The 129,715-nt window shown below is 37.3% G+C and overlaps 1 protein-coding gene across 3 annotated transcripts; it reads left to right on the forward strand.

The window, feature by feature from the left end:
* The first annotated feature begins 40,332 nt into the window (after nucleotides 1-40,332).
* On the forward strand, nucleotides 40,333-107,162 carry ZC3H12C (zinc finger CCCH-type containing 12C). Of its 3 annotated transcripts, none has more exons than XM_045838399.1 (6): nucleotides 40,333-41,629; nucleotides 73,355-74,109; nucleotides 92,976-93,115; nucleotides 97,194-97,428; nucleotides 99,181-99,287; nucleotides 99,941-107,162. In XM_045838399.1, exons 1-6 carry the CDS (start codon nucleotides 41,606-41,608, stop codon nucleotides 101,335-101,337), a joined length of 2,658 nt encoding a protein of 885 aa, XP_045694355.1. In that variant the 5' UTR covers nucleotides 40,333-41,605; the 3' UTR covers nucleotides 101,338-107,162. The 3 variants fall into 3 exon arrangements, with proteins under 3 accessions (XP_045694355.1, XP_045694374.1, XP_045694365.1); XM_045838418.1 differs by lacking the exon at nucleotides 40,333-41,629 and adding an exon at nucleotides 41,748-41,839; XM_045838409.1 differs by lacking the exon at nucleotides 40,333-41,629 and adding an exon at nucleotides 68,059-68,162.
* The last annotated feature ends 22,553 nt before the right edge of the window (nucleotides 107,163-129,715 follow it).

Here is a 129,715-nt window from a genome sequence, read left to right on the forward strand (position 1 = left end):
AAAGGATATAAAGAAGAAGCCATAGAAAGACTGGTAGGAAGGGTAGATACACAGAACAAGCTTGTCCCATGCCAATGTGTGGCAGATAAAAATCAGGAGGAAGCCCTGGCAATTGTGGCTCAGGTGGTTGGAGCATCATCCCATACCTAAAGGTTGCAGATTTGATTTCCAGTCAGGGAACATACCTAGGTTGCAGTTTCAATTCCTGGTCAGGGCACATATGGGAGGTAACTAATCAATTCTTCTCTCTTGCATCAATGTCTCTTTCTCCCCCTACCCTCTCTCCATCTCCCATCTGTTCTCTCTAAAAGCAATGAAAAAACTGCTCAAATGAAGATAAAAACATTTTTTTAAAAGTTGGGGGGTATATATCAACTACTGAGTTCCTCCTAGAGGAGTTGGGGCACCAGCCCCATACCAGGCCTCCAAGCCCAGGGTTCCAGTGCCAGAAAGAGAAGTCCACATAACTTCTGTCTATAAAAACAACTGGTGATTATGGCTGAGAGAGATGGTGGTTTTCTGGAGTCCCAGGCATTCCTCTTAAAAGGTCTGTGCTAAAACTTACTTGGACTGACTCACTCTAAGATCTAGGCTGGGGAAGCAGCTTGAAAGGAACCAGGGACATTCAGAGTGGAACTGAGTTGTCTGGCATCAGGATGAGAGCTGGAGGGGCAGGTTTTCCTAGCCAGAAGTGCTGGCAGGGGCCATTGTTCCTTTTCTGAGCAATTCTCCCATGGAGCCAGCAAGTGGGCACCACATCAGTTTCCATCTACTTGGCTATCACTGTTTTCTGGGCCCTGGTAATCCCTGAGATCCTGTCCTACCCTACTTGCAGACCCAGCTAAGGTGCTTCTGTATGAATGGTTTGTCTTGGCTCATGCTTCAGACTTTCTAAAATATCTCAAACAAGCAGCATCTAGCCTCAGCATGTCCCATATCCCTTGTTTAGTGGTCCCAGGCCCAGCATTAGTGGCATTCAGGTTTGGTTCACAGTATGGCCTTTGCTAGGCACCTCCAAGCCCAGCATAAGCAGCAGCCATCTGCAGATCACTTTGTAGCTCATGCGTGGTAGCCCCAAGCACAGCACAGTTGGCAGCTGACCAATGCCTGGGTCTCCCAGGTGGCCCCTGAGCCAGTGAGCAGGGTAGACAACTTCAGACTGCACTGGAGCACCATCCAACAAACTCCACAAGTGACACACTCAAGGAGTAGACTCAGCGGGCACCAGAGCCCCACTGAAATAAGTCCTGCTCCATGGGTGGGGTGGCCCTGCACAACTGATCCTCCAAGGTGATCGAAACTAGTCTTTGGAGCTGATCAGCCAGGGATAAACCCCTTCTATTGACACACCAACAGCAATCAAGGGTCAATATAACAGGACAGTGCACATAGCCCACACAAGGGTGGGAGCAGGAGCTGTACCTACAGTGACAAGATCTGGTGAATGAGAGGCTGTGTCACTGTACCCTGCAGGACACCTACCACATAATGCCATTCTACCAAGCCCAGGAGATGTACCAGCTCTGCCTAATACATACAAACAAACACAAAATGTCTGCAAAAATGAGGAGACAAAGAAACATGTACTAAATAAAACAGACTTATGGCCAAGATGGAGGTGTAGGTAAATACATTTTGCCATGTCACACAACCAAAAGAAGTATGACAACAAATTTAAAAACAAAAAATAACCAGGACTGCCAGAAAATCAAACTGTATGGAAGTCTGGCAACCAAGGAGTTAAAGAAGAAACATTCACCCAGACTGGTAGGACGGGCGGAGATGGGCAGACAGGTGGAGAGGACTCACAGCAAGATGGCAGCTGGCAGAGTGGGCTGTCCCACATGTGTGTGCAGATAAACCAGGAGGAACAAATGGAGAGTAAGACAGACCATGCAACCCAGGAATCCAGCATGGGCAAAGAAAGCCTCAAAACCTCTGATGAAAAACACCTGTGGGGACTGAGGTGATGGAAGAAACTCCTAGCCTCACAGGAGAGTTCGTTTGAGAGACCCACAGGGTCCTAGAATGTGCACAAACCTACCCACCCAGTAATCAGCACCAGAAGGGCCTTGTTTGTGGATAGGAGGGAAAGTGACTGAAAACCGGCAGAGAGCTGAACAAGTGGCATTGTTCTCTCTCAGACCCCTCCCCCACATACAGCACCACAACACAGTGAAATGGGTTGTCCCACCCTGGTGAATACCTAAGGTTCTGCCCCTTACTACATAACAGGTAAGCAGAGACAAAAAAAAAGGCCCAAATAAAAGAACAGATCAAAGTTCCAGGAAAAATACAACTAATCAATGAAGAAATAGCCAACCTATCAGGTGTAGAGTTCAAAACACTGGTAATCAGGATGCTCACAGAAATAGTTGAGGGTGGTCACAAAATAGAGGAAAAAGTGAAGGCTATGAAAAATCAAATAAAGAAAAGTGTACAGGGAACCAACAGTGGAGGGAAGGAAACTGGGACTCAAAACAATGCTTTGTACCAAAAGGAAGAAATAAACATTCAAACAGAACAGAATCAAGAAGCAAGAATTTTAAAAAATGAGGAGAGGCTGAGGAACATCCAGGGCAACTTCAAACATTCCAACATATGAATCATAAGGGTGCCAGAAGGAGGAGAGGAAGAGCAAGGAATTGAAAACTTATTCAAGAACATAATGAAGGAGAACTTCCCTGATCTGGCAAAGGAAATAGACTTCTAGAAAATCAAGGAAGCTCAGAGAGTCCCAAAGAAGTTGGACCCAAGGAAGCACACATCAAGACACATCATAATTACATTACCCAGGATTAAAGATAAGCAGAGAATCTTAAAAGCAGCAAGATAAAAGGAGACAGTTACCTACAAAGAGTGTCCATAAGACTATCAGCTGATTTTTCAAAAGAAATAATGTTGGCAAGAAGGGGCTAGAGAGAAGTATTCAAAGTCATGAAAGGCAAGGACCTACATCCAAGATTGCTCTATCCAGCAAAGCTATCATTTAGAATGGAAGGGAAAGGAAGTGCTTCCCAGATAGGGTCAAGTTAAAGTTCATCATCACCAACCCCTCATTATATGAAATTTTAAGGGCATTTATCTATGAAAAAGAAGATCAAAAATAGAAATAGTAAAATAGCAACAAACACAACTATCAACAACCTAACCTAAAAAAAAAAAAAAAACTAGGCAAACAACTAGAACAGGAACAGATTCTCAGAAATAGAGATCACATGGAGGGTTATCAATGAGGAAGATGAAGAATTGAGGAAAATGTGCAGGGAATAGGAAGCATAAATGGTAGTTACAAAATAGACAGGGAGGTTAAGAATAGTATGGGAAATGGGGATGACAAAGAACTTACCTGTATGACCCATGGACATGAACTAAGGTGGGGGAGTGATAGTGGGAGGGTGATACAGAGTGGAGGGGAATAAAGGGGAAAAAATGGGACAACTGTAATAGCATAATCAATAAAATATATTAAAAAATAAAACTGAGAATGAAAAATTAAAAAAAGAAACATGTACTAAATGAAACAATAGAACAACACTCTAGAAAAGGAACTAAATGAAACAGAATCTACTGGAATCTACTAAGCAATCCACTAGGTGCAGAGTTCAAAACACTGGCTATAAGGATGCTCAATGAACTTAAGAGGAAGAGTAGATAAACCATGAGAATTTAAACAAAGAAATAGGAAACATACAAACTGAACTAAAAACATAAAAAAGGACCAGTCAGAAAAGAAGACTACATTAAATAAAATGAAGAATATATTAAAAGAATCAACAGTGGAGTATCTGAAGTAGAGGATCACATCAGAGATTTAGAAGAAAAGGAAGCGGAAAACACCCAATCAGAACAGCAAAAAAAAAAAAAAGGAATAAAAAAATGAGGATATTATAAAGAGCTTCAGGAAAACTTCAAGTGTAACATCATTCACATCATGGGAGTGCCAGAAAGAGAAGAGAGAGATTAAGAAATTGAAAATCTATTTGAAAAAATAATGATGGAAAATTTTCCTAACATGATGAAAACAGACATGCAAGTTCAGAAAACACAGAGATTCCAAAACAAGATGAACCCAAAGAGGTCCACACCAAAACAAATCATAATTAAAATGCCAAAGGTTAAAATCAGAGAGAGAATCTTAAAAACATCAAGATAAAAGCAGTTAGTTACCTACAAGGGAGCTCCTGTAAGAGTGTCAGTTGATTTCTCAACAGAAACTTTGTGAGCCAGAAGGGATTGGCAAGAAATATTCAAAGTGATGAAAAGCAAGGACCTACAACCATGACTATTCTACCCAGCAAAACTATCATTTACAATCAAAGGGCATATAAAGACCTTCTTAGACAAGAAAAAGCTAAAGAAGTTCATTACCCTTAAACCAGTATTACATGAAATGCTCGAGTCTTCTTTAAGAAGAAAAAAGATTAAAAATATAAATAATAAAATGACAATAAATACATCTACCAATAATTAAATTTAAGAAACAAAATAAACAAGCAGAACAGAAACAGACTCATAGATATAAAGAACATTTTGACAGTTGTCAGATAGGAGAGGTTTGGGGGGATGGGTGAAAAAGGTGAAAGGATGAAGTACAAATAGGCAGTTACAGAACAGTCATGGGAATGAAAAGTACAGTATGGTAAATATAGTCAATAATATTGTAATAACCATTCATGGTGTCAGTAGATACAAGATTTATTGGGAAGATTACTTAGTAAGGTATATCTAATCACTGGGTTGTATACCTGAAACTAATATAATATTGTATGTTAACTGTAATTAGAAAATAAAAAAGTATGTAAAGTAAAAAGTGTGACATATATAATGGAAAAAAAAGAACCTTGATTTCATCTCACTCTATATACAAAGATTAATTTAAAATAAATCATACATCTACCTATAAAAGCCAGAACTATAAAGTTTCTTGTAGAAAACAATGAAAATTATCTTTGTTACCTTAGGAGTAAGCCAACACTTCTTGAAAGGAAAAGAAAAAGCCTAAATAAAATATTAATAAATATAATCAAATTTTAAATTCTCTAATTTTCAAAAGTTAGCATTAAAAATAAATAGTTAAGTTACAGAACAGGGAACAAATGGATTTCACAGTTTCAATATATGACAGATTATATTTATAGTGAAAATATATAAATATCTCCTAAAAACCAACAATAAAAAGACAACCAACTAAAAAATGGGCAAAATATTTAAACAGTCACTTAAAGAAAGAAGATACGTGCATCATGGAAATGATAATTAAAATTAGAATGAGAGAGCACTTCACCCAGACTAGAATGGCTTAAACAAAAACTAGCTACATCAAATATTGGAGAAGATGAGGAGCAGCTAGAATCCCATCTGTTACTGGTGGGTACATAAAATGGTGTAACCACTTTGGAGAACTCTTTGGCAGTAACTTATAAACAGATATTTACATATGAACCAATAATTCCACTCATAGGTATTTACCAAAGAGAAGTGAAACATGGGTTCACTGAAAATAATCTTTTGTAGGAATACTTATGGAAATCTTATTTATAATAGCCAAATAGTGGGAACAATCCCAAATGTCCATCAAGAGAAGAATGGCTAAACAAATTGTTGTATATTTCTATAAAGGAATATTAGAAGTAAAAGGGAGCAACCACTGACAAGCAACAATGTGTATGACTCTCAAAGACATTATGTTGAGCAAAAGAAACCAGGCACGACAGAATACATAATGTGTTTTCATTTAATGAACTCCAAGAACAGGCAAAACTAATCAACAGGTATTGAAATCAGAAAGCAGAGTCCTCTGGAAAGGGATATAAGAGAATTTTCTAATGTCATAGTAATAATCTACACCTTATTTTAGGTTGTGGCTGAATGGATAAACACAACTGAATGCTTAAGATCTGTGCATATTAGTATATGTATATTATATAACAACTTTTAAAATGTGACTTTAAAAAAATAGAAAGCTATGTTAAAACTGGCTAGAAAGTTGACTGTTAAAGAATATTCTAGTGAAACACCTACCAGTCACCATACTTAGCAGGGAAACACAAGGATTCCCATTAAATTCAGACATAAACAAGGATCCTTAAAATGACTGCTATTCAACATCATCCTGGAAATGCTTGTCAAATAATATTACAAAAAAAGAGGAAAAATTATCAGAAAAGAAAAGGCAAATTTCCCATTTGCCAATGATTATCTAAAATATTAAAGAGAGTCAATGAAAACCTATTAAAATAGGAATTGCAATAAGATGGTCAGATATAAGATCAATATACAAAAACAATTTTATTTCTATTTCCTTTATAATTACAAAGCATTATGAAAATCATTCCATTCATAATAGTATCAAAACTACAAACAGCTAAGAATAAACCTGTCAGGAAGAGTAAAAGAAAACAATGCAGAAAATGACTATGGGAAATAAGAACTGCTTTTAAAGACCAAAGTAAGTACAAAAATTGTAAGTTTCTGGGTGGAAAAACTCAAAATTGAAAAAATATCCATTTTTCCCAATCCTTCATTCATTGGGATGATTGAATGTATGATTCATTCAATCACACATTCAGTACAATAACTAGATAAAGCCTCAACAAGAACTGTATGACTCTTAAGCTGATGCTAAATTTTATATAAAGAAAATACCAGGTAATAGCCAAGAGTTTTGTGTTTTTTTAATTTTATTTTAATCATTGTTCAAGTACAGTTTTCTCCCTTTTACTCCCATTCCAGCCCACCAAAAGTTTTTAAAAGAATTATAAAAGGAAACAGCTCTGCCAGATATTTTTAAAAATACTTTGAAGCTATAGTAATTATTACATCTGTATGATATTGATGTTTAAATATGTAGATAAATAAACCATAAAAAGTCCAGAAACAGATTCATTTATAAATAGGACTTTGTTATATTCCATAAAGTTGGCATTTACAATCAGTTAGGGAAAGATATTCAATAAATAGAATTAAATAAATATCCACTTGGAAAAAATAAAACCAAACCTTTTCTTCAAATTCTACACACACACACACACACACACACACACAAGATAATAATAATAATGGCAAATGTAATAGAAAACTAAAAGTGAAAAATAAAATTAAAAATTAGACTAAGGACATGCACAAAAAAACATTTTATTATCACAAGACTGAAAAGGTCCTCCTAAATTTTAAAATTTTAGAATTCAGAATGGGAAAGATTGATTGATTTAGTTAAATGAAACTTTAAAAAGTTTTAATAATAAAATTTACCATAAATAAAGTTAAAAGACAGTATTGGTAGAAAATAATAGGACATAAAACAAATAGAGAATTAATATTCAGTCTGCATATAAATCAAGGTTATAAAAAGGTAATTGGCAGAAGAAATACAAATGACCAATAAATACCTATCAAAAGCTGCCTGACCTCACTAGTAATCAAGAAAATACACATTAACTTAATATTATATTTCTTCCATCAGATTCTTAAGAATTTAAAAGATTTATAATAACTACTATAATCAAAGATGCAGGAAAATAATCACTGTTAGTGAATAAATTGGTAAACTCTTTTTGGAAAGGGATTTGGCAGTACTTAATGAAATTGCATATGAATATACATCTAGTCCTGCTATTTCATTTCTAGGAATTTAAAGAAATTTTTCCAAATGTACAAATAAATATGCATTATGATCTCCATGAAACAATAATGTGGAATACTTACACAACATTTACCAAAGCTTCTGGCATGCAAAAATCTCACATGCATAGTGCAGTTTACAAAGCAATACATATAGATTGAGCCCACGAACACATTTTAAATGCATATAATATATGTATGGTGTAAATGTTTAGAAAAATAGAAGGATACACTTAAAAACTTAGTAGATATTACTTCTGGGAAGGCTAGTGGGAGTAAGGATAGACACCATTTAACATTTTGTTCTGTATATTTTGTATAGTTTGAGTCTTTTATTAGGTTATACCTCTTTTATTAGATTGGGCTATTTGATATTGCCACTGTTCGACCATTTTGACCCACAAAACTGGAAACTTCATGAGATTCAGTTTAGGAGAATAAGAATTTTTAGTGTATTGCCTTTATAATTTAAATAAATAGATAAGAAAAAAGAAAAATTATGTATATTATATATAATATAAATATTTACTCCCTTAGAACCAAGTGAAATGGGCAGAGGTACCCAGGACACTCTAAAGATTTATGAGAAGCTGTCCAAAAAGAGGGCAGTGCTCAGTCAGTTCTCTTTTAAAACGGCTGCCCATCCATCATGTTGTCATTTTGCTCTTTGCCCAGAAATTTTATAACCTTCTTAGCATTGGAAAGATAGGCCCTTTGCCTTCTCCCTGATTGTGGGACCCTGGCTATTAAGTGTGGCAATGGTCTCAGAACAATGTATCCCTCCTCTTTAGACTGACTCATCTTGACATTTTTTGCATGCTAGAATAAAAATTCCTCATTTTACAAGAAGCATCAAGAATTGTAATAGTCACTGTTTCTACACCTCCATTAGTAATTTTCTAAAATCATCCTGAGTACCATGGCAAATTACTGTAAAAACAATGACCCAGGCATCTTTTTTTTTGGCTTTACTGAAAACCCCATTAACAATTTTATTTTAATAGACTGAGCCTTTTCCTGTAAATACTGCAAACAATTTTGAATTAATCCACTTTTTAAAAAATTGGATATACAGTTTTTAAAACTTTCATTTAAAAATTTGCTTTTTAAATGATCATTGCACTGATTCACTGAGAATATACAATCATAGTTTAAAAAAAAGCATCTCTTCTAGTCTATTCAAAGATGACAGGTATAATAATTCACTTTTTAAATTTTTATCAGAATAAATTTGGATAAGGTCTGTAGGTTAGATAATAGTCTTAGGTTGATGTTAATTTCCTGATTTTAATAATTATTCTGTAGTTATATCAGAGTGTGTGTGTGTTTAGGAAATACTGAAGTATTTAGAGGTAAAGTGTCTTTATATCTCAATTTACTGTAAAACATCAAAAATTATACATACACACATAGAAAAAGAGACATATAAAATGAATAATAAAGCAAGTATAGTAGAATGTTAACATCTGGTAAAAATGATTGAAAAGTAAACAGGAGTTTTTACACTATTTTGCAACTTTTACTCTGAAATTGTTTTAGAACAAATTTTTTTTTAATATATATTTTCTCCTGTGGATGAAAAGGGTTCCATGGAAAGTAACCTAACAGGGTGATCTGATGATAAATCCTAACTGGGCAAGTCATGGTGGGTAGTCACATCCCAGGCATATAAATTCTTTAGTAAAAATGTTATCTTTGTCCTGTTACTGTGCACATCCAGGTCAACAAACCTTGTAAATGCCCCTTCTCGGACCCCTCCTCCTTCTGGTGATGGCCTTCAACAGAATACATAATCTTAACTATCTGGTAATCTAATCCCTGCCTTGACTTCTCTCACTTTATACAATTCTTACACTCTCTCCTTAATCCAAATGCATACAGGAAGCTGCAAAATGTCATTTCTTTGAAGCATTTATCTCAGTCTGTTGAGATCTTTCTTTTAGGCATATCTTCTGTTTGACTCAAATAAATTTTTATGAAAATTATCTACAGGTCTGGATTTTCTTACATTAGCACTCCCAAAATGATCCATGAATTCAATAATTATTACAGCCCCTAATTGCCTCTATGTGCCAGACATTGGCTCAAGCCTTCATAAGAACTATTTCTAACTCCAATCCTTGTGAAGTGATATTACTCTCCCCCTGTCTCTGGGCACGTGAGGGTCTCCACCAGTAGCTCAGCAATGTTCTCCTGTACCTCTGGGCAGCCCTGATCTACTGGCTTTAGGGGCTGTTCTAAGCCTTCAACACCCTCTTCAAACCTACTTCCTCTCTTACTCTTGTTGCATCTTCCACCCCCTCAGCACATTAATTCATTCATTTGTTCATTATGTAATTATTTCCTTCCTCTTCTATATATTCTGAATCTCTTCTTCCCAACTGACTCTGCTCTGGCCATATATACATGGTACAGTTACTCCCATCCTATTTTAGGAGTCCCCTCTTAACCCAATGTCCTGTGCTTCTACCTTCTTGGCTTCCTTTGACAATCAGGCTTTTGAAAAGAATAATGCATATGCCTAACCCTCATTTCCATTCACAACAGTGAAGAGAACTCTATATCCTATTACATGACTGATTTTTGCTTTTTTTTTTTTTTTGGTATAGGCATGTAGTAAACAGGAAAACTGCATTGAAAAAAAAAAGATAAGGATGGTGCCTGCAGGAAGGAGAAAAGAGACTTTCTCCTGATATGTAAAAACATACAATGAATGAAATAAATGGCTACTAAATATCAATGTAGTTTAGCTACTGGATGTTTAAGAAAAACTTCTTGTTCAAAATCTATTTCTAGCTGTTAATATAAATCTCACTATCAGAAGCAAAACAAATGCTAAAGACAAAGTTTCTATTTTTTGAGTGTTTTATGAGTATTTATTTTATTTTATTTTTAGAGAGGGACAAAGGAAGGAGAGAGAAAGGGAGAAAAGCATCAATGTGTGGTTGCCTCTCACACACCCCTAACTGGGGACCTGACCTGCAACCCAGGCATGATCCCTGACTGGGAATCAAACTTGAGATCCTTTGGTTTGTAGGCCAACACTCAATCCACTGAACCACACCAGCAGGGTTAAAAACAAAGTTTCTTAAACTAATACAACAGAATTGTATCAAAGAATCCTTTAGTTTTTTAGATCAAATAAGATACTGGCAACCAAGTAAATGGAATAAAGACTGTTGCCAGGTCTTTTATCATTAAAGGAGAATCAAGTAGCATACTGAAGTCAGGAGACAGCGTAGGAAGAACTCTGAGACTGCAATACTGTCACTGGCCAGCATTTAGCACCCTGGTTGCCAGGAAACGCCTTTTACCAATTAGGTGGAATAAATAAGTAAACTGAAGCAGGAAAGAGGAAAAAGACAAGTCTCACATGCTAACTCAGCAGTCCTCAGCCTGGTCTGATAATATTGCCAGGTGTTCCAACATCACAAGAAACACTATATTAGTATGAAAGAAGGAAAGTCCTTGAAATTCTATGTAATATTTCCACTATCTGGGAAAGAAAGCCTTGAAACTGTGCTTTCATCCCAAGGCCTGAATGTGGGAGAGGGTCCCCGGTGCCCAAAGAAAGAGCCCATAAAACAACTTTGGTTAATTGCCTACCTCTGGTCACTATCTGTCTTACAAGGGAGTCTCTGATGCTTACAGAAAGAGACCATAAATAACTTTGGAAAGTGCCCCAATTTTAATTAACTGCCTCCTGTCACGTATTTATTTTACAAGATGACCAAATGGAGTCTGGAGCAAGACTAAGATTCAGGCTAACAGACCCCCACACATCCCTAAGTTTGGGTAGTCACATTCCCCCAGGAAAGCTGGCACCACATTTACCCATTAATCAATATGTAACTTTTTTCCCTCCTATCCCACCAACTATATAAGTCCTGAGAACAAAGGTGTCCCTCTCTCTCCCTCTCTCCCTCTCTCTCTCTCAATCTCTCTCTCTCTCAGGCTCAGGGTTCTCTTGGCTCTCAGCCACAGAGCCTCTGGCCACCTGGCCTCAGGCTGCCCAGAGGCTTGCAACCCTGGTCTTCAGTTGCTCTTGCTTTTCTCACCCTGCTTTGCCCTGAAACTTTGCTTTTCACCCCCTACTCTACCCAGTCCTGTTCTCTTCCATGGGAATGGGCCACTAATAAACTGATTACATACTACTAGATTTGCTGATATGTAATTCTTTACATGCATTAGCAAGAAAAACCAGGTCTCTCCTGTCAACAATACCATTTAAAGAAAGCTTAAAATCCAGAATAGTTTGGGACTTTGCTTGTGTTTTTGGATGCAAAGTACCTTATGGATCAGGTGAGACTACCAGTGGACCCTAATCTCAAATTGAATAAGCCCCTCTCAGTTGCCTCCTCTCTCCAGAAATGAGTTGTAGTTAGTTTTCTCACCATTTCCTGAGGCCCATCCACACTCCACTCCCTGCATCTGGACACTTATCACCATGCAAGGACATTTTGGAGCTGAAGGAACAGGAGCAACATTCAGCATTGTAAAGTGAAAGGATGAATGAATGGATTGTATCTCTAGCGTCTAGCACACAGATGAAATTTTATGAATATTTGTTGAATGAATAAATGAATTGCACCCAATAGATAATGGGACAAATTTACTGGTCTTGCAGTTATAATGCCAACTTTTTCCCACTGACCTCCCCAGCCTACACACCCACCTCCCCAGACTTGTCCCCAACCTTTGGAATCATGTAAGGGCTCAGCTAAGGCTGAAGTCCAGAATTAATCATGTTTTAATCTAAGATCATTTCAGAGCCAAATGAAGATAAAAACAAACAACTTGAGGTGATGGCCATCTCAGGGAATTGTGGGGTTGACTGGTGGCTCAGTGCCATGAGATCGTACTGCACAGTTTTTCTTAGTTTCTATCTTGATTTACTTATCCATTCTTTCAACAAATAGTTATTAAAAATTATTGTGAGCCAGGCAGTGTCCTAGTCCCTGGGGCAGAGTGATGGACAAGCCAAAAAGGTCCCTGCTCTTATGGAACTTACCTCTTGATTCATTCAAATAACAAATATTAACTGAGGAGCTACTATGTACTAGGTCCTTTGCTTAGCAGAGGATATACATAACTACATTCCTGCTTCTAGGATATTTATATACTAGTAAAGGAAAAACAGAAAAATAAATAAATAACATATTGTTTATTGGGAGATAATAAATTCTGGGTGAGGGTTGGAGAGTATGGGAAGGTAGTGAAACAGAAAAGGTGATGGAGTATGGATAGGACATGTGCTTTTAAATAAGGTGCTCAGGTAGCAGTCACTGAGAAAGTGATACTGAAGCCAAGTTCCATAGGAGCAAGGGAACAGGATATTTAGGGAAGAGCATTCCAGGGAGAAAAAAGCAAATGTAAAGGCCCTGAGCTGAGAACATTCTTGGTGTGTTCAAGAAACAGCAAGGAGCTCAAAATGGCTGAAGCACTGCAAATAAGGAGAAAAGTAATGAGGTGGGGGAAAAGGAAATTAAGTTGACCTTGTTGACCATTTTGCCCTTTTCTCTGACTGAGATAGGAAACCATCAGATAATTTCTAGCAGATGATTAACATGAAGTGACTCAGGTTTTAACAGGATCACTGGTGCCTGAGCTGAGAACATGCTGCAGGCTGGCGGAGAAATGACGTGGTTAGCTGTGGCATTTTGTATGCTGACAGATATACTCTGGTGAAAGACAAAAAAATGCTGCCCCAAGAAAAAGAAAGGATAATTCTGGAGAAATGACCCTAAGTAGTCAAGAGGAAGGGCTGTAGTAGCCAAATAGAGGAGCTAGGGACACAGAGAGTTCAGTAATAGCATGAGGAGAAGGCAGAGTTTATGGGCAGAGATGAACACAACTGGTTAAAGGTGGTGGTGGGAGCTAGTGTTACGTCTCTCACACTAGCCTCAATTTGTCAGTCAAGCGGGAAGCAAGACCATCAACTAAGAATGAAGATGGAGCAGGGGGTATTATATGTTTTAAAAGAAAAAAAATCATCCCTATATGAATACATCTTTAAATAATCCCTTGAAATACTCATAAAACAATACACATAGTAGCAAAATTCTGGCTATAGATGTGGTTCCAGAAAAAAAAAAGACCAGAAGACATTTTCATACACACACAGCATATGTAAAGCCATCTGAGTACAACAACATGTACAAACGAAGTGACATGATTTGACATGTTTCCATGAAGCAATAAACACTGTAAGTCAATTCTCTAAATGCCATTGAGTTTTGAATCAGGCAAACATTTTTCATTACTGGAAGTCATTTAAATTTACATCACTGTAGTAAGAATTAAATACTGTAGTGTAAAACACATGTCCAGAGTTGAGCAAGTGAGAAACATTGCGTAAGGAATGTGATTGTAGCATCTACCTCATGAACTGCCCTGAATTCTAGTGTGAACTGCCTTTCTAATCCAGTTCAGTGTTGTACCTCCCCAGAGGAAGGGAGCCTGAAATTCCCAAGATTTTTTTAACTCTCTCTTCTCTGGTATTAGGTCAGCCTACAATTCCACTACAGGAAAACATGCCTAGAGTACCCTCAGTGCCACGACTAGATTTTACCAGCTGGGTAAGACAACTTTATGGTGCAACATGCAAACAGTTAAGATAAATTAAAAACCCAAGCTCCTTTGTCTGTTAATATCTTTAAACCTGAAACATTTGAAAGAATTATGCACTTCCTTGGTATTTTGGAGCCTGCTCTGCAGCCCAAACTTTGACATTTTCCAGCATCCAAGGCTGTCAGTGTATCAAGCTGGGTTGTGTATGGTGGGTAGGCACAGCTGTCCCACAGCACAGAGAGCATTTAACATGGACAAGTGGACATGAGTGGGAACCAACAGTGAAAGGGATAAGCAAGAAGCTTATGGGTCCTTGATCTTGGCCTTTAGCAATCTGGGGACCTATCTTGGAAGCTTTGGAGATTTGTTCCTACACAGAGGGGTTAGCCCTAGAATTTTTATCTGTTATCTATTTTCACTTTCATTTTTAACTCAGTGCATTTTAACTTTTTAAATTTTTTAATCTTTGGCTTAACTGAATTATTTTAACATACTATATTATTATATTTATTTTTTAATATTGTCTTTGCATATGATGGTTTTCTTTTATCTTCATTATATTTAGTTTATTTTACTAATGTCTCATTTTTAGTCAATTTTAATTGTTTTATTCTTTTACTACTTTTTATAAGAGCTATATATTTATTTCTAGTTTTTGGTTTTTTTTTTTTTGCTTTAACTAGTTTCAGGATTGCCTAGTGACTCCCCTATTCTTAGCATTGCCTAGTGGCTCCCCTATTTCTCCCCGTTTTAACAGCCACTCCCCACCCCTCTCCATAATGCAAAACTTCCATTGAAAACCTTTAATCCAGAGAATTCATGAATAACTCCCACTATTACTTCTTTGGACAATAAATATCCTCTTCTAACTGTTCATACTTGCACATTTGAAATGGTATTTATTTCTCACACTGTGCTCTGTAATGTCCTTCTAGAATCTATGGCCTCTACTCTACAAATCAATGGATGCGAACCAGTCCTGTGGAGGGTCACTACTCAACAGGAGGAGGAGGAAGGTGCCACCTTTCTTTCAGAGAAAGACCACAACATACTGTCGCCATGCTTATTTTTACCAGGGGTGGTCTTGAGACATAACTTTCCTATGTAGAAGCCACATTAAGAGACCAACAAAACCTTCAAGACCTTCAAACACCCTCTTAACTTGCTATAACTAATATAATTAATCTGTTTCCAAAACCTGATATAAAAAATTCTATTCTTAGACTTCCGGCAAGACGGAGGCATAGGTGGATGCACCATACCTCCACACACAACCAAGATTAAATCAACAACAATTTAGAGGCAGAATAATACCCAGAACTGACAGAGAATTTATCTGAATGGAAGTCAGACAGCCAAGAAGTTGAAGTAGACCCATTCATCCAGACCGATAGGAGGGGCGGAGACAAGCAGCCGGCTCAGGTTGCAGCCTGAGCAGTGGGTGCATAAGGCAACCGGGAGTGCGTAAGGCATTTGGGGTGCACAGGATAGCAGCGGGTGGACCCTGAGTACGTGAGCAGCAGCTGGAGGACCCAGTGAGGCAGCGATTGTGGACCGAGGCAGAACATGCAGCCCAGGATCCCATGGAAGGGACTGAGGTCCCAGGAGAGCAGAGCTACTGCCATTGTTCCCCCCCGCCTTTGCCCCCGCCCCCACATACAACCACAATCTAGTGACTGGGGTGCCCAGCCCCAGTGAACACCTAAGGCTCCGCCCCTCACCATAACAGGAGCAACCAGACCAAAAAAAAAAAAGAAAAGAGAGAGGGAGAGAGAGACATGTCTCAAACAGAAAAACAGATCAATGCCCCAGGGCTTATCTTTTTGAGTGACTAAGAGATAGCCAACCTATCAGATACACAGTTCAAAGCACTGGTGATAAGGAAGCTCACAGAATTGGTTGATTTTGGGTGCAAATTACATGAAAAAATGCAGGTTACCATAAAAGAGATGAAGGAAGGTGCATGGAGAACCAACAGTGATGGGAAGGAAATTGGGACTCAAAACAATAGAGTGGACCAGAAGGAAGAAAAAAAAAAAACCAAGCAGGAAAGAATGAAGAAATGAGAATTCAAAAAAATGAGGAGAAGCTTAGGAACCTCCAGGACATCTTTAAACGTTCCAACATCCAAATTATAGGGGTAGCAGAAGGGGAAGAGGAAAAGCAACAGATTGAACATGTATTTGAACAAATAATAAAGGAGAACTTCCCCATTCTGGCAAAGGATATCGACTTCCAGGAAATACAGGAAGCTCAGAGAGCCCCAAAGAAGTTGGACCCAAGAAGGAACACACCAAGGCACATCATAATTACATTAGCCAAGGTAAAAATGAAGGAGAGAATCCTAGAAGCAGCAAGAGATAAGGGGATAGTAACCTACAAAGGAGTTCCCATTAGACTGTCAGCTGATTTCTCCAAAGAGACCTTACAGGCAAGAAGGGGCTGGAAAGAAATATTCCAAGTCATGAAAGACAAGGACCTATATCCCAGATTACTCTATCCAGCAAAGCTTTCATTTAGAATGAAAGGGCAGATAAAGTTCTTCTCAGATAAGGTCAAGTTAAAGGAGTTCATCATCACCAAGCCCTTATTTTATGAAATGTTAAAGGGACTTATCTAAGAAAAGAAGATAAAGAAAAAACATGTATAGTAAAAGGACAGCAAACTCACAATTATTAAAAACCACACCTAAAACAAAACCAAAAGAAACTAAGCAAACAACTAGAACAGGAACAGAACCACAGAAATGGAGATCACATGGAGAGTTAGCAACAGGGGAGTGGGAGGAAGAGAGAGGGGGAAAAGGTACAGAGAATAAGTAGCATACATTGTAGGTTGAAAATAGATAGGGGGAGGGTAAGAATAGTATGGGAAATGTAGAAGCTAAAGAACTTATAAGTATGACACATGAGCATGACTAAAGGGGGGGATGTGGGTGGGAGAGGGTGTACAGGGTGGAGGGGAGTGAAGGGGGAAAATGAGACAACTGTAATAGCATACTCAATAAAATATATTTTAAAAAAGGAAAAAAAACAAACAAAATGGAGACAGACTCATAGATGGATAACAGGATGACAGCTAAGGGCAGGGGAAGGTGCTGTTAGTGGGTAGATGGATTCAGCAAAAAAAGAAAAAGGACCCATGGGCATGGACAACAACGTGGTGATTAGAGAGGGTGGAGAGGGGTATGAGGGGGATTAAGTGGTACTGGAAAGTATTCAATAAAGAATAAAATAATTTAAAAAATTCTATTCTTGAGTAGGTCTCCCACTTATCTTATTTGAAGTTTCAAGGAGAAATTAGCTCTGGCAGGAATTATCCCAAACAGGGTGTAGATTTTGTTTTACTTTACTTTGGTTTTCTACAGGTATATGAAAAACTATATATACATACATTAGATTAAGCTGCTCTTTTGCTTTGAATCTGGATTGCTTGGAGACCAGAATTTTATTTAGCAGCCTGGGTACTGTGAACCCCAAAGTCCCACAAGAATGTGTCAAGTTCTGTTCCCCTTGACTAAAAATGGGTCATTTTCCCACAAAGGAGGGACTAAGGAAAGATATCTACACTCCTCTGTTCAGTTCTCCTCCCCCCACAAAAAAGCCAGATGCCATTTGGGTTAAATTCAAGTTTCTAAAAACAAGCAGATAAATTGTCAAGGCCTGGCCCACATCCACTATTCTCCTAAACTAAGGGAAATTTTGCCAGCTAATTTTTCTGCTTATATTGCCTAAAGAATGGTTTTATGCAAGAATCTACATCTCTCTCACTCTCTTCCCCCCCTTACTGTATCTCCCCCCCTCTCTTTTTCCCTCCCTCCCTCACTTTCTGACATCTATTTATCCATTACTGTTATCACTGTAGTCCCTTTCTTTGCAAAAGTTCTTTTTGGGCTTAGAGCTGCTGCCTTTCTTACTAACATGTAACTCTTGTTGTCTGTACTGTCATGGTTGCAGGAATTCTTCTCAGTTGGCCACCTTGGGCCATAGGGACCCTTGTGTTCCTGCTGAACTTTCATGGGTCCCTGAAGTCTTTGCCTCCATAAAGTGTTCAGTCATGCTCTACCTTATGTACCTCAGCAGAGATGCACCAAGTCAAGCCATTTCTAATTCCCTTCTCAGCCAATAGATATGATCATGTCAAGATTGGCACCTGGCTTGCTAATGTCTTTCCTGAAGATGGTTTACACTAAAAGGATTATCTCCACATGGTGTGGACCACTTCTCTACAGAGACTTATTTTAACCTAAATGAAAAAACACTGTCAAATTTACAAACTTCACCAAATATTGCTAGAGGGCAGCCTAGTACAAATTCACTCAAATTTCAATTCTCTTACATTAGAAAGGTAGAAGGGAAAATCACTAAAATATATGGCAGGTGAAATTTGAAGTGTTACAACATTTTAGAAAGCAATATGGTAATATCTATAAAAATTTAAATTATCGCCTTAGCCGGTGTGGCTGAGTGGATTGAATGTCAGCCTGTGAACCAAAGGGTCACAGGTTTGATTCCCATTCAGGGCACATGCCTGGGTTGTGGGCCAGGTCCCCCCATAAGGTACACACAAGAGGCAACCACACATTGATATTTCTCTCATTCTCTTTCTCCCTCCCTTCCCCTCTCTAAAGATAAACAAATAAAAATCTTTTTAAAAATAAATAAAATAAAAATTTAAATTATGTATACTTGTCAACCTATTAATTCCATTCCTAGGAGTTTACCTTTTGGAAATAAAAGTGCCAGTATACAAGGATGCATGTAAGACCCAAGAAGTGAAAATATAAAGCCCATTAGTGAGAGTGGATGGCTGAATAAATTGTTGTATACCCATGGAATGTCACATAGCCACTAATAAACTAGAGCAATACAAGATGATGTGGAAGGTCTCCCTAAGCTACAGTTAAAGAAGAAAAGCCAGAAATAGAAAAAAGTATATAATTTGTTTCCTTTAAAAATATTACCCAAAAATCTATATGTGATGGACACAGATATAATAGGCCTAAACAGAACTACACAAATGTTTATTAAAGTAAAAAAAGACATTCACTAGTATTAACATGGGTCACTTGAAATGGTCAAGGATCAGAAATGGGATAGTAAAGCCTAGGCAGGTTGGGATGATGTATCTATGATAAAAACAGAATATATGGTATGATACTATTCCTGTAAAATCATATTTATGTATTTATTTGTATTTTTATTTATACTCAAAAAATGCTCATGAGAACAATGCTAACCAATAATGGTTATCTCAGGGTAATGAAATTTTAGATGTTCTTTTTATTTGTTAATTTTTTATTTTTTGTTTCTTTTTATTTTTTAGATTTTATTTATTTTTAGAGAGAGGGTAAATGAGGAAGAAAGAGAGGGAGAGAAACATCAACGTGTGGTTGCCTCTCTTGCACCCCTACTGGGGACCTGGCCTGCAACCCAGGCATGTGCCCTGACTAGGCAATCAAACCTGTGATACTTTGGTTCACAGGCCCACATTCACAGGCCCCTTTACATAATTTTATGTAAATTTATTTATATCTTTTATCTGTGGAAATAAACAAAGACCAACCAAATGAGAAAAGCAAAGACTATTTATTCCAAGCTTGCTCTATAGCAAGAGAGTCAGCAACCATTGCTCATATTTTGGCAGAGAATTGAAGGCAGGCAGAGGAGTGGGAAATGTAATAGTTGGGAAAAAAAGAGAAGGCTGCAGGTGTGTCCTGATTGGAGGCTGTAGGCATGGGGAAGCTGTGGGCAGGCTAACCAGAGCAGGTATCCTATGCAATTGGTCAGGGGTGTACATTTGGCTTTCTCTGGTTGGTTCAAAGCCAGAGGTGGGGACAAAAATTAAGGAAGCTGTTAATTATTAATCAACTTCTGGCCATTTTGGAGCATTTGTTACACAAGTTATTGTTTAGCTTCCCGGATTGTTACTAGAGATAGCTATCTGGCTCCCGGCAAGTGTGACTTATAGTAGGCTGGTTTCCAGGACTGACTATTCTAGATAAGAGGGTTGGTTTCCTGGGCACATTGCTGCAGGCTGTGAGTCATAGTACTACTTTTAAATACAGTCAGGCCATTGTCTGTTTGTATATCCAGTCTCTCATATTTTATTATATTTATAAACAAATATATTTATATGTGTTGACAAACATATTTTATATAATTTATATTGAACATAAATAACCCATTTATATTTTATACAAAAATAAAACTAACTGTGAAAAGGGCAAAAAATAATAAAATAACAAAATAAAATAGGCTAATAAATGATGAAAAGCAAAAATGTCCCCTCTTCCTAGCCCTTATTACCATAATATGGTAGTGGCTTTCAAACCTATTTATACATATCATTGTACTACTAAAAGTAGTTTATTAAACTGAAATGGGAAAGATATTTCTACTTATATAGGAATATTTTTTTAACTAGAAGAACTTCTTAAATTCCTGTCCTAATTGCTCTACCTACCTCTTATTGATGGACTGTTCCCTGCATCACCTTTGTTATGGGTGTTTAACGAGGACTGTTAGGTATTGAGAATAAACCTGGCTTGATTAGCAACATGAAAAGGAACACACAGAGATGTCCTGAAGTGGCCTGGAAGCACCAGGATCAACCATCCCAATCACAAGTCCCAAGTCCTGTCATTGGGGAAATTAAAGGTGAGAAACACCCAAGATGGGAGGAGGTTGGAGTTAACAAACAGTTAGCCAGGCACTACAGCAGACCTGCTATTGGCTCCTAAAATAAACTAACAGTCACTGGGTTTGTTTTTCTCTCTGCTATCTGGAAACTAACACATGTACCCACTCAAGAAATAAATATCTAAATTTTTAAAAATTACTTCCAAAAATGAATTTAACAGATCAAAATAGGAGGTCCCATTCTTGTTTTGTATTATTAATTGTAAAGGTGTCTTTATTGAGTTTTCCACTGTATAGCTTTCAGAAAAAGGTATTGGAAGCATAGACCAACATTAATGTCTGAATGGCCTATTTCTTCTAGCTTTACAATTCTACACTGATTTTTGCATGCTCTAGTTTCTCATGTTTCATACACTGTACATCCCTCTCAGATTGGACCTGATCACTGGTCTTGCAATTCATGTAAATAAGCTACTTAAATTGAAGTTTAGGGTGAATGACTATCCTTTGTCACAGAGCCATTTAGTTCCTGTTCACCAAGGACTTTGCTACACTCTCATCTCATAAAGCAATCAGAAAAGAAAAATTTAAGACTGAAGAGTAAACGACTACTTGAGAATAAGTCTGTATTTTTTTCCTTCTCGTTCTCTCTAAACACACCTCTTAGGAAGAGATGAAGAGAGATTTTGTGCAGCTACACTTAGACAAAGACAAGACTGCAAGGATTAAAGTTAAGCAACCTTGAAAAGACAATGTAAGTGATAGGGGACTCAAGAGTTAGAAAATTTTAGTTTAAGTAATAGTTAATAAGATTAGTAATCAATGCAGGTAAAAGTTGTTATTCCAGGAAATGAAGGTATGACCCACCTTGACTCTAGGAGACCATAAGCAGTTTCATCTTTATGCCTCAGGAGGACTGCAAGCAATTCAAGATGGGGTCTGACCCATTGTACTCCAGAGTGAGATGACCACTGCCTGGGGCACAGCTAAAGACCACCCCCCAGGACAAGAATGCTGCAGTTTTTAATCCAATTAGCTTTCCCCTGAATTCCAAACCCCTTACCTGCACTTTGTTCTCCTGATAAAAAGGGCCATTTTACAATGGAATTTAAGACCATTAGGGTATGAACAGACCATCTTCTCAGATTGCCAGCCATCTGAATAAAGTGCCCATAAAGATTCAATCCCTGTCTCTGCTTATTTGGTTCGGTATGTGACAGGCAGAACAAATGCTGGTCTTTTCTGGTTTAATAAGGATTTAAGGTAGCTACCCTTCCAAGACAAATATGAGTAGTTAGGGTGGCCACCTTTAAAGGGAAGAAAGAGTCCCATTATCTGAAAAGTGGGTGAGAGAAGAAATGAGGTCAAGGGAGACTAGGAAAAGGACAAGACAATGCAGTGTGTCTGGGGTTGGATACCTAGGCCTTACTCCCAAGAGAGTTCTAATTCCATCTGAGCTAGCACCAGGAGAACTATTCAGTGGGGCATCATGCTTTGCTCTCTAGAGCTGTAGCAGGCTATTCCCTGCAAAAGGGGAATATAAGATCTTAGCCAGCCATTGCCAGCACATTGCAGGAGAAGGCTCACTGTGTCCCTAGTGCTTTGAGTCCACACATACCAAGTCACATTCAGGCAACCACCTGCCTCAATCCAGGACACATGTAAACCACTAGATACCCAGCTGGGGAAGGGAAGGGATGAAGGAGCTCTTTCACACCTGGATTCTACTGCCAGACAATGGTTCACTGGAACAACTCTAGCAGGGAGAGTAGCACAGGCACCTCCATCACTACTTCTTATGCTTTCAAATGTCCTGTCATTGGCCTTTCCTTTGGGAGTCAGGAAGTGGCTTTGGGCCAAGCTGCATGACCTCAATATAGCCTCTGACTATTTATATTCACACAAAATGACAGTAAGCATGAGTAGTCCTCTGACAAGTCAGATGATAACCTCTAGTAGTATGTATTCTGCCCCAATGCTTTTTAATTTACACATTCATAATTTGAAATTAATTTAGATGTCCTGAAGGATGTCCTCTCCCATATATAATAATAAGACGAGTATCTTCTACATGCTATTAATAAGGTTTTGTTATGAACCAAGGATTGTATTCATAAACAACTGGTCCTTGAAATCTATTAGCAGAAAGGGAGGATCAGTATTATGTAAATGCATTGTCTTTGATAGTCTCTAAAATTAAACAGCAAAGCTTAACATAAAACAACATAAAACAACCAGTTACCATTAATTAATTTGATTTGTTATCTAGAGGTACATTTGCTGTTAACTTATCCTGAAAAATGTCCCAGGAAAGCAGCAGAAAAGCTCTAAAATCCATCTCTTCCTCATTATCAACTCTGCAACTCTCTTGGTCTTGAATGCTTCTTAACTGGACCACTACAACAGAATTCTAACAAGTCTCCATGCTCCTGGTCTGTCTCATCCTGGCTATGAAGCATTCAATAAATCCATTTTGCTCACACAAATGTGTGAAAATATAAGAGTCCCACCACATAACACTCCCCACTGCAGGTGCTGGCTTTTCATCTTGGAATTGATTGACCATCTGTTCCATGCATTTCAGCCTGGTACTTTTTGCTCTTGTCTCTTCTGGGTCTCTGACTCCAGCTTCAATTGTTCCCTTTGCACATTCTACTCCAACTCAACCTCAGCATCTCCCCTAGACATAATCCTGATAATCACCTTTCAGCATTCTCTACCTAGCACATAGGTAAGAGATACTTCTAACCCTCCTCACACCCATCCTTTAGAACCTCTGACAAAGGAAATTAGAAAGTATCCAGTCTTTTCTCCTTGAAATGTATCCTCTAAGCTGAAGTCAGATTTATTTCCCTAGAATGAACTCTGGCCATCTCTCTCTCATGCTTAAAACCCTTCAATGGCTCTCATGTGGCCTTAAGATAAAGTCCAAACTCTCTATGGGAAACGCATTGGACAAAATCCTTCACAGGGCTGCTCTAACTACCATTTCCAGCCTCCCCACTCACAACTCCTTTCATTTTAACCATTAGCATATACTTGCATACCTCCCAATGTACCATGATTTCCCACCTCTGACATTCTTCCCTATCAAACTGTTCTTTCCTGTATTGTTTACCAAGTGAACTCTAAGACTTTAAATACAAATGCTTTTTTCCCCAGAAAACTTTCCTTAACTTCACCAAGCAGAGCTTACCATGTCATATCTGATGGTCCTACAATGTGTTTCACTGACCTTATCATACAGTTGATCCTTGAACAAGGCAGTGAGTAGGGGTGCTGACCCCTCGGGGTTGAAAATCTGCACACAACTTAAGTCAGACTTCCATATACATGGATTCCTAGCCACAGATTCCCAACTGTTGATCAAAAATATGATTGTAATTAAATATTAGTAATAATTTTTTAAATTATAGTAATAATTTATTATTAATTTAAATATTATTCTAATATAATGATAATTTCTAATGCTAATTTATAATTAATAATTTAAATATTATTATATTTTTTATCCACAATTGGTTGAATCTGCAGATACGAGACCTGGGGATATGGAGGGCAAACTGTATAGTTATTTTTTTAAAATTTGCTATAGCTGGACCTGTGCAGTTCAAAGATCAACTATATATCACTGTAATCATATATTTTTAATGTTTGTCCTCCCACTAAACCACCAAGGGAGAGGACTGACTTTTATTATCTTTTAATCCCTAGTTCCTTGCATAGTATCTGACCCATAAAGTTGTGGAATAAAGCAACTGACCAAAAAAAGGAATTAGTGAATGTTAAAGAGAATCCAAAATACATTTAGGGAAAATTTTTAATGTTACTCTTAGATATATAACTCTACCAGCCTTGGATAACATCACTTGATTTTCTTTAAGGTGAAAAAGAAGAAGCATGTGTTCTATAGTTTGGATCAGCACTTTGAGAGTTTTTCTGGGACCTGATGATTCTTGCCCATTCTCCAGGAATTCTGAAATAGAAGAGGTTGTGGTGGGAACAAAGGGAAGGAAAAGAAATCAATAAAAACAGATAGTAGCTGATGGTTTTCCCATGTAAAAAAAATAAAACTTTTGCTTTGATAACATTTTCAAATATATGAGCTAGCAGGAAAAAGAGCTATAACCAACCAATTATTACACAAGTTAGGAGAGAGTTAAAATTTGTACCCAGTGATCTTAGGCTGTGTCAGTGATGCCATAAGGAAAATCCTGCTGGCAGGCAGGATCAATCCTGTCTCAATCCTGAATCAATCTTGAATCATCTAGGAAGAGATGACACCATAGAATTGTCATTATCAGTAGAGTTATACCAAGGTGTTCATAATTCTGTTGTTGTTATTTTCACTCTTAATGAAGGGAAAATAAGATATTCTTGTGGCATCGGAGAATAGAACCCTGAGATTCATTTTACAACTTACATAACTGATTATGTATGTTTTTGATGGTTCTGTTGAATTTTTATTGTTTTTTTAAATTCTGAAGAGTTGAGTGAGAAGGAAGAATAAGTTTCCTCCCCAACTCTCTACATCTCATAGGCACTGTACTTATGATTCTCTAGTTCACTTCCATGTAGAGGTAGAAATATGATCAACCAAAAGTGTACTTAAAGACCTTATATATTAATAATATGAGGACTATCTGATTGCTATTATTTATTTTCAAAACACATATCAGTCTCAATCAGCCACCGAGACCACTGATGCATAAGGCTCTGGACAGAAAAGGTCACCTCAGCATTATCTGCCTCCTACCCAGCACCTATCAAGAGCCTCACTAAGTGGTATTGTTTAAAACTTATCTTTTATGATATGCAACCCCACTGTTCTTCTAGGTACTATGTAATAGCCTTAATTCAAATCAAACTGTCAAATGAGATGTTTATCAACAAAACTGCAAAAAGTATTCATTAAATTCCCTATTTCTTTTCATATTTAAAAAAAAATATTGAGATCATTAATGACCATCTCTCACAGAAAGTTTCCTGTGTAATGTTCCTTTAAAAAAATGTCTTGGCTACTCTGAGAGAAATTGTGTATGCTTGTCCTTTCTAATAACATCAGTCAAAACTGTAGACCAGTAGCTGACTTCCCTTTGTCCTCTGAGCCCAGTTCACAGTGAAATCTCTGTCTAGTCATCTTCAGGTAATATGGTCACTCTTAATTTTACTTACTATCTCTTGAGTTAAGAAGCCAACTTATCCATTTCTTCTTGCTTTTTCTCTATTTTCTTAATAACTTCTCAGTCTTATTCTTTTACTCATTCATTCAACAAAATGTATTGAGAGGTATTGAAAGTCTACTATGTGCCAAGTATTGTGCTATGTATTGAAGACTATAAACATGATAAACAATAATGGAGCTTACAATTTAAGCTAGGAATCAAGATATGCTAGGTTTTCTTTAGCTCTTTCACAAACCAACAATTTCTCTCTCAGAAAATCCAGGCTCTTTGCAACTCTGTCACCCCCCAGTCTTGGTCCTTCCACCTCCTATTACCAACACAATGTAATTCTAGGTGTTGAATTTGAGTTCATTGGTAAAGGTCAGGAATTCTTGATGTCAGACAGAACTGGGTTTGAATTCTGGCTCCAAGCCATTATCTAGTTGTATGACTTTGGGTATGTTACTTAACATCTCTGGACCCACTTTTCATATCTAAATAAAGTTATTTTAAAGATTAACTGAGATAACATATTTTAAAATTTTAAGTATTGTTCTAAGTGCTTTATATGTATTAACTAATTTACACTTACAAGTGTCCATTCCATAAGAAATTTAGGAATAAATATCACACCACCATTTTACAGTGACTTTTACCAGCCCACACCTCCCCTATATGCCACACTCTGTGCCTCCCAAACACAAAATAAAGGCAGCTTTCTTACCCTGGCTGGCCTTGAGGTACTCCTAACTCTAGGCATGTAGCCCCCAAGCCCTTCTGAAGAAGGCCTTCAAGTTCACTGTGGCTGCTCCATTCAGATCAGCAGCCTGCCACACTTTGCACTAGCTGCAAATGCATCTCTGCATTTTAATCTAACAGAGCTAGGTTTGCTAACATTAAGGACATGGTGCAAAGCACAGCTCTTTAGTTTCCAAATGAATGAAAATGGCATATTAAAAGTGAGGCTGGCCACAGCATCAAGCTAGAAAACAATAATGACTCACAGGAAAGACAGAGACTGAGTAAGCACCAACGAAAGGCCATTCACGCCTTTATTCACATCACTTGGGAAAATACAGTCTCAGTATGGCACAACCACAAACACATGGACAAAAGGTTCCCAGGTTTTTGAGGACAGTCTAATTCCCATCTGGATTATAGTTTTCTAACTTCTAAATTAGCTATACTAGGAGTTGGGGGATCTTAGACATTCTTCCATGAGGCATGCATCTGTATCCCAACTGGCATTGCTAATCAATTGTGAAATGACTGTTAGACAGCTTTGATAAGAGATCTTGTTATTTACTGCCTAGCTGTTGGACCACAAAAACATTCCACTGGTGACAAAAAAAGATTGAAGCTTCTTTCTGCATGTATGTACTGTCAGCAGTCTAGACAGAAATCTAAAAAATAAAATAAAATTTAAGAATAAATAAAATTTTAATGTGTTATTCTTCCCTTGTTTTTATTATTAGTAGTAGTAGTAGTATTATGACATTTAATGCTACATAATCTTGTCAAATCTTAAGCATGAAACTATCTTATAATACATAAGCTTTTCTTTCCATTTATTTGTTATTTTTATGGATGAGCATTTATTTAATGTATTAGCAATTATCTTTGCACAACAAAAAACCCATCTTGATTTTTAATGCTAGTAAACACCCAAAATTCTGAACTAAAAAACTATTTGCATAGTATTTCACAGGGGGAAAATTACTTAAGTTAAAGGGTCTAATGAATCAGTACTGAAAGCTAAAAGGAAATGTGTAGAAGATTGGGAGTTGTATGCTAAAATATCTTGTGTTAACTAAATCAAGGGTTTGCTGACCAAAATGAAGCATTCTTAGAAGACAAACATTGCATACATGTTTAATGCTTTTGTCTTTCTAGCATCTAAACCTCTTTGCCCTGCATGAGAAACCTTAGAGCAGAGCCCACCTACCAGGACAAACTTGAACTTACCAGGTATTAGCTTGCTTAGCTATCGTGCTGGCACATGACTTAGACTCCTCTGACTGGATGTGCTCACCTCAGATTTTGTACCAGGAGCTAGTGACTTAAGAAGGAACCTCATAGAGTCCATCTTGGCAACAGTAATAGCAGAGACAGAAGCAATGTTCATTTTCCAGAGGCAGCAGGCACAGTGGTTCTAGTGTCCATCTCTAGTGCCAGCGTCAGGCTGGAGGTTGGGCAGGCTGGAGGTTGGGCAGGCTGTGGTATACCTATCAACAGAGACTTTGGTATCTTGCTGGGCTACTTCTGTGGGGTGATGCTGGACATGGTGCCTGGATTTTATGGCCTCTAAGCCTAGTTTTTGAGCCTTTCTAAAGCTTATGTCTGATAAGCAATGTTCTTTAATAAATTCTATTGTATGAGACCAGAATTCTGACTATTTCATTGTATTTACTTTTTAAAATATTGGACACATTACTGCAGCTATATACTGTAGGCTGAGAAACAAGGTAGTTTCTTCTAGGTTTCTTCCAGGTTAAGAGAGAAGAAAATATGGAAACATAAGTACTGCAAGGCAGCTGGCAGCCATCTCAAAAAATCTGCTATCAGATTTGGGCATGCTCTCTTTGAATTCCAGAATGTATTTCCAGGCGGCAATAACTACGTATTAACATGTGATGGGCATCAGCATTTACCTGTTTGTTTCCTCTCACTTGTCCTGGAGTCCTCACACCATACCATGGCTTCCAGCCTGTTCTTTTCTTCACCCTGACTGGCCCACTTGGGGTGCTTGATGGAGTAATTCTCAACCACAGAGAACAGTTTTGAAATCCTAGGCCAACCTTCTTATTCCACTGGACTTTCCCTCATTGTATTCCTTCTATTTCTACTTTCTCATCAGAGTTCCATAGTACAATGTCTTCTTTCATTGAAGAAGTGCCTTAATTAGCTCTTCTATTCCATTTCACTGTATATCTTAAGAGATAAATTCATAGCAGTAAAGTGTGCATTTGTGGACTGTCTGCTGAAGTTGGCCATATTACCCCTCATTAGCATCAAGAAATTTCTTTTTCTTATACGTCTGAAAATAAAAAGGAAAATATTTTTGGGGAATTACATACTTGTCCTACTCACTGAGTATAGTGCCATTTTGAGCAGTATCTTTAAAAAAGTTCCAGCAATTAGCAAGTCAATTAAAACCACCTCTACTACTAATCACAAAGGTTATTTAGGACCTGGATGATTCCAGGTGATTAGTTTACATGGAGCTTTCCAAAATGAATATTTATAAAATGATAAATGTGTTGACTTAATAAAAGAGAGCCTGGGCATCAAAGAAATTTACTGACTTGCTCAAAGCACAGAGCTGGTTCAAAGTGAAACTGGATTAATGGGACTTGAAACCAGGCATTAGACTTCACACCTCACACCATTCTTCAACATAACTGCATCTCTCAACTGTAAGTGTCACTTGGGCAATTTGCCACACTCAGCACCCACAGTCACTTCTAATGAGAAGGAAACTACTCCTTCCTGAGCCCCTGCTGACAGGGCAGCTCTGGCCAGGCCTGGTGGCTTGTGGTGGCTGGGTTACATCCCTCTCTCATCTCTACTTATTGGATAAGGATGAGCAGCTGACACCAAGGAAACCAATCCACAGACTGGCCAGCAGTCTGTGAGGTGGCCTGACACAAAAAGTTTTGACTCAACAGAGGTGACCTGAGTCAATTAGATTCTAGCTGAGTCTTCTTCCTTCTAACAAAGAGACCCTCACTGACTCAACTTATCTGCAGATAATGGCTGCATATACTATTCTGATTAACTGATTGACTGGAATAACCTTGTTCAACTTTCTATTTTACCACTGTTATGTAGACATGTCTTAACAGAACAAGACATCACATGTTTGGCAGTTCCCAATTTTCTTAACTTCTGATAACTACTTTTCTTCTAGAAACATTTTTCCAGTAGATTCCATAGCCCCATACTATCTTGGTCGTCTTTCCACTTTTTGCTCCTCCCCTTCCTCTGCATGCTAGGTAGCATTCTGAGTGCTTTACATAAACTATCTTATTTAAGTCTCATAATAACCCCATTAGATAAATGCCATTAATATCTCTGCTTATAGATGAAAAAGGCAAAGTGCAGAGAAATGGTGGTAGTTTAGATCAGCGTGGAGGCAGAGGAGAAAAGAGGGCATGTTGTGGATATATTTTAAAAGCAAACCCAACAAAGCTTGGTTTCTAGAGTAGATGTGGAGGTGAGGAAAGGGAAAAATCAAGAAAGTTGCATAACAGGGTGAATTTTGCTGACATTTGTCTAACCTATTTGCCTCAGATTGGATGTTCCAGAAGCACCTCCAGAAGACAAGTTCAACTGAAATTATCATTTTTCCCATAAGACCTTCTTGTCCTTTTAATATTTTCCTTTTCAAAGAGTGTTATTGTTACAGTCTACAGGGGATTCCTCCCCACCTATCTGGGTTCGTTTTGCCCGCCACCTGAGGAAAGATGTCTCTTAATACCAGAGATCAGTGAAAAGGAAAGGAACTTATTATTCATTTGAAATAACACAAACTAAAAGTTCCCCACAAATGCACACAGTCCTCCCAGCACCCTCCACATGGCAAAAGGGAGCATCTCCAAAGCCTCATGGTCCTGACTCTCACCCAAGCCTCAGGGTCCCAACCAAGACACCAAAGCCACGTATATTCCTAAACAGACATGTGGTCCCAAAAAGAGAGACCTTGACTCTCACCCCATGACTGTTGTGCCTCTGTTTAAATCCCAACGCTAATCCTCTGCAGCCCCATTTCCAGCTCCCCTCACAATTGGCCACAACTGCCCACATTCTGGGCCAGTGTGGCCCTGTGGTGTGGAGCTAATTATCTCCAAGCTCTTCTGGACCCTATTACAAATCTCTATTTGGGGCTCCCCTCTTGGCTGCACCCTGTTACATTATCATCACTGCTATCAAGTGGCAGCTACTTTACAGAGAGGGATGCAAATGACTATACTAAATATCTTTCTAGATATTCAAATTGTTTTCTCCATATTATTCATATATTTACTAAACTTTTAACTCCCTCAGTTGACGGAAAGCTTCTCAGGGGCAGAAATTATGTCTTTAATTAGAGTTAACATTTACTGAGTATTTTTCAAATATCAGGGCTCATGTTAAACACTTTATGTGCATCATCCCAGGTGCTTCCAACAGCTTTATGAAGCAGCAACTAGAGCACAGTGGTTAAGAGGGTGGGCTGAACTGCCTGGGTTCAAATCCTCATGCTATCACAGGATTTGGGTGAAGTTACTCAACGTTTATGTGCCTTGATTATCACATAGGATACTGGGTGCAAAGAGGAGGGACATCTAACCCAGTTAGACAAGACCAGAGAAAGCTTTCTGCAATAAATTGCTAAGCTGAATCTTTATTCACAAAGTATTAAGGGAAAGGTATTATAGGCAGAGACAGTAGGCTATGTAGAAGCCCCAAAACAAACAAAAACATGGAACGTTTTTATAACTGACAGTGATGTTTACCAAAAACAAATAAGGATTACAAACTCAAATACTTACAAGAACCAGGCAGGTAAATTAAGTAAGAGAGGCTGGTCAGCGGTGAGATAAAGGGAAGACATGAGGTCTGGAGCAAGTAAGTGGGCAGGACCTACCTAATGGGACCAGCCTCCACTCCCGCCAAGCTCCTTTCCTCTCACCAAGCTTCACTAAACTGCTCTTCATTCCCTTCCTTGAACCTCCACTTCTACCACCTGGAGGCTCCTTCACTTGCTTTGTTCCTCTACCTGGAATGTGCTTTGAATGACTGGCTCCTTTGCATCATTTTAGCTCAAATGTGATTCAAAAGAGGCCTTCCCTAATTACTTTCCATGAGCCAGTCCCAAACCTGGTAGCATTCCACTCTAATTCATTTATTCAGAGCATCTACTATTACGTGAAGTTATTTTGTTTATTTGTAGATTTCATGTATTTATTTAATTGTATACTGGTTATATATAATATAAGCTCTATTGGAGTAGAAACCTTTTTCAGCATCTACAATAATGGCTGACACACAGCAGGAGCTCCACCACCCTCATCCACCTGCCAAAAATGCTGTTTATTCATTTTGAATAAATAAAATGTGCTTGTATTGTGTACCTACCAAGTACCAGGTGCTAGGTAGGGGCTGCTGATAACAATTTGGCAATCAGAATATATGTGGTAGCTAATGGCACAGGACGGGTGAGAAAACCCAGGGCATGTGTGTGGATCTGTAAGATAATGGGTCGATGGGTCAGAGAGGAATTCTTTGTAGGTGTAGACAGAAGAAAAGTCCCAAAGAAACTGGTCAGGAGAGACAGGGAACCAGGAGAGAAATGGTAACAAAAGGCAGAAGAAAACAGAGTCCATGATGAAAACGACAATTTAATCAGATAATTTTCTTCTGGTATCTGGTGATGTGCAACAGATACCTGGACAGCTGAGACTTCTGTCACTACTTTGTCTCATTGTTATATTTGTTTGGGGACTTCTGAAGAAATCCTTACTTACATAACTACTGTCTGTCTGGGTTTCCTATGATTTCTCCCACTAGGGATGTCATATCTGTTCTTTCTCTTTTTACCTTACTGAAATAAAATTTCATGCATTTTCATATTCAGAAGAATAAATTCCACTTATACATGCATCTTATCTGGAGATTGGATTACATAGAATTTTTAAAGTTTTATTTATTTACTTTTAAAGAGGGGAAGGGAGGGAGAAAGAGAGGGAGAGAAACAGCAATGTGCAAGAGATACATGGATTGGTTGCCTCTTGTATGCCCAACCTAGGACCTGGCCTGCAACCCAGGCATTTGCTCTGACTGGATATTGAACCAGCAACCTTTTGGTTCACAGATCAGCACTCAATCCACTGAATCACACCAACCAGGGCATACATAACATTTTTATAAACACTTTTTTAAAAAGCAGAATTAGGAGATGGATTGTAACCAGGATATATATGAAGGGAGAGAGGACATGTGTGATATTCTAGATAAGGTGTTGAGGGATGGGTTCTCTAATAAGGTGGCATTTGAGCAGAAATCTGAAGGACATCAGGGAGCAGGCCTTATGGATATTTGGGGAAGGGCGTTCCAGAGTCAGGAAATAGCACAAACAAGAAAGCCATGCAGCTCATGGAGAATGAGTGGTAGAAGATGAGGATTTGGCCGTGTACAAGATAAACTGAGCAAAACAGAAGTGTCTTCAGCTTAGGAATTCTCCAAGTCCACCGTAGGAAGTAGATACATTCTCACAATGGCAGGCACAAAGTAAGTGCTCAACAAACATTTGCTAAATGAATGAATTCCTAAGGTGGACAGAGAATTGTTTTCAGATCCCAAAGATCACAGCTAAGTGAGCCCCTAACTCAGGCAAGTTTGGCACTTGATTATATTTAATTTAGTATTTTCTGTAGATTTTTTTCAAATGTATGTCTTATCTTTCTGAGAAAAATTTGATTCCTTTAAGATGTGGACCATGTCTTTTATTTTATGGTTCCAGTTGCAGTGGTTAAACCCAACAAACACATGTTTAATTAACTTAAATCAAGAAAGGTAGTGGAGCCCTGGCTGGTAGGGCTCAGTGGATTGAGCATGGGCCTTTGAACCAAAGGATCGCTGGTTCGACTCCCAATCAGGGCACATGCCTAGCTTGTGGGCTGTGTCCCCAGTGGGGAGCACTCGAGAGGCAATCACACATTGATGTTTCTCTCACTCTCTTTCTTCCTCCCTTTCCCTCTCTCTAAAAATAAATAAATAAAATCTTTTTTTAATTATAAAAAAAGAAAGTTAATGGAATATAAATGTAGAATGGAAGAAAATGAAAAAAGTGTAAGGTAGTTATCTCTGGTTGATGGGACAAGACATAATTTACATTTCTGAAATCTTATGTTTTATTGTGCCTTAAAATTTTCTACAATGAGCATGTATTACCATAAGATCTCACTTATATGTGGAATCTAATGAACAAAATAACTTAACAAACAAAATAAAAACAGAAGCATAGATTCATAGAACAGACTGACAGCTGTCAGAGAGGGGGTTTGGAACTGGGTGAAAAGAAGGTATAGGGATTAAGCAAAATAAGTGGGATAAATGGGGGGTAAATTGGGATGGAAAGAGACTTTACTCTGGGCAATGGGAGTAAATGCAGTGTGCAGATGATGTTTTGTCGAGTTGCACACTTAAAGCCTGTATGGTTTTGTTCACAAATGTCACCCCAATAAACTCAATAAAATAATTTCTACAATTATTTTGAGAATGAATTATTTTATAATTTAAAATAATACATTAGACTACTAGAAGGTACTAGATGCTAAAGGTAGTGAGATCCACCTCCATTAATTCTTGTTCAAGATTTGAATCTCAATTTCACTATTGGTTGGCTACATATATAAAAGAGTCTTAGAAAATGACAGCTCCTACTTTTGTGTGGAAATAATTGACCACCAGAACAGTACAAGTAACTGTATACACCCAATCCTACTAACACTCTAGAATGTTCTTATAAACACATATTTTAACAAAGCAAACCACAGAAAATGATGATCATATATTTCGTCAGGACAGTGTCTTCTAGTAAACAACTTGTTCTTGCCAAAGATTACTGAACATTTAACTGCCTCTTGTAGTTATCCCAAGTAAAATGACAAATTCCTGAATTTCCCTAGCAAAATCTCCATTAAAAAGTAGGGAAGACACAAGACAGATAATGTTTACTTTTCAAAATAGATGTTTATAAGTATGACCCAGATGGCCTACCTCTTCTCAATAATCCAGGGTTCTGTGTATAAAATTTAAAAACTAGAGGAAGTCACAGATGTATGAAGAGCTAAAGACACATTTTAGAGGACTACTGACATTCAAATAAGATGAATGTTTTGACCAAACTCAAGGGCCATGAGAAACAGCCTGACTCTACCTCTGCCTATAAGTCAAAACCTGTGTGCTCTGGATTGGTCAGAGAATAGATGAGATGGAAGACAAATAGTTTCTCGAAAATCAGACCTACCAAAAACATTAAAAGTCATCAGGTAGCTCCAGTCTATTTATCTCTTCAGCATCAATTATTTATCTCCTACCTAGGCTTATAGGTAGGTTCCACTTTGGACCCATGGAGATCTGCTTAACACCTCCTGCCTGGTTGGACTCTTCATTTCTAACTCTTGGATGCTTGTTGGCTGAATGTTCCCTGGAATCTCCACCTTCAAACAAAAAGTAGCTGACAGTGTAAATCTCCCATGGATGTGAGTACTTAAAACCACCTAGGTTGGCTGTTTCCCCTGATTCCTTCTGGCCTTAGTGACTAAGCTCACTTTTCTGTGTCCTATCCTAGACTCTGAAGCCAACCTAGACCCTTAGTCAATGGCTTGCCCACCACAGCCACCCAGCTCTCTGGGGATATAGTGACTCAGCAGCTAACCTGCTCTGCTGATAACCCTGCTTATCCTGTGAACTATAGCCCTAATTAGGTAACTATCCCTTCCATTTTATTTTTGTGATGTTTGTTATTTGCTTGGGGGAATTGTTTTTATTTAATCTGTTTGCTGGTTGGTTACTTTTTCTTTTATTAAGCCATGACCCTATTTGGTTCTGCTGGTTCAGCAATAAAGTTCCTTGGCTTGTTACCCCATACATATTTTTCTAACTCCTCAGTTCCTTTGAGATTTGAATTCTGCTTTGCCCACTATTTCAGAAACTGGAATCTTGAATCCTTCCTCCCATGGCCATGTTTTTACTACTTTCTAACAGATTAATGCCTAAATAAGCACCCGGAAGCTGAAGAATCACTGAGTGTTATGGTCCAGAAGTCTGGAATCAACCTGAGTGACTTCCATGTGCCAGACACAGCACAGCTGGGGATGCTGCAGAAAGCAAGACACATAGAGCTCCTGTCTGCTGATGGGAACTTCCCTGAATGTTCCCCTTAGTTAAGCCAGTTCCCATCAAAAATCTTTTAGAATCTGCATTTGGAACTTTTGACAAGTCGTAAAATCTGTGACTAACACCATTAATGCTGGCTGGGAATCCTTTAGCAATTATGGGATCTCCCCTTCCACATGATCATAGAAATCTTTCCTTTGTCTGGGAAGCCCCAGACTTCACATGTGCAACTCATAGGACTCCCACAACTTCCTCTTCCTTATGGTGCTATTTGAAAAAAAAAACAATAAATATTTATTTACAGAATCAAATAGAAAGGCATGAACAATAGCACACATCACCAATAAATGTAGACTTTAAAAATATTTTCTAAATAGCTTATTCAAATACCCAATTTAAAATCCAAAAGCTATAAAAGGATATAGAGTAAAAAGCGAATCTCTCTTTAACACTTTCTTCCTAGTCATCTAGTTCCTCAGCCCAGAACAACCACTGTTACTGGTTTCCTGTGTGTCCTTCCAGAGATATTATATCCATATTTAAGCAAATACAGAGATACTCTCTTTTTTTACACAAATGGTAACTTACTACATACACTGGTTTTCACCTTAATTTTCCAATAAACAATGGATCTTAAAGTGTATTTCCAAACGGATAAAGTCACTTCATTCTTTTTAGTAGGTAAATGGCATTCTAATGTATAAAGATACCATAATTTATGTAAATAGTCTTCTATTAATGGACATTTAGGTTGATTCTAATTTTTGCTTCTGCAAATAATGCTGCAATTAATATTCTTGTGACATAACCTTTTAATGTAAAATGCACTCTAGCCAGGAAATTTTCAACTCTCTCAGTTTTGTGCATTTGTAATTCTACATGCCAATTTTCTTTTAAAAACAACAGATGCTTACAGCAGTATGCCTCAAATTCTATGTTGAAATAACAATTTCAAAACTTCTGAGCAGCGTGAACTGCAATGACAGGTGTTGTCCTTGTCAAGATGGCAAAGTGCCACCTTAGGAACAACTTTTTATTCTATATTAAGTGCTAATTTTTCTCAAAACTCCTGTGTTGGCCAAATGCAGTGAGAACAGGGCAGCCATGAAGTCTCATTCAGGTAGAAAACCAAGCACATGACTGCACAACACAAGCATATTGAAACTGTGTTGTTCTGGCTCTCTGGTGGCCTCCCACAAATGCTGAAAAAGAGTCATGCTGCTAGTGTGGAATCTTGTGGTAACTCATCAAAAGAAAGAAGCTCTGGGATTGGTCAGCAGCACACATCTCATATACTCTAGTTTCCTTTCCCTAAGAACTTGGTATTAAGAAGCAGCTCTAACCAGTCACTAAAGCACATGGTCAAGAACCAATGTTATCCCTATGTATCTGTTTTACATAGGTCATGTGCTTAGGAAATGGTTGTTTAGAATAATGGTATTAAAGAAATCTTACATTTCATAGGTTGTTGGAATTAACCAGAACTTTTCTGAAAAACATAAAGAAACTGTGCGTGAAAAATCACAGTAGTCACTTGGCTATGTGAGTGAAGTTCTTCAACTATAGGAAATTAAGTGCTGGCCAAGGAGCTGAAGATAAAGGTGCTTCTGAAGGACTTCTGACATTGTTTCAACTAAGGTAAGTGTTTTGGCAGAAATGGCAGAGGCAGGAGACATGAGAACAAGAGAAATTATTTTCTTGCACCCCCAAGCTTAGCCACTGGCTTCACACATGTTCAATGACAAAACTGCTCAAGACGCTGCTAGTAAAGCTGTGGATTGAACTAGAAGCAGTTGCCAGGGGTGTGTGTCAGCTTTGAACATGAGGGTGACCTACAGTTAGTCCCTGGAGGTCTTAGATCAGGTGGCCCAGGCAATTAGAAGTTCTAGGTTGAGGCATCAAGGTAGGATGTTCTGGGCACCTGAAACTTTGTTTTTTAAGGTTCAAATGTGAATCTAGTTTTGTGGTAGTCTACCACGGTGCTATATTTTAAAAAGAAGTGCTTCCCTTGCAATCATTCTCCCTCCCATCCCATCCCCAACCTATTCTTTTCAAAGAACTTGCTTTTAACTAGTGAGGCTGTTCAAGGTTTGCCTGTTAGGGAGTCACAGCCACTCAAAATTTCAAATTATGTGCAATTCAAAGTCATAATTCAAGGTCTGGATTCGATATTATAACTCAAATACCAGTTGGCTATATAGAGTTGGTAATAACAAATGTATCATACTTGGCTGATGACTATTTTGAAGTTTTGCTATTAGGCACTGAAAATTTGATCCTCAGTTTTACCATTTGCAAAATGAAAAGCAGAGTCAGATTAAATGATTTCTAACTTTTCTTTCACCAGCCTTACTTTCTCTGAGTCCATGAAATTTCTTTCTTATATATTCTCTTTTCTTTTTAAGCAAATATAACTTGGAGTAAAGAAAAGAGGAATTCCCTAATGTTCATTTATCTCATAAATTTTCTTTCAACTCTAATACTTATCACTTATAATTTTCATACTCTCTCAATAGCAAATAAAAGCCTCATTTACCCAACCATTTGCCCTTTCTAGATAACACTATAATATATATTTCCACATTCATAACCTACTATTACCACAAATATATGTCTGAAACCAAATTATTCTAAACATTTGCCAAAAAAGGTAGTTCCTCTGCCTCTAAACTTGCCCTTTAGTAATACTCACTCAGTAATACTATAGGCTTCCACTCAGTAATACTATAGGCTTCACAGTCACACCCACTAAGTCATTTTGGGCTTCTCCCTTTTCTTAATTTCATCTCCATCAAGTTCATCCAATCATTCAACAAAAACTTGCTGATTGTTAAGCCACAGGGGCTCACTAACATGTTTTTTTTTCTCTTTCTCACTGTTTACTTCATTATTTCATGTCAGTGCTTCCATATAGGTCATTAAACTTGTGTCCTGCTTCAATCTCTCCCCTTTCCAAGCCATCTGATAACCATCACAATGCTGGTTTTCCTAAAATAGGATATTCTCCATGTCACCTTCTGTTTAAAACCTTTCACAGAGTCCACACTGTATAACCTCCAACTCTCTCTCTTCTTCCCTTCTTCCCTCTCCCTCTTTGTTCAAGTCTGTGTAATTTAAAGCTCTACAGCTTTTTTTTTAATCCCTATTTTCCTTTTCTCCCTGGCATTCTCTCTTGGTTTATGCAGTTTCATTGATATGCCCTTCCTTATCCTCTCTGCTTATCAAAATATTACTCATCATTGCCCAGCTTAAATTTCCCCTTTTTGAAACTCAGAATCATCTGTATAGACTTCCCAACCACTCCAACCTAAAGAGACTCCTCTGTCCTCTGAATGACCCTTCATTGTATTTCTTACCCATGACACAAAGTTAACACTTATAAATTCTCTCATTTTCTTTTTAATTTGTCTGTGTTTTTATCTCCCCAACTACACAGTAGCTGGTAATTAAGAGCAGTATCTTATTCATGTAATGGTTCCTGATTCTAGAATCAGACTGCCTACATTTCAATCATTGTTCTGTTACTTACTGATTGTGTTTTTGGTCTCAGTTTCCTCATCTGTAAAATGGAAATAGTGATAGTTATTCTCTCACAGGGATTTTGGGAGCACTGCATGAGAGAACATATCCAAGTGCTTAGATCATAGTAGGCATTCACTAAATTTTAGCAATTATAATAATTACACATGTCTCTTACTGTGAAGGACCTCATATAGTGCCTTGCTCTATAACTATGTTTAGTCAATGGAATTTAATTGTTGACTGAGGGGAATAAAGTAGGCTGCATGGGCAGTATACTGAGGAGTAGAGGGGAATTTCTGGCTTTGCAAAAATCATGCCAAAGATACCATCACTTATTGTTATCAGCCAGCCAGCCAGCCAGCCAGCCAGGCTCCTTCTAATTCCCCACCACTTCCTAATACTGTTCAAGAGACTTTTGAGAGTTTGGTTTAGTAAACTGGAGGTACTTTCCCAAAGCATGCTTCCCTACCTGCCAATCAAAACAGGCCTGGCTGCAGAGAGCAGGTTGCCAGACTTCCTAAGGGTCTTAAAGATGGTACTAAAAATGTGGACCAGAGGGCTTTCTTATGCTCAAAATGAAGTCTATGAGCCAGCTATGCTAATTATTACACCCCAAGACTGGCCTACCGAAGTGGAGAGCAGACTTGGTGAGAAGCTCCCCTTCCATCTCCCAAGCAGTGAGAATGCTGATAGCACCAGCCAGGAGAATGCTCTCAGCTGGGACCCCATCATCAATAGCTAAAGAGCAACAGAGAGAAAAAGAACATTAAACTGGAAAACATCGAGTTTGAGCCACAGTAAGTATCAAGGGTATCACTACCATTAAATAGACCAAGCATATTCAACAAATCCAGGCATAAACCATAAATGCTCTATTGAAAACTATTCAGAGAGGGAAGAAATTTTATTGAAAGTAAAAAAGTGCTATCCAAGGCATGAACTCTGTTCCAGCGAAACAAGTATGTGCTCAGGATGCAAACATCTGAAACTGTGTAATGTTGGGAAATTTTTCTAACCTCAATTTTCTGACTGCTAAAGGGGATTATAACCTAGCTCACAAGGCTGTGGTGAACCTTAAGTGAGATAATGCAGTTACATCGGGCTACCTAGTCTGTGGCACAATCCACATAATTCCCCTTCCCTCTCTAAAAGCTGATGCATACTGCCCAAGGCTAGGAGTGAAGCACCTGGTGACAAGTCCACAAACCGGTGAATAAGATTATTTGAACACTTCTGAATTGTTGACCTAGATTGTGCTGGGTATTGTATAATTCACAGAGGTGACAGTTCTCTGCTGCCAGTGATTTTCACACAACTCAGGAGCCCACCTCAGTGGAAAAGGCCGTCTCCTCCCAAACTCCTGAAAGAGATCTAGATTTGTCCTGGCTTTAACCTCGATTTTGATGTGTTGCCATTTCCAACAAGGCCAATTTCCTTGCTGAAAGAAGTCCTTCCCCTCGAAGAAATCCCAACAGCTTCATTTAAGTTCTTTTATTGGTCTTGATAATGCCGGTTGTGATTTTTCCTTGTTACGGTTTATTGATATTAAGAAACAACCACGGGAAACTTGCCTTAAGAAGGCAGACTCTCGATTTCCTTGACTGCCCAGGGATGATCCGTGTTATCGCTGGGTGAAGAAGATGTCGAGGAGCGGACAGGCGCTGGGGCATTGGCGAGGGGAGGTGGGGACCCCGGAGCTGGGCCGGGTTGGGGAATGGGCACGAAGAGAGGAGGCGCTGGAACCTTAGATAGCCCCAGCGGCTGAGTCGAGCCCGACAGGTTCCAGCAGCTCCCCTCACTGCGCTCCACGCCTCCCGGGTTTTCCCCTCCGCTCAGGGTTTCCTGTTTCAGTTCTCGGTGATCTCCAGCAGCAGGTGCTGGTTTGCCGACGTCGGCTTCAGAGGAGACGAAGGAGAAGGAAAAGAGGGAAGGGGAGGAGGAAACGACGCAGCGGCAGCGGCGGCGGCAGCAGGCGGGAGGTGGAGGAGCCAGTAGGCAGGCGGGACAGTCCGGTTCGCTCTCGCCCGCAGGGCAGCGGCGCGGGTGGCGCGCCAGAGCCGGGCCCCGGCGTGTGGCCGGGCGGGCGGCATGGGGGGGGCCTCCCGCTCACCAGGCGCCCTAGCGGCGGCCCTGGGCTGAGGCGAGAGACGGCCGGCCGCTGGAGGGCCCCGGGGCTGCCCCGGCTTCCCGGGCAAAGTGATGGCTGCTGAGAAGAGATTGCAAGTAGGTTGAGCAACACGATTGAGCCTGTGTGCGCGCGCGCGTGTGGGGAGTGAGTTGTGCAACCCCGAGGAGGGGGCGCGGGGGCGCGGGGGCGCGGGGGCCCCGGCCCAGGCCCAGGGGGAAGATCGAGGTGGCCGCAGTTGCTGCGGGCGCCGCCGACCGCTCACCGCTTCCTCGTGTGGTCGGCGACGCCGAGTAGCGGTTCCGCAGGTATGCCCCTCGGGAAGGGGGTGGAGAGGGCCCACTGCGGTGAGTACTGGTCTCGAGGGAGCCGGGAGAGGGCAGGGACTCGGGCCGGGAGGCCGCGCCCGAGTGCTGGGCGGAGGAACTGGGGCCAGTGATCTCCAGGCCCCGGGGGAGTCCGACGCCCCGGGGTTGAGTCATTGAGCTCCCGCGACCCCCGGGGCTCCGGTGGAGCCGAGGGAAAAGCCGAGTGCATCCGCCGGGGCCGGCGGAGCACCGCTGGGATCTGGGGAGAGGTGAGGCCGGTCTCCTCGGCCCCCGCGGCCTAGGGCACCGGTCCACTCCCGCCCGCCCCAGGGCACAGCGGCCGCCGCCGAAAATGGAGGCGAGCTCGGGCGCCCCAGAGGGAAACCGACCCACAGTCCTGCTCCTGCGGCTCAGACCCTCGCGCGCTCGTGTGCTGAGGCTACATCCCACATCTCCAGCCTCAGCCATTAGCTTTTATTATCCCTCCATCCCTGCATCCAAACTGCCACCGCCCTCAGGCCGGCCCTAAAGAAAATTCCTCACCCTATCTTGTCCCTCCGGTACAAGCCCCTCACGCTTCAGTACCAGCTGAATTTCCATTTTCACCCAGTGTTCATGTTAGCTGGGCTGGTTTACATTTTTAACTCCATACAGAGACGTATTACAAATATAACTTCAAGACATGAATCCCGCTTTTCTTCCCTAGACTGCCTCATCGTTCACCCCTTTTAAGTGCCTTAAAAAACAGCTTTACCTTTCAAGTACAGATTACTCTAACTTGGTTTCTTGCCTTTTTTGTAACTGATAACAGTCCTGGTTCATGCTCTGTGTTTTGTGATAAAGAGATGAAATGCTAATTCAGATTTAGTGCAAGTTTTCCTATTGGTTGTAAGACTATTGGAATATCCCCAGGCCTCCAAGGCCCTTGTTGATTCAGATCTTTTTTGTTTGTTTTTGACCATCTTAGAATAGATGCAAAAAATACTTAGGGCTACGTATATTTAGAAATTTGGGAAAGTTTTTCATTTCTTATTTCGTCATATTTTTCTAATTCATATTATAAACAGAAAACAGTGGATATGCCTCAAACACATTTTTCAGACTTTCCAAGAACCACAAGTCACAAACACAATTATTTTTATGTTTTAATTTAAATTATGTTTATTGTTTATGGTATTATAGTTGTCCCAATTTTTCCCCTTTGCCCCCCTCCAGCCCCACCACTCTTTTAGGCAATCCCCACACCATTTGTTCATGACTGTGGGTCACGCATACGTGCTTTTTGCAGGTATCTTTATGTTTTTAAACTCTTAATGTATTTAGGGTTCAATGGGTATAACTTCTATTTACTTGATCACTTACATATACAATTAATTTTGGTAGCAGTTTTTTAATATTGGTGTTATCTGATGTTTAAATATAAACAAAAATAGTGGAATCAGCTCTGGACAGTTGGTTCAGTTGGTTGGAGCCTCTTCCCCTGCACCAAAAGGTCGTGGGTTCCATTCATGGTCAGGGCACATACCTAGGTTTTGGGTTCCATTCCTGGTCAGTGTGGGTAGGAGATGGAGCCTATCTGTGTTTCTCTCTCTCTCTCTCTCTTTCTCCTCCTCTCTGTAAAGTCAATAAACATATCCTTGGGTGAAGATTAAAAAATGATAATGGTACCAAATATTTGGGAAATTATTTTGATAACCAGAGGAAGATGCCTGTTTCAGACTTCTCTCTCTTCACCTTTCTTCCAATTTGGCAATCTTATTTTAAGTTACCTAAATGTGTCTACTTGAAGGTACCCTAAAAATATTAGAATAGTCTAGTAACTGACTGTATATCTATAATTCAAAGTGTTTAATTGGGTATTTTTACTTAATTTAAGGGTGGGCTTTACTTTTCAAAGTAAGTTAAAATTCTGCCTGTAGCATCTGGTCATTACAAAAGTACTTAAACACTATAAGCAAAGTAAAATGAACTTTTAAATAAAATGACTACAAAAAAAAGCCACCATTTTTTAGCTTGCATTTAATAATGGAAGTCTAATGAAACTATTTTATTATAATGGAAAATATTAAAGGATCAGAAACTTGGAATGTCTGTATACTGATGACAATTTTTATTAGTTACTTCCTTTTACTACATTTTTGTTTTAATTACAAAACTAATAAAAATAGCCTTTATATTAATGACTTCTCTGGATCTATGTTTTCATGAATTATATTGCCACATTAGACCCCAAGTGGTTAAGTGAAATTGTATTTTCTAAATACTTTTCTCATTCTATAATTGGGTTACTTTCTCTTCATTTTAGCAGACAACAATCATTTCTACATTAATTTTAATTTTTGTGACAGATGTAAAAGTGTTGCTCTCATTTTATAGCTTTTTATGCCATTTTATACCATCTTGTACCCTTAGTGTTTTCCATTGTCCTTGTATATAAATCCAGAAGATTCTACTTTCATTCTAATTTTATTGCAATTTTAAAGAAACAAGTTAGGTAGTAGAATGTGTTTTGGTGTTAGAATTTAGGATTGTAAACTAATCTCAGTTGCTGTTCATTTAGGACTGGTAAACTACTATTCCCTGTGCAAATAGTTATTTAGTTTCAATCTAAGTGCTATGTAAGGCCCCTGACCTGTAAAAAAAAAAAAAAGAGAGAAAGATTATGAAGCAGTAGAACATAGTGCTGGATCAAATGTGATCATTGACAGGAGAGAAGAAGTAAAGTCAGGTACTGGGGAGGGCTACATTCCAGGTCTCAAAGGCAGTATTCAATTACAGGGAGACCTTGGAGATATTGTGGGTTTTGTTCCAAACCACTACAATAAAGTGAGTGGTGATCTTTTTGCTTGTGGAGGGTCTTCCAAGATCTGTGAAGGGCAATAAGGCAGGGCACAATAAAATGCCTGTAGGTAGGGTTGGGTGGGAGTCACTTCCCAAGGGTCCTGGCAGGAAATCAGGGAGTGGGTAGTCCATAGTGTGTCCAGAGCATTCAGTGGTAGACTTTAATTCAGAGTGTTAAGTAACAAGGTCAGTAAATAACAAAAATGTATTACATCAGGATTCCAAATTTACACCAAAAATATTGAATCCTAGTGTTGAATCTCAAATATACCAAATTTTCTAAAAAATCTTCATGTGTTTTAGGGATTGATATGCCTCATGGACCTATAGCATATAAAATTCTCATGTCATTACAAAGCTATAATGTTGTGATTCATCAAAAATGTTATAATCATTGCTGCTGTTTCACTATTAACAGTTCAGCAAAATTATCAACAATTGAGAATGTGATGTATTTTTTAAAAAAAAATTCATCCCACAATATATCTAGTGTCTTGGTAATTCAGTATGATATTTCTCTCTTTAATTTTTCTATTTGGCAGGATCATTTTACTTTTCTAAAATGAAAATAGGGAATAATCACCAATAAAGCATAGCATTTATGATCATGTGCCACAACACTGACAGTAATTCTTACACATCGTGAACTAGCAAAACCCATAGCACATTCTGAACATTCAGAGCATTCCACCTTTAAGATAATTATCAAATTGCTATGTGTGTGTAAGAAATACATAGGAAATCTCAAGGTCTCCCTGCTTGTCGTGAACATTTTTCCCTAGCACCTCCACCCCTTACCTTTTGTTTGGCTCAGCTTTGTTAAAAAATTCAGGCCTCAGCTTAGATTTCTGCTGGTTTACTCCATTGTAGTTTAATAACTCATGTCAAGCATTGTTCTAAGTGTTCCACCTGTATTAACGCACTTAATACTTACTACACTCCTATGAAGAAGTATTTCATGGCTCTTTTCTGATGAAACCAAACCACAGTGTGGTTAAATAACTTGATGGGTCTCACAATATTGGCAGAGTGAGAGTGCCAAGGCTGAGTCCCTATGTTAACCAAATATTAAGGTCTCTGGAACCTAACACATGTTAATAAATGTGTCTCTTATTGTGAAGATTAAATAATATCATGGAATTATCTTTCTTCGGAGTCTGGTTCTTAAAATACATATCTTTTTCTCATACAATTGGAATTAGACTTTTTATAGAGCTTTGTGTTCCACCTTCTCTTCCCCTTTCAACACACACTAAGGATTTTCTTACACCATTAAAAATGTTTCAAATGTTATCTTCTTAAGAACATGTCATTTATTTAATCATTCTCCTTTGCAGTTAAACTTTTGGGGTTTTGGGGGGGGCCCATATTTTAATACCATAATGCTTAAGTTGAACATCCCAGTAAAAAAATTTTTTTCTGATTTTTTTTCTGCATATGTTTCTCAGTATGGATTCTAAGAAGTAATCATCTAAGATATAAATATACTTTAAGGTTTGTGATGACCAAAAAGCTTTCCAGAAGAGTTGTACTGATAATACATATATACCCATTAGCAAAGAGTGAGAGTGGTGATTTCATACTGTGTTTGAATGCACTAAGAATTAACTTTCAAATTTTTTGACAATTTGTTAGATGAGCATTAATATCTAATTTAAATATTTTTCCTACTTATATTTTAATCATGAAAGTAGTACAAGTTGATTAAGAAAAAACAAAGTAAAAAGAAAATTAAAGCCACCTGGAATCTCATTATCCAGAAATAACTTCCATAAATACAATGTTTTGATATTTTCCTGTCAATGTTTTATTCCTATAGTTATACTTTATATAATCTTTATTTGGGTTTTAAAGTAAAACATATAAGTACTTCCTAATCCACCAGTTTTATGCAAAATTATTTGCTTACACCCTGTGTTTTTCAAATACTGTATATTTTCTGTAACATTTGCATATTTACTGACAGTTAACTGTTTCTTTATTTCTTTTTTTTTTCTGCTTTCTGTGTCTCTGCTGTTCATCTGGAAAACAGAAAATATCACCTAGACCATAAGAATTAACTAAAAATACAAAATGTTGATAACAGTAACTTATAGTGTGCCTAGGAATTTTTTTTTTATCTTGTACATAGTCTTTAGGCTCCCTGAGGGTAAGGACTCTGTGGTTCCTGTCTTCTAGAGCATTTGCACATCGTAGAAAAACTTTATGAATGTATTCTTATTGTTAAAGGTCATACAGTACTTTAAATATTAATAATCTGCTGATCTGGGTAGGATGAACAAAAGTACATGGTTAAGAGATGGATACAATAATGCAGAGCAAATAATACAGTTCTTGCTACCTACATCATGTTTTTAAATTAACTAGAATGTATGATATGATTTCTTGAGGGGCTATACATATTTGTCTTGTAAGAATATAATTAAACTTAACTACCCCACTAAAAGGGGAAAGATATTATAGAAGTGAATTTTCTAAAATGTTAGTTTCTAAAGTCATTCAAGAGCAAAACATTTATTTCAACTATTTTAAATGGAAGAATGTATACAAATGCATTATATTTTTCTACCTTCAAATAATATATATGTAGCCTATAATGTCACTTATTATAAAATATAATAATAGCTGCCATTTATTGGGCACTAACTCTATGCCAGGCATAGTATTTAGCACTTACGTTTTCTAATTTAGTTTTATAATGATTCTATATGGTTTACACTGTTGTTTTACCTGTCTTCCAGGTGATGGAGCTCATGCCTGGAGATGTTAACTTTACCAAGGTTATTGAGATTTCTGATTTATCCTAAACTAAATAGTGATATTTGTTATGCTTTTTTTTAAGATGGTGGAGGCAGCAGGACTCCATGCTTTATATTGATTTATATCAATGATTGTTTTGGTGTTTTCTCCTTAATGTTAGCTGTTCCTTGCTGACATTGTCACTCCTTCTTTCTAATATACAGCAGATACCTGCTGTGGACTATGAAACTGAATAACAACTGCTAATATTATGACTGAAATAAAAGTATTTGGGCAGTGATTAAAGGCTTTTGGGATGCTCAGGTAGTCTGGGTTGCAAAACTGAAAGCCTACTGTATGGAGAGAGCAGGTAGGACCTCTGAAATCAGCCAAATCTCGACTTGAGTTCCAGCTCTGCCTGGCTGTGATTCTAGGCAAGGCCGAGTTTCTCTTTGATTTCTCACCCATCAAACACTAACCACTTTCAGAGAGTTGTTTTTACTGATTCAAGATAATAAATGTAAATGTTTCTGGCACATAGAAGGTACCTAATATTACTATAAAACAATTTAACAATCTCCATTGATTTGATTGGACAGAAATTTTATTTTTTCTGTCTACATATTCACTAGCCCTTAATTGTGTTCTGAGTAACTGGGATTACCAGATATGAAATTTCTATAAAATCAAGTTCACTTACTGATTTTAATGTCAGTTTATATTAGATTTTTTTAAAGGGCCTTCAAATCTACTACCTCATGTCTTTTAGGGTGAGGCTAAAATTAGTTTTTATTCTTTGTTCTTAGTCATCTGTACTCATTTCCTATTGAAAATTATGTGGGCTTAATTTAATCCTTATTCTGTGACTTGGTCTGTTTTAAATCTTAGTTTTTTTGTACACTACAGTGAGCAGGTTTTCCCAAATAATTGAAGCTGCCTCCTAATTGTTTTCTTTGATTGCCCCACTCAGTCCCACTTAGTTGATTGATTATGTATTAGTACTTTTTTGGGAGTTTTGCTGTAATTTTAAATGATTAATACAGCCCTGGTCAGTGTGTCCCAGTGGGTCAGAGCATTGTCCCATAAACTGAAAGATCATGGGTTCATTCTCTGGTCAGGACACATACCTAAGCTGTGGATTTGGTCCCTAGTCGGGACATGTATGGGAAACAACCAGTTGATGTTTCTCTCACATTGATGTCATTAATCAAGCATCCCACTCCCTCACTCTGTCTGTCTGTCTCTCTTTGGAATCAATAATCCTTGGATGAAGATTAAAAAAAAAGATTAGTACAGCTCTAAAAAGCTTTAAATGTACAGTAAGTTATTTTGATAAAGCAGGTATTGTTTCTGTTTTTGCTAAGATAGAAAAGTGTCTTAAGTAACAAAAATCTTATAGTAAATTACGTTAAAATTAGCAATATCATACATAGGAAAATAGTTGTAAATAGGGGAAATGTTTTCTAAACTGCATTTCTGTTATTTTGACTACACTTTATGTTTTAAAATTAAATTTTGAGCTTAATATTTCAATGTATGCATTTTATCACATTTTCCAAATACAGTCAAAGTATAAAATGACAGTGAAAGTCATCTACAGTTCTCACCTAGACATATAACTTGAAGTTTTGGTATCAGTGTTTCCATTAAAAAAAAATTCTAATATAAACACACCCTTTAAAAAAGTTAAATGCATAAGTAGTTTCATTCAATAGATCATGTTTCCTCATGTCATTAAATATACTTTTAAAAGATTAGTATTATTGGCCAAATGCCTTTCCAACATATGTAACTACTGCAATATAATAAAATTCATATTGTTGAGTATTTAGAGTGTGACAAGGTTTTTTGTTGTAAACAACAGTGCAGTGTTCGTGTATGTAGACCTTAGTACACACTGATGAATATATTTTTTTAACAAATTCCTATTAGACCATGCAGATTGCCATCTAGAAAAGTTGCACCAATGTATATTCTTATGACCAACACCATTCTCTGCTGTCATCACCATTTCCCCACACAACCTGTCTTTGTTATTTTGATAGATAAGAATGAGCATAATAGTGCTAAGAAACCTATTCTGTAGAGTCAGAAAGACTGAGTTTGAGTTCTGTTCTGACAATGGCAATGTGATCTTGGCCAAATTTCTTAATTACCCTAAGATTTAGTTTCTTTGTGTATAAAATTGGGCTAATAGTATCTGTTACCATGGTAGTGTTGTGTAATATTATGTAATACTGTGATTGTGGAGATTAACTGAGTATGTATAATTGAAACACTTAAGACCTTTAGAGATGTTAGAATGTGATTTATCAAGAATGAGATTTTCCCTTATTATATTTTATACTTGGTATACCTATATTTTTACCTGATAGTGGCTGATGTAATGGAAAATTATTCATTTTTAAATACCCATCTAGCTCCCTTACTGAACTCTTTTACATACTGTTCATTAAATTAAAGGTCTTAGTCCAGCACTTTTCTAGTTAAGTCTCTTGATTTTTAGGATATATAATAGTGAACCAAATAACATCAGCTTTTTAAAATATTGTAATTCTTTTTTTCTTGTCTTATTGCATTTGTTGAAATCAAAGAACAGTATTAATAGTAGGCATTTGGGCTTATTTCTTATTTTAATGGAACTTCCTCTCTGGTATTTTTTAAAAATTCTGATGGCTGTTATTTTCTAACACAGGCGTCCCCTGCTTTTATATACATACTCCTGAAAATATAAAAGTTAAAGGTGAGAAACTTTGAAATAGATGTGCATATTATAAGAGGATTCTATTGAATTATTAAATCCATAAGAATCTTTTAGATGTACCTTTAAAAATGTTTTTCATCACTTGACTCATATTTAGTTGAACATACAGTCAATTTAAATGCAGTAAGTCTTAAAAATTTACTGCTTTCAGTTCATTTAATGATTACATTCTTGTCTCAGTGATACAAACTTTGAGACCTACTCTTATTTTCACTATTGTCCACTGTTGCATTATTTATAAAATATTATCAACAGGCTGGGATGGGAGTAAAGGACAGAAAACTGTACTTGAACAATGATTAAAATAAACTTAGGAAAAAAAGAAAATAACTTACAAGAAAAGCAGCAGAGGCAATAAAATCAATATGGCACAAAAAAAATATCAAAAGTAAATGGAACAGTTTTGTTGTCTGGAACAAAACTCATTATTCAGATAAAGTATTAAAATCAAGGTCCCAGTGCCATCTTTACCCAACCTCTTAGGCATTTTTCAAAACACTATTTGAAAACTACTGCTCCCCTCAAAAAAAGATTCAAGTAATATAAAAGTCCCCACAGTGACAGTGCTGCTGAAATTAAAATTTTCAGAGGCTAGCAGGAAGACCAGCTTTTGATATGAGGGGGTTTTTTTAGCAGGTTTTGTACAGATGTCCTAAGATAGATGTGTTTTAAACCTAACCTAGGATGTTTTTTAAAATGATTAAGCATAATCTACTATGAAAACATAAACTACATGAAAATAGAGTCTACACAAACCTAGGTAGTGTCTATCTTTATTTTACTAAAATTTTGGTTCTGAAGTCGTTTTTTCCATACAGTTTTCAGTCCATCTAATACTATATTTTTAAATACCATCTACATGCTGATGACTACCACAAGTCTATCTCCAATCCTGACTTCTGTCTTTTTATACAGCTGTCTATGGACAGTTCTACTTGGATAGCTATTGGTATTTGAAATGAAAATTAATCTAAAACAGAACTTTCATCCTTCCAAATCTATTCCTTTCCAAATCTTCTCTTCTCAGCTGCTCAAACTAAAAATCTAGCAGTTCTTGATTCCTCGTGTTCCTCTTTCATCTTCCCCACCCAATCCAACACGAGAGTCTTTAGTGAATATATGTAATGAGTTGAATTAACAAGGTTGCTCAATATTACAAATATCGATTATAGAATAAAATCTGCTGGCTTAATATGTATCATAATTTGGTTTTCTACATAAATTACCTTTCTTAAATTTAGAACTTCTGTATGTAGTATAAGTAAGCCTATCCATATATTTGGTTAGTTTTTGTTCCATCTTTGTTGTGTTTTGCCAACAGAATTATGCTAGCCTCATGAACCAGTTTGAATGCTTCCCATTTCTTCAGTGCCCTAGAATAACCTAAGTAACATAGGAGTTGGATGCTTTTAGGTTTTTCTAGAACATAGCTATGAAACCTACAGGTCTAGCACCATTTGTCAGGAATATAATAGAGGGTATATATCATTTTCAAAATTACATTTTATTGATTATGCTATTACAGTTTTCCCAATTTTTCCCCCTTTGCTCCCCTCCACCCAGCACTCCCCTCCCTTAGGCAATCCTCACAACATTGTTCATGTCTATGGGTCATGCATATAAGTTATTTGGCTACTCCATTTCCTATACTGTATTTTACATCCCCATGGCTATTCTGTAACTACCTATTTGTATTTCTTAATCCTTTTACTGCTTCATCCATTCCCCCATACCCCTCTTCCATCTGGCAACCATCAAAACATAGTTTGTATTCATGATTCTGTCTCTGTTCTTCTTGTTTGCTTAGTTTGTTGTTTAGATTTCATTGTTGGCAGATATGTTAATTGTTGCCATCTTATTGTTCATAATTTAGATTTTCTTTTTCTTCAATAAACCCCTTTAACATTTCATGTAATAATGGTTTGGTGATGATGAATTCCTTTAGTTTTTTCTTGTCTGGGAAACTCTGTATCTGCCATTCCATTCCTAATGATAGTTTTGCTGGGTATAGTAATCTAGGTTGTAGGTCCCTGCTTTTCATGACTTTCAATATTTCTTCCTAATTCCTTCCAAAGTTTCTTTTGAGAAATCAACTGACAGTCATGTGGGAACTCCCCTGCTTTTAAGATTCTTTATCTTTAAGCTTTGGCATTTTAATTATGATGTGTCTTGGAGTGGGCCTCTTTGCATCCATCTTGTTTGGAACTCTGTGCTTCCTAGACTTGCATGTCTATTCCCTTCACCAAATTAGGGAAGTTTTCTTTCATTATTTTTTCAAATAGAGTTCCAATTTCTTGCTCTTTCTCTTCGGGGACCACTATGATGTGAATGTTGGAGTGCTTGAAGTGGTCCCAAAGGTTGCTTACATTATGTTCATTTTTTTAGATTCTTTTTTCTCCCTGTTCTGATTGGTTGTATTTTACTTCCTTATGTTCCAAATCATTGATTTGATTCTTGGTTTCATCCACTCTACTGTTATTTCCCTATAAATTGTTCTGTATTTCAATTAGTGGATCCTTCATTTCTAACTGGACCTTTTTTATTCTGTTGAGGTCTACACTAAGTTCCTTGAGCATCCTTAAACCAGTGTTTTGAACTTTGCCTCTGATAGATTACTTAACTACATTTTGTTTAGTTCTTTTTTCTGGAGTTTTAATCTGTTCTTTTATTTGGGCCATGTTTCTTTGTCTCCTCATTTTGATAACCTCCCTGTGTTTGTTTCTGTGTATTAGCTAGAGCTGCTTTGACTCCATGTCCTGGTAGCATGGCCTAATGTAGTAGGTGTCCTGTAGGGCCAGTGGCACAGCCTCCCCTATCACCCAAGCTGGGTACTTGAGGTGTGCCCTTTGTGTGGGCTGAATACACCCTCCTCTTGTAGTTGAGCCTTGCTTGCTGTTGGCTGATCAGTAGCATTGGTTTACCTAGGTTAGTCAGCTACAAGGATTGGCTGTGACCACTTAACTACCCACCTCCATCTCTGAGCTCTGTGAAGGATCAGTTATGCAGGGGCAGAGTAGTGGTGCTCTAATGTGATCTGTAGCTGTCCACTAGGTGCCCAGGCCCTGAGGTTTCTTGAGTGGTGCAGGCCAAGGTCAGCCCCTACCAGTATTTGCCTGGGGCCACCCTGCCTGAGCTATAAAGCTATCTGAGATGGCCGCTACTTGTGCTGGGCTTGGAGATTCCCAGGCAAAGTCAAGCTGTGAATTTAGGCTATCTGCTGCTAGTACCAGGCCTGGGTCCACTTAACAAGAGTTTCAGGGACTGGGCACTCACTGAGACTGGCTCTTGCTTGTTTGAGAGGATTTAGGAAGTTGTGAAGCATGAGCCAAGACTAGCCATTCATATGGAAAAGTCACTTTTAACAGCTGGGTGGATGAGATGGAGTCTCAGGATCTCCAGGGCAGGGCAAGCAGTGTTAGTCAAGTTGATGGAGTCTCATATATGCCCCACCCCCCGCCTTGCTGGCTCTGTGGATGTGTGGGGGGAGGGTTCAGAAAAGGGACAGTGGCCTCTGCTCGCCTTTCTGTCTGGGAGAAAGCTGTCCCCCAGCTCTTGCCTTGGTGCTAGACACTTCAGTCTTTCCCTGTATCCCACTGGTTCCTTTCAACTGCCACCCCAGTGCTGGAGCTTAGAGTGACTAAGTCTTAGTAAGTCCATGTGTGGGTTCTTTAAAAGGAATTGCTTGGGACCCCAGAAGTTTCTTCCACTGACTCAATTCCCACTGGTTTTTGCAGCCAGAAGACATCAGGACTTATCTTCCTAGAACCCTGGGCTGGGGGGCCTGGTGTGGGGCTGGGATGCCTCATGCCTGAGATACCCCTCCTAAATTTTTATCTGCCAGAGAAGTGTGGGACAAGCTTATTCCATATCTCCATCCCTCTACCCAGTCTGGATGGATATGGTTTCTTTAATTCTGTAGTTGTCAGATTTCCATTCAACGAGATTTCTGATGGTTCTGGGTGATGGTTCTATAGTTTAGTTGTAATTTTGATGTGGTTGTTCAAGGAGGCAAGCCATGTTTACTTACCTGTGCCACCATCTTGGCTGGGATTTGAGAGTATATCTTTAACAGAGTTTTTATTTCTTCCATGGTTATTCACACTTGTAGCCTTTTCTTAAATTAGCTTCAATTATGGATTCTTGAATTATTGGATAAATATTTATGCAGAGAATGCCTTCTATGTCATTGAACATTGCATTTGTAATATTACATATTTGCAGGGTTACCCAACCTATTGGTCACACTTTTAGGTTACTCACTCATTCATTCATCATTCAGAACAAGTTCTCCATGTTATTAACCAATTCTTTTTTTTCTTCCTAATTTATTTGTGCTTTTAATTGTTATTCCTTCGCCCACCTTTATTTTGTTTGGTTTGCTCATTTTAATCTTTCCAATTTAAATATTAAATTCCTTTATTTCTTATTTTTTATTAAATATGTTTATAGTATTTTTTCTTTGCGTATCAGTTTGGCCACATTTTATAGGTTATAATTTTATTGCCATCTAATTCCAAATGGCTATAATTTTAGTCTTTTTCTTTTTAACTACAAAGTTATTTGGAAGAGAGTTTTAATTTACAGGAAGTGGGTTTTGAGGGTGGGGGTTAAATTTGTTTTTAGCTGTCTTCTGCTAACTTCTCATTTTTTGTTTCATGGTCAAAGTATTTCCATTCTGTTGGTTTGAGTTTTTTCCTAAGGCTTGAAAAAGTAGGCTAGCCCAATGTCTGTCTGTATTGCAACTTTGAAGTTAAACAACTCATAATGAATTATTTGAGTACTTGAGAAAAGGGTCATTTTTATTGTTTCTGTTTAAATACTGTATACCCTGGAGTTTAATGCCATCATCATATTTAAGTCCTATGGATAAGAGAAGTAAATCTAATGCTTTGGATTGTTGGGGCTTTTTGTCATGTTTGTGTAAGGGTTGAATGGTGTAACTTGCAAAATAAGCTGATTTCCCAGTTTGTTTTAAAAGTATTTGAGTTCCTTAAATGGGGTTTCTCTGCTTTTAGATCTTCTCACCTCCTCCCCTGGTGTGCTCCCCTCTGTGTGTTTCCTAGCATCTCTATGGGGTTAGAAGAGTCAGAGCATCTGTGGTTTCTCCACAGCCCTGCTTATGCTCTTTACCAATGTAATTATAGTTCAGAGAGCATCTTCTGACTTCTTCCCACTTTCACCCCCAAGATTCTAAAGCTTTGGGGAGAATATTAATTATTCTTTCCTGACCTGTTTATGGATGGGATGAATAAACTAGCCAAGGAATAGCAGAATTACAGGAATTAACTCCACATTCTTGAAAATGGAGAGTGGTGGCAATTCTTGAAATTCTTGTAGGAAAATTAACCAAATACTTTTTTTCTGAAGAAAAAAATTCTTCAAATCATTACCCTTTTATTTTTTCTTAAGTTAGCTTTTTTCATTGTTCTTTCAGGTCTTTCTATTACATTAAAGAGAGATTCTCACATTGGTCTAAATGTCATTAAAACCTCCCTTTGGAATAAGCACATCAGCAAGGAACCACAGGCAGCTCATGTTTAAAGTCAAATTCCAATCCACAAATTAGAAAGATCTTCTGTATTAAGAGAAAGACTATATTCAGAATATAGGTAGTATATGTTTAAAGTATGGTTTTGAAAAAATATCAGAAGTTGGCATATAAGAAAAATGTCACAAAATTAATTTTGTTAGTTTGGTTAAAGTAGGAAATTGTACTGCTGGCCTTGGTGGCTGGGAAGCATGTGCCAGGTTGGCAGCTGCAGCTTAACTTCCAGATCATCCCATGCTGTGATAGCACCTGAGTGCAAACGAGGCAGGTGGAGAAAGCACTTTGGAACTCCTGAGTGCCATCCAGAAGCCAGAATGACAGTTTGGCAAGTTCACTCTTAGGTGCTGAGTCTTGGACCTGAGCATTCCTCAGAATAACAGATATATCATAAATATTTGTTTCCTACTTTGATAGCAAATGAGTACATAATTTCTATGTGCATTTTATTTGGGTACTTATTTGATGATAAACTCCTAAAATAGGCAGAACAGTTCAACATGGATTTACATTTGATCAAAATTCTGAAATATTTTTCTTTTTAATGTATGATAGCCTCTTATTCAACTTTTTGTATTGTCTTTAAAAGATAATCAGAATTATAATATAAAAAGATGATCAGAAATATAGTATAATATAATATAAATAAAAAAATAATCAGAATTATAAGGAAAAAAACCCTTTCCTTATTTAGAAATACTGGTTCTGAAGACTGATTAATTTGTTTAATTGCCAAATCTTTGCTTCCCAATAGGTTAAGAACCTCTCCTAAGGTGAGAAATGGGGTACACTGATTCTGTCCTCCATGTACCTGCTTCTGTCCATGCATGTGTACACTTTAACACATACAAGTGGGGAGAACAGCCACAGGCATAAGGAGATCAGGGACCTGAAATAGGCTGCTTCTTATGTTTAATAATCTCTTTATCTAAAAAGTCATTTGGTTTAACAAACTGTCCTTATAATATTCATTGCACCTTCCTTAAGGATGTACACACTTAGATGTTTTATAGTTACTTTAAGCTTACAAGTATTCCAATACCCTGACTGATCTTTCATTTGGAGTTTTGATTTTTGGTGGGAGAGAGATTGGAAAAAGCAACTACCATGGGAATATTTAGACTGCCAAATGGCAGCATTAAGCCTCTAGGTATCCTGAGAGCTGGGAGAGAGAGGAGGCAGTGGAGCCACAAAAAAGAACCTCCTGCTCCTTGAGGACTGGCAGTTTCTGCCACGTGTCTTTTTCTTCCCCGTTCACTCTTCACTCCTAGTCATTCCCAGCCCACTGGGTCTTACAGAGGCTGGGAAGAATGTTGAGGGTGGTAAACAGAGAAGCACTTCACTCCTTTCCTTCTTTTTGTGTCTAAATTATTGTCCTTTTAATTATTGTCCTTCGTTCCTTCATTCATACACAGATGTGCATACCTTTTTCCTCTCCCGTCCCATTGACTCTGTTCTCCTGGTTTAAAGTTCTAAAAGGAAAAAAGAAAGGAAAAGAAAAAGTTAATGCTTCCCTGCCAACCCTAAAACTATCTTTTTATATCTTATTCCCTTCCTGACAGACTCATTAAAAGAATACATATGCTACCATCTCTTCTTCAGCACATACTTACCAGGATTTTTTTTTTCCGAGTGTCTGAAAGCGCCTGCCTGTGAGCCCATGGATGCTGTGCTCACTCCTCAGGGTGTGGCTCCTAGGGTGCTCTGGTTCACAAGTGAAGCCTGGCAGGCCACTGCGGATTTTTTTTTTTCTTAACCAGGAGTTTTTAACCTAGGTTCTGTGGTTCCCAAGGGTCTGTAGATCGAATTTGTGCATTCTTTGATGCTGGGTGAGAAAAAAATTTACATGTTTATATTCATATGCAGTAAGTGAAATTATGAGAATTATGAATGTAAGTAATAAAACCAATATTAATAACAGTTTATGTGACTTTATCACCCATAGAAATCATAAATATTTCTCTGTTATGTTATAGTCAAAGTAAATATTTTGAAGTATCATTTTTAATTTAACAATTACAAAATTATTGTGGTGCCCTGGCTGGGTGGCTCAGTTGGTTGGCGCCTTGTCCTGTACACCAGAAAGGTGGTAGATTCTATCCCTGGTCAGGGCACATGCCTAGGTTGCGAGTTGGATCACCAGTCAGCGCGTGTACAGGAGGCAACCTATCAGTGCCTCTCTCTCCTTCTCTCTGTCCCTCTGTCTCTCGCCCTCTCTCCTTCCTCCCCCCTTCCCCTCTCTCTCTCCTTTCTTTCTCCCTCCCTTCCTTTTTCTCTAAAATCAATAAACATGTCTTTGGGTGAGGATTGAAAAACAAGAACTAGTAGGACACAATTGTAGTCTTTGCCTGCATAATATTCCTTTTTTCATAATATTTTCTCCATTTAATAATAAAGAAAAAAATTTTAGAATTAAGTTGAGAATATAAACTAATGAAAATGAGGTTTTCTATTTCTTTGTATTTCAATTTCACTTTTAGTGTAAACTTTTCTAACACTTAATATTTACTACATGCCAAGTACTAAGTTTTTATGTATATTAACTCTTTTAATCTTCATAACAACCCTATGCTGTTGGTGTTATCATCTCCATTTCATAGTTGAAGAAACTAAGACACAGAGCAGTTCAATAACTTGTCCAGGTTACTTGTTAGTTGTGGTAGAGGGGTGCATGGTAGGGTGTTGGTTCTTACATACATAAATTATAAGATTTCCCTCTTGCTTATCTCTTGTCTTTGAACCACATGCTGGAGTAAACTCTTTTCTGACATTTATACTAAGGGTTCAGGGATGTGTCTCAGAATACCCCTAAACCAGAAAGAGTAATGATGTCTTTCTACGAGCATATGGCCCAGTCTAGTCTAGCTCCCTTTGGTACACTGGGCAGTGGGTTTGCCACTGAGAAAAAGTTTGGATGAAATACCATATCCCTTTTCATAATGTCAGCAAAATAATGGTGCCCAAATGTGGCAAAGCAAATAAGTTTAAGAGAATGACAATCCAATCTTAACAAGCATTGATATAAAAAGTTTTAGGGAAATACCAGCATATGTAAAAATCCTTCAGAAATGTAATCATGTTACTGTAGTAGATAGTCTATTCATATACTTCACAGTAATAAGTCAAAGAAAAAATATAATCTTACATCATTTTAATGAAACCCATGTTTTAGATTATTTTCCCAAATCTTTCATGAAGGAGGAAAATATATTTCTGTAAATGATTGTCAAAGGCTATATATAGCATGTTATATATACATATAGATGTATATAAACATATAATTTCTGGTAGTTAACCCTTATTGAGTGCTTAGGATATGCCTGGCACTATTCCAGTTGTTTTATATTTATTAGTTCAGTACCTTTCAAAATAACCATATTAAAATATGTTTTACAGTTGAGGAAACTGAGGCATGGAGAGATAAATTTGCCCAAGGCGAAGTGTGTGTGGTATGTGTGTGCCACATATCAACTGTGTGTGTGTACAGCCTAACCTGCAATCAGCATAATGCTCAAAATATTAGAGGTATTCTCATTAACATCAGGAACAACACAAAATCATTGTTTATTAATATTGCAATGTAATGAGATAAAAGTATGGAGCAAGAGATATAAAAATTGGTAAGGAAGACAATCTGATGATTTTATTCTGTGTCTGGAAAACCTAAGAACCCCAATGAAACATTAATAGAAACATTAAGAGTTCACTGAAATACCTAATTAAGAAAAGTTTGTACAAGAATAAGAATAGAAGTACTTATTTTTAGATACCATCAATAACTAGATAGAAAATATAATGTGGAAAGAAAAACCCTCCATTGATTTATTGCAGCAAGAACAAAAACAAAATATTTTAAGATAAGTTTAATATGAAATTTGTAAGTCCCTATTAAGAAATTTAGGTAACTATATTGAAAGAAAGAAAATTTCAGTAAATTTTTCTTGATTAATAAAATCAGCAGTGCTTCTTAAGCAGATATTACTGCAGCACAGTCTCCATCAAACTCTCAACAGCTTTTTGCTTTAAAATTTGTCAAAATAACTCTAAAGTATCTGAAAGCATATACATGCAAAGACAGCCAGGATAAAAATATGAAAATAAGAAACACTAATGATAGAAGATTTGTACATGCAAGGTACCCAATATATTATAAATCTGCAGTTTTTAATATATGGTACAGGCACAGAAATAGATAAAGATCTATGTAACACAATTGGAAGTGTGGAAGTAGGCCAAGCTTGTAAGACATTGCTATAAAATAGGATCATATCACTCCCTCTGCTCAAAGTCGGTGGGTCCATGGACCCATAGCAGCAGCAGCAGCAGCTGTGGGCTTGTTAGAATGTGGAATCTCTAACCACACCCCAGACTTCCTGAATCAGTCTTCAAGATCCTCATATCTTCAGTTGCTATGTAAAGTTTGAGAAGCATTGCCCTTCAAAGTTCTACATGACCTGGCTTCTCTTGTCTGTACCTTTCTGACCTCATCATCTGACTCATCCCCTTGCCACTTGCTAGCTGTCTTACTAGCCACCTTGCTGATCATGAACACACTGTCTTCTCAGAGCTTTATGCTTAATCCTCCCTGTTACATATTTCCTTTCGCTTCATTAGATAACTGCACAAATATTACATTATCAGTGAAGCCTTTCCTGATTCAAAGTTTCTTTGTAGGAGACACAGGATTAGGCTCCTGTGAACCTCAGGTCAAAACATTTTCATTGACCAGTCAGTGCATAACCTTGTTATATGTGTCCTGGTGTTTAAAGACACCTTATTTAATATATATTGTTGATTCATTAACATTGAACTCACACCAGGAGCACTATAATTTATGTGTAAAAAAGTTACTTAACACCATTTTCTCCATAAGGAACTTCACAACTTTGTACTTAGGAACAGTAGATCCTTGGGGGCCATTTAAACAGCAAATTCACCTACAAATAGCACCCAAAAATGCAGAAAAGTAGCATTAAATAGTCCTTTTTAGGATACTTGTTTACAGTATGAGAGCTGAAATAAGAAGAGAGAGCCTCACTTTGGTCAGCCCCAGCTGGAATGTGTGCCTTGGGCCACTCACATTTTCTGCCTTTCTGCACAGGCACACATGTCTGTAGAGTGACTCCAAAGCACCACGAGTGTTAATTTTGGGGTTACAAATTTTACCAAGTAGTCTAATTTGCAAATACAGAATCCATGAATAATAAGAACCCATTGTACATCATTCCTTTAATAAATATTTATTGTACTTCTACTGTGTGTTGTGCTCCCAGAATTATTCGCCACTCCAGTATTTATCAAGTCCTAACCATGACAGGCCCTGTGCAAAACTTCAGTAATCCAAAGGTTATTCTGACAGTGTTCCAGGAAAGTTTTCATGGCAGAGTTGGTTTTTAGCTTAATCTTCAATAATAGTGGGTAGGATTTTAGCATGCAAAGTGTGCAGAAAGTTGTTTTAGAAAAAAGAAACTTTAAGTCAGTGTTCTTAAACATGGCTACATATTAGAATCACCTGGAGTATGACCAGGCTTCACCCAGAACAAAAATAAATAAATAACCCTTTAGGGGTGGAACTCTGGCATCCAAACACTGTATTTTAGCCCTCCCCGGATGATTCCAATGTATAACCAAATTGAGAGAACCAATGCCTTAAATACTTGTGTTTGGCTGGAGTGTAAGTTATATAAAGTAAGCAAAGAACAGATAAATCTGAAAAAGGGATTTTGGCCGTGGTATTGACCTGTGACCATTTATTTAGCACATGTTTATTAAGTGCCTGTTGTGTGCCAAACACCCTCTGGGTGCTGCAGACAAATCAGAAAACAAAACAAGAATCCCTGCCCTCTGAGAGGCTGCAGTTGAATCGCATTGGCAGCTATTTAGGATGATTCATATTCTAGGTTTAATTATAGTATATGATGATTGGTGTTTAGAAGTAATCTTGTCCTAAATGCTCAGAATAATAAATTTAATGTCTTAAATTCTTACCTCACCCTCTGATATGAACAGAACTATGTGAGGGAAAATTTTGTTATGAACTTCTGTGCTAATTTCACTGAGCATATTTTTCTAACATTCATTTTGTTCACCTCTCAGCGGTTTTCAGTTTCTTGTACACCAGGACAGTGGTCTAAAATCAGTAATATGCAGTAATTTAAAATCAGTAGTGCGAGGACCATTAGAAGTATTAACTCAAGCATTTTGTTTTTCCATCTTATAAGAATTGGTATATAAGGAATGATGTTCTATCTTGATCATTAATAAGAACTTATATTTAGATCAAACATAATAAACAAAGAACTTTTATTTGGTCATAGTTGTTTGCAGTTTCTTTTGTATTATTTGCTGTACACCATGTTTTGTTTTCCTGAGTTCCTTTACATTTAATGTACTATTACACTCTCTTCTAGACCATTCGTAAAAAGAGACAGACCTAATGATAGAGCCCTATTTTAATTCTGTTTGATAACAGTTATTCTTTATAGCCTAAATCTGTCAATTTCACTTTAGCAATGCTTTTGGTGAAGCCTCTTTGAAGTAGTTTTCTAAGCAGAATTATTTAATACCTAAAGAACAAGACATGCACCCATCCTCAGCTGGTATTTGCAGCCTGCAGGTATTATTATGTGCAGATATAAGCACATACTAGGTACAAAGTGAGGAATGTCACCTTGGCCAACGTGACTTGGTTGGAGCACCATACATAACCGATGGTTTGCAGGTTTGAGTCCAGTCAGTACATATCAAGGTTGTGGGTTCGGTCCCCCTCCAGGTGTGTACAGGAGGCAGCCAATAGGTTCCTCTCTCTTGCATTGATGTTTCTCCCTATCCCTCTACCTCTGACTAAAAGCAATGAAAAAATATCCTCTGTTGAGAATTAAAAAAAAAAATGAGGATAGCCAGAGAAGGAGATAATGTGCTGCGGTATCCGGAGAGGAGTTGTGACTAGGCTTTAATGATGATGTAAATGTTGTCATTGCCGTGCAAGTTCAAGTGTCATTTAACCACCATCCAGTTGTGATATAATTCCGAGAATGTCATGTATTTTTTATATAAAGTTACACATTTTGGGTCAGTTTTTCCTCAGTTTCAGTTATATCTAATATAGCTGGGTTTTGTTAATATGGATGATATGTGCTTTCTACCTCTTTTAAAATCATATAATATGTACCTTTTTTCCTCAGGAATTTTCTCTCCACTACTCCCCCATATATTAATTGTTTTAGTAACCTATTACATTAGCATTTGGGATGTGATTTGTATTTCCTAACCTTTTCTAAAATTTTGTGTTTCTTGAGTATTTACAAGTTTTATAAGAATTTAAGATAATCTGTCTAAAGACGTATAATGAAATTTTTAAAATACTATATGGGAAGCCAGTCACTGGGAAATATTTGAAGTCTAAGAATACGTGTTATGTTGTCACTTAAATTACTGTGGAAAAGTTTCTGTTTTTAGACCACTGGAAAGAAAAACTGTTTTGTGAATTTATTTAGTATCTGTGAACCCTAAAGACAGCTGAAGGTGGCCTGCTCTTAGCGATGTGGCACAGAAAGATTTTTTTTGAAATTCGAAGACTTTTTACTTTGAAGAGCATTATCTTCTTTATTTATTACAGATTAAAAAAAAACTTTATATATATTTTAAAAGTAGTCTGACCAGAGTTAATGTAAGTCTTTTTATCACCTTTTTTCCTTAATAGTTCTTTATAACAAAACTTGTTAGTGTTGAATATTGTTTGAGGGGGTCTTTTTCCTGCCTTAGTTCTGAACCAGCTGAGAAATAGACAAAGAAGCCAGGCAGGTGGACATCAAAATGGCAATTTTATTTATTTTTTTGATAGAACTATTGTAGAACATGACTTGAGATCACAGCATAAAGGGCTTAGTTACATTGAACCCCCAAATTAGAAAGATTTCGCCACTCAACCTGAGGCAATGCTGGAGAACAAAGCAACCATATACTCCACCTGGACAGATCCTGAAGCTTTGTGAATCAGGCTGGGCTTTGCTTTCCCAGTTCCTCTTCCCAGATTTACCCACCAGATTACCATAGCCATCCTCCTGTGAGGAAGCAGAGGCCCTGGTGTTACTCCAACAGATGCCACTCTAGGTGGGAAGTCAAAGGCAGAGGAGACTTCAGGAAAAGGCCTCTCATCCCTGAGAGGCTTGAGCTCAATCAATCCCACAGCTGCCTGTAATGGGGAAAGCAGCCCTATTGGCAGGACCAGGGCTACAGGAACATTGCAAATACCTCGAGGCTCTGTGATAAAATAGCTTTGTCTCAAAAGAGAAATAAAAATTAGCAGGGGAGCATTTTTGTCCATGTGAATGCCTGCATTCATTTTTGCAAGAGCTTGTTTTGTTTTGTTTTTTTACTGGTCATAGTTTTCACTCCAATGGCTTCTAGATATCAGCACATTGCTGCACAAATAAGTTTCTTCCATGTGGTTTATGGAAAACTGCCCTCAAGAAGCTTACAGCCAGGTTCATAAGTAAGTGCTTGTATTATGCAGTACGGACTCTTCATGCTGTAAGAATGCAAAGGAGTTGGGCCTCAATAAAAACTGAACCAGTCCAGGAAGGTTTTAGGGAAAAATAAACCTTGAGCTGGGCTCAAAATAGCAGATGATCTGAGTAGAGGCAGTGCAAGAGAACACTTCAGTTGACTTCACTTGTGCTGTCCCTTCACCTTCGGTGAAATGGGAAATAAGATTACATACAGGGACCATGGCTGTAGCAACAACCTTGAAAACAAAGCAGACAACCAGAGATTTATGATTTGCTACTGAGACTTTTTTTTTAAGCATAAAAGTGGTGTCTGTGAAAAATCACTTTGTCAGGGATGTGCTTAGGGGTTATTCAAGGAAGGAGTAACTTAAGAAATGAAAGTAACCAAGACCCAAAGAAAATAAAATATATTGAAGCCCTCGTGGCTCATCTGACTTCTTAAATATAATAACCCAGAGATTAGAATTAGTGCCTGATTGGTTTTGCTCCGTTCTCTTACACCATGTATATAAATTAGGGGTTTTTTGGTTGGTTGATTAGTCTTTATTTTTAACTCTCAAAAATAATTTTTTATCTTTTAAGGGACAATTGGTAAAACTTGATACAATAATCTTACCTTTATGGTGTTATTGTTAGGCTTGACAGAGATTGCATATTTAAGGAGAACGAACCCAAATTAGGAGAAAAGTACCAGGAAGAGGGCTTGGGTCACCACTGACAAAGATTCCAAACACTAGCATCAAAACTCAAGTTTCACATTCATACCTCAGCGAATATATAAGGTCTGGTCATATGGTTGAAGTTGCAGATGTTAGACATGTCCTCAGAACTGACAGATTTTAGTATCCACCTAAAACTACACTGTCTTGTTTTCATCTGTCATAACTGCACAGTCATTTATGGCAGTGATCCAAGCAGAGCCAGCTCCTGATGGTATTGGCTCTGCAGTGGGAAGTGGACTAGGGCAGTGTGAGTAAGAGAGACAGGCTTGGGCCGTCTTTTCACCCAGATGTTTTAATGTGCTTAACGTTATCGGATACTAGCAACCCAGAGAGTCTAAATACCACAGCAGGATTTGATTAGCTTTTTCAGATCACTGGCTTTATTTGCTGTTGCAAAAAAGCTTAATCCAGTGCTCGAGATCAGGCTGCCTGCTGAGCTCTTGGGTAGTTTTCTCTCCTTCTTTGTGTTCACAGTGGCAGGAATTAGTGAGAAGAGTCCTCCTCCTGAATTAAAGCTATAAAACAGCAACTATAGTAGCAACCGATAAAAAGAAGAAAGAGAATACAAGGGAAAAGAGAATGCTGTCTATTCATACTAGAGAGTTTCTTTTGTATACACGAAAGAAAAAGGTTTTAATATGAATTCATAAATATTGACCATACATATTGCTCTCTCGCTGGTCAGTGTATAGCTTAAGTTTTATGAGGTTTTAGTTTTAACTCTTTTGCATGAATATGTATTTGTCATTTTTATCTTTTTAAATCAAACTCAGTTTTACCACAAGTACATTTACTAAACCATACTGGTGGCTTCAATTTTTTTTTTTTTAAGACAGAGGAGAAGAAAGGGAGAAAGAGAGAGAGAGAAACATCAATGTGTGGTGGCCTCTCATGTGCCCCACACTGGGGATCTGGCCCACAGCCTAGGCATGTGCCCAGACCGGGAATCGAACCAGAAACCCTTTGCTTCGCAGTCCGGTGCTCAATCCACTGAGCCACACCAAACAGGGCCTGGTAGTTTTGATTTATCTTTCCTACTCCTTTCAGGGTTGGTACCTTTTGCTCATGAAATTTCAAAAAGAAGTACCACCATACCACCAAAAAAGAAAAAAAATGATAAATTCTATTTTTTGGCATTTCTTTAAAGTTCATATGCTTACCCAAGACATAAAATTTGAATTCTGTATAATTCACTTTATAATTTCCAATGAACTGTATAATACTAGACATTTTTAATCTTTAATGGGCCTATGAAATTAGACCATGGGCTTAACTATTGCAGAAGCATTATTGCAACCCTTGGCACACAAAAAGACAGTAGTTCTTGCTTTAGAAGTTAGTATGTCATTCAAAATCAAATAATTTCATTTAGTTAAAAATTTTAGATTTTTAAATTTTCTAATATTTTTGAGATGACATACTTTCAAGCTCTTTTGAGGAAAAATGTTTATAGACAAGTGGCGATCTATATCATACTTTATATTTCAATTTTTCCTGAAAACAATTTTTAGGCTTTTAATAGGAATAAGGAATACTTTAATGAGATAACTGAAAAATTTTAACCATATAGAGTACATCTTCCTCTTATTTTGTAGAGAGAAGAGCAAATTTACATTTGAGTGGGCACAATAAAGACGCGACCAAGAGTTCCAATATATATTATATTTTTCCAAATATTCACAAATGATCTTAATTATGAGTAGCCTCTGTGAATGTGTGTGAAAGGAGAGGTTGTAGATTGTAGACATGTAGATTGTTTGGGGTGCTCTAACCAAATTTTATATCTTTAGAGTTCATGATTATATGTGTAATGGAAAAGCCTAGGCTCTGCCTAAATCACCGTATTTCAAAAAAAATTATATTAAGAACAGTTTTTTGCCTTTTTAAAAATTTTCACTGGAATGAAAAGGGTGTGCTGGTATGTGTGTGTGCTATATCACATAAGTCGTAGTAGGACAGTTCTAGATTCCCTTTTCCTGTAGTAGGGAAATTTTCTCACATCTGGTGTTTAAATTTTGACTGAAAATTTAAATACCATATCTGTATGGTGTTTAAATATAGATTTTCGTATACTATCCTTCAAAAAATCACAATATTTCTGGTTTTCGTATACTTTCCTTCAAAAAATCACAGTATTTCTTCTTTTAAAATTTATCAGTTGCTGAACCAGAATATGAATATTACATCTTACAAATTTTATGAAGTACAAATACTTTGAATAGATATAAAGATTTCACTTTTATTTAATTGCATGATTAATGATATCCATCATAAAAGAATTTTATGCTACTATTTGACATGCAGAAGATGGACTGGCTGGTGATTTTAGGTTGAAGTGCTATCTATATGTACATTTCAGATGAATCATTTGACACAAAGCTGTACCAAACTTGTTTTATTGAATACCTTACTACACTATACTTTAGGGAACTTTGAAAAATCAATTCTGTTCATAAACCCTTAGACCTTTATCTTTTGCAATGTTATTTTCATCATCTCTTTTTTCTATTTATTGCAACAAATTAACTGATACTTTAGATTTCCCAGTATTTCCAGGCAAGTAGTTTCATTATAACTTTCTGTCTCGTGTCACCAGTAACTCATTTATTACAGAAAAGGGATTGCTGCAGTCACTGATTGCTACTTTGACACATCTCCTGTTCTTTATTTCTCAAAAACAAAAAGCTGTACTAGAGTATAGCCTCCACTTTTTGGAAACACACAACTTTTACTACTTTAAATATAATTGGTTTCTTTGTTTCATGCATTAAAAACAAGGAGGGAAAGCTGATGTCTGCCCAAGCCAGGTGTTTCTTGTTGGCAGCCTGCTCTCTAATGACTGTTTTCAAAGAGCAGCTGCCTACTAGTCGGCTTTGTACGGCCTATTGTTGCCTCACACCCCTCGTTAATACACATGCTGCCCAGGCCGACCCCAAGAGTGACATCAACTTGCTTATCTTAAAAACCTGGACGCAGGGTGCTGAGGTTGGCTTGCATCTGCCTAGCCAGCTAATTGTGAGCTTTCTGGCCTATGATTGGCTGTTACTCCACTCGGCAGTAGGTTAAGCAAAGACATTGCCATTCCATCTGTTCAACCATTCATTGTTCTTCTCGCCTGCCTGAAGTCTGCAACTAAAATAGTGTTAAGGAGTTACTGCTGAAGCTGCTACAGAAACCAATGTCTTTGTATTTTCCTGCTAACGTGAGTATCTGTGCTACTTAATGCCTTGGAAGTTAAATTTTAGTAAATATTCAAAGTTTTAATTTGAACTCTGTAAAGGATAGAAAGCACCTCAGATGAAAAAGAAAGCCTTCAAGTTACCACATAGTGCCAAAATACCAGAAGATTAAAATCTTTGTGTAAATATGTGAAGCATATTTTTTATATTTTTATAATTCTGGAGTTTTATAATTACAGCTTCACGAGCATTTGTAAGGTATTAGGTTTGGCATATAATCATTTGGTACTTAAAGATAAGTGAGAACATGTTATGATATTTTGATAGACAATGAATTTAGATTTTATCTTGTCACATTTTTATGTTTCTTAGTCACTGTCAGCCCTAGGTGCTATAAAGCAAAACTAAAATTTGATAGATTTTTTCCATTATCTTAAAAACCTAGCTCGGGGAGATGGATTAATATAGGTAGATGTTTCAAACAGCTTGTCTTAAATATGATCATTAAGCATCCAATTGCTTTATCGATAATTTCAGTATTCACAGAGTTACTAATTTCTTCTCTCCCATCTTTTTGTTTCCTTGCACTAGTTCCAGGTATTAGATTGAAGATGTCATTTAAAGAACTATTGCTTTTAAGAGTTCTGTAATGGGGAAGGAAGGAGGAAACAAAGACTTTTCATCTGTCAGTTGGGAGGGAAAGCAAGAGCATAAAGGGTTAAAAAAGTTTTTATTTCTACCACATGCCCTATTGTGTGAACATATGCATAAGTCTATTGAAAGTTTTCAGAAGATGGGCAGGCCACCAGTTGCTGGTCTCCTGCAGCTCCAGTAGACATCTGTTGCCCTGGAGCATTAACCAATCTGTTCAAAGGGACATCCTTCCTTTGTTAGCTAGAGCCATGCAGACAACAGCACTCACTGAAATACAGTGGTAATTAAATACACAGAGACTACAGCAGTAGGTAGTTATTACATATTCATTATTTTATTTTCATTGTTCTCTTAGTATTACCATTTGGATAACAACCAGGACCCACTTTATGGCATTGTTACTTTACATTACAAACAAATAACTTGATGAAATAAGTTTATGGTCTAATATTCCTGATAATATGAGGCTCTTCAGAATACTTTTTTTAAATATATTTGATTTGAGAAGAAGGATTATCCAAGTCATCTAATGAGAACTTTCAGAAAATTTCACAAAATGGGGAATTTGTATGTATGCAACAAATTCTAGTAAATAGCCATTATATCATTAACCTAAGATAAAGTTTCTTTTGGCCATTAAAATAATTATACTTCATCATCATCTACAAAATTATGAAAATTTAGTTCTTTTTTAACAAATATTATTTGATTTTTAACTTATCAGGCCTTTAGCAAGAAAAATTGTTTTCATTTTCAGTATAATATTAGGAAGGAATCTGTAGCTTCCTAAGTGTAGAAATCTGTTTTCAGACCATTATATTTTTGCCCAATATCTTTTGTGTTTATAAATATAAGACCAGTTAAGACTATGTAAGACCAGTTACAATGGATTCCTGGTATTAAGCTTAAAAGTTAGTCCATATTTCTTAGAGTTTTTTGATAACTCTCAAAGTATAAACCAACTTGTGTTCTCTGTGAAACTTGGTTTGTGCTGCTTCTCCATGAACTGAGGAAAATGACCTGTATCAGTTAATAGTTGATTAATTTAATGATGATCTGTATATGCTTCTGAGTAAATATAAAATTTAAAGTCTAATAAACAATTTAGAAATCAAAGAGAAGGATATTTTCTATCTTACATGTAATAAATTTTATGATGTTATTAGAGTCTTTGCTATCTTTTCATTTTCCAAAATTATATTGGTCATTTTTAAGACACTAAACAAAACATCATATACCATTCTTTATCCTAAGATTTCTTATAATAATTACTTGTTTTATACATTACATTACATTGACATGTTCTGCAGCATATAAAAATATGCAGCATATCAGTTTTTAAATCTGAGCAGTTAATTTTTATTGAATGATTTCAAGATATTGCCAGATTCTTTTCTAAGTTCCATATTAAGTTAGGGCAATACTTTATAACTTACAAGTGGGCAAGGAAGCATTTTAGAGGTTAAAGTTTAAAAGAAAACAAATCCTTACCATTTAGGCCAGTACAAATCAGGTTATTTCACATTTATATTAGGTAGTGGAGAAAACGTATGCAGTTTTTGAGCCTGGTATTTGAACTCAGTTGACCTTATCTATACTATTTCATACTCAGTTGACATAGATACTAAAAATTATTTAACTGCTTGTTTAGGACAGGATGACATTGAATAATTTTCTGGAGGTAACCAATTAAATCTGGAAGATGAAGAGAGGCCTTTCAATGTGAAAAAAGTTAAATCAGAATCTTTTTAAAATTATTTGCAACAAAATTAGATGTTAAATTTTTTAAAAAGTAGGTTAGATCAAACTTACATTTATCCTTAATAGTAAAAATCATATTTCAGACATTTTGTTTAAATAGTATGTATAAACTACATGAATTATCAGAAATTAAATGTGTGTGGTATTCACTAAGTACATTTGTAATCAAATGAGTTTTATCTGGTTTAGTATTATAAAAAGCAAACAACCATTATCCCTTTTTTCTCTATTTTATCATAGCCATACAATAAAATTATATTAGCATATTTACATAGTATCATCAACACTTTTTTATGTTAAATTGAAGGTAATATAGAAAGATTTAAACACTTTTTAGGGTAGCTAATTTTCATATTGAAAACTTAACAGTATTTGGTTTTGTTTCTTTGAAAAATATAAAAGTTAATAATTTAATTTACATCATAAACATAACATTGCATTCTAATTTTCTTCACTGGCCATATTTTTCATAAAGTATGTATCTTGTTTGAAACAGTTCATAAGAAAAACACTACAGCTCAAAATTTAAATAATACTTCCTAGTTTAGGGATTTGGTCAGTGAATTATCTTGAAGAATTATCTTACAACAGTACTTATGCAAAACCCAAACTTTTCAGAAGAGATCAAAAATGCTGCCCATTAAATATACTTCCTACAGTCAGAGCAGATTGTGGGGTTTACAGAACAATGATGTCGGAGCTTCCAGATTGGTTTGGCAGCTTCATTGTTCTCCGAGGGTAAACCAGACGCGCTTAAGTCCCAGTCTCTTTTATAGGCTTTTGTTCATACCAAATTATTCTTTCACTGTGCTAGCATTCATGATGGCATGTTAAAAGAGCGCAGCTTAGCAACCAGCTTCTGGTTGCCAGGCAGCCCAGCTTCCAATGGGTTGTCCTTGTATAAGATACTTTAGGTGGGAGCTCTACGAAGGCCACAGTGTGGAATTTTCTTTTAACTGTATCCCTTTATTAGGATGCTGTTGTGATTTGTTACTTGCATTATGCTGTCAGTATATTACAGTAGTTAATAAATCAGTGAGTGTAAAGATTTGCTTTCAAAATCCCTTCTTTCAATTCTAAATAATTGGACTCATGCATATCCATATTAATAGAAAAAATAAAATGGATACAGCTTCATAATGGAGCAGATGTATATGGAGCTCTCCAAAGGAATATTTCTTTTTATCAGTTGTGCAATCAGGAGCCAGGGGAGTTTGATGTTTCTTTAAAACTAATGAATGTTTCATTAGTAGAACAGTAAGTTATCTGTCTTCTGAAAGGATAAAGTCTGTAGAAACTCCTGTAGAAGTGTGTAGGAGTTCTACACTGAAGGAATTTTAAGTGTATTGTATCAAGCTAAAGATTTCCATGTTCTCTATTGTAGTATTTACCATATCTAATATAATTTATTTCATTATGTAGAAATATTTAACTCTCTAGTAAGGTCACCAAATGTGCATTTAAATGACTTTAAAAAATCACTTAGCATTTTCTTTTAACATTTGTGTAATAGCTCCTTTCTAGTGTAAATAAGATGTTGATAAGCTTTAGAATGAAATGTTTATCCAGTTTCTTTTTTAAGGTTATTTAAATAGGTATTTTATAGAGTCTCAAATTCAGCTACCACTAGCTTACTAATGTTATCCATGGATATAACACCAGAACTGCCTTAATAAGTAAATGGCTGAGATAAATATAATCTGTACAGTGAAGCACAGGAGAAAATAATTTTATTTTGTTAACCTGTTCCTGGTAGAGAAGTAACAATTATTCCCAATTGACTATAAGGAAAATAGTAAAACAGCAAAAGCATTTTAAACACTAAAAACATTTTTATTGGCAAAAGTAGGAGGAAAAGATGACTTTCTAATCAGATGCAGATAATGGTTAATTATCTGATATGATATAGAAATATTTTCTGCCATAAAATTCAAGAAATTAAGATAACAGTATTCAGTGTACCTAATTATTTGCTGCTAATTTTATGTGAGATATTTTATTTCTCTGCTTTCTATAAATGTGCATAGAATAAAAGAGCTTTTCCTTGCTCCCTGGAATGAAATAGACTGTAGTGTTCCAGGCACTTAATAAAAGTATCACGTTAAAATAGTCACAAAATAAAGATTATTAGGACAAAAGTACTCATCTCTGAACTGGAATATAATTAACTCTGTAATTATGTAATTCCTTGTTGGTTGTTACTGAATATGTGCTCTTTCAACTCAGTACTGGAATTATTTTTGAAATGTCTTTAGATTATTAAAATTATTAATTTTATAATTAATGATACTTTTACAATTATAAGTTAATGTTTTCCTTTCTTTCCACATGGCTTTCTCTTGAAGAGAATTTTTACAAGTTTTTTATTAATTCCTTTAGAAAAAATGTACCTTAACTATCATAGCACATTTAAAAATGCTCTTTGATAGTATTCTATATGTCACTCCAGAAACACTGGTAGGCCTTTCTAATAGTGGAAAAGTCTCTTCCATCAAGGCAGAAAAACAACATAGTGGGAAAAATAGGGGTTTTAGAGTCAGACAAAAATTGGTTTAAAAAGTCCAGTTCCATTACTTATTTACTTGATTGACTTGGAGGGGTCATATGGCCTTTCTAATTTCTAAAGTCATTTGCAAAACAGGGTGTGATGCTGTCTAGGCAAAGGTGTTGAGGGAGGAGAGAGAGTAGATATAATCTGAAGTGGGTATTTATAGTTTGGTAATTCTCTTCCAACTTGTGTATTGAGACAAATGAAATAGTAAATATGAAATTCTAAATATTTTTACATTTTTTTCTCTAGGAATACGGGGTGCTTTGCATTCAGGAATATAGAAAAAACAGCAAAGTGGAGTCAAGTACACATAACAGCTTCATGGGCTTAAAGGATCATCTGGGGCATGACCTAGGCCACCTTTATGTGGAGAGCACTGACCCGCATTTGAGTACATCTGTACCTTGGTCAATGGTAGAAAAACCAACAATGGATAGAGTTAATTCTGGGAAGGAAGAAAAAGAGGTGTCTGAAGAGAATGTGAGCTCTGGTGACTCAGAAGAAAGCACAAATTCTGATAATGAGTCAGAGCAACTGAGTAACATTTCAATAGAGCCATGTTTATTAACCAAGACTCACAGACAGCTATGTAGGTCTCCCTGCTTAGAGCCTCCTCACATACTTAAACGCAGTGAAATTTTACAAGACTTTAAACCCGAAGAGGCCCAGACTATATCCAGGGAAGCGAAGAAACCCCCTGATGCAGTGAGAGAATACCAAACAAAACTGGAGTTTGCACTTAAGTTAGGTTATTCTGAAGAACAAGTTCAGCTTGTGCTAAACAAACTTGGTACTGATGCTTTAATCAATGATATTTTGGGAGAACTTGTCAAACTTGGAAATAAAAGTGAGACCGAACAAACAGTTAGTACAATTAACAGTATAATGCGGGAAACATCCTCCCTGGAATCTCAGAGGTCTGATTCTCCAATGCAAGAGATCGTAACAGACGACGGAGAAAATCTGAGACCAATAGTTATCGATGGCAGCAATGTGGCAATGAGGTAAGTGGGAAAATCTTCATTGTGACTGTTTCTCTTCTAACAGTCATTAGAGTCAAGATTATTCTCCATCCTGACATTAGCTTGAATATTTATAACTATTTCTTTTAGTTTTCTCTACTTCCAGAGTGGTCAGCCATTTTCACCCCATTTGTCCCTACATAGAGACCCCCCTTCCTCAGACGTCTGGTGGTTTCTACGCCTGACTGCACTAGCACTTGTTCGCAGTTTAGTGTTAACCACTAGTTTTAAGTGAGGAACTTGAGTACCATAATATTCAACAATTTTGGAATCTAGTCAGGTAAATAGACAATTTCTACACAAAGTCAAAGAACCAGAAGGAAAATAAACTATTTTTATGATTTGGGAACAAATCCAAACTACAGTTTCAAATGTTTTGTTTCTTTAAGGATGTAATTCAGAAATAATTCTTTAGGAACTAGGCAGGATAGAACAAACACAGAACTTCTAACGAAATATGTTTTATAAATTTTGATGGTGTAAAATTTAAAGTACATCTAATACCATGTGGTTAAACTTCCCTCAGTGTTCAAAACACTGAGGATACAAAGATATATATATGAAGGCATCAGTTCTTTTATAGAGTTAGAATTTTGTATACAGTTGTCCTTCACTATATTGCAGTTCACTTATTGCAGCTTCACTGTATCAAGGGTTTTTTAAAAACATATATCTAATTCTGTATCATGGAGTTTTCGCTATATCACGGGATTTTGTGGTACATTGTCCCCATGTAGAATTTTATATGTTGTTAAAATTACGTAGGTTTAAGAGTTTAGAAAGTGTTTAAGAGCATATGAAGTGTTTATAAGAATGTGGGAAAGGTTAATAAGAGAGTGGGAAAGGTTTATAGGAGTGTGAGAAGGGTTTATAAAGTCTTAAAATATACATAAATAATAAAATAAATATGTCACTACTTTGTGGGTTTTCACCTATCGCGGGAGTCTCTGGAATGTAACTCCCTCGATAGGTGAGGGATCGCTGTATTGTTTCTCAAAGGGTGACCTGAGGGTACCTACCACAGAATCATGGGGACAACTTGTTAAAAATGCACATTCTAGAACATCGCTGTTCAGTGGAAATATAATGTGTGGCATATATGTCATTTTAATTTTCTGGTACCTACATTAAAAAGTTAAAAGAAACAGGTACGATTAATGTGAATAATATATTTTGTTTAGTCTAATATAGCCAAAATATTACAACATGTAATCAAGTAAAAAATTATTAATGAGGTGTTTTGCATTATTCCTTTCATATGCATTAAAACCTAGGTTCTGAACTCACAACATTTCTCACTAGTGGCTCCCATATTGTGCAGTGTGGTTCTGGAGACCTCCCAACTCCACACACAGGCATATTGAGTCTAATCAAGGTATAGCCCAGGCACCTCCTTCTGTAAAACATATCCTGCTAATAACCATGCCTGCTGAAATTTGAGAACCACTGTTTTTAGTAGGTGGTAACAAGTACTTCTGTGTAGGATATGAGAAAGACAAACTTCCTAATCCTCCAAATAACCTTTTCAGGTGGAAGCTATATTATCTTACTTGCCTTTACAAGCAAATGAGACTTGTAAGATTTAAATTGCTTGGCCAAGTTAGAATTTAATTTCAACCCAAATATGTCTAACTTCAAAGTGTATACATTTTTAATCATATAATGAAGGCTAAAAGCAAGTCACAAAGGTTCAAGGCAGATCTTACAAGGCCTTGAATACCAGGCTAGGAAATTTAAGGTTGGCTCTAATCCAAAGTTAATTGAAAATTTTGAGGAGGGGAATGCCAAGAATAGTTATTCCTTATACTGATGTTTGGCATGGGTGTTTAGAGTGGATTATAGGAGGTAGGAGATAAGCTTGGATGCAGACTACCCTTTTATAAAGAGTGCTTTAAATGTCATAGAGATTTGAAGAGGTATATGACCTTGAGCAGTCTCTCAGTAAAATAATCTCTGTTTAATCTGTCCCAAACTTGGCCACAAAATGATTTTTTTCTTTATAATATTCCAGAACTAGTGAGCAATTACCTTAGCAGTGTGGTAACATGCAGGGTCAAAATACCATGAATTTGCCAATGGAGAGAGTAATGAGAAGATGTAAGAGATCTGAGCAGAACACCTGCAACTTGGCCATGCACCGCAGTCACCAAAGGGTTTCTTACAAATGCATCTTCCAGGGCTCTGCTCTTGGAGAACCTGATTCAGTGTGGAGCTCTTGTAGAACCCAAGTAACTACATTTTAAAGGCCAAGGCATTTTTGATGCATAGCTTGTGTTGAAAACAAGTCAAGATGAAAAGTGTGGTTAGGTACAGGTCAGGAGGTTAAAAGAAAGTGAGATCCAGGAGAAAAGTAGTGTGAAAAACAAGTGTTAGAAAAAAGCATAGTGTTAGAAAAACCCAAGAGACATGCAAATGTCATCAAACTCAAAGAAGAAGAGACTTTAAAGAGAGAATATCCTGTGGGGTGTACTGAAAAAAAAATCAGAGGACAATGACAGCCAGGAAGTAATTTCCTTTAATACCATGTGCATTCTTGAAGACAGTGCCATGTGGCATTAAAGATAGAAGCCCAGTTGCAGGATGTCAAGAAATGAAGGAATAGAACCAGACTTTTATTCTAGAAAGTTGACATAGGAAGGGAAGAATGGGAGAAGACTGGGGAAAGGATTTTGTTGAGTTTTGTTTTTAAGAATAAAACTGTATCAGCTGAGGGGACAGGGAAATTGTCTCCACAGGAGAGGAGCTGAGCATGACTTTAATTTTCAAAGCAAAGTTCTGAAGGAGGAGACAAGAAAGGCATAAGTGGAGAATTTGGTGTTGGAGGTAAATGCAGGCATTGGAGGGGAAAGATAGCTTTAGATTTATGAAACTTATAACCCATAGAAATGAATTTTTAAGATGGGTATCATTTAGATAAGTTATGTCACAGTTGGGTCATCCTGACATCAACTCACATGACTGAAACCTAGTTCTTCATGGAAATGAAAAGTACTTGGATAACTGAAGATTTACCAAAAACTCGAAAGGTTGCTCACCCTACACAGTGAGAATTATCCACAGAAAAACTGTAATGCGAAAAAGAGATGGCATAATCAGGGCATTTCAATTCTGTTTTTACATAATTAGGAAAACAAATTTCTGTCCCCACAGTGTTGCGGCACCAGCCTGTTTCCCTTGAGTAAAGGTGAAGCAGTGCGGAGTCAGTTCTCTCCATCGGGTATTTTATTTGAACACTTAAACTGAAGTGCTTCAGGCATTTCAGGACAGAGCAAGTTAACAGGAAACTTTTATTATAGCAGTATTATACTGTCAGTCACAATAAAATGTACCACCTCCATAACTTTGAAGTACCAGAACTCATAAAAAGTCATAGTAAACTTTTTATAGTCTGCCATTTATAAGACCTACATAAAGTAATCAAGTCATGTAAAAATGCCTATCTACTTTGGGTCCAAAATCTTAATTTAACTAAAATACAGAGAGATTTCATTCATTTCATGTTGCATTAACTGTGACATGCTCTTACTTTTGATACTAATTTCTTATAAGTTAAGCAAACCTATTATAAATGTATATGTATAGTAACAAAGTATAATAATAAGTAAATATAGGGTGGAGTAAGAATAGACTACTGTTTTTTTTCTGATCTTTCAAACAGATATATCCCCTATATGATGAATATATTTTGATCTCATTTAAATGCTAGTCATGGAACTGATATAAATGATTCTTTAGACGTAACTTAAAAGTAGGAAAACAAAGGCATTTTTATCAAAATAAGCAAAATAGACTTAAAAAATTTTAATTCTCTACAGACCACCATTGTGATTCTGAGTAAGTTGTTTAAACTCACCAGCCTCAGTTTTCAAGATTAGAAAAAAGGGAAATTTTTATTTTGCAGGCTTGTTATTACATTAGAGATAATTAATACCAGGTACCTGGCATAAAATAAGTGCTGAGTAAATTAGAGTTGTTATTACATTAAGGAGCCAGAATATAGTAACTAATGTAATGAAAATTTAGTTATCCCAGTTTTTCATTCAATATTTAACAAATACAGCAATTTAGCAGTCTGTTTTATTATGACCTATAGATGTATTTTAATATTTACTTCAAATTTATGACATCGGTGGTTTTCAATGATGATTTCTGCAGTTTCATAAAGAAGACTCGGGCTCTTAGATCTGGGTAACTCCAGAATTGCCCAGCAACAAGCCACATAGCCAGAGTACCTAGCAGAGAGTCCAAAAATTTCAGGGATCCTGTGTTACCTTGAGGAGCATGCTTCTACTTTTGGCTTACTTAATATCCTTTCTAAAATGTGCTACTTTGATAGAAGCTCTGGGTAAGTTCATTGAATGAGCAACTCACCAAAAATTGACACAAATACCTGGAACTTAGTCTAGCGTAATTTGTGATAGGTATTTCACCGCTAGATATAAGAACAAAGAGGAGGACATAAGTATGCAAAAATAAAAATTAGGGTAAAGTGAGTTTAGAGAAAACCCTAAACTTTTGCATATAAAACATTAAGCATTCAAAAAGCGCTTGGTTTCCAAAACATGAAAAGAATGAAATTAACAGTTAGTGAAGTTGGACTAACAAACAATTCCTGATAAAAAGCTGCAGTTAATACTAATTCTTTAAAAAAAATATTTTCAGTAGTTTAGCAAATTGGTCATTCAGCAAATAGGCCTCTTTTAGGACAGATACTTGATAATATAGATGTGCCATGAAATGTGTATTCCAGATATAGACACAAAAATTAACCGTAATTAATATATATTTCTGAAATGAAATTCTTTTTTTTTTTAAGTTTTTTTAAGTTTTTTTTATATATTTTTTTTATTTACTTATTTTTAGAGAGGGAAGGGAGGGAGATAGAGAGAGAGAGAAACATCAATGTGCGGTTGCTGGGGGTTATGGCCTTCAACCCAGGAATGTACCCTGGCTGGGAATCAAACCTGGGACACTTTGGTTCCCAGCCCGCGCTCAATCCACTGAGCTATGCCAGCCAGGGCTTGAAATTCTTAATAATATTTTTATTTCTTCCAAATAGCTTTACAAGCCTTCAAAATCTGTGCTTCTGTTCAACTGGATGTAGTTCAGCAGTGGAGTATAGAACAGCATAGAATTAGTTTCTGTCTAAATGTGTCCCATAGTTTGAATTCATTTTTTTCCTTAAATGAATCCAGCACTCTTTTAATCTGCAGTTTTAGGTTCAGATGACATGACATATAACAAAGCACAGCCTTGTGAGCCATCAGGGATAGGAGTATTATCAGTTGGTTATCCAAGCCCTGTGATTCCTAAAAGTCCTTGATTTCCTGACTTTATTAACTATATCTCCATATTCTACTTTAGCTTCTACCAAGTATTATATAAAATAAGAACAAGGAAAATCTCAGTGCCTCATTCCTACCTTTACATTATGCTGTAGCACAAGTTCTTCTGTTGAGTAGAATAGAAGTTACAGACTTTTGTGATATGAACAAACTATTGAAACTCCACTGTCACCACCCACCATTATAAGCCTTCTATCTTGGTCGATGAACCCAGGTTTCTGGGATTAGATCAAATCTGATTTATGGCTAAGACTTACTGATGCATATTTGTGCAGAGAATTAGGACAGATATTTTCTTTGCTAATAATCTCAGGTGGACCACTTTTAGCCAGTAGGATTCATTCTCTTATCACCTCTCTCTTAGTGATAAGAAAACCACCAAGAGAATTTAAGTGAGGATGAAGTGGCATGTCATTGGCCTTTAAGAAAGATCACTCTACAGAGACATTTAGAGAAAGGCATGGACACTAAGACTGGAGACAAGGAGACCTACTTCTATTTTTAAAATGCATGCAGAGGTTAAATTTTAGGCATCTCCTGGAAAAAAAATGAATTAAGAATATCATAACTTTTGTATACCAGTCAAATGGTATAGAATAGAGAAATAAAGCAACCATTTGCTTGACACTTTACACCCCAACCCCCAAAAAGTAACCTGTTAGAAACACTCAGATAGTACAAATCTGAGTGTTAACTGGAAGTAGAAAAGCACTCCAGATCAATCCTTAAAGTCATTTACTTAAAGCTGAACAGAAACCAAATATAGATTTTAGTATTAGAATTTGAACAGAAAAAAATGCATAAGTTGTGATAACTTAACCTTTCTAGTAAGAAGAGTCCATGTATTTATAAAGTGAAGCAAAGTTTAGCAGTGTATATAAATAGGATTTAAGCTTCTGATGAATCTTTTTAAAAGCACAAAGCCTTTCATGTATCTTATCTGGTTTGTGAAGTTATATAAGAAATTGAGAGTTCTTTTCAATGACAATTGAATTTTTATTTTTATTCATTGATTTTTAGAAATAGAAGAAAGGGGAGAAAGGGAAACATCAATGTTATTCCACTCATTTACACATTCATTGGTTGATGCTTGCATGGCCCTGACCAGGATCAAACCTGCAAACTTGGAACATAGGGACTGAGCTCTAAGTTATCTGGCCTGGGTGTTAATTGAATATTGAAGGCCATTTTGCCTAGCCTCTAGAACTTGCCTACAGTAGTTAGGAGGGTTTGCTGTCATGTTGCCAGTTTGCCATTTTTGTGCAGCACTGACTTACAGTTAATAAAATCCTCCTGGTCACCTAGTCTACATGTTCTGTGTAGACTGTAGGGTAGACTACCAGTCTACCCTACTCATTCAAATTTGTTTTTTGTCCCTCAACAACAATGTGTTGAAATGATGTGCCATGGACCTGTGTTACCCAATGTGTTAACTGCTAACCACATATGTTAATTGAGCTCTTAAAATGCGTCTAGTCCAAACTGAAGTATTCTAGAAGTGTAAAATACATACCAGATTTTGAAAACTTAGTACAAAAATATGTGAAATAACTTGTATATTGATTATGTGTTAAAATGATTATTTTGATACATTGAATTAATAAAACTTATAAAAATTAATTTCAGTTGCTTTTAACTTTTTTTAAATGTGCTATACTAGAGCATTTAACATGATATATGTGGTTCACATTATATTTCTATGGGATAGCCTCTCAGTAAAATGTTTGCAGCCCCAACTTAGTAGGGGCTTAATATCAATTAGAGGACAGCTTAATTTCCCTCTAGGTGAGTGTCATAAGTAATTATTACAGGTTACTTCCCCATTTCTCTAACTGGTTTTGGGGGGTTTTTTCAAACTTTTTTTTTATTTTAATTGTTGTTCAAGTACAGTTTTCTGTCTTTTACTACCATTCCAGCCCACCCCCTCCCACACTCCCCACTTCCCTCCCATTTCCACCCCCCCTAGTTTTTGTCCATGTGTCCTTTATACTTGTTCCTGTAAACCCTTCCCCTTTTCCCCTGAAATTCCCTCCCTTCGCCCCTCTGCTCACTGTCAGCTGTTCTCAATTTCAGTGTCTGGTTATATTTTGCATGCTTGTTTCTTTTGTTGGTTAGGTTCCTGTTAAAGGTGAGATCATATGGTATTTGCCCCTCACCACCTGGCTTATTTCATTCAGCATAATGCTTTCCAGCTCCATCCATGCTGTTGCAAAGGATAGGAGCTCCTTCTTTCTTTCTGCTGCATAGAATTCCATTGTGTAAATGTACCATAGTTTTTTGATCCATTCATTTACTGGTGGGCACATAGGTCGCTTCCAGCACTTGGCTATTGTAAATTGTGCTGCTATGAACATTGGGGTGCATAGGTTCTTTTGGATTGGTGTTTCAGGATTCTTAGGATATAATCCTAGCAGTGGAATTGCTGGATCAAAAGGCAGGTCCATTTTTAGTTTTCTGAGAAAATTCCATACTGTTTTCCATAGTGGTTATACCAGTCTGCCATCCCACCAACAGTGTACTAGGGTGCCCTTTTGTCTATAACCTCTCCCAACACTTGTTTGTTTCTTTGTTTATGATGGCCATTCTGACCAGTGTAAAGTGGTATCTCATTGTGGTTTTAATTTGCATCTCTGATAGCTAACGATATTGAGCATCTTTTCATGTGTCTCTGGATCCTCTCTATGTGCTCCTTGGAGAAGTCTCTGTTCAGGTCCTTTACCCATTTTTTAATTGGGTTGCTTATCTTCTTAGAGTGGAGTCGTGTAAGTTCTTTGTGTACGTTGGAGATTAAACCCTTGTTTGAGGGATCATTGGCAAATATGTTTTTCCCATACAGTTGGTTCTCTTTTTATTTTGATACTGTTTTCTTTAGCCGTGCAGAAACTTTTTATTTTGATGAGGTCCCATTTGTTTATTCTTTCCTTTATGTCCCTTTCTCTTACTGTTTTAAAGGAAATCCTTAGAGACTACAAAAAGAATCAAAGAATTAGAACTAGTTTTTTTCTGTTTAATTAGATCACGTGGAGTCAAGACAAATATTAGTTATAGTCTACTGCATCTCTTTATAACCCTAAGTACCTAATTTTAGTTTTCATCACATGAATTTTAATAAAACAATGGTCAATAAACTTCCCAGTTATCTCAGATAAGTTTGTTTAAACCCTACCCAAGGACATGGCAGCCTCAGTAGTCCTATTACATATGAATAAAGTTAACTACAGTTCATCTGACTGCAGTTAGCAATGATCAGAAATGGGGAAAGTTACCCAATTGTAAGAAATAGGAAAAAGCGATTAGAGTTGATGTTTTCACTTTTGTTAATATTGAAGACATTTTTACATCTACTTAACAAATATACTCTCTTGAGCATTTTTAGGCTAACCACCCCCTTGGATCGGGATTAGCTAGATGTGCTTTCTATTAACTTTGGCTTCAAATTATGGACCTTATAAGATCAAAGGAATCTTTCTTCCTTCCTTTTTTCTTACCCTTTGTGAAAACTCTCTCCCTCTCCCCCTCCCTCTCTCCCTTCCTCTCTCCCCACCACCCCCCACACTGCTATTATGTGCATACCACCTGGAGGGTGTTAGTAAACCTTTTCACATCAAGACTTCCATTGTAATTTTGATGTTGGATATTTTCATTCTCCTAAATCAGTGATTTCTTTGACTTATTTTCATTTAAAGCAGTACAGTCCTGCAAATATTGCGTGGAAGCCCAGTACTTAAAACAAACAAAAGCAGAGATCTGTTTGAATTGGGGGTCATAGGTGGGACTGTGTTTCCCACCTAAAGATTGTCCCTGCCCCCTAGAAGGGCCTCAGAGCCACACTGGAGAATTTCTGTTTGGAACACAGCCTGATAAACATTTATTAAATGATCTGTAATAGGGGAGCATGGATTAACTTTCTCTTGGTATGTTCAAGATTTAGCATCCTGACAACTAGGTTTAGCTTCAAAGTGATCTCAAAAAAAAATCATAGATAATAAGTTGAATAGTTAGAAGAGTGACAAAATGGGCATCAATCAGTAGTATAAAAAGAAGAATTCTAGATGCCCATGAGTCAGCACATGGAATTAATAGGTTCTTAAATAAAATATGAAATTTAATTAGATAACAGTAATAGAAAGTAAAATACTCTTGTTTCCATATTGAAGATGATATCTAGCTGCACTCCTGCCTCCCCACTTAAGGAATGTAGGGTAGATGTAAGAGAATTTCTTTGTAACACTCATTAAACATGGAAAATGTAGCCCTGGCTGGCATAACTCAGTGGATTGAGCTCAGGCTGCAAACCAAAGTGTCGCAGGTTCGATTCCCAGTCAGGCCACATACCTGGGTTGCAGGCCACGGCCCCCAGCAACCGCACATTGATGTTTCTCTCTCTCTCTTTCTCCCTCCCTTCCCTCTCTAAAAATAAATAAATAAAATCTTTAAAAAAAACATGGAAAATGTGTTAATGAAGAAGGTCTTAAAGGTATATTTTCAGAAAATTTTTATTTTAAAAAGATTTTATTTATTTTTAGACAGGGGAAGGGAGGGAGAAAGAGAGGGGAACATCAATGTGTGGTTGCCTCTCTCACACCCCCAACTGGGAACCTGGTCTGCTACCCAGGTGTGTGCCCTGACTGGGAATCAATCCTGAGACCCTTTGGTTCATAGGCCAGCACTCATTCCACTGAGGCACATACCAGCCAGGGCTTTTTCAGAATTCTTATCAAAATCTATTTTCATATGTCCAACTCTGTGTATAATCAGGCCTAAAAATTGAGAAAAAATAAAGTCAACAAATATTTAACAAGCACCTGAGTATATTAATAATTTAGTGTTCAATAGTATTTTTATAATTTCATTACTGTTATCCTGTGATCAATGTTCAGTGTTTCCTGACTGTGTGTGATATAATTAAAACTGACTATATCTAAACTTGAAGTACTTTGGTACTAAAGATTCAAATAGGTTTTCTAATTTAAAAGGATACTTTATTCTTACATTTTTCATTGTAGGCACTTAACTGAGAAGCCATGATAATTTGTGTCCTTATCATCATAGGGGAGCTTGATGTAATGATCTACTGAAGTCATAGAAGTTTTATAATCATACTCCAATCTTCCAGTAAAGGGTATAGCAAACTTATAGGTTAAGTTTTTTTATTTAAATAAAAGATGATATATAGGGAGTTATTCGAAAAGCAATTGATTGTCTTTTTGAGTCCTCTGATTACTTTGATCTCTTTTTTTCTTTTAAAAACTAAATCTGTTTAGCGACCTTCACACATCAAACATAGTGCTGTAAATAAAGATCACAATTTACTATCAGTGGTGAGATTAAAGCTATAAAGATCTATTTTATTGGTTTTATTTTTACTCCAATGAAAGCTTATTTTTACATTTTCTAAAAATTAGGACTAAAGGGACATGAGAAAGTAAAGTCTCCAAGTACTTTTGTTCAGTTCTTACAGCCCTATAAGGTAGGTGGGATTACCTCCGTTTTAAAAATGCGAAAATTGAGGTTCAAAATGAGTAACTTGGTTAAGGTCAAACAGAAAAGTGGTAAAGAAAATACTTAAACTCATGTCTGATTCCAAAGACTTATTTTCATTTTATAGGTCTACTCATCAAAAGCCAGCTCTATTTATTAGTAGTGGTACTAGTTTTAGTAGTAGTAGCACTGATACTATTATAATCATTGTTAGTAGTATTAAACAAGTCGTTCTAGGTATAATTTTATAATTAGATTTTAGATGACTTATGGAAAGACTTTTTTAAAAATAGCCTTTCTTTGATCATATGAATAATATATTTAATAAATTTTAGAATATAAGAAAATAACATGATTTTCAAGGTTCTGTATAACACAAGTAATATGTTAATTCAAAGCAAATACTCAAACTAAAGCAAAATCAAATTTGAGGAAATAAGATAATCGAAAAGAGGTTCCTTTGTTCTCCCTTTTTTCAATGCCATGAAAAATAAAAAGCAGTTCCCTTTAATAGATCACTTCATTCCCTTTTTAAGTTTCTCTGTTTTTCATTGACTTCTCATGTTTAACACTGAGAGATAATAGTCTTAATTCCAAAGTAACTCTTCCTACCTAGTAAATGATATGTGCATGTGTGTATGATATGTATATGTGTATATGTATGTATGTATAAGGAAAGTATAATATGTGAAATTACATTTCCTAGATATGTCAAATGGACTGCATGGTCATAGTGAGGCAAACTACTTTAAAATATATGGTTCCCTGCATTTTTCTCCACATTACAAAATATACTTTTATTATCTATTAACTGTAATAGGTGACTAACTTAATGGCACATTACTGAGCAAGTATAATTCAATTCTCTAGTGGAAAATATATATGGTGTTGGTAAAAGATGTAGCAAATATTGTATTATTTTGACTGTTTATTGAGTTGACTGAAGACAGAAAAGTAGAATTTATATGCTTTTCAAGTTAGTTACAGTAGTATATGTGAATAAATTCAAGATAATCCCATTAGATATGAGACAAAGTAAGTTTGCTTATTAATAAGGAGTAGTTATGACAGTGAAAGTCTTATGTTTGTCAAGATAATCTGTCTTCTTAGCTTCCCATGGTTTCCTGTTTCTCGTTCACAGGGAGTTTCATATGTGTGAAACTGAATGGGAATCCCTAGACAGAAGTAATAAGGCTTTAGTCCATACCATAGTAGCCGTTTCACAGCTTGGTCTGCAAATTGACTTCATTTTATTGTCTGAAATAAGTTCTATAATTAATTATAGAAACCTGTGGGGAAAGTTGCAATGCCTAATAAATCAGCAGTTAGTTGCCCTTGATGTTAGACAGCCTCTTCTCCAAAATTTGCCCCACAGAATGGCAGACCCTCTGTACATATTTACTAACAGTGGAGATAAGCACATGTTCAGTAACTCAGGTACCTTGCCTCCCAGGAACTTCAGAAACACAGTGCCTGGAGTATAGCCTTAGTTTACACAGCAGGTCTCTTCCCAATAGATTAACAGCATTAAGAAGAGTAACAAATTCCTTCCACAGCCCAATTATTTGCTCAGGAACCTCAGAGGAGCAAGAACAGGTAGAAGGTTATTCAGTGATACCCACAACTTGTATGTTTTTCTGGGTTCAAGTAAAAGAAGAAAGATCAGTAAAAATTACAGAATACCTGGCTCTAATAAAGGACAGGACAAGATTAAGACAGGAAAAAAAATGCATGTATAAAGGGTTCCCATACCCCACTCAGGAGCTCTCCAGTCATGTCAGTTTTGCTCATTAGTTTGCACTATTAGCTAGTTACTTCCTGTCTGATCTCCTGGAGGGAAGAGGCTCCTGGTGGACGGACATCTTACAGCTTCATAGTTAGGGTGCATGCCTTGCATCTTCCCCAGTCCCTGTCAGCCTTCCTCTTTCCAGTGTCTTTGGCTTCTTCCAATAGTGACATACTGACTTCTCATTAGGGAGTCCTGTCTTATTTGTTGTTGTTCCCAGAAAAGGATTTGCTTCATTTGTGAATAATTCTAACTGGGCAGGTAACACTGCAGTCTTGAGTTTCTTTTTGTCTTTACCTTTTTCTGTTTTTTTTTTGTTGTTGTTGTTGTTTTGTTTTTGTCCCTAAAACTGGATTGCTGTTGCCAATACCTGAGAAACTGTCTGTCCTTGTCATCCAGGTACCTTTTCTCACTTAAATTCCAGCAGCAAGGTTACCACAAAACTGGAGAGATTAAAGGTGTATTCTGATCTTCCCCTGAATCCATCCCTGTTAATTTAGAAAATGCCTTACTGAACCACTGATAAAAATCAGTGGTGGCTGATGCAGCAGCCAGGGTCACCTGTTGGAAAAGGGATTCAGAGACTGCCCTCAGTAGTGCCTCACAGTGGGTATCCCTGGCAGAACAGCCCAAGTAGGAGGGGTGCCTAAGGCCATGGCATTCCCACTTGAGGGTTATCATTTGGCCCCACTATGCCTGTTTGATTACTCAAGCAGAGTCATGTAACTTGTGCATTTTTGCAGATCTTTCCGAAGCGCTGAAAAGTAACTCTTAAGGTGAGTAATATGAACTAGGCAAAAGGGCATGTGCACTCTCACCACATCTGATCTACCCAGCAACCCTGGGTAAGAAAAGAGTTTGCCCTCTTTGTGAACAGTGAATTCACAGAAGGCATTTGAGTCCCTGAGGCACCAAGAGATCAGGTCTGATTTTTTTATCACACTGAGATGAAAAGTAAGTTGGTGTGGTTTCATTCTCATTTTGCTGTTTCCCTTCCAAGTTATATGGGCAACCATTCACTAACCTGATGCCTTAATTCTAGGACAGTCTTTTATCTGAATTCTCAGACTCCTTGTTCCTTCCTGTTAATCATCTCTGCTTCTCTGGCTATGTTTTGCATATTGAGTGTCAAGGGATTTAAGGGTAGAATCCATATCAGAACATTTAAAAAAGGCTGGTGGTTCTCTCTCTTCCAAATGGAAGTTACCCCCAGATCCTAAGGCCATTGGAAACCATCCATCCAAGAAGTCAACAATTGAAGCAAGGAAGGGTGAAGGGGGAATAGAGGGAGCAGGAGCAACAACAGAGAAGGTTTGCAAACCTTGAGAAAGAGGAAAGAGCTTTCAGTTTCTTAATTCATTCTTATGGCTGTCCAGTTCATTGATTTATTTCCTGAGACCCAGAGATACCAATAACTCTTTTACTTAAAGTTTGATTTTTCTAGACATCTCTGTAACTATACCAGTTTGTGCACTTCAAATGAGCCTTCCTCTGGCCATTGCAAAGCCGGAGTTTTATATGCTTGCTATTCGAAACATGACAGTAAAATAAGCCTTTTAAGAAAGAGACCCACTGTCAGGCTTTTTGTATATTTCTACCATTGAAATCAATGGTAAATCACATGCAGCCTTCAAGCCTACATTACCCAGTTTGCTCAACAGTAACTCAAAATTTGCAATAAGGATCTGGAATTTTCCCTGGGAGCCCAATCCCACTGAGCTAAAGCAGATAAAGGGATACTTTTAAGCAAATATTCAGGGTTTCCTAGCTAATCAAAAGTGACCAAAATCTTCCAGTAAGTTTACCCAGCAAAGGATTCACTTGAGGTATACCATCCTTACTACCAAATAGTCACAATAAAAAAGAAATAGAGGCCCAAAGGAATATACCAATTCATAAAAATATAATTAGCTATTTTTATTACTGAGGAAACATAATGCTGAATTCATGCAGATATAGCCCATAAGTGGCTACAGTAAACACTCAGTTACTTTGTACCAGTAATTACGTTAGGCTTATTCTAACACCCTGTTTTTCATAGTTTTTATCAGACTTACTCTGTTATAATTGTTTATCAGAACCTCCTCAGTTGCCCCTTATATTGTATTCAGTACATGTGATTAGTCAACATCCTTCAACATGCCTCACTCAGTAGGGTTAGAGTAAGTTCAGTCTCCCACAACCTCTCCTCGTCTGTTGAAGTCCCACCTGCAGTGTGGACCCAGTTAGTAGGTCTGCTTGGACTTCATGTTACCAGGAATGATTCTGGGCCTTGGCTGGCAAGAAATTCTAAGGCAAGTAGCAATTCCAGGGATTTCCTAGTCAGTATTCATTTCTCTGGCCTGGTAAGGGGAAGATTGGCTTTCCCTCTCCCTGCAGGAGATAAAGATATTAGCCTGTCCCCTTGAGATTTAAGGCTGGGTGGAATATGAAAGCCATCTGCTAATTGCATTAAATCTGATTTCAAGTTACTGTTGGGTTTTACTATACCTAAATGTGGAATACTGTGTTTTAGAGAAAACACGCCTTCAACTTTATAAAGTATTGCCAGATTGCTCTCCTGAATTGTTACCCAATTCACACTCCCACCTGTAATGTATGAATTCTTATGTTCACACATCCTTGGCAGCATCTGGTGTTTGCAGACTTTATTTTTCCGATCTGATGAGTGTGAAGTGGTGTCTCATTTTGGCTTTAATTTTCATTTCTTCACTATTGAGCATCTTTTCATCTTTGTTGGTCATTTGGGTTTCCTCTTCTATGAATTCACTGTTCATATCTTTTACCTTAAAAAAATAACTGTTACCCTTCTCAATGAGTAATAGTTATTCTTCTACTATATTGAGAAATATATTCTGAGTACTAGCCTTTTGGTTGGTCCTATATGTTGTAAATACCTTCTCCCAGTCTATGGCATTTTTATTTTGTTTATGGAGTCTTTTGCATAAAGAAGTTTTATGTGCCCAAATGTATCAGTCTTTTCCTTAACAGAGCATGTGGTTGCATATCTTCTTTAAGAAGTATTTTTCTATCCTGATGTGAACGTCTCCTATAATTTCTTCTAAGAGCTTTACAGTATTTCTTTTCACATTGAATCTTTGATCTATCTACAGTTTATTTTTGTGTATGATATGAGATAAAAATACAAGTTTATTTTTCCCATATAAATAACCAATTGCCCTAGTACTTACTAGTTGTTGAATAGTTTTCTTCACTGATTTATGTCACTTTTATCATTTATACATGTGTATCACCTTACTCTCACTTTTCTGTTACATGTTCTCTTTCTTTCTTTATCTTTGCCTATACCAGTATGACATTGATTGGATTTCTGTAGTTTTATACTAAGTATTGATAAGTAATGGGGAAGTTCCTCCTCTTTTGTTCTTCAAAATTGCTTAACTATTCTTGGCCTTTTGGTTTTTGATACTAATTTTAGGATCAGTTTCTCAAGTCCCAGAAAAAACCCTTTGAGGATTTTTATTGGAATTGCAGTGCACTATAGATTAATTTGAGAATTGCTTCTTCAGAAGTTGAGTCTTACCATCACTTAGGTCTTCTCATATTCCCTTTAATACAGGTTTTCAATTTTCATTTTCTTTATAAATCTCTCCCATATCTTATCTCTTAGGTTTGTTTAATTTTTGTTACTGTTACAAATGAAATTGTTTCTTAAATTAAAATTTTTAATTGGTTTGCTGATGAATAGCAATACTAATTTTGAACTAGAACTTTACATCTTCAATGTAATAACATTGTCAAAAATGTTATCTGTGTAATGCAGATGTATGATGTCTGTTGAAATCTGTTCTGTGGCCTCATACACAGCTAATTGCATCAGTCTTTTCTATGTTCTTGAAAAGGTTTTCTCTTCACTAATTTTGTGCAGGGTTTTGTATATGTCCATTAAATGAAGCTTTATTGATTGTTTCAGCCTACAGTCTCACTGGTTGCTTTCTGCTTTATCTGTTCATTGTATGATTGTAGATTCATTCATTTCTTTTAGTAATCCTGTGATCTTTTGCATAATTCATATGGAAACTGAGTTCACAATAATAGCTTCCTTGTGAATTGGTCCTTTATTGCTATTATGTAATAACCCCCCCTCACTGGAGGTTTTTTTTTAATTTGCATTCTTTTTTTCCTCACTTTTTTTATTGTTGTTCAAGTACAGTTGTCTCCACTTTGCCCCCAGCACTCCCCACCACCAAAGGGGATAATGGGGGGAATATGTAATAACATTTTTATCACTAGTAATTTTTTGCCTTAAAATATTTTTCCTGATATTAATATACAGCTTTGCCAGTTTTTTTGGTTTATGGTATAACTAATGTAGCAGTTAAGGATGTAAATAGCTTCAAATAACAGAAAAATTGACTACAGTTTCCTAAAAAAATGAGGAAGGGTCTTTTTTCCTCAAATAACAAGATCAGAGACAGATTTGGGTCCATCTGCTCACAAACCCAGGCTCTTTCTGTTCCTGTTGACTCTTCACAGTGTGGCACCTTTCATCCTCCTGCCCATTTTCTCCCTGTGAGGCTTCGTGAGGTGGGGGCTGGGGGTGAGGGGCAGAGAGGAAAGGGACAATATGAAAACAGACTTCATTATCAGTATTGCATGGTACAGTGTCCTCTTTCAGCATATATAGAATCTTTGTCTTACGTTTGCTGCTTACCGCATTTTACGAAAATATTCTTTAACTCAAAGGTAGACTCTTCTTTTCCTATAGTAAAATGTGACAGCTATTCTTACCAAGTGGGGAAGAAATGCTTATAGTGGTCTCTCAGAGACAGAAGTTTCAGTAAACTAAATGTCATTAATGACAAACAAATAATCATACACTTAGATTGCAAAGCATTAATGCAACATAAAACAGGTTTTAGCAAGTTGAGTTTTTGCATTTAGGAATGGTTAGTATATATATCCTCTCAAGAGATGCTATTGTCCTTTTCTATAGTTTTTCAAAAGACTGATTAAATAATATTTTCCATGAAATCTAACATCACTTTGTGTCATTTGCTGGGTCATTGGTGTGAGGCTCTCCAATAGCCCTTTTCCATCTAGAAAATGTGACTTCAAACTCCTCCATCCAGTATCCCTTCCCCTAAAACCCCCAGTACATCTGATTTCAGCTCTGATCATGCCCCGGCTGATTAGAATGGGTGTGTGGAACCACAAAGTCTGTGTGGTTTGCTTGCATAGCCTTCAATATCTAAAAAACAAGATGGTTTATCTCTTTTTTGTTTTCAAAATGGTTAACCATATTTAGATGGTTCTAGTGCTTCCCGGGGACCACTAGAACAATATATTAATATACTTAATGTTTGACTTGTGCTAAAAGTTAGTAAAGCATTTATCTATTTCATTTATCCCTTCTCAGCCATAACAAGTAAAGAATATCTGTTTCCATTACAGATAAGAAATGGAGCCTTCAGAGCTCAAACTATAAAAGAATGTTGTTATCGCATTCAAAACAGTAGACTTTTTTTTTAAACCATTAGAAGTGTTGTGTTGAATTATTAGGTTACAGTCATAAGCAGAACCTGGTGCTACGTAAATACATGTTCTTAGGCATTTTCTTTTAGGCACTGCAACTGCTAATCCAGCTTTGCCATCATTAGTCCTTGGCTAACACAATAGTGTTAAATAGAAACCAGGTGTCTTCTCCATGAAGGATATGGAAAGGGCTTCTTGTATGAGATTAAGCATTGTGCATGTATTTTTCCCTTTAGTGCACATGTGTACACTCTTTTAAATGGTCACCATATAAGTTTTGTGCATTACTTAATCATTATATTGAAATACACACATAAGAACTCTTGAGAAAGAAGTTTTTAAAAACAAATGGGTATTCCATTCCATTGTTTTTACAGACTTTTTTTTCTATGTGACTCCTTTTTTACATTTGATTGAAATTATTCTTGCTGTGTTTGAGGACCCTTTCTTTTCTTCCCATTCTGGTTAAAGAGAGCATGTAGCTTTCTGAGTAGTTAACCTTTACAGCTTTACATTTTACTTAATTTTCTTTATTCTCCACACAATAATCATCCCAATTTTATTTTTTTCTCACAGATATTCAATGCCTAGATTATCTTAATGTTTCTCAAAGCTATTCAACTCCACCCTAAATTTGAAACTTCCTATTTCTGTTGTAATTATGTGATCATTTCTGTTTACAAATTTGAATTAATTTAAATTTAAGTTTTGTTGTGTTGTGTTTTAAAATAATCTTTCAGCCATGGAAACAAAGAAGTATTTTCCTGTCGAGGAATAAAATTGGCAGTGGATTGGTTTTTGGAAAGAAGCCACAAAGATATTACAGTTTTTGTCCCTGCTTGGAGAAAAGAGCAGTCCCGACCTGATGCTCTCATTACAGGTAAGCTGTGGTGTCTGTATATTTTTAGTTTCCGTGTATCCTTCTGCAGGTATCTGGCTCTGGCAGGTATTCTATTGAACACTATGTTAATCTTTTTCTGTCTACCCAGTGTAACAACTGCACATGGTCTTGGTGGAACATCAGAGTTATTTTCAAGTCGAAAAATTATCTGATTATGCTAACTAAATGGTAATCCTTGTTACATAAGCCTCTTTTTTAATTTGTAAATTTTTACTTCAAATTTTGTGAAATTCTGACCTTTAGAGACATGCTAGGTGTTGGGAGACCTAGATTCAAATTCTGGCTTTGCCATTTACTAGCCATAGTGTACCCTGAACCTCTTTGGACTTCAGTTTTCTCATCTGCTGTAAGAATTAGACAAAGCGAATATCAAATTACAGTGACTACAGATCAGAAAAGATCTATAACACTCAGGATATGCTGTCTGGTGCAGAGGGCAGGAAATGACTCTATTCTAATAAAGTATCTCATTTTGCATTGTTTTGTAATTTCTAAGTATATGATTTTCAGGCAAAAATGCCCTCTGTGCCTGCTAATTGTTGCTGAACATTTTGCTGAAGTTAAGTGATTCTCAATGAGCATCTAACCCTTCTCACCCCTCTCCACCTCCAATAGCAACAAAAGCTAAGGAACCTGTGTGAAGAAAATACACTTCAAAGTCAAAAGTAAATGGAGAAACCACTTACCATGTACCTGAAGTCTTATTTTAAGACTTTTCTTTTTATCTATAATCATTATCAAACTAGCATAAGAACAGGTAGGCAAGTTATGGTGAAGTTCAGAGCCATGGACTCAGACCCCAGCCTATATAAACTGTAAGGTAGGAGAGGTTGGCGTAATCCAACCAGTCATACCAAGACTCTGGATAACTCTATGGAGAAATTATACATACTTAGATCCTTATCTTATACCATGTAACAGTCGATTCCAGATGGCTGAAGAATTAATTGTCAAAAATTAAATCATTAGAGACTATAAATAGTCTCTGAATGGCTGGGAAGACCTATCTAAATTTAAAATTTTTAGAAGAAATTACGAAGGAAAATATATTTAATTGCATCAAATGTAAACTTATGTATTTGGGGAAATTTTCTTAAAAATGAGAAATCTTTTTATTTGCCTAAGGAAAAAATACAACTAATAAACACAGAATCCATGTCCTTAACATAAAAATAGCTCATATACATTGATAACGCAGTTCTCCCCAATATATAAATGGTAACATGGGAGGAGGAGACAGCTCACAGAAGAATGCAGGTGCCAAACAAGTGAAAAAAGTGTTCGACCTCATTAGTTATTAAAGAAATGTAAATTTAAACAAGTCTTATTTTTCACCCATCAGATTCACAGGAATAAAAAGCTGATAATACTCAGCGTTTTGAGGGAGTTACTTCTCCAGTGCTATGGAAACGTAAATTGTTACAACCATTCTGGAAGAGTTTGGTCTTAAAATACTAATACTTTTGGATCTACTATCTCCATTCTATGAATAATTCTACAGGAAACAAGCCGAGGTCTACACAGACTTCTGACCACAGAGACATTCAGTGCAATATTACTTATAATAGGAAAAAAAGGAGACAACCCATACCTTCTTTTAAAATATGGTTCAACAAATTAGTATATATTGATAGAACAAAATATATATTAGGTTATTAGGCAGAATTTTTAATGACCTGAGGAATGTTCTTTTACATAAAGGCAGGTTTTATTATTGTGTATGTGTATATATACACACATTTACATACATATATAAACAATGGAAAGAAAAATATGCAGAAAATGACTAGAAGGAAACATGCCCAAATATTAACGATAATCAAACTGAAATAGACAAATAGTATTTAAACATGAAAATGAATAGAAAGTGTCTTGAGCACCAAGGAAATATGAGATCAAGAAGTTAAAATGTAACCTGGCTGGTGTAGCTCAGTGGATTGAGCGTGTACCTGCAGACCAAAGCATCACCTGTTCAATTCCCAGTCAGGGCACATGCCTGACCAGGTCCCTGGTGAGGGGCCCCCAAGAGGCAACCACACATTGATGTTTCTCTCCCCCTTTCTCCCTGTCTTCCCCTCTCTCTAAAAATAAATAAAATCCTTTTTTAAAAAAAAGTTAAAATGATGGGGAAGTGGGGCAGGGGAAAAGTGGTGGTGGGAAAATGGAGACAGCTATATTTGAATAACAATTAAAAAATGATAGTTTAGTTTTAAGAATTCTGGCACCATGTATCTGGAACACGAAGGAAAGTGCATCTTTCTGTCAGAGATTGTTAGGTTTTTTCTCCCCCAGGATGATAATTCTCTTGACTCAAACCTTCAAACAGATAAGTTGAGTAGTCCCATATCTTTTCACTCAATCAGAAAAGAAACTTGATAAGAAATATTTTCAAGTTCTCAGATATAGATTCAAACTAGCAGTTTTTCTAGTCTTCTGTTGATTTATCAAATACTTAACAAGCAGATACTCAGCTACGTATCAAGTACTGTGCAAGGAGCTAGAGATTCAGCTAACTCACTAACTATACTAAACCGATATTTACTTAAGTTAGGATTACTTATCCTAACCAGTTGTCATCTAATTATCAACTAATTATCATCCTAATTAGTGTCCTTTTTTTCTCAGCTGTTTAAGAAATGCAAAGTGAGCAAGACGGTGGTGACTGTTAGGTCAGCACACCAGCTCCTTCAGTCATTTTGGTGAAGATCCAGGCATATTTTACATGACTAAATGTTCTGACAAGTACAGTACCCTGGATTATTCTTGAACATAGACAGTAAATAAACTGGAAAACCTCTGAATGTACATCATTAAGTAGTTAATATATTCATTTGCAGATGTTTATTGAGTATCTACTGATGTGTTGAGTGCTGGTAGATACAAAAGACAAATGAGACAATCGCATCTGCCCTCAAAATGTTTATCAGGGGAACACATAATAATTATAAGGTGACAGATGAGACCGGGCTTTTAATTTTGTGTTTGTTTTCTGTGACTTTTAAAGGAGACCAACAATTACATACATCCATAACAAAACTAAGTAGAAGAAAAACACAGTGTTTATTGAGAGTTTTCCAGGCACTTTGCTAAGTGCTTTTACACATAACTCATTGACTCCTCATAGCCCATCAACTGCTTTTGAGGACACACACACACACAAAAAAAAAACAGGCTTCGTAAGACTGATCTCCGTATATATAAAGTAGCAGAACCTGAGATCTATCCATAACTTGCTTATTTTAAGATCCACATTTCTTGCACTTCTCTGCTGTTTTTCAAAACCAAAGGTCTCATCTTGGTGAACTTGGAAATTTTATCAGGAACATTATGAAATCTGTATGCTAGTATTGGAGCAAGTTGACCCATGTCGCTGTCCCACCCCCACTTCCCCGGTACCCTCACTTCCCTGGTACCCTCCTCATACTTCTGTTGTAAACAAGGGCAGTCACAACCCTTGATTGCCTAGTTTACATGTGTATCCAGTCCAGTACCTGACACCTTCCTGAAGAAAGGTCACTCTTAATTTCGGTGGCCATTAGCACTTAGCATAGTACTTACCATAGAGCAAGCATGTAGGGATTATCTGCTCAAGAGATAGAGTTTTAAAAAAAATCAGTAACTCAGGTTAATAAGCACTGAGAAGTAGCAAGCCTTTTTTTAAATGATGGTATCTGTTGGCTTACACCTGGCACTCTGTGCCAGAATTCACATGGTGGGACAACAGGGAGTAGAAGAGCAAAAGCAGGGTGAAAGGATGTAAGTCACAAGTTACTCAGTTATGGTTAAATTTTATGCTTTTAATTTTTTTTGAAGTTTTGAAATTTTAAAGTTATGTTTTGTAAGTTCATTGGAGGGGGCTATTTTTAAAACTTTTGTTACTGGAAATCCTGAAGGAAAAATATTATTGGGAGTTATAAATTTGCTACATCTACAAACTATTAATCATAATCCCTAATTAAATGATTGCATATATCCAGTTTATCTCATAAAATATTATAATGTATGAAGTTGCTATATGTGTTTTGTATGTATTTATTCCTGAAATTCTATCCTGAAGATCAAGAAATTCTTCGTAAATTGGAAAAGGAGAAGATCCTGGTGTTCACCCCCTCCCGGCGAGTCCAGGGCAGGCGAGTGGTGTGCTATGATGACAGGTTCATCGTGAAGCTGGCTTTTGAGTCGGATGGTATAATCGTGTCCAATGATAACTACAGGGATTTGGCTAACGAAAAACCAGAATGGAAGAAGTTCATAGATGAGCGATTATTAATGTACTCATTTGTCAATGACAAGTAAGTAAAACGAATTACTTACAAGTAATACTGCTTTCCAGAATTAAGATTATGAAAAGCCATTAAGAAACATGGAAAAATATGTTAAAAAGAGAAAGCATAAACTTTGTATTTGTAAAATGCTGAATGCATACTTTGTATTTGTAAAAGTGACTGCTAGGCAACACAGAAGCAGAAATTAATTGTATTAAGATTGTAGGATGGACTGTCTTCTGTTTTTAAACTTTTAATGTCATATTGTTTTTATACTAATAGTAAACACTGTATTTGCTAAGTGTTATTACTCAGCCATGTTGACTCTCCCTTAAGAGTTCATATATTATTCACATTTCATGGGTAAATACTTGGTTTATTTCAAGTTCAAACAGTGACATAACTAGTAGCAGAACTTTTTCATTATAACTGCTTTTCATTAGGCATGCCATGAGTTCTTGGTGCCATCGAACAATCAATCCAATATAATGTTTTTTTAAGTGAACATATCCTCAAGATTTTATTGTCACATAATAAAACAAAATACGAAGCTTATAAAACAAAGTATGAGAACTGGATCACTTGGCCCTTTCTCTTCTTATCTCCTGTCAGTTCAAAATGCCTGCATCTCTTAATAGCCAGCATTCCTTAGATCTGCCGCTGGGCTCGGCACAGTCGGGCCTCAGCACAATCTTTGTAGTTTTAGCCTTTCTTCAGAAAATTGGCTCAGTCTGCCCACCACAGCCACTCTGCTTCCTGTCATAATGCCTCCTTCCCTGCACACATAGAGAATCCCTGCCCTTCTTGTCCTGTGTTACTTTGTGGGGTTGGTGCTTGCCACACTGCTTATAATTTATGCTTTTAATTTTAAGAAAGTCTGGTGGCTTTTAGGAATGTTCACCTCTGATCCCATCACCCTGGCCCCGAAGCCAGGTCCCTTCTGGGTCGAACGCAGCAGCACCGGGTTTTCTTTGCTGCAACAAGTCCACAGAGGTGCCTGGACCCATCACAGGATGGCACCATCTATGGTGGAGAGAAGATTACACTGAATGCCACGTGTCCCAGCCCCAAAGTCCTGCCATGTTTTATCAGTTTATTTAAGACATTTTCTGTATCTGCTGAGAAGTACCTTAGTAAAGTGGGAAAAGAATGGACTATGGAGTTAGACATCTTGACTGTGCCATGTGAACTTAGATAAAAGTTACTTAATTTATCTAAGCTGGGTAAAAAGCTGTAAAAATATTAATTTAACTTATCTATTAGAAGAGTGTATTGATCTATGAAATAGAGCTGATGCTTCAGGGATCGTGCTAGGATTAAAGGGATGATGTGTGCACAGGAGCTGGCACGCATTGGGCGTTCGGTTAGGAACGGTCTTCCCCTCAGTTTATACTGTGTCTCCCTTCCTTCCTCAGCTGCCCCTCGTCACTCCCCTCCCACCCCCAGTTCATAATGCTTCACGAGATTGGTGTTCATAAAACTCTCCTAAAATGTCACAAAATCCTAACACTGAGAGGAAGGAAGAAATCCTTAGAACATGCTAGACTCAAAATTTGAGTTAAAACAAATATGAGTTCAGCTTGAAACAGTTTAATTTTGTTTTCATCAAGAAAAAAGAACTTCATATATTAATATTTTTATCCTATAAATGTTGATTCAAAGTACTTGGATTAAAATTAAAAAAAACAAGTACCGTATAGTAATAAATATTTACACTCTTTTGGGAATTAAATTATCAACTTCCTACTTAGATATCATTTTGTGTTTTATCCATGACAGGTTCATGCCTCCTGATGACCCTCTGGGCAGACATGGCCCAAGCCTGGATAATTTCCTGAGGAAGAAGCCTATTGTTCCTGAACACAAAAAGCAGCCTTGTCCATATGGTAACTTTCTTTATGAGCATTTAACATATGCCTTTAGAACACAGTATGTTGTTACATTTTTGTTAATAAACATTTTTAGTTTTGTTTGGCATACTATATAGTTCTTTTGATTATAATTAAATTTAAGAAAACATCCTAACCATGAGAAAATAGTGATTATTTTTACCTAGTTGGGGTTCAATGCAAATACATTTCTCGGAATTAAAACATGGTTCCAAAAACTCATATAGTAAATTCTACATGAGTTTTCAGGTAGGTAAAAATTTGGAGTTCTTGTATCTAGATGCACATCAGATTGGAATGGTTTTATCACATTACAGCAATATAATTTTTTCCCCCAAAACAGAATGTCCTACCTGATTATAAAGTCATACTGGAAGAGAAATAGGTAGGTAAGAGTTGAGGACACAGGGTATTAGCCAAAAACTCTGGGGGTGATTATTAATCATTCAGCCAGCTTTCTTTAGTGCTGTCAACAGTCCTGAGGAGAGAAGGCTAAAAGGTGGCATTTCTCAAAAGTAAGGAGCAGAGTAACACTCAGTATATCTCCCATTTCTGCCTTTGCATCTTTTACAAATGAAAGTAGTCATGCTAGACCAGTTTTCAGGACCTGGTGGTGTGCTCCTCTGCCTAATGAGTTTTACTCTTCGTAGGAAAGAAGTGCACCTACGGACACAAGTGCAAATACTACCATCCGGAAAGGGGCAGCCAGCCACAGCGGTCAGTGGCTGATGAGCTTCGTGCCATGTCAAGAAATACGGCTGCCAAAACTGCAAATGAAGGAGGACTAGTGAAAAGCAACAGTGTCCCCTGCAGCACTAAGGCTGACAGCACTTCTGATGGCAAACGAGGTGCTCCAAAGAGGCAGTCAGATCCCAGTATTAGGACTCAAGTCTACCAAGACCTAGAGGAAAAGCTTCCCACCAAAAACAAACTGGAAACCAGATCTGTACCTTCCTTAGTTAGTATACCGGCTACTTCTACTGCAAAACCCCAAAGCACTACATCTTTAAGCAATGGCCTTCCATCTGGAGTTCATTTCCCACCTCAGGATCAAAGACCACAGGGACAATATCCTCCAATGATGATGGCAACCAAAAATCATGGAACGCCAATGCCTTATGAACCATATCCAAAATGTGACTCGCCTGTTGACATTGGATATTATTCCATGTTGAATGCATATTCAAATCTGAGTATCTCAGGCCCACGAAGTCCTGAAAGGCGTTTTTCCTTAGACACAGATTATAGGATAAATTCTGTAGCTTCTGACTGCAGCAGCGAAGGGAGCATGAGCTGTGGGAGCAGTGACTCCTATGTGGGGTACAATGACCGGTCCTATGTCAGTTCTCCTGACCCGCAACTAGAAGAGAATTTAAAATGTCAACACATGTACCCTCACAGCCGCCTTAATTCCCAACCTTTCCTGCAGAATTTCCACGACCCCTTAACCAGAGTGCAAAGTTACAGTCATGAAGAACCAAAGTACCATCACAAGCCTCCTCTTCCACATCTGGCTGTGCATCTGCAGCACCCTGCTGTGGGAGCCCGGTCCAGTTGTCCTGGTGATTACCCTTCTCCTCCAAGTTCAGCACACTGTAAGGCACCACACTTAGGACGGTCCTTAGTAGCCACAAGAATAGACAGCATTTCTGACTCTCGGCTGTATGACAGTTCTCCTTCAAGACAAAGAAAGCCTTACTCCCGCCAGGAGGGGCTGGGAACCTGGGACAGGCAGGGTTATGGGATTGAGGCGTATGGCTATAGGCAGACTTATTCCTTGCCTGATAATTCCACACAGCCATGTTATGAGCAGTTCACCTTCCAGAGCCTACCTGAACAGCAGGAGCCAACGTGGCGAATACCGTACTGTGGACTGCCACAAGATCCCCCAAGGTATCAAGACAACCGAGAAAAGATTTATATTAACTTGTGCAACATCTTCCCCCCTGACCTTGTGAGAATTGTCATGAAGAGGAACCCTCACGTGACAGATGCCCAGCAACTCGCCGCAGCCATCTTGGTGGAGAAATCACAGCTGGGTTACTGAAAGATGATGCATCTTTGTGGTGTTTAGTTTTTTGTTCAGCTCAAATGCTGAGGGAGGTTTGCTACAATAGCACATGTGATCTCCTCACCAAGGAGGTTATATAGTATCCATTTATGTGAAATACTGTATCATGGAATCTGTATGTATAGCCCCACATAGTGGAAGTATCACGGGATTGCTTTACATTCAAACTTTTTTTTAACATTTCCTTTTTAAAGCTATATCCTCAGCTGGAAATTTTTCCAGTTTGACTTACTAGATGTATCTGTGATCTTTGATATTAATCTTTGGTGCATCAGGGGTTTATATGCAGCACTTTTTATCCTTATTTCATGTTTTATTAACTTGGTGTTTCTCTATCAATTGCAAGCAATTACAATACCTTCAGAATGTTGAACATTTGACTAGACCTAGCAAACAAACTATTTTTTCAAGCCAAGCTTAATTGGAATCTTTTACAGCTTTTTAAGTTATTTTTATTTGGGGAAAGTGGGCTTCTTTGTGCTATAATCATTATTTATAGAAACAAAGATATACTACGGCACTGACTTTATATTTTAAACAAATGTAAGTTACCAGTTTATGTTGAAATGGGTAACAGTATATACTAGGATGATTTACAATATGGCACTTTTCATTGTTTTATTTTTGTTTGGATTTTCTTGTCTGTTGAGTAATTTAATATGGTGGATTTAAAGGAAAGCAGATGCAATCAATGGAAAAAATGTTTCCATTTCTTTTTTTTTTTTTATGACTAAGGCAAAAGCCGTAACTGTTACAGTTTACAGCTTTGTTATCCAGCTATGGTGTGCTTCTAGATGGTAGAAATGGAATTGAATTCCTAGAGTTCCATTGACCTGTATTTTTAATGTTTGTCTTTTTGTTTGAGGGCACAACAATACTGGATAAAATAACCTTTTTGCAGTAATTGCCTGTTTTTAATGAATCTAATTATTCTCAATGCAACTTTTATATTTAATACACTCTTTAGCTTTCCTGCTATTTATCAAGGCTGGCCTGGGGTGGCTTTATGCATTGAGGATATGCAACATTTGTTGGCACTGCACTATGGAAATGATGATGGAGGAGTTGTAAATGGTAACTTAAAATTTTTGTAAGATACTGTATATTTTCCATTTTCCTGAAGGTAGTTTTATGGGGGGCCTGTTATATTATTAAGGCCAGATTCTTGCCACAAATAGTGTAGTTTTAGATACAGACTAAAGTCTGTTATAGTATTAGTAAGGGATATTTCTGGTTTCAAAGTCATGGGTTTTGCTAGATGCGAATTCATTTTTGTTGGTTAGAAGACAGATACTGGAAACAGTGGCAGTTATGTGATTGACATGACTTCCCTGTTGCCTCCAGTTTTTTAATTTTACTCAGTGTAATGGACTTAACTTGGATCTGTTTCTGTAGACTGCCAAGATACCCTGGTTATTCTGATTATTCCATGCGCTACAGTTTGGAGTAAAGCCCTAAAAAACCAGAAAGTACCTTTTACTGTTGATACAAATTGTATCTTTTTAACTATAAGAACTATTTTGATTTGTAGATCTAGTTAAAACACAAATGTGTAACTATGATTAGACTTTTGGGCAACATTTTATCCCTTATTTAAATACAAATTTTTTAAGTAAAATTGAGGTCTAGAATAAGGTAGAAAATTAAAGTAACAGTTTAGGTAAATAAAAGTGTCTGTCCTAGTTTTATATAATATATTAAATAAATCCATTGCCATTTTCTTCTAAAACTTATCTAGTGTGAACTTAACTTAAAATAAAGGTAAAATGCTGCCTGAAAATAGTGTCCAAGCACCTTTGACTAGGATAACATTTTCACTACTTGTGTGACACTGTGTGTTGCATGAAGTAGGGTTTGGGTATACGGTAAATGCTTCTAAAAGGCATTGTGCATATTTGACATACCCAATAATCTGAACCGTGTTCAGCAAACTTAATTCAGGAAAGTGGTGTTCTACATAATTATTGCTGTTGTTTTTGAAGTGAGTGTGGTACTCCTCTGTACCTGGAAATAATAGAGATGATGCCACACAAACCATTCTGAGTGGTGGCTGTCCGAGAGTGACCCCACTCACTTGTGAAGTTGTTCTCCTTGGTTTTGTGGGTCACTATCTGTAGAACAAGCTTAAATGTAGGGGCAAAACCAGTGCCAAAAAAATAGGGATACAAATGTGTAGTACTTTTTTTTCAAGTCATATTCTAAGCCCTTTTTTTTAGTGTAAAATCACTTTTAAATTGTACTTGAAGGTTTTGCTTATGTTTTCTTAATTTTGGTATCAAATGTTTGGAGATTCTGCCAAACTTTACCAAATGTATAAATGAGATTTTAAGTAGAATGTATATCACACCTTTAATTTGACCTTCTAAACATTTTTAGCTAATAAGGTGTCATCGCTTCCTGGATTTCATACTATCAGGAGTAGTGTAGCTGCCACCACCTGTCCTGAAGTGAATAGCTCTGAACTACCCACTCTGAAATCTTTCAGTATAATTGTAAGTTAAGATACAGCCATTTCCTTATGTCGAGGAATTTGTCCCCCCTCCTCCGCTTTTTTTTTTTCAGCACTAATATTGCTTTCAGAGCTTAAGAATCAGATGTTTGGCAGACTTTGGATACAGCAAATTCTTAACTATCTAGTGCAATAAGTAAAAGGATCCATCATTAAATTAAATCCAAAGCTGACTTCAAACCTTTAATTTAGCTAAAACTTTCACCTTTATCATCTCTTTTACCAGATTTGATAATAAATGAGAGGTGTGTTAATAAATAGTGAAACTGCCAGGAGAAAGGATTTTGATTGGAATATTCTGCCCCTGAATAACTGAGAGTTCACTGTACTTTACACAGTAATTAGCCAGTTCGTTGTCTCTGTGTCTTAGTACAGAGGAAATAGTACCCAAGTGGCCAAATACTGGCCCTTAGTATCACCTCCGTTCTTGCATGTGATACATAAGTTTTCAGTCTCCTTTTTATGACCTCTGTATCCTGACAGAGCCTGTCATTGACTAAACATTTGAAAGAAATGCAAACCAGTATAAAATATTTAATACTGGTAGAAACTAGAACTTTTGTGTTTTTATGAAAATACATTTATAAGAATGTGTACTATAATTAAAAAGTTTTTATATGTATACCTACATGCACACATATTTGTTATGAAGTAATACTAACAGTGGGAGGGTGTTATACTTTTGATGGCTAACTTTTCCTTAGTTGAACTGTTTCCTTGAGTTACACATGCCTGAGTCTGGGTGACCAATGATAAGATTTAGAAATGCTTGAATGGAAAGCAACTCTTCACTGGTTTTATTCCTGGTATTTTTAAATATTTTGATAATTTTAATAGACTGTAATTTTAAAATACACAAAAACCTTAAAGTAGTATTGATTATACAAATAATTATTTAACATGTCTTTTATGGATGTATCTCTTATGTATATAAACAGTAATATATTTATTAAACAAATATATTTTATGTTGTAACTATTAGTTTGTGATAGGTGGGAGGGTGGCTCTGGATATGTATATGTGTGTTCTGAAAACTATTGAGCTGTTTTTCCTGATTGAATGTTATTTACCCTAAGGTATATTAGGTTTTGGGTTTGGTTATTTTTGTAGTCCAACTTCCTTATTCACTATAAAATAAGATGTACAATTTTCTGGCCATTGTGTTAGTGAATGGCTCATCCATTCTATTATCTTCCACATCCTGGAGCATTCCAGAGTGACCTGAAATCAAACACAGTATAGCCAGAGAGAATGCTGTGTTCCTAATATTATATGTTAAACATGGGAACTCAGTGAGGTTGTTGACTTTGTAGGTATATACCAACAAATAAAATGAAGTATAAAATACATGACCTGTACACATACATTAGAATAAGAGAACGAGTGTTTAGAGAAACATGCATTATTTCAGATTGGTCTGGAAAACTCCCTGGGACGAGAGTTGACAAGCTTTCTATAAAAGATCAGATAGTAAATCAGGCTTTGAGAATCATATAGTTCTAACTATGGTGATGAACTACTCACCTCTGCCCCCACTGCGTGAAATTAGCCACAGACAGCAAGACAGACGTGGCCAGGGGCCACAGCTTGCTTATCCCTGCCCTACAGGGAGAAAAGCAGACATTTTAAGCATTCAATCCCAATATATGTTAATATAAGAAATCCTTGTAATTGTATTTCAGTTGGCATTGAAATCTTTTTATTGATGGCTGCAAAAGAAGATTTGTGAGTCATTAAAGCATCTTAATTCACTTACATGTTTTATCTGCTCACAGTCATTGAGAGATTTCTTATGTTTAACCACAAAAAAGCATTCTGTAAAAAGATATTTTAATAAGTATTGAAATTTTTTCATGAACTTCGTATTTTTACTGATAAGTAGGAATTACTTCCCTACCTTTTGTTTCTTAAAGACCTCATGGACCAAAAATTCTATTGTATTTTGAAAATTAGCATATAATTAGCCACAAAATACTTTAAAGACTGCATTTTATCAGTTACATTTTTTTTCTGGTTTTTGACTTCCAAAAAATAACAGATGTGTCCTTTAAAATGGTTTTAAAGAAGATAAATACATTATAATTTCACACGCTATGGCTGTATTCTGTAAGGCTAAAACTTGTGGCTGGTGTAATGGTAGCTGAAATGTGAGCGCATTCCCTGTGTTGGTGTCTCTGTAAAAAACAAAACATATCCTTGCTTTCACCATCCAAACCTTCAATGCAGAGTTTTTTTAAATGATACCTTGGAACAGTCCATGTGAATGGTATTCTTAACATGATCATGTGTAATTGTAAATTCATTGGATGTACACACTGTGGAGCATGTTCACAGTGGTTTGTAAATTGTTACATCAGTTACATCATTTCCATCAGTTTTGAACATTACCATCCACTTTAGTTATACTTTCTTTTAAAATTGGAATACAACTCTAGCTTTTAATGGTAACTGGTTACTTGGTTTATTTTTCTTTGATGCCATCTGTCCATCTGCTTTTTTACTTCTGTTACAATAATACTGTTATGTGTTAGGAGTGGATTTTCCCCTAGGATCCTTAGTCTTTCAGATTTAAAAACAATAACGTTTTGACCATTTGGCAGTAAAAAATGTCTATGCATATTTTAATTCAGTTTTATAAAATTTGTAAAGTTTCACTTTCTAAACCATGTACCAAATTTGCCAATTTTCTGTCTGGATTTTTCTGATAAATAACAAATGGTTGTCCGTTAAAGGGTTTTTGACTCCTTTCCTAAAGCAGCTCTGTCTCAAGGGAAAAAGACATTGAAGATATATATAGAGATATATATACACATACACGCACCATCTCTCTTGCTCTCTCTATATATACACATATATATACACACACACATATACATAGTATATTTTATGTTTTCTTAGATTTTTTTTGAAATTATAAATTTCTCAGCTAATAAAATTACCCACAGACATGCAAACTTCTGCAGACATGGACAGCATTGCAAGTGAACCACGTCACTGATTTTGTCTTTTCCTTTAGGTTTTTTCCTCCCAAATTGAAGTTGTATGCTGATAGTAGAATTTCCAATTTGATCCTTGACATATTTCTTATAGGAAAATAAGGAAAAGAATATCTTTAGAACTACCATCTGATAAACTGATGTGATTCTATTTATCCTGTGTCTGTTCTGTCTTTATGTAATAGAATTTTTACAGCTCTAAAAAGCAGTATTTTAGACCTAACTGGAAATCGTATCAAAACGGCTATGTGATTCTGCCACTGAGAAAAAATAATTAAAAAATTCATTTTTCTTTTGGTGGTTTGTTTTTGTTTCATGAAGAAATGGACTTCATGCAGTGGCACAGATGCTAAATACATAAAAACATCCTTCTCGGGTCCCACAACTCACTACAGTCAGTGGTTCATAACACGTGAGTCTCCTGTAGGATAAGCACACCTTCATTATCAGTCTGTTAGAGCCATATTTACATGAAACTAGAGATTAAATACCAAAGAGAACTAGTCGTACCTTATTCTAATTTTCTATCAGCAGTTAACCTAAGTTATTTCTGCCCTGGCCTTCAGCTTCTCTTAACTCCTGTGACCTGATTTTATTGTATAAATCTAGTTTTCTGCATCTCTCCTTGCACAAATGAAGCTTAGTATCTAGCAATCATATAATATATGTTCGTTCATGAGGTCCATTTGGAGTGACATTTTGTCCTTTAAAGAGATATTCAACTGAGGGCAGACTGAACGGCTTATGCACAGCAAACAAGAGGCCACAGAAATGGGCAGGAGAGATAGAGACATGGCATCATGGGAACCCCAATCCAAAGGTATCAATGTGCAGGAGGGTAGCATCACTGAAGCCCACACACAAACTTGCCCATCCTGGAGCACTGTGTGAAGACAGTGGTATAAAGGGCACCTGGACTATACTGGAAAGAAACTCATTTACTAACCCTAGAGCTGTCTGAGGTACCAGAGGGCACCATTTGTTGTGTTGCCCCTCCCCCTTGATTGCACTGCCCAGGTGCCCTACCTGCCAGCCAAAGGGATCCCAGTACACACCAGGCTCTCCCTAGGATTCCCCACAGCCTGCACCTGCTCCAGCCACAGCTCTGGACTGTGGTTACAGTTTATCCCTGGGTCTCTCCTTGGCCTGCTCCAGCTATAGCTTTCATCCAGCACACCAAGGTGGCCTCAGTGCTGCTTGTCCCTGGGATTTCCCACAGCTCCTGCACCAGTTCAGCTAGCCCCAGGGACATCCTGCAAACCACTCTCACTTCAGCCACACAGTACCAGGCTTCAGCACAACCTCCAGGACTTCCCATGGTCTGAGCCCACTCCAAGTACAACTCCAAATGGCCTGCCAAGGCATTCCCAGCACAGCTGGCCCTTGGGACTCACCATGGTTCGCATGTGCCCCAGGTAAAACTGAGTCCCAGTGTGGCTTGCCCCCAGGACTTTCCACAGTGCATGCCCACCTCAGCTGTAGCTTCAGGCCTCAGGTCAGTTTACTTCTGGGGCTCCCCTTGGCCCAAACCCAATCCAGCTACAGTCTCAGCCTAGGCAGCCTTGGGGGGGCTCCGCCTGCAGGGCCCCCCCCCCCCCCCCGGCTGCCACGGATGAAAATAAGACATGATCTGCTTGGGGAGGAAAGGTGGCTGATCTCTCACAGGAGGACTAAGAGCCTTTTCCCCAATGGCTTTCACTGGGTTCGTTTACACAGGAATTCAGGTAAAGCTCATTACTCATTGCCAGGAAGTAAGGATCAAATAACAAGGAACTCTGAGGGCCTATTTTGAGTCAGGGTCAGATAGCTAAAGAGCTGTAAAACTTTGAGGAACAAACTTACTTCTTGCTTGGACCTTTATCAGTTAATTGAGAGCATTCTAAACAAAGCAGGTGTCACAAGATTTTACATATTCTTTCTTAGGCCTAATCACCCGGGGAACCTGCCCTTTCCAGCACAGGGCTGCACCACCCTCTGTCATTGTTTCAGGCTTAGGTGGAGCAAGGAAAGTAAGGCAGCCAAGAGATTAGGAGATTTTCTCTCAGACAATGAGGACTCAGGCTTTTGTCAAAGCTGAGGAGCGAGGGTCCATCACCCCCTTTTGCTGTAGCCCCCAAAGTCCTCCCTTGGGGGCCTCCCACGTGATCATGCCTGTCTTAGATCATTCCCCCCTTGGGGTATCCTACCCATCATTGGCTAACCAACCAAGCATTGGGGGCCAGGCAGGGTGAAGTAAAAGGAGCAGAAGGGTGCTCCTGCCAGGGAGATAAGCTTTTGTCTCCTTGCTGGTTTACAGTCCAAGGTCGTTCCCTCAGCCTTAGCCTTGGTGGGGGTTATAGCTTCTGATACCAGGCAGGGCAGTTCCCAACAGCAGCTCCTTGAAGGCTTGCCCCCAGGGCTCCCTGTGGCTAATTCCAGCTCCAGCCCCTGCTGCCCTGCAAAGAAACTCAGCGCACACAATGTATGAAGGGAAAGCTCCTGTGCAAGGCCACTCCTTCAGGAATAGGAGAGGTTGCTGTTTCACCTAATTCATAGAAAAACAGAGATAGCTGAAATGAGGACACTATGTTTAAAAAAAAAAAAACAGACAAGCAATCTACCAGATAAAGAGTTCAAAATAATGGTTGTAAAGATGCTCGACAAATGTGACAGAATAGATGAACTCAGTGAGAAATTCAATGAAGAGAAAAAAAACCTATCAAAACTGAAGAATACAATCATTAAAATAAAAAAAAAAACACTAGTAGGAATCAACAGCAAGTTAGATGAATCAAAAGAATGACTTAGCAAGTTGGAAGATAAGGTACTGGAAATCACCCAATCAAGATCGAAAAGGAAAAAGAATCAGGGCATGAAGACAGTTTAAGGGACCTCTGGGAAAACTTTATGAATGCTAACAAATCAGGGTTCCCAGGAGAAGAGAAAGAAAAAAGGAACAGTAAACATATTTGAAGAAAATATCTGAAAACTTTCCTAACCAGTGGAGAAAATAGACATCCAAGTCCAGGAAGCAGAGTTTCCAAAAAGATGAGACTTACACCAAGACATGTGGTCATTAAAATCCCAAAAGTTAAACACAGAATCATAAATTCAGCAAGAGAAAAGCAGTTAGTGATGTACAAGGCATTCCCAGATAAGACTATAAGTAATTTTTCAGCAGAAACTTTGTAGGCCAGGAAGGAATGGCACAATCTATTCAAACTGATGAAAACTTTCCACCAGTAATACTCTACCCAGCAAGACACGGAGAGAGAAAAAGTCCCAGACAAGCAAAATCTAAATGAGTTCACCACAAAACAGGCATTACAAAAAATGTTAAAGGGCCTTCTTTAAATTGAAAAGCCAAAGCTAAAAATAAGAAAATAAAATATTTTCCTAACAAAGGCTAACATTTAGTAAATACAGTGGATCAACCAATTATAAAGTTAATATGAAGGTTAAACGACAAAAGTATTAAAGGCAAGTGTAACTACAATAATGAATTAAGAAATACACATGTATACACACACACACACAAAAGGTGTAAAATATGTCAAAAATATAGATGAGGGTGAGTAAAAAATGTACTGCTTTTAGAATGTGTTTAAACTTAAGTGACCATTAACTTAAAATAGACTGCTATAAACATGGCTTGTTACATATGAATCTCATAGTAACCAAAAATAGATGCACAAAAAAATGTTTAAAGGAACCTAAACAAATCACTATATGACTATCAATGTGCAAGTAAAGAGAACAAGAAGACCATCAACTTACACCATATGCCAAAATAAACTCAAGATGAATAAAATATTTAAATATAAGTTATGACACCATAAAAGTCCTATAGGAGAACATAGGCAGGAAAATTTCAGATATCCCACGCAGCAATATTTTTACTGATACATCCCCTAAGGCAAGGGATATAAAGGAAAGAATAAACAAGTGAGACTACCTCAAATTAAAAAGCTTCTGCACAGCTAAAGAAAACATCAACAAAATGAAAAGGGAAACAACAACATTGGAAAATATAATTGCCAATGATACCTCAGACAAGGGTTCTTCAAAATATATAAAGAACTCATATGACTCAAAACCAGAATGACAAACAAACCAATTTAAAAATGGGCAAAGGACCTGAATAGACACTTCTCAAAAAAGGACATTCAGAGGGCCCATAGACACATGAAAAAATGATCAACATCACTAGTCACTAAAGAGATGCAAATTAAAACAGTAATGAGATACCACTTCAAACAGGTCAGAATGGCCATCATTAACAAATCAACCAGTGCCAAAGAGGTGGAGAAAAGAGAACCCTAGTGCACTCTTGGTGGGAATGCAGGTTGGTGCAGCCACTGTGGAAAGCTGTATGGAGTTTCCTCAAAAAAAACTAAAGATGGAACTGCCTTTTGATCCAGCAATTCCATTTCTGGGATTATATCCTAAGAATCCTGAATCACCAATTCAAAAGAGCCCATGCACCCCAATGATCATAACAGCACAATTTACAATAACCAAGTGATGGAAGCAAGCTAAGTGCCCACAAGTAAATGAGCAGATCAAAACTATGGTACATTTGTACAATGGAATACTATGCAGCAGAAAAAAAGAAGAAGCTCCTACCTTTCACAATAGTATAGATGGAACTGAACTGTATTATGCTAAGTGAAATAAGCCAGGTGGTAAAAGACAAATACCATATGATCTCCCCTGTAAGTGGAATCAAATGAACAAAACAAACAAATGAGCAAAATAGAACAAAAGACATGGAAATAAAAAACAGACAGTGACAAAAGGGCAAGGGGGAGGGGGATAATGGAGGAAAGAAGGGGCAGGGGCAAGTCAAGGAATATTAATAGAGGACTCAGGTACAAACAATGGGGGAAATTGACTGTGGGAATGGGGAGAAAGAGGCAGGGGAGAGCAATGGGGAAAAAGGTGGACAACTGTAACTGAACACAATAAAAAAATTGATTGTGGTGATTGTTACACACCTTTGTGCATGTACTAAAAATGTTGAGTGGCACACTTTAAATGGGTGAATTGCATAATGTATGAATAATATCTTGATAAATCTATTATGTAAAATAAAAAACTTAAGAAGTAAAAAAAGAAAAGAGAGCAAGAGAAGAGGAAAGGAACAAAAAAAAAGCGCAAAAACAACCAGAAAACAATAAAATGGCAATAAATACATATCTATCCATAATTACATGCGGTATCTGGATGAATAAGAACAGAGCCAAGCTAGTGCTGCCAACAAGACTACTTTAGATCACACTGAAAGTAAAGAAATAGAAACAGATACTTCATGCAAATAGCAATGAAAAAAAAAAGCTTGAGTAGCAATACCTATATCATATTAAATGGACTTTAAAATGAGTAACAAGAGACACAGAAGGGCATTAAATAATGATAAAAAGTACAATCAAACAAGAGGATATAACACTTATAAATGTGTATGCACCTAATAAAGGGGCACTTAAATACATAAAGCAACTATTAACAGACATAAAGGGAGAGATAGTAATACAATAATAGTAGGAAATTTAACACCCTTATATCAATGGATAGATTATCCAGATATAACTTCAACAAAGAGACAGTGACATTAACACATTAGATCAAGACAAACTTAATACATTCAAAACATTCCACCCCAAAAGAGCAGAATAAACTTTGTTTTCAAGTGCACATGGGGCATTTTCCAGGATGGACTACTTGTTAGGCCACAAAGCAAGTCTCTATAAATTAAAGAAGACTGAAATGATATTATTTTTCTGGACACAATAATATTAAACTAGATATCAATTGCAAGAAGAAAACTTAAAAAAATACATAAACATGTGGAGACTAAAGAATATGCTACTAAACAATGGGTTTATGAAGAAATCAAAGAGAAAATTAAAAAATAATCTTGAGACAAATGAAAATGGAAACAGAATGATGCCAAATTACTGAGAACCAGCAAAAGCAGTTCTAAGAAAGAAATTCATAGTGATATAGGACTATGTTGCATCCAGCAAATGCGAGAACAAATATCGGAGACTTTCAGGGTATCAAAGATGTTGCTTTATTGGCCAAGTTTAACCTGCGCAGGGTGGACTCTCAAAGTGTCCAGAGACACTGTACCCACAAGGGCTGCAGACAAGAGTCGCGCCAAGTGCTTACAGCTAAGTCCTTATATAGGGGTTTTGGCACGAGCAAGCAAGCGTTTCACAGAAGCTGATGTGGCAGTTAGCTATTTGCTTACAGAGACCGTGCACGGGAACAGGGTAAAATTCAAATTTTTAAAACTAAACAAAGCATTGCTTATCTAGCATACCCAGGGGAGAACATCTGCATGACACAGGACATTTGCTCAACTACATCCTGCACTCTGTCTCCCTTGTTAGTTCCTTTTAGCTACAATGCAGTTCCTGTTTACTAAGGTCACATTTAGTTCTTAATTTTCTTGTTCCCAACAGACTACATCAAGAAACCAGAAAAATTTAGCCTTGGCGGGTATAGCTTAGTGGATTGAGCACGAGCTGCAAACCAAAAGGTTGCCAGTTTGATTCCCAGTCAGGGCACATGCCTGGGTTGTGGGCCAGGACCCCAGTGGGAGCCATGTAACAGGCAACCACACATGGGTGTTTCTATCCCTCTCTTTCTCTCTCCCTTCCCCTCTTTCTAAAAATAAATAAATATTTTTTTCTAAATAAAAATCTCAATTTATTTTATACCTAAAGTAACTAGAAAGAGAACAAAGCCCAAAGCAAGTAGAAGAAAGTATTGTAACAAAGGTCAGAGCAGCAATAAATGAAACAGAGACTAAAGAACCTATAGGAAAAATGAACAAAACTAAGAGCTGGTTTTCTAAAAAGAAAAACCAACTAGATAAACCTATAAACAGACTCATCAAGAAAAAAGAGAGGAGGTCTAAGATGGCAGTGGAGCAGGTAGATGTTACACTCATCTCCTCCCAGGACCAAACTGAAATTGCAACTAAAATATAGAGCAATCAACCTAAATAACCAACTGAAGACTAGCTGAAGAGAAGTCTTATAACCAAGGATTTACAGAAGCCCCATTGAGACTGGTAGGAGCTGGGGGGAGACACAAAAAGGGCAGGTCCTGCTCCCACAGGTGGTGGCTAAGATTCTACAGGGATACCTCAGCTGCAAAAGTTCCTCCTTAGGAGCCAGGGTCTCAGTCCGAAGCCAGGCTCTCCAAATCAGAGCACCATAGCAGGAAAGAAGCACCCACATAACATCTGGCTGTAAAAGTCAGCAGGGATCCTGACCACCAGTGAGAGATAAGAGTCTGCTAGAGACACAGGCACCCTTTTAAAGTCCCAATGCACAAAACCTCATTCACAGCCACTCATACTGGGCTTTGGCAGAGGGAGATCAAAGCAAAACTAGAATCACATTAAAAGAGATGGGTTTGTGGCTCTGAGGAGAGAGCTTGAAGGACAGCCACCAGGATAGCCATGCTGAGTCCCTCTCCCACGCTGCAGATGCCAACTCTCTTGGGTAGAGCACTCCTTTCCATATTGCATAAACCTGGGGACATGCAATAGCCTCACCTTCTGGGCTCCCTTGTATCCCCACCCAGCAAAGCTTGTGCCCTGCTGAGGAGTCAGCAGCCTGAGCTGGGGTGTATAGGTCTGGGCAGACTCAGGGGATATCAGTGACTAAGATGTGTGGCTTTGGGCCAGAGGCCATTCCTCCCAATTCCCATGAATCTGACTTGTGGAAGATACCATCCAGCAGTATCCATCTCAGCTGTGGATGCTCGTCGAAACACAAGAAAGAACATATACAGAGACAACTAGGTCCTGTGGGGAAATAGGAACAGAAGGGCCACTCTCTCTAGTGGGGAATGCCATGGCCACTCTCTCTGGTGGGGAAAGTGCACCGTATCCATTACCAAGCAGATTTTTATTGAGAATACAGACTTAGTTTGTGGATTCACGGTCTGGCAGAAAAGATCAAAAGAAATAGGTGACTTACAAAGATGCAGACAAAACTCCTGCTGTGATTCCGGGCAAAGTTTGGAATTTGAAAGGTCTAACAGGGCTCAAAGGGCTAGTTTTGGTTTCCTGTCTGTGCCTTCAAATTCTAATCTAATAACATCTTCCAGCAAACAGATCTCACAGGATCTTGTATATTCTATGTCCCAGGCCTGATTACCCCGGGGGTCCGCTGTTTTTGGTCTGGGCCGCCCCTGCAGGCCTGAGTTAACAGAGAAGACAGAGGCAGTCAGGAGACTTGTATTTCTCACAAGGACTCAGGCTTTGACAAAGCCGAGGGGGCAGGGGTTGATGTCGATCACCCCTTCATTTCCACAGCCCCGTGAGTCTCTTCCCTTAGGGCATTCCCATGTGATTGCATCTGTCTTAGATTCATTCTCTTTCTTAGAGAATTGTTACCTGTCATTGACTGCCGATCATGCCAGGGAAATAAGTTTTGTCTCCTTAGTGGCTTCTGGTCCGGAGGTCTTTCACTCAGCCTAAGTCACAGGGGGTTACAGCTTCCTGAGACTAGGCAGGGTGGTCCCCAACACTGACTGGTGTCTCCCCATCACAGAAGATCTGTTAGCCCTACTATCCATGTTCATGGCAGCCCCACCCTCTGGTTTCCCAGTGGCTCTGCCTTGCTGAGGTCTGGGCAGAATTTGGAACAGAGTTGTATGGCTCTGTGGCTCTACACCTACTTTCCCCCAGCAGCACCTCACTTCACAGGAGATCCATTAATCCCATCCTCCCAACTCCTGGCATACCTGCACTGCTGAGATCAGGCCTCTGGCAGAGTCTGGGACAGATTTAGTTGTGTGGCTCTAGAACAGGGCTATTTCTCCCTCACATGCCTGGGTAGTGCAGAGCCCTCCATTCACATGGCCAAATCTTGGTCTCTTTGGTCCTGGTAAACTCTGCTGGCCTTACCCTGATGACTCCCTGAGACCCCAACCCACATCAAAGTTGTGAGAGCACCCAGCAGGTGGCAGCTAGACTTGGTATATACCCTGGGATTTTACTAAATGGCCTCAGACCCAGCTGGCACCAAGTCTGAACCTGTATCAATGTGATGAACACTACTTGCCCCTACCTGGTGACTCTGAGAACCTATTACACACAACTCAACTACCACCAAAGTCTCTTTCAGTGGCTGAGCCTAACAGGGAGCTGGTAGGTGGAGGCAGGCAGAAGTGGCTCTCAGGTACCTTGAGACAGTTGTTGACCTTCCCCCCAGCTTGCTGCGGCTAAAAGCAAACCTTTTGCTTTTTTGGTGGACAGCTTGGTCCTTCCCATGTACACCCAGGCCCAGCAGAGACAGCTACAAACTGTGGATCACTTTGTAGCTCCAAACAGGTTGCCCAGAGCCAGTCCTATGCAGTGTCTGACACAGGTCTGCACCAGAATCTGTCCCAAGAGGCCCAGAACCAACACACCCAATGGCCAGCTTCAGACAACATCAGAGCAAGACCCAATTAACTTCACAAGTGGCATATCCAGAGAGAGATCTTAGTAGACACCATACCCTGCTGAGGCAAATACCACTTTGTGTGGTCAGCACCTGCACAAAGCTTGTACACTGTGGTCTGGGTTGATCCTCAGAGTCAGCTGTCCTAAATGTTGATCCCCTGCATGGATAGGCAATAGCAATCAATAACAATAAGAGGGTCCACAAAACCCACACAAGGAACACTCCTGAAACACCCAGTCCAGGCAATCAAGAAGATTGCACCACTGGGTCCACACAACACCTACTATGTAAGGCCACCCTACCATGACTGGGAGTCATAGCAAATATACATATACATAAAAATAAACACAAAGAGGAAGCCAAAGTGAAGAGACTAAGAAATATGCCCCTAATGAAAGAATAAGAGAAATCTTCAGAAAAAGAAATGGAGACAAGCATTTGTCAGATACACAGTTCCAAAAAGTTGTTATAAGGATTTTTAACTAACTTAGTGAGAATTTTGACAGCATGAAAATGGACATGGAAACCATACATGATGTCAGAAATGAATAATACAAAATATGAAATTAAGAGTACACTGGAAAGAACAAAAAATAGGTTGGATGAAGCAAATTATCAAATTAGTCATTTGGAAGACAAGGTAACAGAAAACACCCAATCAGCACATCAAAAGGAAACAGAATTTTAAAAAATTAGGACAGTTTACAGGACCTTTGGGACAACATGAAGCATAACAACATCCACATCATGGGAGTAACAAAAGGAGAAGAGAGTGAGCAAGGGATCAAGAACCTATTTGAAGAAATAATGACAGAGAATATCCCTAACCTGGTGAAGAAAAAGACAAAAATCCAGGAAGTGCTAAGATTTCCAAACAAGATAAACTCAAAGAGGTCCACACCAAGACACATCACATTTAAAATGTCAAAGGTTAAAGACAAAGAGAGAATCTTAAAAACAGAGAGAAAGACAGCGCTCAACAAGGAGCTCCCATAAGACTTCCAGCTAATTTTGCTACAGAAACATTTCAGATCAAAAGAGATGGGCATAAAATATTCAAAATGACGATAAGCAAGCACCTACAAATCAAGACTTCTTTACCCAACAAGGCTATATTTAAAATTGAAGTAGAAATGAAGCTTCCCACACAAGAAAAAGCTAAAGAAGTTCAGTACCACCAAGGCAGTATTACAAGAAATATTAAAGGGTCTTTAAGAAAAAGAAGAAAACATAACAGAAAAACACAGTTAATAGAATAAAATAGCAATAAATACATACCTATCAATAGTCACATTAAGTGTAAATGTCTTAAATGTCCCAATCAAAAGACATAAGATAGCTGAATAAGAAAACAAGGCCCATATCTGTGGGGAACCCTGCCCCCAAAAAAACCAGGATTCTCTTCTGGAGGGAGGGTCCATTGTAATACAGGCTTTTCCTGCCAGGTGTTCCAGGAATCCATCTGTATCAGTGTACCACCTGGCATTTTTGTGAGAGGCTGTGTTTGGCTTCAGCAAATTTTTTGAAGACTTTTTCAATGTGTTTGCCCATTTCATAATGGGTGATTTAGGAGTGCACCTGCCCATACCATGCTGAGTGTTCAGCAGTTCTTGACCAAGAATGGCATGACTCCCATGCCCAACACTTACTATTCACCCAATCTTGCCTTGAGCAACTTTTTTTCTTTTTCTCTGGATAAAAACAGTACTCAAAGGGAAACGTTTTACCCATGTGAAAGAGGTGAAAAAAAAGAATGGCAGAAGCACTAAAAGGCATCAACAATGATGAGTTCAAAAACTGTTCTGAGCAGTGAAAAAATGTCTCAGTAGGTGTATTGCATCAAATGGAGAGTAGTTTGAGGGTGACAGAAGTGTAAACATGTAAAAATAAATCACAATTTTGTATAAATAAATTCTGGTTTTTGTGTTCCCCTCTCATATATGCTGTACAAGAGACCCACCTCAGAACAAAAGATAAACAGAGACTAAATGTAAAAACATAGAAGAAGGTATTTCATGGAAATGAAAATGAAAAAAATAGCCAGGATAGTAATACTTATATCTGACAAAAATAACTTTAAAACAAAACTACAGTAAGATGCAAAGAAGGACACTACATAATGATAAAGGGAGCAATCTAATCACAGGATATAACCCTAATAAACATTTACACACCCAATATAGCAGCACCTAGTAGAGCAAATCTTCATGGACATAAAGGGAGAAATCCCCCCTGGCTGGTGTGGCTCAGTGGATTGAGTGCTTGCCTCTGAACTTAAAGGTCTCTCTTTTGATTCCCAGTCAGTGCTTGTGCCTGAATTGTGAGTCAGGTCCCTGGTTGGGGACATGTGAGAGACAACCAACTGATGATTCTCTCACACCTCAATGTGTCTCTCCCTCCTTCCCTCTCTCTGAAAATAAATAAATAAAATATTTTTTAAAAATAAAGTGAGAGATCAATAGTAATCCTGTCATAATAGGAGATTTTAACACTCCAGTGACTTCAGTGGGTACATCTTCCAGGTAGAAAATTACTAAGAAAAGAGTGACCTTAAATGTCACCAAGTCAGATGTATATAATTGATAACTTCAGAGCATTTGACCAAAGCAGAAGCATATACTTTTTTTTCAAGTGCACATGGAAATTTTCTAGGATAGACCACATGTTAGGACACAAAACAAGTCTCAAAATAGTTAAGAAGATTGGGATCTTATTGAGCATCTTCTCTGACCATAATGGTATGAAACCACAAATCAATCACAAGAAAAAAAATACAAACATACAAAGACATGGAGGCTAAATCACATGTTACTAAACAATGAATGGATTAACAATGAGACCAAGAAAGAAATCAAAACAAACCTTTAAACAAATGAAAATGAGAATACAACCACCCAAAATCTATGGAACACAGTGAAAGCAGTCCTAACTTTACACTTAAAGGAACTAGAAGAAAATAACAAACAAAGCCAAAATAAGAAGAAATAGGAAAATAATGAAGATCAGAGCAGAAATAAACTGAATGGAGTCTAAAAAACAATACAGGGGACTTACACTCAAGAGGGCAGCATAGGCAGACATGGTTTGCCTCTTCGCACAACCACATCGAAATTAAAACTAAAATATAGAACAACCATCACTCAGAATTGTCAGAAATCAAGTTGAATGGAAGTCTGACAACTAGATAATTAAAGAAACCACATCCATCCAGACTGGTAAGAGGGGCACAGATGTGGAACAGGCTGGTCCCTCACCCACGTGTGGTGGATAAAAATTTGGGAAAGATTTCTTGGGAGCAAGGAGTTCCAGCCCCATACCAGGGCCCCCATCCCAGGGTTCCGGTGTCAGGAAGATTAAAACTTCTGTCTTCAAAAAGCAACAGGGACTTAGTTAGTGGAAGAAACTTCTGGAGCCATAAGCAGTTCCTCTTAAAAAACCTACACATAGACATACCTACACAGACTCACACACTCTGAGCTACAGCACCACAGTAGTAGCTTGAAAGGCACCAGTGGCATAAAGGAAGGAACTGAAGTGTCTGGCATCAAGGTGAACAGAGATTTTCCCTTTTCTAAACCCTCCCCACCCCCCAAAACCAGCAAGGTTGGAGCCATATCTGAGACTCCATCAACCTGGCTAACAGTTTGACACAATTTGGAGATCCCCAGAAACTCTGCCCCACACAGTTTATGGACCCATCCATGCTGCTTTTCCATGTGAATGGCTGGTTCTGGCTCATGCTTTACAACTTCCTAAATCTTATCAAACAATCAACAGCTGACCTCAGTGAGCCCCAGGCTGTGCACTAGCAACAGCCAGCCTAGATTCACAACATGGCTTCACCTGGGAATTTCCAAGCCCAGCACAAAGAGCAGCCATCACAGATTGCTTTATAGCTCAGGCAGGGTGAACCCAGGCAAAATGCAGGTGGGTGCTGACTTTGGCTTGCTCCACCCAGGAAACTCCAGGGCCAGCTCACCCAGTGGACATCTACAGACCACATTGGAGTACCCCCCACTGTGCTTCTGCACAGCTGATCCTCCACGGAGGCCAGAGGTTGGTGGTAAGTGGTCACAGACAATCCTTGCAGCTGACTGACCTGGGTAAATCCTTTCCATTGATCAGCCAAAAGCAACCAAGGCTCAGCTATAAGAGGAAGGTGTATTCAGCCCATGTGAAGCATGCACCTCAAGTACCCAGCTTGGGTGATGGGCAGACTGTGATACTGGACACTACAGGACATGTATTACATTAGGCCACACTACCAAGACAGGGAGTCATAGCAGCTCTACCTAATACATAGAAACAAACACAGGGAGGCTGCCAAAATGAGGAGGCAAAGAAACATGGTCCAAATGAAAGAACAAATTAAAACTCCAGAAAAAGAGCTAAAGAAAGTGGGGATAACCAATCTATCAGAGGCAGAGTTGAAATCATAGTATAAAGATGCTCAAGGAAATTAGTGAGGACCTCAACTGCATAAAAAAAGATACAGTCAGAAATGAAGGATCCACTAATTGAAATAAAGAACAATTTATAGGGAAACAAGAGTAGAGTGTGTAAAACTGAGAATCAAATCAATGATTTGGAACATAAGGAAGCAGAAAAACAACCAATCAGAGCAACAAGATGAAAAAAGAAACCAAAAAAATGAAGTTAGTGTAAGTAGCCTCTGGGACAACTTCAAGAGGTCCAGCCTCATATCATAGGGGTGGCAGAAGGAGAAAAGAAAGAGCAAGAAATTGAAAATATATTTGAAAAAATAATAAAAGAATACTTCCCTGATTTAGTAAAGGAAATAAACATACAAGTCCAGGAAGCACAAAGTTCCAAACAAGATGGATGCAAAGAGGCCCAGTCAAAGACACATCATAATTAAAATGCCAAAGGTGAAAGATAAAAACAGAATTTAAAAGTAGCAAGAGAAAAAGGATTTAGTTACCTACAGGGGAGTTCTTATAAGACTCAGCTGATTTCTCAAAAGAAAGTTTGCAGGCTAGAAGGGATTAAAAGACATGAAAAGCAGGGACCTACAGCTAAGATTGCTCTATGCAGCAAAGCTATCATTTAGAATGGAAGGGCAGATAAAGAGCTTCCCAGACAAGGAAAGACTAAAGGAATTCATCATCACCAAAACATTATTATATGAAATGTTAAATGGATTTAAGAAAAAGATCAAAACTATGAACAATAAAATGGCAAAAAAATGCATATCTATTAACAATTGAATCTAAAAAACAAACTAAGTGGTCAAGTAGAACAGAGAATCATAAATATAGAGCATTTTGAAGGTCACCAGATGAGAGGGGAGAGGGGGGAAATGGGTGAAGAGGTGAGGGGATTAAGAAGTACAAACACGGCCCTGGCTGGTGTGACTCAGTGGATTGAGTGCCAGCCTGTGAACCAAAGGATCTCTAGTTCAGTTCCTAAGCAGAGCACATGCCTGGGTTGCAGGCCAGGTCACCAGGTCCCCAGTAGGGGGCACACAAAAGGCAACCACACACTGATGTTTCTCTCCCTCTCTTTCTCCTTTCCTTCCCCTCTCTTTCTAAAAAAACAAAAACAAACACAAAAACAAAAACAAAAAAAAAAAAAAAACGAAGTACAAATAGGTAGTGACAGAATAGCCATTGGGTTGTAAAATACGGCATAGGAAATGTAGTAGCCAAAGAACTTATACTTTTGACTCATGGACATAAACAATGGTGGGGGGATTGGCTGAGGGAGTGGGGGAATGCTGAGTGGAGGGGGGTAAAAGGTGAAAAGAAAACCAGGAGAACTGTAATAATAGCCTAATCAATAAAATCTATTAAAAAATAATAATACAAAAGATTAATGAAATCAAGTACTGGTTCTTTGAAAAGATTAATAAAATCAATCAACTTTTAACCACATGTATAAAAAAGAGGGTGAAACCAGATAAATAAAATCAGAAATGAAATAGAAGTAACAACTGACACCAAAGAAATACAAAGGATTGTAAAAAAAAATATTATGAACAACAATATGCTAACAAACTGGACGACCTGGAAAAAATGAATACATTCCTAAAGACATAGAATCTTTTAAAACCAACTCAGGAATAATCAGAAAATCTGAACTGACCTCTTATAACTAGTGAAATTGAAGCAGTAATGAATAAAAAAACCTCCTAACAAATGGAAGTCCTGGACAGGATGGCTTCACAGATATATTTTACTAAGCATTCAAAGAAGAACTATTACCTACTTTTTAAAAACTACATCAAAAAATTCAAGAGAAGGGAAGGCTTTGAAGCTCATTTTACAGGGCCAGCATTATCCTAATTCCAAAACCAGATAAAGACACTACAAAGAAAAAATCACAGGCCAATATCCCTGATGAACATAGATGCTAAAATCCTCAACAAAATATCAGCAAACAGATCCAGCAATGATTAAAGGATCACACACCATTATCAAGTGGGATTCATCCCAGGGATACAAGGCTCATACAATAGTCACAAATGAACAAATGTGATACACCACATAAACAAAATGAAGGATAAAAAGCACCTGATCATATCTACAGATACAGAAAAAGGTATTTGATAAAATCCAGCACCCATTTATGATAAAAACCTCAGCAAAGTGGGAATCAAGGTAACATACCTCAACATAATAAAGGCCATAGATGACAAACCCACTGCCAGCATCATATTCAGTTGGGTAAGAATTAAAAGTGTTTCCCTTAAGTTGGGAACAAGGCAGGGATATCTGCTTTCACCCCTCTTATTCAACACATTACTGGAAGTCCAAGCCATTGGAATCTGTCATGAAGAAGAAACAAAATGCTTCCAAACTGGAAAGAAAGGAATAAAACCGTCATTTTTTTTTTTTTTTTTGCAAATCACATGATACTGTATATAGCAAACCTTAAAGATTCCACTAAAAATTTACTAGAACTGGTAAATTCAATAAAGTAGAAGGATACAAAATAAATATCCAGAAATCAGTTGCATTTTTAAACACCAATAATGACCTAACAGAAAGGGAAACTAACAAAACAATTCCATTTACAAGTGCATTAAAAAAATAAAACCTAGGAATAAATTTAATCAAGGATGTGAAAGACCTGTATACAAAAAATTATAAGACACTGAAGAAAGAAACTGAAGAAGATACAAATAAGTGGAAGCACATTCTCTGCTCACGGACAGGTAGAATTAACATCATTAAAATACCCATGCTACCCAAAGTAATCTATAGATCCGATGGAATTCCTATCAAGATACCAATGGCATATTTCACAGAATTTGAACAAATATTTGTAAAATTTATATGGAGCCACTAAAGACCCAGAATAGCCACAGCAATCTTGAGAAAGGTGAACAAATTTGGAGGAATCACCCTGCTGATCTCAAAATACACTACAAGGCTTATAGGAATTTAAACAGTATAGTACTGGCATAAAAACAAAAAGATAGATCAATGGTAGAGTATAGAGAGCCCCAAAATAAAACCACACCTTTATGGTCAATAAATATTTGACAAAGAGGCAAAAGCATACAATGGGATAAAGAAAGTTTATTCAATAAATGGTGCTGGAAAAACTGGACAAATGTGTGCAAAAAATTGAAACACAACCACCTTCTTACACCATACACAAAAATAAACTCAAACTGGCCCTGGCTGTTTTGGCTCAGTTGGTTGCAGCATCATCCTGTAACCAAAAGGTTGAGGGTTGGATTCTTCATTAGGGCATATGTCTGGGTTGAGGGTTCTGTTCTCAGTCTGGGTGTGTATGGAAGGCATCCAATAAATGCTTCTCTCTTGCAGTGATGTTTCTCTCTCTTCCTTTCTCTCTCTCTCTAAAAAGCAATGAAATAATGTCCTCAGGTGAAGATTTAAAGAATAAAAATATAAATAAACTCAAAATAGATTAAAGACTTAAATGTTAGACTTGAAACCATAAAAATTTTAGAAGAAAACATAGAAAGTAAAATCTAGGACATTTCTTGTAGTAATATTTTTTTTCACTATATCTCTTTGGGCAAGTGAAACAAAAAAGTAAACAAATGAGTCTACATCAAACTAAAAAGGTTTTGCACAGCATAGACAATTATCAACAATGAAAAGACCACCTACTGAATAGAAGAACATATTCACCAATGATACACCTGATAAGAGGTTACTATCCAAAATATATAAAGAACTTACATAACTCAACACCAAAATAAAAATCCAATTAAAAAAATAAAGGACCTGAATAGACACTTCTCCAAAGAGAACATACAGATGGCCAATAGACCTGTGAAAGAATGCTCAACATCACTAATCATCAGAGAAATGCAAATTAAAACCACAATGAGATTATCACCTCGAATCTGTCAGAATGGCTATCATCAGTAAATCAACAAACAAATGCTGGAGAGGATGTGGAGAAAAGGGTGCTGTTGATAGGAATGCAGACTGGTTCAACCACTGTGGAAAATAGTATGGAATTAACTCAGAAGTTTAAAAATAGAACTGCCTTATGACCCAGCAATTCCACTTCTGGAAATATATCCAAAGAAACTCAAAATGCTTATTTGAAAAAGTGTATACACCCTTATGTTCATTGTAGCATTATTTACAATAGCCAGGATTTCAGTAGATGAGTGGATACAAAATCTGTGGTACATTCACAAAATGAAATACTCCTAAGATGTAAAAAGAAGGAAATCTTACCTTTTGCAATAGCAAGGATGGACCTGGGGAGTATTATGCTAAGTGAAATAAGTCAGTCAAAGAAAGACAAATACAACATGATTTCACTTATATGTGGAATCTAATAAACAAAATAAACTAATAAATAAAATAGAAACTGGTTTATAGATACAGAGAACATGCTGACATCTGTCAAAGGAGAGGGGGGTTGCAGGGCTGGGTGAGAAAAGTGAAGGGATTAAGCAAAGAAAAAAACCCCTCATACACACAGACAACAAACAGTGTGGTGATTACCAGAGGGAAAGGGGGTGGGGAGAATAAAAGAGGGTATATGGAAGATAAATGGTGATGGATGAAAACTACACTTGGGATGGTATACACAAAATACAATATACAGTTGGTGTGTTATAGAATTGTACACCTGAAGCTTTTATAATTTTATTAACCAGTGTTACCTCAATTAATTTGATAAAAATTTTAAAACAGAATTTCAAAATAAAATCAGAAATGAAAGAGGGAAAATGACATCAACACCACACAAATACAAAGGGTTTTAAGAGAATATTCTGAACAATTATATACCAATAAATTGGACAACCTAGAAGAAATTAATACATTCTTAGAAACATATAAAATTCCATAAAACAGGAAGAAACAAAAAATCTGAACAGACTGATTACTAGAAACAAAATTGAATCAGTAATCAAATAACTACCAGCAAACATAAGCTCAGGACCAGACAGCTTCACAGGTGAATTCTACAAAACATTCAAAGAAGAATTAACACCTATCCTTCTCAAACTATTTCAAAAAAGTGAAGAGGAGAGAAGGCTTCCAAATTCACTCTATGAAGCCAGCATTACCCTGACACCAAAACCAGAGAAAGACACTATTAAAAAAGGCCGATATTCCTGATACAAAATATTAGCAAACCATATTCAGCAATGCATTAAAAAGATCATACACTGCCCTGACTGGTGTGGCTAAGTTGGATGGGCATTGTCCCACAAAGAAAAATATGGCCAGTTCGATTCCTGGTTGGGGCACATGCCTGGGTTATAGGTTTCGTTCCCATTTGGGCCACATATGAGAGGCAAGTGATCGATGTTTCCCTCTCACATTGATGTGTCCCTCCCTTTTTTCCTCTCTCCCTTCACCTCTCTCTAAAAATAAATAAATAAAATCTTTTTTAAAAATCATACACCATGATTAAGTGGGATTTATTCCATGGATTCAAGAATGGTTCAATATTCACAAATAAATCAATGTAATACACTACATAAACAAAATAAAGAACAAATATATGATCATCTCAACAGATTCAGAAAAACTATTTGAATGAACTCAACATCTATTTTGTTTATTAGATTCCAAATATAAGTGAAATCATGTTGTAATTTTTAAAAACTTTCAACAAAGTGAGTGTAGAAGAAGAAAATATGCCTCAACACAATAAATTCCATATATGACAACCCCACAGGTAATATCCCACTCAATGATGAAAAGCAGAAATCTTTTTCTCTAACATCAGGGACAAAACAAGTATGTTTACTCTCACCTCTGTTATTCAAAATAGTATTGAAAGTAATGGCCATAGCAATCAGAAAATAAAGAGAAATAAAATGTATCTGAATTAGAAAGGAACAAGTAAAATTGTCACTATTACAGATGACAAGTTACATATTGAAAACTCTAAAATTCTCACCATTGCAGAATGCATGGTACTATATATAGAAAACCCTAAAAATTCCACCAAAATACTATTGGAACTACTAAGTTAATTCAGAAAAGTTGCAAGATAAAAAATTAATATTCAGAAATCTGTTGTATTTCTATAAACTAATAACAAACTATCAGTAAAATTAAGAAAACAATCTCATTTATAATTAAATCAAAAAGAATAAAATGTTTAGGAATAAGTTTAAGAAGTTAAAAAACTTGTACTCTGAAAACTATAAAACATTGAAGAAAAAATTGAAAAATACACAAATAAATGGAAGGATATACTATACTCATTAATTGGAAGAATGAATATCATTTGAATGTCCATAATATCCAAAGTAATCTAGGAATTCAATGCTATCCCTGTCAAAATATCAATGTTATTTTTCACAGAGATAGAACAAATAATTCTAAAATTTATATGGGATCACAAAAGACCTTGAATAGCCAAAGCAATCTTGAAAAAAGAGAGAAAATTTGAAGGTACCACACTACCTGATTTCTGATTACATTCTATTAATGAAAACACTGTGATACTGACATGGAACAGACACAGATCTGTGGGACAGAACAGGGAGCCTAGAAATAAACTCACACATATATATGATCAGTTACTCTACTACAAAGAAGGAAAAAATATAAAGTGAGGAAAGAGAATTACTTCAATAAATAGTGTTGGAAAAACTGGTCAGATACATGCAACAAAATGAAACTAGACCACTTTGTTATACCATGTACAAAAATAAACAAAATGTATTGAAGACTTGAATGTAAGGCCCCAAAACATAAAACTCCTAGAAAACAAAACCATAGTCTGTCAAGTCTTCGATTTTGGTCTTTGCAATATAGCTTAGATATATCTCCTCAGACAAAAGCAACATAAGCAAAAATAAACAAGTGGGACTACATAAAACTAAAAAGATCTTGCACAGTGAAGGAAACCATTCACAAGACAAAAAGGCAACTTACTGCATGTGAGAAAATATTAGCCAATAATGTATCTGATAAGTTGTTAATACCCTAAATATATAAAGAACATATACAACTCAACATCAAAAAAACTAGCCACCAACTTCCGGCCAAGATGGAGGCATAGGTAGACACATTGTGCCTCCTCACACAACCAAGATAGGGACAACAACAATTTAGAAACAGAATAACAACCAGATCTGACAAAAAATTGAACTGTATGGAAGTCAGATGACCAAGAAATTAAAATAGACCTGTTCATCAGACTGGTAGGAGGGGCGGAGTTGGGCAACCCAGAACTGGTTGTGGTGGAGAGCAGAGAGCATTGGGATCAGGTGCGTAAGGTATCTGGGGCATGGAAGACCACAGTGGGTGGATCCAGAGCACACAAGCAGCAGCTGGCAGACCCAGCGAGGTGAGAATTATGAAGCAAGGCACTGTGTGAAACCCAGGATCGCAGTGCTGGGAAATAGAGCCTTCAGGCACTGATTGAAAACAGCTTTGGGGGTTGAGGCACAGGGAGAGACTCCCAACCTCACAGGAGTGGTTGTTGGAAAGTCACACGGGGTATACAAGCCTGCCCACATGGGAATTGGCATGAGAGGGGCCCAGTTTGCTCAGGGGAGGCGGCAAAAAGGACTGAGGTCTGATGGAGAGCAGAGCAAGAGCCATTGTTCCCTCTCAGACCCTGTCCCCACATACAGCATCACAATCCAGCAACTGGGGTGCCCCACCTTGGTGAACACCTAAAGCTCTGCCCCTCATATGTAACAGGCACGACCAGACCAAAGGGGGAAAAAAAAGATGGCTCAAACAGAATTGAAAACCCCTCAATCAGTACTTTTAAGCGACTGAGAAATAGCCAAACTATCAGATGCACAGTTCAAAGCACTGGTGATCAGGATGCTCACAGAATTGGTTGATTTTGATCACAAATTAGATGAAAAAATGCAGGCTATGATAAGAGAAATGAAGGAAAATGCATAGGGAACCAATAGTGATGGGAAGGAAACTGGGACTCAAAACAATAGAGCAAACCAGAAGGAAGAAAGAAACAACCAAACAGAAAAGAATAGAGAAATATGAAATTTAAAAAATGAGGAGAAGCTTAGGAACCTCCAGGACATCTTTAAATATTCCAACATCTGAATTATAGGAGAATTCAGATGTTGGAATATTTGGTTGGTACCAGAAGGAGAAGAGGAAGAACAACAAGTGGAAAACTTATTTGAACAAATAATAAAGGAGAACTTTCCCATTCTGGCAAAGGGAATAGATTTCCAGGAAGTCCAGGAAGCTCAGAGAGTCCCAAAGAAGGTGGACCCAAGAAGGAACACACCAAGGCACATCACAATTACATTAGCCAAGGTAAAAATGAAGGAGAGAATCCTAGAAGCAACAAGAGATAGTAACCTACAAAGGAGTTCCCATTAGACTGTCAGCTGATTTCTCAAAAGAGACCGTACATGTTGCGCGTGGGTCACCGGCCAGCAGTGACCACGGGACGCTGTGGATGGCTCGACGATAAACACACGAGAAAAAACGACACATGCACAGAGACAGACTAGTTTCTGTGGGGAAGTAGGGACGAAATGGCCACCCCCCCTAGTGGGGGAGCGCGCTGATTTACCGTCCATACCTGCTTTTATTAGGCTCATTTTGCATAATAATTCAGGTAAAGTACAGTACTCATTAGGGGGAAGTAAGGAACCATAGAAAACAAAGAACTCTGCCGGTCTATTGAGTTGGGGGGTCAAAGAGCTGTAAGACTGAGGAACAAAATAACTTCCTCCTAAGACCCTTCTCATTCAACTGAGAGCATTCTAAACAAAGAAGGTTTCACAGTAATTTACATGTTCTTTCTTAGGCCTGATCAACCCAGGGAATCTGCACTTCCCAGTACCGAGCTGCACCACCCTGTCATTGTTTCAGGCTTAGGTGGAGCAAGGGAACTAAGGCAACTGAGAGACAAGGAAGTTTTCTCCCAGATGCTGAGAACTCAGGCTATGTCAAAACCGAGGAGCGAGGGTCCATCACCCCCTT

The sequence above is a fragment of the Phyllostomus hastatus genome, unplaced genomic scaffold, assembly GCF_019186645.2.
Source record: "Phyllostomus hastatus isolate PE091 unplaced genomic scaffold, TTU_PhHast_1.1 phas_contig_113, whole genome shotgun sequence".
Taxonomy (NCBI): Eukaryota; Metazoa; Chordata; class Mammalia; order Chiroptera; family Phyllostomidae; genus Phyllostomus; species Phyllostomus hastatus.

Coding starts and splice junctions, on each gene's coding strand:
- ZC3H12C (XM_045838399.1), top strand. CDS start 41,606: ATGGCTGCTGAGAAGAGATTGCAA. Junction 97,429..99,180: donor TACTCATTTGTCAATGACAA/GTAAGTAAAACG, acceptor TATCCATGACAG/GTTCATGCCTCCTGATGACC. Junction 99,288..99,940: donor AAAGCAGCCTTGTCCATATG/GTAACTTTCTTT, acceptor TACTCTTCGTAG/GAAAGAAGTGCACCTACGGA.